The sequence below is a fragment of the Gobius niger genome (genome assembly GCF_951799975.1).
Source record: "Gobius niger genome assembly, chromosome: 1".
Lineage (NCBI taxonomy): Eukaryota > Metazoa > Chordata > Actinopteri > Gobiiformes > Gobiidae > Gobius > Gobius niger.
Window position 1 is genome coordinate 54,862,891 of NC_136852.1, and position 120,693 is coordinate 54,983,583.

General features: G+C 41.0%; 9 protein-coding genes across 10 annotated transcripts; 4 read left to right on the plus strand and 5 right to left on the minus strand.

Annotated features, from left to right (window-relative positions):
- The first annotated feature begins 707 nt into the window (after window positions 1-707).
- Window positions 708-15,079, plus strand: adra1aa (adrenoceptor alpha 1Aa). Its single transcript, XM_079556774.1, has 3 exons — window positions 708-1,138; window positions 4,226-5,667; window positions 14,078-15,079. Exons 2-3 carry the CDS (start codon window positions 4,773-4,775, stop codon window positions 14,599-14,601), a joined length of 1,419 nt encoding a protein of 472 aa, XP_079412900.1. The 5' UTR covers window positions 708-1,138; window positions 4,226-4,772; the 3' UTR covers window positions 14,602-15,079.
- A 5,790-nt stretch (window positions 15,080-20,869) lies between these two features.
- On the minus strand, window positions 20,870-26,317 carry dpysl2a (dihydropyrimidinase like 2a). The gene is made up of 14 exons (XM_079551289.1): window positions 25,984-26,317; window positions 23,888-23,976; window positions 23,621-23,805; window positions 23,373-23,537; window positions 23,111-23,172; window positions 22,927-23,007; window positions 22,785-22,853; window positions 22,462-22,582; window positions 22,216-22,372; window positions 22,002-22,143; window positions 21,723-21,893; window positions 21,474-21,653; window positions 21,152-21,335; window positions 20,870-21,069 (listed from the first exon to the last, which is right to left on the minus strand). Exons 1-14 carry the CDS (start codon window positions 26,023-26,025, stop codon window positions 20,978-20,980), a joined length of 1,740 nt encoding a protein of 579 aa, XP_079407415.1. The 5' UTR covers window positions 26,026-26,317; the 3' UTR covers window positions 20,870-20,977.
- Window positions 26,318-26,769: 452 nt separating this feature from the next.
- On the minus strand, window positions 26,770-30,566 carry bnip3la (BCL2 interacting protein 3 like a). The gene is made up of 6 exons (XM_079566338.1): window positions 30,442-30,566; window positions 29,179-29,434; window positions 29,005-29,086; window positions 28,028-28,128; window positions 27,801-27,950; window positions 26,770-27,701 (listed from the first exon to the last, which is right to left on the minus strand). The coding sequence occupies exons 1-6, from the start codon at window positions 30,491-30,493 to the stop codon at window positions 27,653-27,655; spliced, it is 690 nt and encodes a 229-aa protein (XP_079422464.1). The 5' UTR covers window positions 30,494-30,566; the 3' UTR covers window positions 26,770-27,652.
- A 3,080-nt stretch (window positions 30,567-33,646) lies between these two features.
- On the minus strand, window positions 33,647-37,639 carry ppp2r2aa (protein phosphatase 2, regulatory subunit B, alpha a). The gene is made up of 10 exons (XM_079577626.1): window positions 37,342-37,639; window positions 36,916-36,993; window positions 36,321-36,418; window positions 36,072-36,237; window positions 35,881-35,993; window positions 35,441-35,618; window positions 34,947-35,111; window positions 34,672-34,841; window positions 34,500-34,591; window positions 33,647-34,123 (listed from the first exon to the last, which is right to left on the minus strand). Exons 1-10 carry the CDS (start codon window positions 37,346-37,348, stop codon window positions 33,829-33,831), a joined length of 1,362 nt encoding a protein of 453 aa, XP_079433752.1. The 5' UTR covers window positions 37,349-37,639; the 3' UTR covers window positions 33,647-33,828.
- Window positions 37,640-39,597: 1,958 nt separating this feature from the next.
- Window positions 39,598-43,673, minus strand: vps33a (VPS33A core subunit of CORVET and HOPS complexes). Its single transcript, XM_079561478.1, has 13 exons — window positions 43,516-43,673; window positions 43,146-43,211; window positions 42,931-43,058; window positions 42,638-42,824; window positions 42,425-42,541; window positions 42,168-42,342; window positions 41,905-42,098; window positions 41,490-41,616; window positions 41,336-41,403; window positions 41,125-41,262; window positions 40,890-41,027; window positions 40,652-40,820; window positions 39,598-39,893 (listed from the first exon to the last, which is right to left on the minus strand). The coding sequence occupies exons 1-13, from the start codon at window positions 43,615-43,617 to the stop codon at window positions 39,700-39,702; spliced, it is 1,803 nt and encodes a 600-aa protein (XP_079417604.1). The 5' UTR covers window positions 43,618-43,673; the 3' UTR covers window positions 39,598-39,699.
- Window positions 43,674-54,105: 10,432 nt separating this feature from the next.
- Window positions 54,106-61,682, plus strand: LOC306962177 (rabphilin-3A-like). Of its 2 annotated transcripts, XM_079555257.1 has the most exons (17): window positions 54,106-54,248; window positions 54,651-54,772; window positions 55,085-55,214; window positions 55,361-55,444; window positions 55,522-55,705; window positions 56,193-56,231; window positions 56,985-57,170; window positions 57,298-57,453; window positions 58,456-58,535; window positions 58,677-58,751; window positions 59,138-59,247; window positions 59,361-59,487; window positions 59,579-59,635; window positions 59,731-59,885; window positions 59,973-60,054; window positions 60,377-60,473; window positions 60,551-61,682. In XM_079555257.1, the coding sequence occupies exons 2-17, from the start codon at window positions 54,660-54,662 to the stop codon at window positions 60,679-60,681; spliced, it is 1,806 nt and encodes a 601-aa protein (XP_079411383.1). In that variant the 5' UTR covers window positions 54,106-54,248; window positions 54,651-54,659; the 3' UTR covers window positions 60,682-61,682. The 2 variants fall into 2 exon arrangements, with proteins under 2 accessions (XP_079411383.1, XP_079411384.1); XM_079555258.1 differs by lacking the exon at window positions 56,193-56,231.
- Window positions 61,683-62,608: 926 nt separating this feature from the next.
- On the plus strand, window positions 62,609-69,501 carry LOC306972868 (group 3 secretory phospholipase A2-like; the record flags this gene model as incomplete). The annotated part of the gene is made up of 7 exons (XM_079569575.1): window positions 62,609-63,080; window positions 63,677-63,809; window positions 64,172-64,306; window positions 66,564-66,721; window positions 68,065-68,185; window positions 68,995-69,111; window positions 69,230-69,501. The coding sequence occupies 7 exons, from the start codon at window positions 62,609-62,611 to the stop codon at window positions 69,402-69,404; spliced, it is 1,311 nt and encodes a 436-aa protein (XP_079425701.1). The 3' UTR covers window positions 69,405-69,501.
- Window positions 69,502-72,442: 2,941 nt separating this feature from the next.
- On the plus strand, window positions 72,443-107,217 carry hectd4 (HECT domain E3 ubiquitin protein ligase 4). Its single transcript, XM_079551237.1, has 76 exons — window positions 72,443-73,124; window positions 75,398-75,939; window positions 76,363-76,452; window positions 76,654-76,781; window positions 78,092-78,200; window positions 78,402-78,540; window positions 78,632-78,802; window positions 84,939-85,131; window positions 85,205-85,366; window positions 85,472-85,585; window positions 85,662-85,802; window positions 85,874-86,109; window positions 86,192-86,334; window positions 86,422-86,492; window positions 86,566-86,671; window positions 86,750-86,870; window positions 86,951-87,079; window positions 87,283-87,407; window positions 87,509-87,662; window positions 87,737-87,831; window positions 87,924-88,122; window positions 88,202-88,321; window positions 88,393-88,497; window positions 89,440-89,603; window positions 89,686-89,931; window positions 90,059-90,251; window positions 90,365-90,469; window positions 90,569-90,661; window positions 90,738-90,906; window positions 90,990-91,125; window positions 91,204-91,348; window positions 91,421-91,587; window positions 91,663-91,809; window positions 91,886-92,070; window positions 92,138-92,291; window positions 92,407-92,687; window positions 92,776-92,962; window positions 93,047-93,128; window positions 93,611-93,813; window positions 93,897-94,032; window positions 94,106-94,288; window positions 94,398-94,562; window positions 94,638-94,807; window positions 94,882-94,997; window positions 95,418-95,521; window positions 95,639-95,800; window positions 95,912-96,060; window positions 96,136-96,215; window positions 96,295-96,458; window positions 96,569-96,806; window positions 96,892-97,028; window positions 97,108-97,234; window positions 97,729-97,866; window positions 97,952-98,088; window positions 98,152-98,312; window positions 98,393-98,574; window positions 98,657-98,862; window positions 98,929-99,059; window positions 99,135-99,340; window positions 99,443-99,622; window positions 99,715-101,072; window positions 101,160-101,367; window positions 101,585-101,808; window positions 101,884-102,029; window positions 102,109-102,212; window positions 102,313-102,436; window positions 102,991-103,181; window positions 103,272-103,418; window positions 103,519-103,638; window positions 103,716-103,871; window positions 103,954-104,057; window positions 104,161-104,382; window positions 104,461-104,627; window positions 104,747-104,942; window positions 105,051-105,273; window positions 105,839-107,217. The coding sequence occupies exons 1-76, from the start codon at window positions 72,978-72,980 to the stop codon at window positions 105,973-105,975; spliced, it is 13,296 nt and encodes a 4,431-aa protein (XP_079407363.1). The 5' UTR covers window positions 72,443-72,977; the 3' UTR covers window positions 105,976-107,217.
- Window positions 107,218-108,569: 1,352 nt separating this feature from the next.
- On the minus strand, window positions 108,570-110,394 carry LOC306967692 (L-serine dehydratase/L-threonine deaminase-like). The gene is made up of 8 exons (XM_079562798.1): window positions 110,371-110,394; window positions 110,108-110,264; window positions 109,950-109,989; window positions 109,723-109,862; window positions 109,557-109,648; window positions 109,176-109,403; window positions 108,989-109,113; window positions 108,570-108,908 (listed from the first exon to the last, which is right to left on the minus strand). Exons 2-8 carry the CDS (start codon window positions 110,258-110,260, stop codon window positions 108,715-108,717), a joined length of 972 nt encoding a protein of 323 aa, XP_079418924.1. The 5' UTR covers window positions 110,261-110,264; window positions 110,371-110,394; the 3' UTR covers window positions 108,570-108,714.
- Window positions 110,395-120,693: the final 10,299 nt, after the last annotated feature.

A 120,693-nucleotide genomic window follows, 5' to 3' on the forward strand; every position in this document is an offset into this window, starting at 1 on the left:
AGGCTTTCGAGAGCAAATAGAGCTGCCTCTTTGAATACATATTGTTTACTGTCTTTTACTGTTTGTTTTAGTTGCTGTCCACTGTAAAGCACTTTGTGACCTCTGTCTGTGAAAAGCGCTATATAAATAAAGATTACTTACTAACTTAAAATCCTAACTCGGATTGAGTGATTTGAAGTCATTGGAGGGAAATGCTCCAGACTGTCTTGTTTCATTGCACCGTGCAATTTGTGGAAGTTTGAAGTAGAGTGCAATCACATTATACTCAAAATAAAAGTTTGCTTATATCTACAGTAGGATTTTCTGCAGTTAAGCGGCCAAAAACTTCCCTATTAAAGCATTTAATGACGCATTGAAGGCCAACATATCCCACATAAACGCATTAAACACATAGGCTAAATGTCATACTTTTAACTGGTTCGCCACGCAGGCGACAAAAATGCAGCCTATAATTTATATCTTACGCGTCCTAAGCGTTGCGCTAACAAAGTACGGTCAGCACAAGGACACTTTTGTTTTATTGCGAAGTTCTTCTCCAATAAATTTAATTGCGTTTGCGTATCACCTAATGCGTGATGTGGAGTTACAAAGAGAGCAGTTAACGTGTCATCGATAGTGATTAATTGGGTCCGGAGATTGTCTGGCTAAGTCAAACTGACGCGCAAAGACGCATTACGCATATTCAGTAGTACTTTTCCCTTTACTGTAAAGGATATGGCACCGTATAGGCTATTAGCGCGTGTTATATCAGGAAATAAGGATTATAGACGGAAAATCCCCAGTTTAAATGAAAACTGTTTTGGACGTCTTGTTGGGATGACGCACGAGGAGGAGTGATGCTGAAAGATACACGCGCTGAGGTCTGAGGTGAAGAGTGGTGTGAGGTTCGTCTATGGGTGGAGGGTCCGAGGGGAGAGAGCAGTCTGAGTAGAAGGCAGTGAGTCATTTGCTACAGAGCATCATATTTGGAGCTCCACATGGCAGCGCTACAGACGGCCGGGCGGCAGACGCGCGAACCAAAGACAGGATGAGTTACTTTTGTTTCCTGCCACACTGTAGCCTACCCCATCTTTTCATTTTCGAGTGGAAGGAGTTGATTAACACAGAAGACGAGTGTGATTATCGAAGTTAAAGTTTGGTAAGTGTTTCTTTCCATGATGTAAAATACTACTGTAAACCAACTGGCGCGCGTAAACTGCAAGCGGGTGATCTTGAAAGCTTATTTTTCTCCATATTTTGATAAATGATTGCTTTCAATGTTTGTCACTCCACTGCTATCATTCAACAATATTCAGGTTATCCTCATTTGTTTCGTAGCCCACTAATTATTGAGATATTTGGCATTGCAAACCTTTATCGGTGACTTTCAGTGGAGATTATCACCTACAGCCCCAAGAGCCGTACTCATAAACCTGGGAAATACCCCCTCACCAGTGTAGCGCTTTGAATTTCACAGCTGTCAATTAAAGTAGCCGCTCCGCTGCTTGCTTCACAAATGGGCTTCCGCTTCACTATGCTCTTTTCGTAGCCGCCAACTCTTGTGGGTCTGCCTGCGCTCCCGGCTATACACATTTAGACTGCTTTGAGGTGGTGAGATATACCTGTCACAGTGGGATGCCATAGCCTTTAGAAAAATCTATGGAATTGCTCTGGAGATTTTCACTGAGATTTGACAATACCCAGCCATGCATGAAATTTGTGTTACACTGAATGGATATAAATGACCATTTGCTCTATTTGACCTATAGCTACAAGAGAAATATACGCCAGTGAAGTGTTATAGACTGTAATATTCTGTTCTCGTATACAGTTGCTCCACAGGAATCCATGGTGGTCTCGACACAAATTGCATTATCCTGGATGCAATGGCACAGTGGGAGGTAGATTGTTCCCAGTCTGGAAAAAGAACATGAATACAAGAACAAGCACATTACAACGTCATGCTTTAACACATCTTCTAGAACTTATGTTGGCTCGCAGTCAAATAGCATATACAGACTGGACAAAAGTAAAGGTTTTCAGTTTTCAGGTCAGTTATAGCTTCATTGTCAGTTCTAACATAAGAAAAGCACAGATTGAAATTGAAACAGAGCAAGGTGCAGCATAGGGAGGGGTGCGTTCAGCTGCATGACAACCTGGTGGATGATGAAGCTGTCCTTCAGTCAGCTGGACCTGCCATGGATCGGGTTTGTTTTTTGCAAGCATAGCCCCCACATTCAATTAAACATAAAGATGCACCATTAAACAGTGATGATATAGGCTATGATAAAGACATATCTTGTGCAATTATCCTGGAGGTATCATCCCCTCCTCCATCTCCTTTGAGTAGGTGGTGCTCCATAGGTGTTGATTTATGATGATGGCTGATAAATGTCAGAGCTCTGGCCAGGAGGAGCGTGTCTGTCAGCGAAATAAAAACCTGTGGAGCATGCAAAACAGCTGTATCTTCACATACAACCATACTGCGCTGTGGACATCTGTGAAGAACGGGCGAAAAGGTCAGCCCCTGGTTAATCGCGCGGCGCACAGAAGAGGGAGGAGGGCTGAGGACTAGTGGGGACTGCATAAAGCCCCAATCGCTATCTCTGTGCCCAGTCTGGGGCATGTTTGACCCCAGTATTGTTGTGTGAGCCAAGGGGCCAGTTGAAAAAACAACACATGTGCATAGATAATAGTAGATTATCCAGGCAAAGGGAACATGTACAGATTGTTTCAAATAAATCAGCTTATAGGAAATGACTGGTATGAATGTCAGTAATCGGCAAAGACCAGATTAAATTTTGCAACTAGGGTAATGTGTGGGGTTATGGGACAATTTGTTTCCATGTCAAAGAATATATGAACTAACAGGCGAACAATGAAATTAAACTAAGCTTCAACAGAGGGATATTCAGGCTAAAAAACAATACAGCTGATTTGTGCACAGTTGCATAACCAGTGCCCAGGTCTGCCTTTCTGACTGTACAAAGATAGCTTCAAGAGAAGTAAATGAGGTAAAACAGGCACATCAATAGAGTCACCCAGGTCTGAACTACCTGTACATATTCATACAATTGATTCATTATATACATATTCATGACATCATTGATTCAAAAATTGAGGAGGATACGCTCTGTAGGTCACCTTTCTGCCATTTCAAAAGGAGATTGGACAGTAATTGTCCTGCCATTTTTGCTTATTAAAAATATCTTATTGAATGGTTTAACTTAGAGCAAATACAGACATCAGCAAAGCCACGCGAGGAAAATAAGTTGTGTCTCCCCTTGACATTCATGATGGTGCATGAGGGGTATAATGGAGGTGGAGTAAGAGATGATTGGCTGAGAGGCAAAGGTGCTGTGACTGGATGACAGTGACAGACAGGTGACAAAAGGTAGGAGCGAGGTGGGAAACACAGTTCTCCTGGTTAAACTGAGCTTTTTTTAACAATGTAGTAATACTGAAATAAAGAGATCTCTGGGAGTAAAATATCAAAGTGATTGAAGCTTATGTAAAAATAGCTGTTCTGTGGCAAAGAATACTCATGATTACTGTTACTATAAAAATCACCAGCAGTGGACAAGTTTGGACGTGCTTGTATGATATAAACCTGTTTACTCATGTGCTTCTCTAAACTTGCAGCACCTACCGACCAGAACTTTCTTAAGGTTTTGAGTCTTCCTGGCTTTCAACGAGAACAGAATTTGTTATTCTGGGAATGCTTAAAAACACATCAACTTTGAGGATATAATGCGGACTTGTTGAGTATTTATCAAGACAGCTGCTAAATAGCAAATGCAAGCTGGTACATTTTTGTGTGTTTGTTTTAGCATTTGAAATTGTTTATACATTAGGGCCCCAAATCTAATATGTAAACGAGAGAATACTGCACTTTTGCATGTCCTAATCGTTTTGCACTTGAGCAAACCCTTCTTAAATGACCCCCTTGGTGCCTTCTACTCATCATTTTGATAAGCACTTCACAGCATAGCAGGCAGTTGGTCAGCCCTGGTATTGCTTTCAGCTTCCCCCACCTCACATCGCTCTCAGTCGATAAACACGCGGTGAGGTGGTGGTCACATTGATCTGACAGCAACTGCAGTTTGTCGCCCACAATCTTTAATAATAACACAATGCAGTACAAAAGGAGCCTACACAACAAAAGGGAAAAACAAGAATTGATGTTTTTATTTTCGCCGTAGATGTGCAATCACTCTGAGCTCATCTTTGTGTGTTATTTTTGCAGATACTTCCTCCTCCACAAATTGCCCTTACTTTCATCTGGGAGTCTACCACGGACGGCTGCTCCCCTGCCATCAAGTGATTTTTCTTCCTCAAAATTTTTTTTTCTTCTTTTTGTGTGGAAAAAAATGGACTGGCAGTCTATATTTTGTCGATCCAAAGCTGTGCAAAGCTGCGTCTAGATGCAAAGTCCCATCTGCCTTTGAGGTGGTAATGTTCTTTACTCAATCTGCCTCGCTTACTAACACCAGGTAACATTTGGAAGATGTATTACTTGATTGCCTCGCACTAGTTTTTTTTGTCTGACAGATATTAAACCTCTACATCCGAGAGTTTTATTTTTCATGACGCATCGCCGGCATAATGGCATCATCATTCAAATTATGTTTTGACAAAAGCGACTTAATGCGATCATTAGTTTAATGGCATTTTTGTCAATGGCCTGATGTTCCTGTATCCTTTCTTCTGCTGCTGAACTTGAATAGGCCTGTTTAACTTTGCAGCGGTGGGCAGTGTCAGGAGCAGTCTATGGGAACAAATGATCCCCCCTGATGAACAATATGACCCCAGCACCTCTGACTCCTAACTCCTCCAGTGGCAGCTATCACAGCCAGATTATAGTCCCCGAACTTAACGTGGTGAAAGCTGTGGTTTTGGGCTTCGTGCTCGGCGGTCTGATCCTGTTCGCAGTCGTGGGAAACATCCTGGTCATTCTCTCGGTTGTGTGCCATAGAAACCTCAGGACAGTCACGCACTATTTCATTGTGAACCTGGCGGTGGCCGACCTGCTCATCAGCGCCATTGTGCTACCTTTCTCGGCCATTTTGGAGATTTTGGACCGCTGGGTTTTTGGGCGAGTGTTTTGCAATATTTGGGCAGCTGTGGATGTGCTCTGCTGCACTGCCTCCATCATGAGCCTGTGCGTCATCTCGGTGGATCGCTACATTGGAGTGAGTTACCCGTTGAGATACCCGACAATCATGACAAAGCGGCGGGCACTGCTGGCCGTGATGCTCCTCTGGGTGCTGTCCGTCATAATATCCATCGGGCCTTTGTTTGGCTGGAAAGAGCCGGCCCCCGAAGATGAAACAATTTGCAAAATCACAGAGGAACCTGGGTACGCCATCTTCTCAGCTGTGGGCTCCTTCTACCTCCCGTTGGCAATCATCCTGGTCATGTACTGCCGAGTGTACGTGGTCGCCCGTCGGGAGAGTCAAGGCCTAAAAGAGGGCCACAAGACGGAGAAGTCCCACTCTGAGCATGTCATACTCCGGATACACAGAGGCAACGCCCCGGTGTCGGAAGATGAAGCGCTCAGAAGCAGTAAACACTTTGCTCTCAGACTGTTGAAATTTTCCCGGGAAAAGAAGGCGGCAAAAACTTTGGGGATCGTGGTTGGCTGCTTTGTGCTCTGCTGGCTTCCCTTCTTTCTGGTGCTGCCTATCGGTGAGTATATACAAGACATACAGATCACAGAATCTGAAACAATAATAGACAGTCATATCATTACACGTTTCAACTGGTGTTATTTCCCAAATTAACTTGCCTTTTATGCGCAAGGGAAACAACAATTTTACAATAATGTACAAACCAAATATTCTAGTTATTATGATCATCTCCAAAATAGTAATTATTTCACTAGACTAGACTAAACACTAAACACACACACACAGTAGTATACATAATAATATATTACAGCGAGCATTGGGGAGTAACAGAATACATGTATTTAGAAAACACATTACTCTATTCCGATGCAGTTGTTCTTTTAGTTAAGAGTATTTAGAATACAGTTACTTTCTGGTAAACAAAAGAAGATGTCACAATACTCACTCATTCTGTTTTAGCTTCATATTGCTCAACATTAAAAATAAAGAAAAGGTCAAAAGTCTTTTCTAGCAGCACATACAATATGTTCTTTCTAGTCCTGTATACAGCACAAGAATAAGTCCCACTGCATAAAAACAATTGTAAATGTTTAAATAGTAGCGGTTTAATTATGGCCTTTTGTTTGTTTGTTTGTTTGTTTCATTGGTTTGTTAGTTTATTTGTTTGTTTGTTTGATTTTTTAGCTTATTAATTGTCTGTGAGAGTAAATACACCACTGACAGAAAAGGCGAAGGGAGAGAGGGATATTGCACATCCAATAACACAATGGAAATATTTTTTTGCACTCAAACTTGGCTGTAAATACTGTTTAAAGTGGCGCTAGTCCGCAGTTAGCTTTGCCCGTTAGCATGTTAGCTTTTTCTTTACCATTCCATTAGTGTGTATTCTTGGTTGCTCCGATCCGGTGGCAGAAAAGTTGCAATTGTGGTTTTCTGGCCAGAGACACCAGGGGGAGATGAAAGACCCTCCAATTATCCCATTAACACTTGTATGACCCCCAGAGGGACTACGGAAAGGATTTATTAAGATAAACAAGTTACTTAGTGCTGCTTTAAAGGGACTATACAGAGTTTAAAAATGTTACAATTAAGTATTTTCCTCCCCTACATGTTCCAGTAATGTCTTAATGTAGCCTGGCACGAGCCAGACTGATCCTCCATGTTAAGAGATACATGGAGATACAGTCTGGAATTGTGCGTTTTGAATCTCGCTGACTCCGGCAAAACCAGGCAGAGCCAATCATAGCACGGGAGGTGGGAGTTAATGGTGCGTCATCTTCCGCGTCGGGATTTTCCATCAACCAGTGCTCCTCAGGGCCATAACGAAAACAGTGAAGATGGCGGCTGCGACAACGATCTTTTACCAGTGCCCTTTCTTCTGTTTTAAATGAGCTGGACTTGCCGTTAAAGCCACAGCAAGAAGCTGCTCTGAGGGCTTTCACCGGAGCATTTACTCGACTGCAGGTGTGGATACAAATAATCATGGCAGAGGACGTGAACGCAAAGCGTAAGTCGCTTTGTGTTTGATTGGTTCGCTCTCGTTGAAACCGCGATTGTTAGTCCCGCCTCCAGTTCGATATGGAAATTGCTTCCTCTTACCACAATTCCAGACTGTCTTTATATGTATTTATGAATACATAAATAAAGTCAGTCTGGCAGACATATTTACCACAACTGCCTCTAAAATCCTGCACTGTCACTCAAAAAGGTGTTAATTTGGGTCCGAATTGCCGTCATGCATGAGCTTAATATTCAAGATTCAAGATTTTTTATTTGTCAAACCATGTGAATGGTTTGAAATGATGTTTCTCTCATCCTTGATTGTGGAGTGGGGGGAGGGGGAAGAGGGGTGGGAGCGAGGTTAGGCAGTTCAGCTTCCCGATGGTCCTGTGTACGAAACTGTTCCTCAGTCGACTGGAACTGACCCGTAGATTCCTCCACAGTCTATATATATATATACTGTATATTAGATACATCTTTTATTCAAACCCCAGCTCAAGCAAAAACCAATGCTTTCCTCCAGTTTCATTTAACACACAAAAGTCTTCCATCGTCTCATCCAAAACTAGGATTGTTTGTGTCAAAGAAATGGCTGTAAACCTGTCGATTATAAAGTCCTATGGCAATTATTGAGATTGACCAAAGTAGAGATTGCTATTTAGATACAATTTCAATTAATTGCCCAGCCCTACTTTGTACGATGAATTTTTTTGCAACCGGGCTCCCATTGACTCCCTGTAAACTGCCTGTTTGAGGGGGCACCACAGAGCCATCTTTTATTTTTTTTGCTCTCTTGGACCCCACTCAAAATTAGAGCTTGTGGAACACTAATTTCTGATCCCTGTAACTTGAGTGTCGCTGCACGTTTACTGCATGAATTCTTGCGTTTTTGGTCTCCAGTATTGATTTTAATTAGTCCTCGCGGGACACTGCATGTCCGTGGCTCAGGCCTAATAATGGAAACGATTTTTCGACCATTAATCACAGCTTAATTTATTTAGGGGTGGAAATGTATTTTTTAGATTAACATTTTAGATGCTTCTTTGTAGTGTCCTACATTTTAACTTTTAACATTTCAAAGACAATAGCAGTTTCATTTATTTTGTCCTGCCCCGAGACATTGGAGAATGATCTTATTAAATAGGTTTGTGTCGGCTTAACTGCGTGAACAAGTTTGACAGTAAAATTGTTTTTGGCTTTACGCTGTGTTTGTCCCTAAGCGACGCCTTGCAGGAAGAAAGAAACTGAAAAAGCGTCTGTGCTGCTAAAGTAAAGTGTGATTAATTTCGATTCATATTTTTAATCGCTGTAAACCTTATGTAATTACTTAATTGGATTTAATGGAAAAAAAAGTCCCGGCCTTAGTAAATAGTAGAAGTAGTTATTGTTGTAGTACTTGGAGTGCAGTGCAGGAAACAACCCACTCTTCCACATGGGACACTGATGGGGACTAACAATGGGTCTCTGGCTTTAAGAGTTGGTGACATTCGTACACCAGTCTGAAATACATACAGTAAATCCCTGCCCTGAGGCTATAACTACAGTACCTTGTGGCAAACCCCTATGCCATTTTATTCATCAATTTATTTATTGTAGTCTCTTAGCTCCTTTAGGCCTCGTCCTGCAGTTCTCGGTCACACTCGGGTTGCTCCCCTCCTTCTGTGCGACATGGTTCGAAGCTTGTGTCTGTGAGTCCACCATTTAACACAGGAAAGCGATCGATACAGGATTCTCTGAACAACAGCCTGTCGGAGTCAAGCGCAAAGCACAATTTTTGGTCTCACATGGGATGCTCTGGGCTTGGACCCTAACAAAAAGTGCCAGGAGCGAGGACAATAGTATCGCAGTGGTTGAGCTGTGTCACAAAAGCATCACTGTCGATTCTCATTTTTCCCTTTCCAGACGCCTCAACATTAAAATTCATTACGTGAGTCAGATTAATTCAGTGAAGCCATTTACTTTGATTCCTCTTGCAAATGTGTCCATTGATTGAAGTTGTGTTTAAGCGGCGCTCGTAGTGTTAATTGAATGTGCTCCGTGTCTCTTTACTCCAGTTTCTGTGTGACCTGGTGTGTGTCGTATAGTGAGTCAGACAGGTAGAAATACCCATTAGCGCCGCTCTCTAATAATAGCAGTTATAAGTCTTTCCAGGCTTCTGACAACACAGTTGGCTCCCATATACGTCCAAACAAAAGGGCGGATTTTCACACATTTCAGACAAAGGTTTTTGATTGAAGTGTCCATCTTTCAACCCCCCCTTATGGCCCGGATTGACTTTGTTACAATAGCGGTCCAGGAATGACTGATTGATTCGTCACACAATTGTAAAGCCTGATTCCATTTTGGCTACTTTGAGTGACATTAAGCTTGATTGAAACATGACCACAAGCCAAGAGACAAGGTTACCTTCACATACACTAGTTACAGTGCTGATGTGTTACAGCAGGCAGTTTCTCTATTGGTTTGTTATATTGGTCTATGGAAGGAGTATATGCCACTGAATAAGATCTGTGCCTTTACCATTTCATTGAAAGAATCAATGCATTGGCAGGGGTGTACTTTTGTAGCCTGGCAAGCCATACTCACTTATTTACTTTTGGGTTAAAGGGACTATACAGAGTTTAAAAATGTTAAAACTATGTATTTTCCTCCCCCTACATGTTCCAGCCATGTCCTAATGTGTAGAATGAGCCCAGACCTGTTCACCACAACTGCCTCTAAAATCCTGCAGTGTCACTCAAAAAGGTGTTAATTCGGGTCCGAAGTGCCTACATGCACGAGCTTAATATAGAAGCTGCAGTTACACATAAGACCTGAGGTGGCAGTAGTGAGTATAAAATGACTAACTTGCATCTAGCCCCTTTAAAGGGCTTTTTTTGGTAGTATTTTTTTAGTATCATTGATGTCCCTAATATTCCTTTTACTAGTTGCAGTTGTAATGTTGGTTTATTAATGAGGACAAAAAACATTTTACATGATAAAAGTAGTGTTTTTAATTGTGGTGCTCATAACAATTACCAAACAGAAAGCAAAACTCTTGGTTGCCAGATTCTTTGATTAAAAACCAGTGTTACTTCCAACGTGAGACAGGCACACATACGATATAGTACTTTTAGTATCACTTTTAACTGCACCTGATTGAATGCTGTTTAATGTAATCTGTGTATTATGAACTTAAAGGGAAAGTAATTCAGCCCTAATTGTATACAAAGCGCTGCGGTCTACTCGGAAATTACTAGTAGTAGAGGCAAATCATGACTCCAGCTCGTGGGAGGTGAGTGAGTCTCATGTATGAATGAATGTTTAGTGTACACGTTGGCCTTTAAAGATGAAACTTTGTAAACTCAGGCGACGAAATAAAGTGGCTCCATCCGTTGCCCCCGTGTGCATCATGTAACCTGCTGTAAGCTGGTGTTGATGAGGTATGTGACGTGAGGGTAATCCAAAACCAAGTGCATGTACATTGTACGTTTTCAATCCCATTGGGTTTCTGGTTGAAGGCACGCTCCCATGCACTTAAATATAACTGACACCGTTTTGTGGAAGCCACTGCGCACTGGGAAAGAAGCTTAACATTTCTCCATTACTAACATTGGCACCAGTGCTGTAGACAATTGTATTTATAGGTGGAGGTTGTACAGTATTGTTCTGGTCATGTGGTTTCTATCTAAAATATTGAAAACCATTTAATGATTTATTTTAGTGTGTAGTTGCTCTAGCACAGGGGTGGGCAATTAATTTTCATAAGCACCAACAATAACTAGAACTTATTCTGCTCAACTTTGTATATTTTGAATAGCTGATAGCTACTGTTATTTAGTAGGACGTTTTGAGTTTGTTGGAACTGAAGCGATGCACTAGCAGGGGTCTCCAAGTACATTTCCCCGGCAGTATATTTTGTATATCGGGAGTGTATCGCCAGTTCCATAAAAAAGGTCCCAAATTTTAAAAAATGTTTTGATTGGGAAAATACTATTGAGGAGCAGGGGCAGACTGTCCATTTCCCACTTGCCTACAATGTGTTGTTTCTCCTGATCTTTCATGTCAGTGCCTCTGCTGGACACCTTTTTTTCTTGGAGATACTTCAAATTATGCCCTACAAGTCGTGAGCCGGATGTGTATTTGCCCAGGTCTGCTCTAGCATATTTGTATAACTGCAGTTTGGCTTTAAGGAACAATAAATAAATATAAAACAATGTTAAACACCCTAACATCTTTCACAATAGTTTAAAGACAGAGTATATTAAGTTTGGGTGTAAATATGTGAGTTCATCTTTTGTCATTTTAGTGACAAAAGATGAACTCGTAAAGTTGTCGACTCTGAAGAGAGTCCCTTAAACCCCACTTGGCTATGAAAGTCCTCCATATGCACACTGAAAAAAACATATTCGCTGAAGCAGGATTATAAGCAAAGCAAACTTTTATTGGATTTTTGATGTTTAATCTCCAGCAGACGGAAATCCCATCTTCAATGATTTGATTTCCCCGTTTCTGTGATGATAACAAAGATGTTTGTGTTTTGTTTACAACACAACATATGCTGCATTTTTTTCCTTTTTAGTTTTGAGGGAATCACTGCCTTCAGTACAATACAAGGTTCAATATAATCTTTGCATGTTCATCTTCCTGACATAAAGGGAGTAACAAAACAACTTTTTATTTCAAACGATGTGTTGGTTGCACATTCTCCTTAAACTCTCCTTTTCCACTGCTGACGCCATACCATAATTGTTCAAGTGCACAGCAGCCACACATACATCATGTTTTTTTAGGTTAAAAATAGACGGAGTATAGAGAGATATATTGCAGCCACACGAGAGTGAGTTGCTGTTAATTATTTTAATGTAAGACATGAATCTGCTCCAAGTGACAAACAGCTGTGCATGTAATGTAGCCATTAAGCCATTTTCTCTGCAGCTTCATTAGGAAACCCACTCATATCTCCTCTAAATGAATCTGCATCGTAATGAACAGGCTTTTTTTGCAATACAAACGTGACAAGGATCTGCTATTGACTCGGAAAGCATTTGAGTTCAATTTGTAATCGCTCAAATGAACAGCGTGGCATACATATTGATTTTAACATAATAGGGAAAAGCGTGTTTAATGAAGGTCATAATTTTAACATACAGTGCCTCTCGAAAGTATTCATACACCTTGGACTTTTGCACATTTTGTCATGTTTACAACCCTAAACATAAAGATTTTATTTTGATTTTTTTACTGAACGTTCACACACAAGTTACAGACAACTGTGAAGTGAAAGCAAAATGATACATGATTCTGTTATTTTTCAAAAAATAGAAAAGTGAAAAGTGGGGCTTGCATAAGTATTCATACAGCATTTTCTGAGTGCATTTAATTACCTTTATAACATTCCTAATGACTCCAGAATGTTCACTCCTTGGCTTAACCATTAAATAGAAGCCACCTGTGTGTAATCTGCTCTCAGTATAATTTCAGCTGTTCTTTTAGGCCCTCAGAGCTGTGGTCGGAGTGTATTGGTCACTAAACAGCATCATGAAGGCCAAGGAGCACCAGAGAGGTCAGGGATAAAGCTGTGGAGAAGTTTAAAGCAGCGTTAAGTTATACAAAGATTTCCCAAGTTTTAAACATCTCCCGGAGCACTGTTCAATCCATCATTCAGAAATGGAAAGAGTATTGCACCACTGCAAACTTACCAAGACACGGTCGTTCACCTAAACTAACAAACTGAACAAGGAGAGCACTGGTAAGAAATGCAACCAAGTGCCCCAAGATAACTCTGGAGGAGCTGTGAAGTCCTGCCGCTGAGCTGGGGGAAACTGTACATGGGATAACTATAAGTCGTATCTACACAAATCTGGCCTTCATGGACGAGTGGAAGAAGAAAGCCATTATTGAAAGGAGGCCATAAGAAATCCCGTTTGAAGTTTGCTAGAAGTCATATGGAGGACACAGCTCCATGTGGAAGAAGGTGCTTTGGTCAGATGAGACAAAAATTGAACTTTTGGCCCAAATGCAAAACGTTATGTATGGAGCAAACCAAACACTGCTCATCGTCCTGAGTGCACCATCCCCAATGTCAAATATACGGGGGGGGCATCATGATGTGGGGCTGCTTTTCCTCAGCGGGGACTGGGGATATTGTAAGAATAGTTGGGAACATGGATGGAGCCAAATATGGGGACATTTTGGAGGAAAACCTGCTGGAGTCAGAAAGAGAACTGAGGCTGGGGCGGAGTTTCACCTTCCAGCAGGACAGTGACCCTAAACACAAAGATAAATCTACAATGGAATGGTTCAATAAAAACATATTAATGTGTTAGAATGGCCCAGTCAAAGTCCTGACCTAAATCCTATTGAAAATCTGTGGAATAATCTGAAAACTGCTGTTCACAAACGCTCTCCTTCTAATGTGACAGAGCTGGAGTTGTTTTGTAAAGAGGAATGGGCTAAAATGTCAGTCTGTTCATGTGCAAATCTTGTAGAGTCAAACCCCAAAAGACTTTCTGCTGTTATAGCAGTAAAAGGGGGTTCCACAAAGTATTCATGCATGCTGTATGAATACTTATGCAAGCCCCACTTTTCACTTTTCTATTTTTTGAAAAATAACAGAATCATGTATAATTTTGCTTTCACTTCACAGTTGTCGGTTACTTGTGTGTGAACGTTCAGTAAAAAAATCCAAATAAAATCTTTATGTTTAGGGTTGTAAACATGACAAAATGTGCAAAAGTTCAAGGTGTATGAATACTTTCGAGAGGCACTGTATAAGCTGATTGTCAACAGCCATTACTTTGGAATTACTTTGTGCCAGGATCATGCTAATTTGTGTGAGTTTAAAGAAAATTACACACTTCTGTTTCTCATTTTCTGTTCTATTTGCCATTAACCTTTGAAAACTACATCTACTAACACACCTTTTCTGATGAAATGCCAAATTGTCACTCCATCTATCACTGACTGTATGCTTACTCTCCTCTCAGGCTCCATGTTCCCAGCGTACAGACCCTCGGACACAGTTTTCAAGATCACCTTTTGGCTGGGCTACTTCAACAGCTGCATTAATCCGATCATCTACCCGTGCTCAAACCAGGAGTTCAAGAAAGCCTTCCAGAGCTTACTCGGCTGCTTGAAGGAGCCACAGAGGCCTCTCCATCTAACCCAGGGCCACATGCAGGGCGCCCAGGGCCGTCCACTTTCCCTCGGGCTGGACAATAACCGCACCCCGTCTCGCCTCAGCCCTTCCTCCTCCCCGGCCCTATCCAGGACGCCTTCCTTTAGGGGCAGCAGAGAGTGGAAGGTGTTTTCTGAAAGTCCCACAAGTGCAACGGGGCAGACAAAAAGGATCAAAGTGGCAAAATTATGCAGTAAAAGCATTCACCGAACATGTTGCTGTTTCTTCACTGATGGGGCTGCGCAACACGATGGGAACTGTACCAAAAACCCAAATCTTCCCACCATCAGAATCCACCAGCTCTCTCTGTCGGAGAAAGGAGATCCAGTATGACAAACCCAATCCTTCATCTATTAGTCATGACAACTTTTTCAAGGTTATGACAGAGGATAGCTGTGATCGCTGTGTCCGTGAACACTTTGCACTGTGGTCTGAAATCTCACACCGTCTATTTAAAAATGTTCTTGTGATTTATAGCCCTCAAATGCTGCAAAACATTTGTCTGGAAATGTGTTGCATCATAAATGAATTATACGTCCGTGATTTAGAATATTGTGGAAAAGCTGTAGTAGTAGTTAAATTAAAATGTGTTGATTCTGCCTTATAAGTTTCGATTACTAAACGTTTACATTTCTCAGTGATGTGAATTGCCCATCTGTTTTCCTGCTGTAACTCCCAACGTGGCAATAGGCTTATCGGAGATTATGTTATTCAAAATGGAGTCAATGGTTTGTAACTTATCCACATTGCTACTCCTTATGTTATAAATATTCACTTTAGCCATGTCTGAAATGTGAAAAAGGTTCATTGTGATTTTGCATGAAGCTGGAAAGTGTTTGAGAAGTCCTGGCCAGTGTTTCTCCTAGTGTGCGATAACCTCAACGCCAACAAATCTGTGACATTTTGTTATTTCCTTTATCTGTTACACGTTTCCTAAAAATGGGAGAAAGAAGGTCATCATTTCTTGCACTTTGTATCGGTGCCTGCTGGATGTAGGGTTTATCTTGTAGTGGTTGACCTCAATCCTGATTCCAAGCCTCTTAAAATCCGACAGATTTAGTGATGTCTGATTATGTAAGTCATGGTCAGTTTCTATCCTCTTTGTCAAAACAATCAAAATACACCAATTCAGGAAGACGATGCACATTTGATTTCATTTTTGTGTGCCTGTTGCTTTCACAGTTTGATGAAATACTTATAACACTACATTTAAGTGTTTAGTATAGCCATTTGTCTTTACCTGGAAAGTCCCACTGAGATTAATCTAAATAAGAAAAACATAGTGTAGGTTCCTCATGTGGTAAACGTATACTGAAAAGATCATTTTGAACTAAAGCTTTTACCCATGTCCATGACCCAGCTTATCGCCTTATGATACAATAAACGTCGTTTTCTGTTCACAAGTTTTGTGCATGTGAGGTGTGGTCAAAGGCACCTCTCTCCTCTTGCAACACACTGAAAGGCCAAAAGGACATGATCTTCCAGCACCATTGATTTAATTTCTGTGGCTGTTCTTCTTGCCCTATACCAGCATGTACTCCCTGAGCGGAGGTGAGAGGGAGGTGAGACAGTCAGCTTCATTAAACCAATCCAGTCTTTGCACTTTTAGTTCAGCTGTGGAAGTGCAGCCCTCTGCTAGCTTCCCACATGGGGGTTCTCGCTAATGCCGGAAAGGAAGGAGAAGGCCTTGGCTGTGAGGTTGTCATTGATCCGTGTGAACATGTCAGTCTCACATCTTTGGCCACTCGGTGAAGGGTGCCATGGGGGTTGTTGGGGTGGCCAAAATTACAAATAAATTGTCAATCTTACGTCTCCGAGGGGACTTTTATTGTTTTATTGTCTTGATATGCTTGATATGCCACACCTGTGAGGCAAAGGAGAAGTGCTCACGGATCACAGATTTAGACACATTTGTGACCAATATTCTGGGGAAATTGGTTTATTGTGTACATAGATGAATGTCTCATGTGCTTCAGTTCAGTGCATGAAAAATGGGGGCAAAAACAAAAGTGTTGCGGTTGTTCAGTGCACTATAGAACTAGTGTATGTGATGTCACAGCTAAGCAGCAACATTGCAACAGAAGCCACAGGATTGTCAGTTCCACATTGATATAATTGTTTTGGAACTCAGTCTGGAAGGTTGAGGGTTCTGTTTAGAATAAAATGTGGCAAATACATTCTCTTAAACTGTTAATTTAAAGGTGCCTTATGTGACCTGCTGAGGTGGCTAAGGCATCTGTTCCGGATGCCGCCTGCCTGCCTCCCTTGGGAGATGTTCCAGGCATGTCCTATTGGGAGGAGGCCTTGTGGAAGACCCAGGACCCGCTGGAGGGACTATGTCTCTGAGCTGGCCTGGGGTCGCCTTGGGTTCCCCCCAGAACAGCTGGAGGAGGTCTGTGTGGATCGGGAAGTCTGGGCTGCCGCCTCCGCGACCCGGCCCCGGATAAAGCGGAAGAAAACGGATGGATGGATGAGCGGTCAGTATTTCTAGTGAGAGGGTCCGTCATCAGTGAAAACCTTCCAAACAATGGACCCTGGAGCGACCTAGAGAGACCACTGTGATGGAATGTAAAGGCACCATGCTGACCATTCATACAGCTGCTGGGTCACTACAAGGTCAAATTAATGTTATGTATCTGTAAGGTAGTGGCAATAGAAGACATAAATTCACCGTTCTGCATCACCGTATGGAAAAAGTGGTGGGAGTATTCACAGACAAGCCCCCACTGACAAATACCTGTGCCATGCTGTATAAAGTGAGATCATGTTTCAAATACTCTAATATTATTATTAGATCAGTAACCTTGCAGCATCTGTCAGATTTAGACAGCAGAGTGAGGGAGGCCACAACAAAGAAGTTGTCAGATTAATGGGCTCTACAGTGTATGCTGTGGGGGGGAAAGATATTACCAGTGCATTAAGAAAAGTGATCTGAGGGATGTTCAGAACAGTTCATAACGAGACAGACACACAAACACATTTAAGAAACTGTAAGAGAGAGTTGTGTCATGGGCAAGCACTCAAGAACCCATGGAATGTATTTATTATTTTTTTGTTTGCTTGTTAATTCATTCATTATTCTTTCATTCATTGTGCAATTTTGTGATTTAGCCATATCCAATTTATTTATTCTTGACGCGGTATTTACGCGGCCCAAATCCATTGCATTGTTGGGGAATAGCCTGCTTTCATTAGTGTTGCTTCTTCTTACTCTCTATAGGCTATAATAAGAAACATTGTGTGTATAATAATAGCTGGCGTCTGTTTCACTTGATTGAAAGCCTCGCGCTGATGACGTCCGCACTTCTCCAGGGACTTTTGGATTTGTTAACTTATGTTTCTTTTCACCCCCCAGTGCTCGCATCTACGGGCCAACACACTCCCAAGTACATCAGGACCCTCCTCTCTGTTTAATCAGTGCGCTCATACAAGCTCCTAATTGGACTGTCTCTGAGCCGAAGGCGTCGCTCCAACTCATCTCCAAAACTTTGACGTGACGTGTGCGTCGAGCTCAGAATTTACCGCTGGGGTCCCTATGGGAGAAACTCGATGGAGCATGAAAAGTGTGGTCCTTCAAACTCCGGGATTTAGTTAAGAATAATGACTCTGTACTCCCACCTACTGGCTTTCAGAGTCACTTCAGCTGCTGTGGGTACTGAAATGCATTGGTCCAAATGTATCTGTCAGCCCTATACAGACAGCTCTATAATGTAGAGTGTGTGCAGGGGTTCTTAGGGTCATCTGCAATTTAAGACGAAACTTTATTCATTTTGATTAGGCCTTTTACTGTGGTAATTTAGATGTTTGTCTGGTTTAATTTGGGTACATTGTATAGCCTACCTTTTTCTTTCTTTTTTTCTTCAGACCTGTGTCTTAACTTGATTGGCACCTGGAAGATCATAATAATTGAGGTGGTTATTGGTGTGAAAGATTTTAGAGCCATATTTGTTGGCCAGGGTTTAATATTTGGTCACCTAAATGTTGCGAAAACCATTAAAGCTAGGTATAATCAGTGTTAATTTGATATCTTTGCTGACTAAAATTGGACTAAAACTAAATTAAACGTTTTTTCATGAGACTAAAACTATGACTAAAATGTCCAGATATTTCAGTCAACTAAAATAAGACAAAATAAAAATGAGAAGGAGACTACAATAATCCAAGCTTCTACTGATGGTTTGAAAGAGCCTCAAATCATGTAAATTCACTGCGAAAGGAACAGCTTTGTTCATTTGAGCAGCTCCATGAAGCAGAGGACCTTGATTAAATATAACTATAATTAATATTATAAATTCAAAGTCGGCTAAATTTGTCGACTAAATTTACTTGCAACTTCCATCCATCCATCCATTTTCTTCCGCTTTATCCGGGGCCGGGTCGCGAGGGCAGCAGTCTTAGCAGAGAGGCCCAAACTTCCCGATCCACCACACCTCCTCCAGCTGGCTGAGGGGACCCCGAGGCGACACCGTGTTCTGGGCCTTCGATGAGGCCTTGTCCCACTAGGACATGCCTGGAACACCTCCCGCGGGAGGCGACCAGGAGGCATCCGGAACAGATGACCTCGCCACCTCAGCTGGCTCCTTTCGACGTGAAGGAGCAGCGACTCTACTCCGAGCTCCTCCCGGGTAACTGAGCTCCTCAACCGATCTCGAAGGGTGCGCCCAGCCACCCTGCGAAGGAAACTCATTTCGGCCGCTTGTATTCGCGATCTTGTCCTTTTGGTCATTACCCAAATCTCATGACCATAGGTGAGGGTGGGAACGTAGATCGATCGGTAAATTGAGAGCTTTGCCCCGACTCAGCTCCCTCTTCACCACGACAGACCGATACAGCGACCGCATCACTGCTGACGCCGCACCGATCCGTCTGTCGATCTCACGCTCCATCCGTCCCTCACTCGTGAACAAGACCCCGAGATACTTGAACTCCTCCACTTGAGGTAAGGACCCTCCACCGACCTGAAGAGGGGACTTGCAACTTTAGTCGACTAAAACTAGACTAAAATTTAAGATTTTTTTTGTCTAAATCACGACTAAAATTGAATTACTTTTTCAAAACTAAAACTCAATTAAAATATGTTGTCAAAATTAACAATGGGTATAATACTTGCCTTTACCGACATGTTTAGGAATGTATTGGATTATTCATTATTTTGAGCAGCTCATAATTCTCTTAAATGAATTAATGCTGGTCATGTTTATAATATGACCCATGGATGCTGTGAACAGAATCCTTATCACAACCACAATGCTTGTCAGAAAAAAAATGCACTTGGCCTACATAATCCTCCACAGATAATTCTGCAGTAATTGAGTTGCACATAATAAATGTATGACACATAAAATCTGGCTTTAGTGTTTTAATCCACTGAAGTTTACATAGACAGGGCCGGTTCTGGACGGTTAACTTCCCTTAAACATCCCTCTTTCCCCATCACAAAACAGTAACCAAGAGTATCACACCATCTGGAGGACAGTAACAACAGTGCATCTCAATATATATAACCATTGTTTGCCATAGTTCACTTCACATTATAGCTTCTTATACAAAACCTACACTTGACAAGGCAATGACTGACAGATAAGAGATTTTGCATAACATGGTGCATTCGTGAACAATTTGTGGTTTTGGTGAAAGTAGCAATTATCACTGAGGAAAAGCATAGACTTAGATGGACAGAGGATAAACCAGGGAACTCATTCACAGCACTAACACGTTACAGTGGACACATCATCAGCACACTGTGGACATGTACATACAAATGCTTTTCAGGTCTCTGTTACAGAGGTTTCACTTACAAGAGCCTTCATACATACAGTGTGCTATCAATATCTTCTACAACAGACCAGGCAAGCAGTTCAACACATATCCTAAAATACAGTCTTATCCAGTACAAGTGAAGGCTGCAAGCTCATAGTTGACATTTCTAAAATGGTTCTTTTTTTTTTTCAGCGCGTACATGAGCAAAGCAATTTAGCACCAGGAGAAAAGACAGTTTTCGGCAAACACTGGATCATGCTTTTGTTATGTCTGTATCGTCTGTGAAAAAGAATTTAGAAAGGAGGCAGTTTGTTCTGACAACTTTCTGGTGAATCCACATTTTTCCAAGTACAAGGCAGAACATCGTAAAACCCTTTTCCATTGAGTGTAAAATGTGCATTTCATACAGGGTGCGAAAATACAAAATCACATAATGAGAAAATAAAGTGAAAAGTGCCACATATACACACAAGGAAGACCAAGATGAGTTGTCGAGCTGCACAGAATATTGTATATGCTACTACAAAACACATTAAAGACAGCAAGTCATTTTGCACAATCTTTAAATAAAATTTTGATTTTAAGATTTTATACAAAACATGATACTTTCAATTAAAGGCAGTTTTAAGACTACCTGCACATTCGAATTAAAGTCTTATAAAACTGCCAAAACTCTGCTGCTGTTAAAATGTTTTATCTTCTTTTGAGATGAGCACAACAATGCCCAAACCACACAGGTAAACGCTTTGTAACACAAATGAAAATGGCAAATAATAACAGACAATATTAATGTATTAAACAGACATTTCATTTCTATGTAAAAAGAATAAAAGAAGTGAAAGGAAATCACTGGGGAGCAGGGAGGGTCAGAGGTTGTAGTGAAATAATTAATATGGCGTGATGACATCTGCAAAAGTGAATGACCTGCCCACAGATGCCCAGCACAAGCTTAACCCAGGCTGGTGATGTTGGCCTTTCCTCCAGGCGGCGCAACAATGCGCTGAGTGTTGCGGCGGGGGATGTTGTCATCAACTTGAGCACCTGCAAGATTACACAGTAATGCTATTTATTTTGATAAAAGGCATATGGAAGGTAACATGCATTACACGGGCATTTGTCTCACCAGAAAGACTGAAGCCAGACTGATGGAGGTTGCGGACGGGCTGAGGGGCGGACTGTGGTTGCTGTTGATCTTGTTTTGTGGGTGAGGTCTTCACTGATGACACAGTGGACATTTTTGGAGTCACAGTTACCTCACAGACAGGACCATCATACTGACCCCTGGGAACGCCTCGCAACTCAGTCAGCTAAAAATGAACAATAACAGTAAATCTTTACATGGTCAAATTTGAGAAAGTAAATACAACGTAGATCAGAAATGATGTACTTTAACCGAGTTGCGGCATAGTTTTTAATATTACATGCAGATAATTGTAAAGCCTTACCCTGCTGCGAGCCTTTATCCTCTTGTACACATGATCCGAGAATGGTTTTCGGCTAATGAAGCGGCCACAGCCTTCAATTGTGTGAAGCGTGCCATCCTCCAGAACAATCTTACCCTGGCTGATAACAACCATAGGACCTCCACGTACCTCTGTGCCTTCAAAGATGTTATACTCCACTGCCTGTTAGACATAGAGAATATTTAGTATGTGTAGACATGTTAATAGATTATAATTTGCTGAATTTCTCACCAGGTTGTGAGTTTTGGCTGAAATGATCTTAGTGACATCTGGATCCCAGAGCACAAGGTCTGCATCAGAACCCACTGCAATGCGTCCCTTTCGGGGATAGAGGTTAAAAATCTTTGCTGCATTTGTGCTAGTTACAGCCACAAACTGGTTCTCATCCATTTTCCCAGTTGCCTTAGGAGACAAGCAAAATTAACATATAGGTCATTAAGGCAGTTACGTAAGTGGACACACAATGTGTGTGTGTGTGTGTGTGTGTGTGTGTGTGTGTTTTCTTCTCACCACACATTTGTCCCAGATCAGGGACATCCTCTCCTCAGTGCCATTAGTGCCTTCAGGAATTAGAGTGAAGTTATCTTTACCAATAGCACGCTGTGAAGTGTGGAATGTGCAATGCGCACTGCCAGTCACTTGCAGGTCCCCACTGCATGAGAAAATTTGGAATTATGATGAAAAAGTTAAGTACTCTACCTATGTAAGGACTAAGAGCACCTACCACGACAGGAGGGAGTTGAGATAATCAGGGGTAGTGGGATCAGGGCTCAGTGGAGGAGATGTGACAAAGGTTGCTGCCTTTGCCCAGTTCTTGCTCCAGTAATGGGTCCCATCTGTAGCCAAGCTGGCTGATATAGGCTCCCCATAAACCACAGCACCTAGAGAGCAGGGGCAGGCCAGGAAACATCAGTGCAAACCCCGACAATAGAAAAAAAAAATAGAAAAAGAGGCAGACAAAAAAACATACCCTTTTTCCTTGCCAGAGCGATGACATCAGCAGCGCTCTTACTCATCACCTTGGTGATATAGAGAGGACAGTTGGTCTGATTGGCGATAGTGACAGAGCGGTTAACTGCCTCAGCCTCCACCTGCAGAAAACAAGGGTCAGAGAGCACAGAGTCAGCCCCTCTCACAACTAACAAATAACTGCCCCAGTGACCCTGGAGGCAAGTGAATGTACAAAAAACGTGGTGGAGAAATGCAACTGTGTGGGTGATTGCGGGTATATTTAATGTAACATTCAAACATGCATTATTCAGGTCAAATTGGGAACAAATGGGGGTCTTGTACCTCTTCTGGACGGCTTAGGACATGACCCTCAGGACCAGTGATGCCCAGCTCCAAAATACGTTTTTGCTCCTGAAAGTCAAAACTTGATTATTAACAAATGCTGAACATAAAATACATGAAAACAAAATCATATTTTTATTACCTCTGCGATGATGTCCCCGTTCTCAGCATGCACCTGAGCTATGGCTCCTAAGTCTCTGATAACGCTGAATACTTCATATATCTGAGGAAAAAGGCAAAAATATTAGCAATGTCAGACAAAAAAAGAGCAACATTTTTAGAGGTGTAGAAACGTGGAGATGAATGCAAAGAGCAACCAAAATTACCTGGGAATCAGAAAGTTGGAAAACATCCTTATAAGCCAAATAGATCAGGAAAGAGTTGACACCTAAAGATATGATAGCCAAAGGTGGAATAAAGCAAGAGACAAGGCAAGCACAAGCTAAGGGATTATAGCAGCTTAGATACAAAGAAAGTAAATTAAACTGTGCACAGATGCAAGAGCTAAATAATGTAGAATTTCACAGAAAGAAATGTGAAGGGAGGTGAACACCTGAATTCAAAGGGATTGGATTACGGTCATCGTACCATGATCCTTCACTAAGGTCTCCATCTCTTCCTGAGTTCCCTTGTTCCACTCAGTGAGATCCATGTGCAGGGAGTAGTCGCAGCAGGACTTGCTATCAGCCCACTCCCTCCATTGGTTAAAAGCTGAAACGAGTCCGGCACCAGGCTCTGGCACCACATGGTCAACTAAAAAATACAAAGGAGTAAAAGACAGCATAGTTAATATCATGCACAAAATAGAATTTCAAAACAAAGTTTGTCAGACATACTGATCATGGTGGTTCCTCCTGCCAGAGCAGCGCGGGAGCCCTGGTAAAAGTCATCTGCTGACACCATGCCTCGGTCGGGCATCTGAAACCGGGTGTGCACATCTATACCCCCCGGCATCACCATCCTCCCATGGGCCTCTATTATCTTCACACCCCCAGGGACAATAAGGTTATCACCAATTTGCCTAAAAACATGAAAATCAGAATAACATTACTTCACTACTATTACTATGTACATAATGTTGACATTTTGTAAAAAGGACTTACTTAATGACTCCATCTTCCATATAAATATCAGCCAGAAATGACTGATCATCGTTCACTATCTTGGCCCCTTTGATGAGGAGACGATCACTCTATAAAAAATATTATTTCTTTAGTAATAACATCATATCAAAGTTTTATGCCACAGTTAATAGCAATAGAAAACACACCATTCAGCGATGTGTCATCCTACACAGATTAATGGCTTACACATGTATTCCGCTTTACAAGCCAGTGTAACAAAGTGTCTCGAAACACCACACTGTAGTCGTTCTTCACTCACGCCATGCTTGGTGGTGGTAAGCTACTACACGGGGAGGACATGCAAACTAAACACAGAAAGAGGCACGAGCGATAACCACTGCACCACTGTGTCGCATTTATAGTTCTGCTTCTGCTGGAAACTAAGGGATTAGACCTGAATATTTTATTGTGATGTGTGTAGTTTTCTAGATATCAACTTATGCTCATGAAATAAACTTGACAACAGAAAGATCTTTGTTGTAAAAATAAAATGTAAATGCTTTTCATTCATCATTTCATGCTACTAGCTCTTCGTCTTTCACACTTGTAAGTTGTCTTGTAAGTCTCATCAGATTTTTATCTTGCAAAATATAAAAGCGTCTAATTATCAATGCTGCTAATCTTATTGATAATGCTGAAAATTGTACTGTGAAATCTGCAATCAACATTACTGTAATTCACGGATGGGCACACCCACAAAAAAAGAAAGAAAGAAATAAGAACTTGTTATTCACTAATGACTTGTCCTCAAACAGGCGCATGCTCCTGCTGTCCATGTGCCTGGGTAAGACAGTGCTTTGTGCCTGGATAACTCAGGTATTAATCAACGCGAGATGCTGCTTGTAACACTATTATTATCTGCCTGCAGCTGGAAAGTAAACTAATCTTGAATATGGGGTGGGCACCTATAAGTTTTTTTGCTTTGGCCTACTCGCTTTGAGGTTTTTGTTCTGTGACAATGTAATGTAAAAATGTAAATAATGTAAAAATAATAACTCAAATCAATCAATCAATAGACCCGTCACGATAATAAATTCGATATATTGTTATATTCGATATATCGATATATTGAGGCAGGAAAGTATCGCGATTAACGATATTATTTACTCTAACGATACTCGATACTGTAAACTCTCAGGCATAAAAATGACAGTAAACCTTTGTTCTAAAAGTGCATAACCAAATCCGAATGTACCAATCAAGCTGCAATAAACATGAAGTACAATGTAACTCAGTTGGCTTCAGTTAGAAATCAAAGTTTTACAAAGAAAAAATAGGGGGGAAATGCTAATAAATGTACAGACGATAAATATCGAGCCCAAGAATTTAGCGTTTCTGTGTTATTTAATAAACGATAAGTCGATATAGTAATTATCGTGACAGCCCTATCAATCAATCAAAAAGATCTTTGTTACTGCCAATAGGAACAAAGACTAACCCTGACACTTTATAAAAGCTAAACATACAGTCATTCACTGAGACTTACAATTGTACCAGGAGCCATGCACATAGACTGGTGTCATTGTAACTATGCCCAAGTAGATGTGTCACATGCTTTCCCCAACTATAAAACAGTAAACGGATATGAAAACAATACATTTGAATTTATAATAGATTGGCCCAATTTCTAAAGTATTTTAAACAGTAGTCATTTGTAGGATATCCCCAAAAACATTGACCTCCGGGACCTCCTTCACAGATGCACTACCTGGATGTACACAGCATCTTCTGGCAGTATCAATATAAACCATATGTGCATTTACATGTGGTAGCCTAAGCATGACAATAATGACAGCTTAAAAAACGATGCCGACTGCACAGAGGGAAAAACAATCTCGTTATACTGCACATAAATCTATATCTAAACTAAAGCATATTTCTGCACTAATCATTAGTAGAGGATGGTCTCGGATCGCAGCGGCCTTTCTGAGTGTGACTCGGAATCAGCGGCTCAGTGAATAGTGACAGCCTTTTGCTAGCTTTTCGTCTAATCCAATGGAGCACTTAACGTAAAAAAACCCCAACTCAAAACACATGAGCAAAATGGACCAAACGGTGTGTCTTTAAATACTCACAGTGATTTTGGGGATGTTCTTCTTTCCTTGATAACCCGACATTTTAAGGATCCCTCCACACAGCTGTCCTCAGCCTCTTGGCTAATAGAAGCTAGCAAGCCTGTGTGAAACCTCAGCAGCCAAAGGATGAATGGATGCTGTGCTGTTGGCTGTCGACGCCCTGGGCGATAAGCCGCTGTCAAATATCACTATGAAGAAGAGGAAATGCACTGTGCAGTCGAAGAAAGCGTGATGGGCCAAATGCACCGTGCAAATACTAAGGAATATTGCGAGATTGGTCCCTCAAGACCAGACAGGTACCTAAAGAAGCCGGGCCACAAAGACACATGGCGCATGCGCAGTACCCCACCCTGCTCAGCTGCTATTACTGTGTAATAGCTTGATATTTTGGGACTAATGCATGTAATTGCTGGGTTGCAGGTGACATCACAGCATTCTTAAGGCCTATACTATTATATAGAGGAAAAATAATTTTGTCTTTGAGGAAATGTTTGGTCTTGTACAGAGAGATCATGGACCCAGTGACTGATATTAATGATCACTTTTCTAATCCATACATTTTCTTTTTAGCTACGACTTGTGGAAGTGTAATGCTGTTCAAAGGTAAAAACTGGCTCCTGCCCCCCCGCTGGATCCGGTGACATCATCATATTCTAGAACCTGCAACCCAGCAATAACCATGGACTGTAATAACCTTACAGGCTCATTTAAGAACATGCACTGAATCACAAACAGCTTAGTGCGTTAATCAGGTTTTTAATTACTTAAGACACAAACAACAAGCGTTATATTACCAAGAGTATTGCACAATGGATTGCTTGAGCTTATTACACTATTGATGTGAAGTTTGCATGTTGTCTATGTTGCTAACTATGTCTCAAATACGACAAGCTTATTTAAAATGTACATTCTTCTTGTTTTTTTCCATCATATGCATCAATTTAAAACAGTCACATAGAATCACCCAGTTTCCAGCTTAAGGAAGGAAGGTGCTTTCTTGATGCTATGCAATGCTCTAACTAGATGTTTACTTCTGGAGAAACAGTACATAATATAAGCAATAGACAGCACAGTTTTGTACTTATTGCACAACAAAAACTACATAAAACACCCTGTAAATTGTATTCACTATAGCAAAGGTGGTCATTGCAAGGGGCGGGTCACAGCTTCTTATTGTCACATGCTAGTAGTAAAACACTTGACCAAAAGGACTTAACAAAAGACCACAAACTAGTTGTGGTAAGTACAAATTTGGCACATATTTGGCCCATTCAAGAAGCAATGAATTTGGCGCTACACAATATGCAAGCATTTAAACTTTAAAAACAAATCTCTCTTAGGAGTCTCTAAAAAGATATGTGGAATGTAAAATATTTTTTTTTACCCAATGTCTTAAGGCAACTGAAAACCAACTCGTTTACTGTACACATTTTTGGTAACGACCATCTTGGGAATTAGGTGCCCAGTTATTGGACTCATTAATAATTTTGGGGTAGACCATGTGCAGGTAGAAAGAAGTGCAACTATGTTAGGAATCGCACATAACTAGATCTATAATGTGATGCACTATGAAAGCCAACAGCAGACGAAATGCTGGCATAAAACAGACAGCTTAACTAGGAAAGAGACTTGAAGGAGAACATCCAGGCACTGCTTGGAGGTCTGCTGCTTAGTATGTGCTGGTGGGAGCCGTGGCCATTCTTTTCCCAATGTACACCCTAAAATATAGATATATATAGTCACATAAGTACTTTTCACTTGATTTTCTAAACCTTCTGAAGTTTTAAAAGAAAGTATACAGAAATAATTAAACTCACCCAAGGCCAAGAGCAAGAATATGTGAGATGAGCAATGAAGGAATGAAGACTTTGAGGAACTCAGCGGAAAACACACCACCCTTCTTCATTACACCACTTTTTCTCATACTGAGCGATACTGAACGTCTGGGATGCCGAAAGTGAAACTCTCTGGACAAAACAAAAATAATACAGAAGTCAAATAAGAATGTGATGTGGATGTGATGCGAGTTCAGTTTAGTTCTTACTTTGGTGGGATGTTTTCAGGTCTGCTGGACCAGTCTGACACCCAGTCGGATTCTCTTTTAGACTGGGGATCTTCTTCTTCTTCTTGAACTTCATCTTCGGACTATTATATTGGAAACATTTGGTGAGTTGATCAGGGCAACACAATATAAGGAAAAAATGGCGAGATTTGATAACGGTCTTGAAAATTCCTATATTATTGCAATATTTTACAAAAACAGTTCAAAACAGTACGATCCACTAAATTCAATACAATTTTTAATATAGAGATATATATGTAGTGTATACTGTGTATAAGTGTTTTTCTTTAAATCTTATAGTGTCAAAAAGGGAATTTAATTAGGATGATCATGACAAACCGGGTTAATAGTGTGTTAGAATACATTATAAATCCCACATGGGCAATAGGTAGCGTTCACGTGACATTCTGATAACATTGAGGTGGAGGCAACTGACGGTAACTACGGTAACTGTGGTAACTGACAAAAATGCATTTTTTTTATGTCTTTGTCTTTTGGCTCATACTTCAGTCATTACTGGAGGAATCCACATGAAAGAAAAACGGTCACAAAGTTCATTGTCTCCTCTGTCAGCACATATGAACCAATGTCCAACTATTTTCTCCGAAAAATGTCAAAAAGTGGTGACAATATGCGAAAACATGACTGGGATGTTGTCCAATAGAAAGGACTTTCAGACATAAAAATAATATCACAGGTTTGTGAATCCAATCACGATCAAATACTGATGAGGAAAAACATTTGTCAATTTTCGTTTTGGAGATTTCTTCCAAAAACTGCATTTCTCTCATAGAGTTGTATTGGCCCTGCCCTCCATCTGACATTATGACATCATCACATTCTAAATTGTGGACGCTACCTATTGCGACATGGCTAGCGGGTAGCCTAATATTGCATTAACAATATTTTGTGCAGCCCTAGAGTTTATAATAAAATAATAGTGATGTGCACTTCTTTACCTGATAATCTGCTGGACTGGACATTTCTACATCAAACATAATCTGACCTTCATCTTGTTCTGGACTTGGTGGCCTATGAGGACTGTGCAATATGAAAAAATAAGATGTCATAACTCAAAATTGAGAGCAACAGATAAAATGCCACCAAATTTCATACAAGCACAGTTGCATTACCTTTGACAGGAGGAGTTGCTTGGACTTGATTCATGTTGTGCATCAAGTAGTATCTTTTCCATATCTCCATTGTGGATAGAGGACGACGATGGCACATGCTCTAACCCTCCTATCAGAGACTCATCGTTTTCTGGCAACTCTCCCAAACTCACACCAGCATTTGCATTTAGTTGGTCTGAAGCAGGTGGCAGCAATAGGTTATTTTGAGGACTGTGTGTTCCGGTGTTCCCATTCAGCTCCAGCTCTACCCATGAGCCTTGGCACAGAAGGTTGAAAGAAAGAGAAAATGGAAATCAGTTCCCTTGGAGTAAGAATCGGAACAAAGATTGTTTCCCCCATTACACAGACAAATGACCTATATTTCATGGTGCTTTTTGAAATGGAATTGACCGAAAAGGATTCAATGACAACATCCGTCTTTGTGCCACTGCCCTACAAACAGCTTTCATAGCATTCCCAGACTGGAGGGGGCTTATGTAATCTCTGTGTAACATCAGGGGTAGCTTAAAGAGCCAATAGGCATACATGACTTCTACTTTTCCGCATTGGGGTAAAAATATGTTGACATTTATGCCATGCAGGTGTTTCATAAAAGGATGAGCCAGTGCACACACACAACAATCCCTTTCCAGGCTGCTGCTCATCACATGAGGAGTTGCATAACTCCTGTGTGGAAGACAGTTGTCCAGACATGTCGCTGTTACTCGGAAAAACAATGGCCCTGCAATTACTCCGAAATGTATGATCGGGGATAAAGGCTATGCGCAACTATATCAGTAATAAGCGAGGACAATTATAAAAGATACGCAGTCATTAGGATTCTGACCATTGTTTGCCATCACAGCAAGCACGTGTTTTCACTATATTGGGTTAAAAATGTTCGTATAGCACACTGTGCATATATGGGCTTAAATACTTTAATATAGAGACGAAAAACAGTACCAACATAGAGGAACTGCAACATTCAGCTCGTCTTTGTCCCAAACTTGTTTTCATTTTGGATAAGACCCACCCACAGCCTGATCTAGTTTAAGATTGGTTACTTTCCCATCAATCAAACTTTTTGTGATCGCCCATTGGCCGCTGCGCATTTACGTCAACCACATCAGCATGTCCCTGACAGGCGAAGAGGAAATTCCAAACCCTAACTTTTACAATAAAAATGCTCAAAAACAAAACACATCGATTGTTGAATTGGAAGGAAGGTGCCAATACGTCTAATCCGAACCGTGTAAAATACACGAAAACAAGGATATTGCGTACCTTGAATCCCAGGCTCTTCGTTATTGTTTTGTTGAGCAGCAGCGGTAGACATGTTGACTACCCAGCTTTTGTATTCATCAACATGACGCGCAGACGAGCTCCGATGTGCGCATGCGCACAGACTGTCCAGTCGGTCCAGACGTCCAGACCATTGATGTGTCCTATCTTATATCTATAATCCAGACCTGGTCCAGACGGGGCCAGGCGAGGACTGGACAGCCCGGACAGAACACTAAACACCGACAGAATAAGCTCTATTCTGTTGGGCTTTGAATCTGGTCTAGTGTCAAACTAAGTCAATCATCATCATTATTTGTGAAATTATCATCTTAATTACTTTTTCTGGAAAAGAATAGACATTTCATTTAATCAAACACAAAGTGTTTATTAGTTTCCACCTCCATTTTTAACTTTTGTCACAGGTCACAGAAAAACCTCTGACATACTTTAGAGAAATAAAACCTGAAATAATTTAGGAAAAAAAGTATAATTGCCATTTACACACAAATGACAAATGTATTATTTTTATTGGGTAAATCACAGGACAGCGGTACACCCCTGAGCCTTCATTTGTCTGGTGACTCAAGTACACACACAAACATTTCATTATCTTTCAAAGTCACAATAAAAGGACAGTACGAGATAAATGTGTGCAGTCTTTTTAAAAACTGGTACTTATTCCTCTATTATTGGAAAAAAAAATGCTACATGCGTAGAACCCCAACACCTCCACCACGATAGTCAAGGATGAGTAACTTAATCAACACAATATAAACAAAGATATGGAAAAAAAAGGCAAAAATCAAGTGACTGTAGCATTCAAAACAATATTTTTCCCACACTAAAGGAGACACCATTTATCAAAAGAAAAAAATAAATAAGGCTTTACGGTAGGTTTACTATACAGTCAGTGTAGTGGTTTTAAGTGTACTGAATAGACAAGCCATGATTTAAAGGATAAGTACATATTTATATTTAAATACGTGAGCTCTATTGTGATCAATACGGCAAGAGTACTTAAGCATAATAATGTCCTTTTTCCTTCGTTTCCTGTTTAACCATATCCATCACATTCTTCAACATATACCCTTTTCTGTAAATACATCCAACATTTATATCACAGTAATGATAAAAAAAATATATATAGCAACTCAGTCTAGCAATGGATACATCTTTCGGACTTGCATGTTAATAGTGATTTATGTGATTAGAATATGCATTGCAAGTCGATTAGTTCGAAAAAAGAAAACGAAACAAAGGACTTTCAGACCTAATTTTCAACACATGCCATTTAGATCAACATTATTACTAAAACTAGTGCTTTTACACAGAAGAACAGACACCTTAAGCATTTCTTTGGACATTTGATGCATAAGAGATTTCTGCAAGAAGACGGCAAAATCTTACAGTTACACAAAGTCCTCCTGAGAGAAAAAGCTAATAAAAGTACAGTGATCAGACTGCAACTACGGCCTAGATACAAAAACAAGTCATTTTATCTTATACAGTACAAAACAATGAAACAATAAAATAATAAAAAAAAATAACAGCTGTGTGTGTGTGAGGAGCAAGCCAGTAGAAAAAGTAAGCCACTTAATGTCACTGCACACTAAAGAAAGGTCTTTAGCCTGAGATTTTTTAAAGGCCATTTCGCACATTTTGGACTATTCCACCATGGGCACACTTGAATTCAGTACAATTCCCATTTGAGACAGCTCTTTATTGTATTTTTTTTTTTATTGTAGACGTTATTGCCCGTCTGTTTTCTGCTTTTTATCCATGTCTAAACTGTGTCTCAGAGCAATCGGTCAAGAGCTGTCGGTGACTCCAGTAGAGCGCTCAGTGACCCATCTCCAGATCTCGATCAAGGTTCAAGGGCATTAACAGGCTGCAGATAAGCCTGCATGCTTTTTTGCCTTGAGTTGAATTTTCAGTGAAACCCAAATGCATTGTTATGCAATAATTATGAAACATTTGTCTCCAATAAATGAAGTATTGGGCCAGTTTCTCTTCAGTTAAACATAACTGATCTGTGGCTTTTACAACTGCCTCAAGATCAATTGCAGTTTATGTAGATTCACGGTTACTATTCAAACAGAACCACGAGTTTCAGGACATGTGAAACTGTTTAAAAAAAATCATACACAGTACAATTGTCCCATAATAAATCATTGTATATTTTGTAAAAAAGGAGTGAACTTGGCAGGTGCTGAGCGGTTTTATATTCCACTACAAAACAACAAGGTTAACGTTAAAACAAACTAAGTGGATTCTCTCAACTATGACAAAAGAAGTGTGTGAAAATGGCACCAGGCGTGTGTAATACAGATTTTCTTTTGGGTTGGACAGCAATGAATTAGAGTAGCTTGATATTTTTACTATAAATTTAAAAATATCCAATACAAATTTTACCACGATTTCAAGATACAGTTACTAGTTTAAAACCAGATGAAAGATGGCAAAAATGTACATCTTAAATATGCAACAAGAAGAAATGTGAGTTAGACAAAAGAAACATTTGAATTAACCTTTTATTTAAAACTGAAATGGGCTGCTTGGCAGGTGATCAAAAGCTCAAGGTCACATGCCTTTAAAAGGCCAAGTCTGGGCAAAAATGTAGATTCAGTGTCATTTTCTGTCGGGTATTTACACAATCACGCTCCACAGTAGCGGGGGCGCCAAAATGATCTGATGTGCTTTTTTCTTCAGTGGAACAATGGAGTGTCAGGTGGTGCTGGGGCATCAAACGGCTGCTGGCTCTGTGCAGATGTTGCAGAGAGCATCACTGTGGGCTCTCGCATGTGTGGTTAATGACTGGGTTTTTTAACAGGACAAAGACTTCTTACAGCAAAAACACTTTTTTGGATTGATGGCAAAGGACGTTTACAAAAATGGACCACAGTTCCAGATAGATGCCCTTCGTGAGGCCCTCTTTGGAGAAATGCTACTACTCACCTCCTGGAAAGGCTTGCATCAAGCATGCTGCAACTAATTTGTGAAGTGATCAACAATAATGGTGGAGCGACTCATTAACGAGTTCATGTTTGGAACTTTGATTTCAGTTTTGAGAAGTTTTTTTTTCTTCTTTTTTTTGTTTGAAGCGTGGTCCTAAACCTTTGATCAGCTGCAGCCTATTTCAGTTTAATTGTTGTTTTCAATAGAAGGTTTACTCAAAATGCTGTTTTTTGTCTCACTCCCATTTCTTCTTGTTGCACGTTTGACGATCAAACCATACAAAACGTGAATTTTTGCCATCTTTCAACTGGTCTTAAATTTTTGATCAGAACTGTATTAATATTAGACGGCTGCCAAGGTAATGATCTTCACAATTAAAGTGAATTTGTAGGAGTTATATAGAAAAAGCACTAATCATCAAAGAATGGGGGATTAATTAGTTAACTGCTGGTTTAATTTGTCCTGGAAAATGAACAAATTATTGGTTGTGGCCACAGCGATTATGTTATCCAGTGGATGCCAGGCCGTGTGCAGTATCTTCCTGTTGAAATCCAGACTGTCGACACTGATCTCATCCTTCTTGCGTTTCCCACCTGTGGTCACTCTGCGAGGCTTCAGTACCGACTGTGGTTTGCAGTGTTCTCTGGAAGCCTCAAGAGTCACGTCGTGTCTGCAACCTCTGTCAAACATCCTGAAGAAGTTGTTGTAGGAGCCAGTCATCACAACACTGTCAAATGACAAAAGTATAGTGAGCAGCAAATCCTTCAAAGCATTGAAAGCGTTATCTCATCATCATCATTACCTTTATTTATTTAGATTTTTAAAAAACTGCAATGTACTTGAAGCCAATCACTGACCATTAGCTCAGTCAGGGTAAATATTAAATAAAAATAGCAAATAAAAAAAGGCAACGTAACTATTTCTTGGGTTTATTGTATATCTGTTTAGCTTCACATTTATTTTCTCTTTTCTTTTTTGAACTACTTAAACATTTTATGGGAGTTTCATTGTGCTTCATGTTGATTAAGACATCGTTTTAAGTATTTTTAGCAGAAGGAATCAAAGTGATGTTCATGCTTTAATGTAATTTCTTATAGCTTTACCTATCGTCGCCGCTCCAACAGCACTCAAATTTGTCAAAGATGCAGTCATTCTCATAAAGAGAACACAGCTTACTCCTGAGATATTCATTCACCTGTCAAAAATATGTCATAGTGAGGCAAATGAAAGAGTAAATGTGTTTTACAGTTAGGTTCAGTAATAGTTTATACAAACCTGATATGTTTCAATGGGTCGCGTCTCCATGTTGATATCCCAGATTTTGACAGACAAATAGTCTCGTGTCATTATGTAACGTCCATTGTGGCTAAACTTTACATCAGCAATAGAGGATATTATCTCAGAAAAAAAGGAGCGGCTGTTTGGATCCTCTGGTTCCTCAAACACTAACATAAAAAGCACATGGAAAAATCAACGATGTAAAAACATACGACAGCCAGACAAACGGCTAAGCAATAAACATTAGCATTATTTTATGAAAAACCTCTCACGTTTGACATGTTGGTCGCAAAGTGCAGCTGCTCTCAAGTCACACAGACGAATGATGCCTTTGCTGGAGCTGTACAACAATGTCTGGCACTGATTTGGGTGAAACTCCGCCGCAGTTATAACCTCTGTCAGATCCTCCATATTGGCTGGCTTAATATCAACAATATCTTTATTTAAAAAGTTAAGGTTTAAGTAACGATTGAGAAAGACAATATCATTCGGGTATCTTAAATTGAATAGTGCACTGCCACTTAAAAGTTGTCCAATTCAATTGATGATTAAAGGCACAAAAAGTAAAGGCGCTTTATACAATTTAATTGATGATTTGGTGCCATCTACTGGAGGCAGAGGGAATAAAACACAACAAATTAAGACGCTTTTACCAATTCTCAAGAAAAGCACCCTGGAAAATAGAAACACATTGACTGAAAAGTTAATCATATAAATGGATTATGTTAATTACAAAATCAAAGTTTCAACCCAGAGCAAAGGATACTAAAGCTTTGATCTGTGATCTCCTGATGCCATAAGTTAATGCGGAGATCATCTGCAGACAGGTAAGTCTCATTGTCGCTGTTCACTGAGATGGAGTTAATGTGATACGTGTGGGCATTTGCAAATACTCGTCTTGGACTGGCCTCCACCATCAAGTCCATAGGTTTGAATACTGGAACCTAAACCAAAGACACAGCACATGAACTGCACTGCAAGTCTGTGTAGAAGAAACATGAGGAACTGGCTTTGCAAAGTATTACGTATAAGCATAGTTTTCAGGAAAAACATTTGCAGTCATCCAGTTTTAACGTAAATGCAAATATACCCATCAGATGAGTTTTGACATATAGGTATGATTTAATATGAAAACTATGGAGATTGTTTTCATTGAGAGAGAGTAAGGTGTGGTATTTACGACCATAGAATGTTAAATGAACAAACCTGCAGAGAATCAATTGTGGTAAAATCTTTGTACCGCCCATCTTCTTCTTTTAAATTGTAGCCCTCTGGTCTTTTGTCACGTTCACTAATTTTCCAAAGCTTTATTGTTTTGTCTAAGAAAGAAAAACAAAACACAGTACTTTTAACTTTTGCATATTCATTAAATATACATCGTTACAAGGGGAACTCACCATTGGTTGACAAAAGATAATGTGCAGCATTTTTTTGAGGCAACCATCGAATCTTGTTGATCTTCTCTTCGATCTCAAGGCTTTTCAGGTAGTCAAACTCAGGCTCGTGGCTCTGGAAGGTGCTGTAAACATTGTACTCACCACGACACTGTGGCTGATTCTTGCTCTAAAACAGCATCAAGTAATAACAGTTTAACTGCAGTTGGAGACACATTTTAAACAAGTAATCACAATTTTTATTGTATTTACCTCTGGCTCTTGCTGAAAAATAACAATGCGGCCCCCTTTGTCCCCTGTGGCTAGCAGATCTCCAGTGCAGTTAAACTCAACAGTGGAGATGATGTCAGCTGTAAAACAACAACTTTACCTTTTATGCCTTGTATAAGTCATTGTGCAATAATATCTGAGTGTCTACAAGGCTAATTACTAAAAACATTAAGAGATAAACAAGGGAAAAGACAAAACTTGTGTACAAGCAATAAGCAACACTAAAACACATATGGGCCCGAAATGTCTTACAATATGGCTTGTTGTTGTTTTATATTAATTTCTGCAACCACATAGAAAATGTTCAATACAGTTACGTCTCTTAAGAATAATCTTACACTGGTGAGAGTGATCAGTGGAATGATATGAATGACGATAAGAAAACCAATGAGGAAATTATACTAATCTTTTCTAATGTAAAAATCACCTTTACATGATTACTTGATCTGCAGTATTCTGCCATACAGCTCTATGCATGTTTTTTTTTTTAACAATATCTGGGTTGTGCAAGTGTTAAGGGAACAGGATGTCATCCAGACAATATGAAGGAGGTTTAGGAGCCACGATCTTTACTTACCTTCAGCAACCTCATCATCTATTGCCCCTTTAACTTGAGAAAAGCACCACTCCATGCCACTGTTTTCATCATCTGCTTCTGCAGAAACAACAAGCACATTTATTCAAAACACACATCACAAACAACTTTACACGGGTTAGCATAGTGCTATCTATGTACCACAATAATAAAGAAAACTGGGTTCAGCTATTCACTTTTATGTGCATAACTACAGTATTCTATCTTACTTGGATTGGGTGTTTCCCGTTGTGCAAATTATGACTTTAGGTGTATTGTGTAAGTGCCAATAGCTTTCAATAGGAAGTGTCTTTATTAGCTTGCTAACTAGCATTTGCAGCGTTAAAATAGCATGTGCATAACTTGCAACTTATTGCCATATTTAATATCGATGTGGAAACAGAATCGATGCTTTTATGCATATTTTACCTGCCATAGTGAGGTAGTGAGGCAGAAGTTTCGCCCGGCGCGTGTCCCGTGGTCCGCGGGGCGGTTCTGACCGAAAAGCGGGGCAGGAACCAGGCAGGGAGTGTAGTTAGAATCCACACGGTAAGGTTTCCACGCATTCAGGAAATGTTTCCAGATAACAGAAACTACTTTTTAACACATTTAATTCAATTAATGCTCAAACTACTATTTTTTTTTTTTAACTTGTGCTACTCCTCTTTGACATTTCCCTTCCTCCTCCGCACCCGCACGGCAGACTCTCCCTACTTTCAAAATGGCGCAACGCAGGCGGCGTTCTGCAGCGTCAAATCAGAGGAGCAGGTGGGGACGCAGTGGAAGGACTTGCTATGATGATGCACTCAGTTCCACTATCACAATGTAGGATTCATTGTTTTTTAGCAATTATCTTCAGTATATTCAAAGACGCTGGTTGGCACAAAGCCAGTTCAATTTGTCTGATTTCTTGAATTTACCAGACTCTCAATTTTACAGTAGGGATTGTGTTGCCCTGTCACAAAGGGGAAAAACTGAAATAGCACATACTAAATGTTCATTACACAGTTACAGGACTCCACCATGTTTCATTCATGTGGTGTTTAATAGTCGTATATGTGATGCCAGACTCACATTACTGACAATATGACAAAAAGTCTATGTTGCCAATAACCTATAAATAATGCACCTGCTTCTAAAAATACACTAGTCATAAAAAGTTGCAAAAATTAAATATATACATCACACAGTCTCACATCACAGCATACAGTATGACCAGATAACCCAAAACAGTGGAATTGCTGTTATGTTTGGCGGGTCCGCACAAATCACATACATGTCCAACATCTTTGTGCTCATAACAGATTTTGGAAACTGTCTCTAGTACTTCCCCACCACAAAATAAGTTGTCCACCGTGCAAGAAGAAGGGCTCCAAAAAGCACTGTGTAGCTGAAGAGAATGTACTTCAAGACTTCTCTAAATGTCCGAAGGAAGCGAATTATCAGTGGATCCTCTTCAGTAAGGTCTTTTGCTCTGATGCCCCCAATTCTGGGATCGGACATCCCCATGTTGCCACCACGGCCCATTCTGTAACACATATAGAAAAGATCTGCTTATAAAAAGACAATCCATTTTTAAATGTATGCCTGCCATGGGGAAGAGCATACATAAATATTTTAAATACAGCAACAGAAAAAGTATAGTTTCTCAACAACAATAAACCTTACACCATTAATAATTAATTTTGAAATGGTACTAAATGGCCTCAGTATTGATCTGCTTGCTCATCCCTCATTCATGTCGTTTATTGCAAAATGTGGAGTGGTTATCTACTTTGTCCCTTTATCTTGCCCTTAACCTAAAACATAAAACTAACTAAAACCTAAAATATAGAAAGACTGAAATGATCACAACAGACAAACCAACAAACAGTTCGGCATGCTGACATGTACAAACTTTAAAATTACCTTAAGTGCAGATTGCCAAGAATGTTCCAAGTGTGCACCCGGCTGTCAACTCTGTGGTCCTGGAGTTTACATGCACAGCCCTGTCTGTATTAAGCACAGCAGGGGAGGAGCCAACTGGTGGAGATGTACAGCATCAACAGTAAGTAGAGTGATCGAAAAAAAAAAGTGTCTTGGAAACCACACAAACATAACAGACAAATAAATGAAACAATATTCTACTCTAAAACAAAGCAACAAATGCTTACCAGTGTACAGTGCATCACCTCATAGTCATAGTATTGACTGGAAAGAGGGATCAAACGGCCATCATGCCGCGCAGTTATCCGCTACCGGAACACGGAGCAAATGGCCTCCTAATTCAATCAGTGTCCTGCACTGTAAAATCATGGGCGGCTGTGGGCTGGACTCTCCAGACAGTGCTGGCCCATTATCGGCTGATCAGGAGGCCTGTTACTGCGCTAATTGCTCCTTCAGAGAGCCGGACCCCCGCTGAAAGATGCACTGCCATATCCCTCCCTTTCATCATCTCCTCTTCGTGATCGCGATTGTCGTGTCTTGTGTCAGAAAAAGATCCACACGGAAAAAATAAGGCCAATGTCACACCACTAAGGTTGAGGTTTAAGTGTTCATTTAATAGTCATTTAGACATACATAGGACTACATACAACTGGACATTATCTTTATCAATTGTCCAAGTTTTTTTTCTTTTACATTTTTATACAGTAATAAAAATATATTTTTGCTGCGGTAAATTGTAACAATATTGGCCATTCAGTGTTGCAAAATAAAAACAGCAGAGGGGCACTGCAATCAGCTATTATGGACATGAATTAGTTGGTCAGTAGTTGTAGCCAGTGGTGTTTAGGTGCAGTAAGTAACTTAAGACGTCTGGGATTCAGGCTTGTCCATGAGCGATTTAACCCAGGTTGTGCCATTGATGAGTTTAGTTGTGGCGATTACGTACTCCGTGCCACTGTCCTCCATCTGAGAGAGGAAACGAAGGGCTGCTATTTCGGCATACGTCACTCCACCAAGGAAGAAGACGAGAGTTGTACGGTTTTCCCCTTGCTGGCCTGTTAAGCAGATAAAATGGATAAATAAATATTACTGAAAAGTGAACTTCATGTCTTAAAGGCCCTGTACCTGATTTTCTTTGCTTACAAACAATAAAAGAACGAGAGCGTGCATTTAAATTGTTAGTCATAAAAGCAACAATAACAACTGGCCTTCCAGTTTGCAATCAATGAAAAGGCGTTATAAATAAAGACACTTAGTGCACAAAGGTCTTTTCCTCCCAAACAATGTCTGCTTTTACCATATACCGAATGACACAAGTTTTATTCTACTTCTCCGGTATAAGCATTTAATAAATCTTGTTCAATATATTATATGAAAACGGGGCAGCGTCATTGTTGAGGAAACACAAAAAAACGAATTTAGCCATCGCTCTGCCTCTCCAGGATTAGATTGTCTTCTATTATCACCTTGGAATCCCCAATAAAGCAGGCATGTCAGGACAAACCAACTGTTAATGCAACACACACTGCTGTCTAATTAACACTTTGTAAATTGATCATATAATTAAATTCATAATTCAAATTTCCTACTGTTCCACCATCCATTTCAAGAAGAGGGAAAGATAGAGGGAATAAAGAAAGCTTAGCTGTTGTAACATATGGTGAGACAAACCCAGATAGTGGTACTGCAAGTTGCTGCTGTTGAGGAGAATTTATAGTTGCAAATAACAATGCTTGTTCCTTATCTACATGGAGCAGACAGGAGTCATTGCTGTGCCCGGTAACAGGACAAACAGTAGAACACAAATACTTACGTTTTTTGTGAAGGCCAGCAGGCAGCTGTTGTCTCTCCTCAAAATGTGGACCGGGAAGCATCTTCAGCACTTCCTCAATGCTACGCCATCCAGGCCGTGCCAAGACTTGGGTTAGTCGGATGCTTAGGGGAGCATAGCCACTATATACATAAGAGATGTCATTGGGGTTCTGCGGAAAGGCACATACATTCATGATAATCAATATTAATTCAATAGAACAAGTAAAGCTTTATAATACCTGTTCATTTGCATCCTCCATCCACAGTTTCAAGGTCTTTCTGATTGTGGGGTAGTTGTTCCTAGAACTGGTTTGTAGCTTTAGGAGTCCAGCCTTCTCAAGGTTGTTTAAAGTTAGTATGTTTTCATAACCATAGGTCTTAAAAGAAAGAAACAACGATAGGGGTTGTTAACTTGAATTTTAGTGAAAATATTTGATAATTAAAAACCCAACATCTTCACAAGACCAGAAGTACCTGCAGAATCTCCCTTTTGTAGTAATCCAACACTTTCTGCTTGAGGCCATTGTTACACACCGACTGCATACACACCAGGCGCAGTATCTTTATCAAGGGGTCCTTTTGAGCGATGCAGTCTTCTATGTATGTGTTAACCTTGGAAGTATAAAGCATTCTTAGAACAATTGACTGACCACGGTTTTTTGCAGATTAAGGGAAAGAAAAGCACCTTGTCAGTGTCCACTCCAGTCATAAACTCCTGCTCAACTGTCAGGTTGTCAAAGAAGGCCTCAGAGGCTGAAAAACAATCCATCTAATGTAAATAGCTTGCAATCCAAATTGGTAAAATTAGATTAAACACTTAACATAATTTGATTACACACTTGTGATATCTTTTATCAGCTCTGCTATTGATGTATGGTTTGCTAGGGAGATTCGGGCTGCTTGCATATGTGGCAACTGTGAGACAAACTGCTTTATTTCTCCCACCGTTTTCGCATTATGGCGTTCCTGTGAGAAAAGAAAAATAAATTGTTTCTGTCAACTTGTTTGATTAATGAGAGTATACAGTATTAAAATAGTTATAAAAATGTTGTTGTAAAAAAAATATGTTTGTTCTTTGCTGGTAAACAAAAATCAATCCACAGTTTAATCTTGAGAGATCAAGATCGGGTTGTCTAATGCTAAATCAGTATGAAAATGTCACAGCCATAATTGGGTCAGCTGTCACCACACTAATGACATTTGTATCAACAGTACGACATCTCCAAATAGAAAAATGTGCACATTTTAACTAACCTCAAACGCTGCTGAAATGATTTTTGCTTTTTTGCTGAGAGCTGCTCCTACAGCATTAAAATTTTTGTCACGGATCTCTGCATATAACTCCTCTGCTGAGTTAAGTTGCAGTTTCTTGGGCTCTGTTGGTAAGTCTTTACTTGCTTCACCCTGCTTCTTCTGTGCAAACTTCTCTGGAGGCAGTTTCACATAACCTGTACAGATTATAATTAGCAACCAGTAAAAGTAATCTTAATAATTAAAAACATATGAAATGTCTTTACCATTATTAATGCTATATATTTCATCAATTAGCCCCTCATAAGTGAGTTGCGTGGCTAGTGGAGTGAGCAGGTCAACATTTCGGTCCAGGAGAAGAAGTGTGTCAAATACAGGCAAGATTTGATTTTGACTCCCAGCAAACTCTCTTTTCATGCGCAGCATCATGTTGGCCACATGCTACAAAGGAAGAGTACATTTATTTGTAGTCTTAAATCAGCCTTTCATGAATATCAATCCTTCTCTAGTTTTATGCTCTTACCCGTGCACATTCGCCTTTTCCATAAATCTGTGGTATAGTTCCATATAGTGCCTGTAATGTCATGAGACCTTTGGCTGTGTGATAAAGACTTGTCTGATCATTTTCTAAGTAGCACTCCTGTACACAACACATGAAGGTGTTTTTAAAATCATTACTTAGGCACCTTGATACACAAGTTATTATGAATGGTGAATTTTGCGGATTTAACCATACCCTGAAGGCACTTTCATATTCCATGGAAAGTAGATCCCCATCATAAGGTATAAGGTCCAGTATGTACTCATCAATATTAATGAAAGAGCCCAATACACCCAACTCCTTCAATCTCTGCTCACACAGCATGCTCCGCCGAGGCACAAACAGAATGTGGAAGTCGCGAGAAGAGTGCATTTTATCTTCACTGAGATGTAAAACAAACACAAATCATCATCATCATCATCATCATCATAAAGAACATCAAAATCGGCCTGTAGAATATCAAAATGTGTCCATGGACATCGACATACCTGAATACATTCTCAGCAATGATTTCCATAAGCTCCAGTCTAGGCCGAACAAAAAAAATAATGTTTTTAACATCGGCTGAGGGCAGTCGCCCGCGCTTTAGGGTAAACATCTTCTCCACTTCATGTTCCTGAGAAAAACAGAAATCAACAAAAACATTGCATACTTTCGTTTTTACCATAATGTTGGCAATAACACACTGTGACTTCTGGCTTACCTTGAGTAATGAATACTGTGCTATTAGTCCAAATGGTCCTGTGAGATATTCGTCCCATACTATAGCCTACAGTGCAGCAAAATTAAGGCGTAGATGAAACATTAACATCATACTCCAAATGTTCTAGGTTGTTGTAATACAATGCAAGGTACAATATACGCATTAATGATTGCAGGATCACCATACACAAACACTTAGATCATATGTAAAGGTATGAGACTAATGTATCTTTCTACATGAATACAACGTGTATTATAAATTAATAGCTTAGGCGTTAGCTAGATATATACAAGGAATGCATACGAGTTTAACAGTTTTCAGTCCGCTTTTTAACTATGATTCATTTCTCAATGTGGTTTTATAAATGTACCTTGCTCCCTGCACATTTGTCCAAAAATTCACGAAGCTCTTTTCGTGCCGCTTCTCGTAAAATGTTCAAATTAACTCGTCCGTAAGACAAGTGAGCAGCCATTTTTTCTTTCTCCACCAGCAAGTCAGGTGACACCAGGGAGGCTCCACGGAATCACGTGACACAGGCGTTGTCATGACGATAAATGATCCTCTACTTTTCTGCTGGGGGAAAGAGAAAAAACATCCTTTGTTCAATATATTTCACTGCTAAATATTAGTTTGTGTTCTAACCAATCGTCTTTTGCACTTCCACAGAAATATCATGCAGCTGATATATCACAACCAACGAGGTGAGTGTGTAGTTTATTTTGCTTACCGTTTTCAGAGTGCACTACTTACTTTGATCGATAGATGGCGACTTAAGCACAGACATTAGTGAAAGCAAAGCACTACACTTCTGAAATCTCAATTAGCGTAACGTAACTTATCAAGCTAACCTAAAAAAAACAAGGCCAACATTATGAATTACAAACTTGCAGTTAGATAAACAGAGTCAATAATTTGTTTTTGATATTTTGAAGCAAACATAGTTAAGAGCAGGCTTTTCGAAAGTAAGAAGGCTTGTAATTGAATAGCTTTGGAAAGCAATTACCGATTAAATAGTTGTACAATTATAGTGATTTGATTATTGTAGGTGTCGTCTACAGTGTGTAGGTACTACGCACCTTGAATTACCTAATGACAGTCCAAAACAATCAATTCAGGTGATGAGTGACCACTTAACTATCCTCACTTCACATCCAGGGGTTTCCTTCCCAGTATACCAAGGGCTTTCCATCCTCCACGCAGGATTGAAAGCCAGTTTGTTCCCACGCATCGAGGAGACCCGATGCGCCTAGAAACGGAGACCACTCATTCACCACTCACGCAGAAAAACGCGCACGGCTTTTTTTGGTGACGGGCACCATGCGCAATGACTGACTCCGTGGTTGGATCCTCAGGCTGCACAGACATTGAATAGAGACCGCACCATTCTCTGACAGCTCCCACAGAGAAGCGCCAGGCACAGAGGCTGGGCTGAATACTCAGGTATGGCTTTATGATTCTCCATCGAAGGATTTTCCATATTGCAACCATCTCTGGACAGACTTTGCAGTTGACCAGTGATAAAGACTGAGTAATAATAATAATAATAATCATAATAATCATAATAACAACAATAATAATAAAATCTTATCTAGTAGTTAAATTAATATAGCATTTCATTCACAAGAGAGGATAGAAAAATGTCTGCAATATATTGACTTTAATAATCACAAAGAATGGCACATACGTTCGTAATCTTAGTTTGACACTCAGTCGCACCAATATAAAACATTTTTTCGCTTTTAACCCATGTAAGGTTGAGGCAGGGTTGAAGTGACAAATGTGTAGCTTGATTGATTCTTTTGTGAAAACATGCTCTGTTGAAAACATTAGTTCCGCAGTACAATGTAATTCTTGTCCCTCATAAAGTGATGATAGAGGCTATTACCCTCTGGATTTGTTGCATTGATTTACTACACCATGCCTTGTAGTGATGGTATTGCGTGTAGTGTATTCATGAATGGCTGTGATAAATGTGACTGCATCTGACTTGAAAGGCCATGTCCTAAATCACTTCTGAACAGATTACAAGGGGTGTCTAGTAGCTGATGGGTGCTTCCCTTTAGCATGAGCGATTTAAAAACAAAAGCTTGGTCTTGGGGGAGATTGTCTGCTTACAGTCAGTCCCTGGGCGTTGCTGCAGGATTTTTCGGAGCGCATGCTGAGGCTCTTTGCCTGCAGACACTTGGAGGAGCTTTTAGTGGTGGCTGTGCATTTTCCAGTGATGTGAGGATGTGGGTAGGGCTGGCTTCATCTCCAACACTGCCACATGGACAGGTGGTTTAGTCGCCTGCATGCTGTCAAGGTGTCCTTTTAGGATTTAGCACCTGATGTGGTCAGGATACAACATAGTGAAAATGGGAAATCAAACTGGGAAATGTCTTCATCCCAGTTCTTCCAACTCCTCCTCTAGACCTGAGGGATGTGGATTAAATGGGGGAGGGGTGGAAGAAGACTGAATGAAAGCAGTAGTATCTATCTGCAGCTGCTTTCTCCCACAAGTACAGTAGTGGCAGGCGGAGTGACACTCTCATGCCCCTCATACTGTAGATGTGAGTAAAAGAAATAGCGAGATGTCTCCCTGGGTTTGGGTCAAGATGTAAATGAGGCGAGAACCAGGACATGGAGAAAAACTGGCGTTAAGGGGAAAGGTAAAAAAAGATGGAGCTTTCTGCATTATTTAACGATGAAAGATGCAAGACGACTGTACTCCAACTCCCATGTCTCCAGCTGTTCCATCCTACTGTATGCACCATTCTAGGCATCATTAGCCAAGCTTTTCAATGACATCATGATAGCTGTTTTGCATTATGCCCTCCAATGTGGCACAGGTAAAAGCTACTATGAACTGACAGGACATCTCACACACTTGTACATGCAGCGTTTAATCATCCTGATTCCTCTGATCTCGCCGTTTCCATGGTCACAGCTGGTAAAGGTGCATGACTCTTTGTTCATTGTTCCTTTGTGCTTCTCATAATGTGAACACACCACAGAACTTACTCAAATATCGATGAACTAACTTTATTTACAAACAACACCATCTGTGGCACATACGGAACTACAGTCTATTGGCATTTCTAAATAAAACAATTGACAAGCAAGACCCATGCTAAATTTTGATATGTGGTTAATGCTATTATTTTGTTTTATGCTTAAGCCATACAGCCCTGTGATAAAAATAAATTTAAAAAAAACCCTGTAACAACAAGAAAACATATTTTCAAAAGTAAGGACTTTTTGCTAATGAAGCTGAAGCCACAAAAGTTACATATCAACTGAATTCTAACACCAAACGGAATCAGTAAAACGCAGCACATTGCTTAGAATCCACCAAGCAAGGAACACAAAACTGAAGGCGGAATTGAATACTTTCTTGTGCATGCATAATTACACAACTTACAGCAAGCCTCAAGGCCTTAGCTTCATTTATACACCAAGATCACCAATGTAGATCATACACTGGCTCAATAAGCCTGCATTTTATATGTAGATTTTTTTCCTCCCGAGGATTGATCATAAAAGGAGGATCACTTATATCTCTATATTCATTGATCCAAATTAAAAACTGTGGTAGTCAGTAATTTTTCAACAAACCTTGTACAATATTCAGATTTAGTGATGTGTGACATGCATCTGCAGTGTCCTTTGTTAATTACATCTGCATTGACTTTAAAAAACACACAAGAACGTGTGCAATTACTTTGTTCAATGCATGCAGGCATAGATTTAAGAACACGAAAGAGCTTTACTTTTAGAAAACGCTACTACAATTGGTGCATGTTGCAATGATGCTGGCGATCTAAGTGCAGCCAGATGTAAATAAACAGTCCTTTCCCCATTGGTCCCATGCCATGGTATTTTATTGAGAATATTTTTTTTTACATTTAGTTAAAAAATACTACCTTCCTTGTTTCCCTGTTTCCTTCCTGCAAAGAAAGAAACTGCGTAAATCTGTTTTTTGTTTTTTAACTAGTGGTTCTCAACTGGTATAGCTTTGGAACCCGCTTTGTACTCATGAGGAGTGGGTCTTGCATATAATGGTTCTTATACTATTCATCTGAAATGGACATAAATTGACAGTGGCTGAGTGACATTGTCCTTTTCATGCTGTGGATTCTTTCCACCATCAAAGACATGGACGTTTGGAGAATTAAGCTACATAGTGAAAATAATTAATGCGAATTAATTTGAAAGTAGTCGGTGTAGAAAATTACACGCTCCATTCATCTGTCTCCTCTATGGAAGCATGCAGTAAAATCTACGCCCCTCACTGACCACTGACGTAAAGGAAAGAAATACTGAGTAACTTTACAACCTGTGTTTATTGGTGTAATTTAATGCCCTAGTCTGGTAGTAGGTCTTTTACCGAGATAAGATGAGGTTGAATTGAAGCAGCATGACTGTTCAATACATCAGCAGCTTGTTGTCCACGTCCCACCTCTTGGCTCAAGGGGCGGGATGGAGGATGAATCACTCTTGGCCAAACAAATTCCAGACTCACTTTATGCCCCTGTTGACCTGAAGATAATTGAATGCTTCTGTCTGATACTCTATGTTGCATTACCATGTCCTTCTCTGGATTATCTCCCTTTCCTCAATACTCCCAAAGAAATCCTGATTTCCATAGAACATTCTCTGCACTGTTGTCTAGACACCTTTCCCCTACCACATCTAACACTTATTTATAAATTGTCCTAAAACCTACATTTAAATTTAGTTCAGTTTATTACAGAAAATGGGGCATACTTATTTTGCAGCTTGGCTTTTCCTCTGCCAGGTGGTCATAGCAAATCGTACGTCTCCTTTCCTGCTGTAACGTACGTATTTTGTCTTTGGTTATAGATTAAATGCTCTAAGGGAGACACTTTCCATATACCCCATCTGTATCGTACATTGGCTTGTAACTCATGTAGTAATAGTTTACACATCTCAATTTTGTGTTTAGCAATTTGGTTGTGTTGATTTAGGCTTGAATAAGTGGACTAGTATATTTATTGGTGCCTCTTTGCTGGGCGACTGCATCACAACAGCATGGCAGCTTGTTGGTCACTCGATGGTCTTTCCTGTGTGTTGTCTGCCAGTGTGAGACTTGGAGCCGTGCCCGCCTGGAAAACACTCTTGAAAAGATGCAACCCTCACATTTCTCTCACATTTTAGAGGTAAGCCTTTTCTCACAGATGGGCCTACAGATGGTCCTTGTCAGCTTGATTGTCTCGCTGAAAACATGGATAATTTGCTAATGCCACCGTCTAAAATATTGATATCTAAAATATTGTTTCTGCATACACTGCGAAAGCTCCAATTGGCTCAATCGGGCAATATGTTCAGTGTGTGGAGTTATGGAGCGTTACACAGGGCACGGATAGAGCGAAAAGGCAAGGGGCAGGATATGTAAATAATTAAAAAATGCTGAGTGATGCTTTCGTCCTGCGGAGTGCTTGTTGGTGCAGTGCATAACAGTCTTGGCCAATGTGTATTATACTGGCATATAAAACACAATTTGGAGGACTGAAGGAATGGCACTATGCATCATGCCGGTGTCTGCATTGTTGATTAAAATGCACACACTTTTAGTCGACCGAAATAGTAACACTGACAAGATCTTATTTATTTTGCTGAATGCCAAACAAATTACACGGAAAAAGACATGCGCACAAAAACAAATACATGTACTTATTATAACAGAAAATGCAGGGAAATCGTTTAGAAAAAAGGAATTTACATTGGTGAAATTGCTGTATTTTTTTTAAGTCTTTGAAAAACAACACTACAAGTTAGTTTAATTTTTTTTTGCCAGTTGACATTTGCCCGAGAACAATATGACTGAGCTGTATAAAATAGCTCGAATGTAGGGGACATTGCGAAACCATACTGTAATGTTCATGATTTCAAATGCCAAGCTAATAAAACTGTTCTTTACTATTTAACATAGTGCGTATGGCGCAGCAAACACTGAAGATTAGTTCGAAAACCATAGCCGAGCTGTTTTTTTGTTTTTTTTGTCAGTGCAGACATTAGGGCTGTGGGGTGATTGGGTCTAAAATGGAACAGCACAAGAGTTACAGCTGATGAAACATTAATGGCAACAGCAACCTGAAAAAATGTGGCTGTGTGTTCAGTCATTGCTGGTGTGTGTATATGGCCGTGCTGACATGAATAGCACTTCTCATTTCTACTTCCCATAAGCACCTTACGAATGGTTTTGAGAAGAAAATGCTGGTTTGAACCTATAGGGACCCTGCATATGACAACATGTTTCAGATTCGAGAAAGCTTCAGTCTCTTACATGGAAGTCCAAGGCATGATGGAGATTTGTTGCATTGTGGTATTTTACATTGATCTCATTAACCCACTTTCGAAATGGCCTCATTGGAAATTAACATGGGAATTTGTGGTGTAGTATAATTTAGTGAGAGTATCTCTATTTCAATTATGCCATTATCAAACAGGACACAAGGCTGGCTTTATATTTGGATCTTTAAAAAATGCACTTTTATTTTCACCCTTTGGCTGGAGCAAAATAGTGACATTAAATACTGAGGTATAGTTTCTCATATAGGACTCTGAAGTCGCAACCATCAACGGCATGATCTTATGACGCTTTAACACTTAAATACTCTATCCTTGGGCATTTCAACATTTTGCTGATCTTCGTAAAAGAAGACTCCTCTCCATCTCTTCAGTCCCATCCCCCTTTAGCCCTCTTTACATAATGATCCATGTAGAATCAATCCATCAGTACTTGCTGGCTAGGTGTCACTACCTTTCTCAGACTCACTGTCTCTCAGGAGAAACTACTTAATGTTCAAGAGGAGGAGGAGACAAGCCTAAACATCCTCCCAGTCATATGTTCTGCAGTAATGACTCATATACCTGCTGCTGTAACTGACAGCGGCAGCAATCACTGGTGAGAGTGACTGAGGCTGGTTACTCATGCTGAGCGTTTAGTTCAAGTGCCCTGGGAAAATCTATGGCCTTGCTTCTAAAAATGGAAAGTTGATGCTGTATAGGCTTTGGACTGACGAGTACATGCAGATTTATATCGACTATCCCTGCGGCCTTGAAAAGGAGGTTTCTAAATCGAGCTTCCCCACCCTCATAAGAAATCCTATAGAGGTGTGGGTAGCCTGACTTACGATGATCTCACAGATAACTGTGAGGTGATTCTCTCCTCCTGGCCTGTTCTGTTGTCATATCAGAAGCCGTCTGTTATTATAGTGCCTATACTTCACAGACAGTGTGCTAGTAGCGCACAGTTATCACCTTTGCAGGGTAGGGCCTGGTTGGTAATTGGATGGGAGACCGTTTGGGAACACCAAGAAGCCTGGGTGCATGTAGTGTGTGAGTGAATGGTTGGTGGTGGTTCGAGGACCTGCTGGCACAGATTGGCAGCCTCGCTTCCGTTAGTCTACCCCTGGAAAAGCACTACAAAAGACTAATGTGCTTAATAGCTTCAAAGGAAAATCCACAACCATATCATTATTTGTTAGTGACGCAATCTGTAAACTCGCCTTATAAACTTGCCTATACATTTTGTGGCTTCACAGATGGCAACAACCATGTGATCAAATGATTGAATTATTGAAAAAATATATATATTAAATGTATATTTTTTTTTTTACCTTAGTCCATTTGTGCTGACGGACTTTACCCTTTGTGCCAGTTTTTTTTTTTAGATATGTCCAATACAGATATAGTAACCATTAACCATCTGCTTTTTGATAAGTACGTTTCCCCATAGATTTTTCACCAGCGCTCCACCTCAGATTGTTACAAAAAGCAGAATTTACTTATTATGATTGTCTGTCTAAATACAAGTTTGACCAAATACTTACAATTTTTGGACAGTCTTCTCAAACGCAGTTAACTTTTGGCCCCTGTTCCAATTTCGATGTTAAAAATTCGCTAGGCTCTGTGACATTTAGAGACTCAGAATACCAGCAGCTCTCCAGAGAAGGAGCAGTCACCACCGGACTGACTCATCGTCTATGGGAGGAAAACATGAAGGAGATTCAGTGGCACATTCACATATGACGCACATGAGTCTATTGTAAAACTTCAAACACGAGAAAGGTTGGCGCAGACGTCATGATCTTCAGTGATAACAAGGCTCACCATGACATTTGGCCCGGAGACAGTTTAATGTAATTGGCCTCTTCTGTTTTTTTTAGAGCATGAACCAGAGTTTTGTTATTAGTTAAATATGCACCTCCTTAGACTAAATGAACAGGCAGACTATCTGCTGAGTGCTATTGAACGGTGAATTCTGCCAAGGGGGCCATATAGATCGGGTGAATTTGTGTTCATTTGTGCAGTAGTAGGGTCCCTCCCTGCTAAAGTAAATCCACCATATGTGCAGCAGCCTTATCCACTAGGCCAGCGGTGCACAGGCTTCTTGTTGAATTGGCACACATCACCAGAGATGGTAGTTTTTTCAACTAATACACAAGATTTCAAGCCAAAAAAAAAAAAGTTTATTTTTTTAACTGCATTGACCACGCTGTATACACTTTCATATACCACCATAACATAATTGGATGCACTGTGTCAAAAAGTTTAGTAAAGTAAACCATTAATAGTAAACCATTGTAGTTTTCACCAAGAATCTACATAAAATACAGTATTAAAAAAAACATGTCAGCTAATTAGTCTAGTCATTGCATAGGATTGTACTTATTCTTACACTTGTGGTTTCTAAATATAAAACAATGCTTTAGTGTCTGATGTAATCTCATCTATCCACAGCACTGCAGAGCTGACAGATCTGATTTGCGCAGCCCCAACACTGAATAACCTCCTCCTTCATTATACTCCATGTGTCAACATCCAGGGCGATCCCAAGACAAAGAGGTCCACAGTTCATTGCCTTTGCGTATAAGAGAACTATATAGGCATGTCTTAACTGTCAGGGTGCCGCTGAAACGCGGGTTGAGATGTACGTTCCCAAAAGACCATCTCTCCACTGTTGGATGGTTGCACCAGTATCAAAGGGGGGGGAGGAACACACCCATTGTGTCTATTGATAGCACAGCAAATTTGTTATTATTCTCTTTGTCCTCCAGCAGTGCACCAGATAAGAGCGGCAAAGGTATGTTAAGTAGCGCATCCTCTTTTTCAGTGTGCTCTTCGTGACCATGGCCCCTTTTTACCGCTGTGAATAAGTAGGCCTTATTGATTTTCCTTTTAACATTATGCATCTTAATCATTATCTTGTTCTCTCCGACTCCTGTACTACCTGCAATATCCAGCCTCCGATGTAGCCTCAGTCTTAATATTTCCCTCGCTCCCGGTGGATTTGGAGCTGAGCGGATGCTGTTGTTCCTTTGCAACGACAGCAGGCCCTCCGAGTGTCGGCACTTCCCCTCAGGACATACAGCGTATCCTCGGGCCAGTGACTGCTGCAGTACAACTCTTTGTATTGTCAGACTGATACAGACATGAAACTGCCCTAATTCAATTGCACAGTATAGAGAAAGTGACTTGTAGTCTCGCTTGTAGCTGGTTCTGATTTATGTACCCTAGATGTACTTCATTGTACCTGTGAGAAAGTCTCTGCATTTTTCACATCCTGTACTTCCGGTGGGGCAATGTCCACAGACCCCAGATTTAAACCTGCATCTGGAGATCTAGAGAGCATGAAAGATAGAGTACCGTTCAGTAGACCTTTTTTGTGTGAGGCAGAAGTGCTGAAATTGCTTCTGTGTTGTCCCTTGGAGTTGATGCAATATTAAATGCAAAGGATTTTTAATAAGGTCACGTAAGTCATAACTTTATACTAGACGGACTTCCCAATTGGACCGCGGCTGACACATCAGTGATTATGAGTCCTGGATTGTGTTCCCAGACTTGCTTCTTGTCTTATGTACACAAATAAACTGCACAAGTACTGTTACTTGCTTGGATATTGTGATTATCCACATTTATTGTGCCTATTTTATGTAATCCAACACAAGTATAACGCATAGAAAGTAGTTCATGCTCATGAGTGCTATTCATAGAAAATATCTCTTTATCTAGGTCATGAAACGGTATATCTTTTATGTAACTTTTGCATAGTATTCTGTATTAAGCAAAGCATTGTGCAACTAATCAATCAGTAATAGCACTTTACTCCTACATAGATTAATTGTGTATTGGTGTGTGAATTACAGTATATTACCGTTACTGCCTGAGAAAGTTATATATATTTACTTGATTAAGAGCAGGAGGCAAATGATAAAGCAGTCGCTGAGAAATACAATCTTCCCCTTCCATATTTCAAGCAACTGTTTTTTGTTTTTGTTTTCAGGGTAGCAGTTTCATTAAAATTTTATCTGGCAAAAATAATAGGTCTTTCCTCCCCCATTTTGTGTGTGACCTTATCTGAGAGCACTGAAACCGAAACAGCCAAGACCACCCACTTTCCTTCTGGTCAATGCAGGGACAATATTTTTAACACAGGAGAATGTTGTGCTCTACACCAAAAACATCTCACCCTTGTTAGAGAAACAGTATGGCTTCACAGCACCTATGTAGTATCGTTACGGCGTACAATGCAGTGCCTGAAAGCCGTTTCCTGGAAATTATGCAGGGCAGAATTTTGTCAAACAAGCTGGAAAGTGAATCTCTTGCTGATTAGTTTTCAAATTTGGCAGTAGCATCTGCTTAGACAGCTCTTGGTACAGGAAACTGGCAAGACAAGCAGTCAATTAAAGGATGCAAAATTATACTTTACGGTGGGAATCATTTCATATATCAGATGTATTGCGGTGTCTTTTGGCTCTGCCGTTGTAGCAAAGGTTAAAGGATCCTTGCTTAACCCTCCATCAGTTGACAGCGATTATTTGAGAAGATATTGGTGAGATGCCAGTTGGATTCCTGTGCTGTCATGAGTCATGCATCTGGTGCCAATTTCCTCCTCTTATTCAGAAAATAGGCATTTATTCAGTGCGGCTCAAACCAATGTATGAATTGCCTTTTGTAAATATTGCATATCTTTGTTTGTACATGTTTGCAGGCTGTGGACAAGCAGCCATGACCGACACTGTGATGAGTGGAGGTTCAGATCGTTGGGTATCAAACAATAGACAAAGAGGCATGCATTCAAGGTAAGAAGGTGTTTTTGTTTTGACCCTGAAATCTGGACGATACTCTCTAAATTATGCCTTATTTGCCTTACTTGCATCTGACTGACAGTGATAAAGAGCAGTAAGTATATATGTGTAAATATGGTAATCTATATGTGTCCACTATTGCATTGCTTCTCAAACTCTTCAGCTCCACATAAGGCTCTTTTTAGACCTGTTTAATCCTGGCGGTACTTCAGATGTCAATTTTTCTACGAGGTGGTACTTGGAAGGTCATGTGATTTCTAAGTTGGAACTTTGAGTGAAAAGATTGGGAACCTCTGCGCTATTGTCTTGATTTGTCCTAGTTTTGTGCACAATATTGCATGCAAACTTTGCCTATAAATAAACATGACAAAGCTGTTGTAACTAAACTGGAGGCTGTTTGGCTAATAGGGAGAACTGGACCATGCAGCAAGGTCCTGGTCCGGGTCCAGACCTAACAGATGAAGAGAAGGAGATTATCAACGGTGTAATTGCCCGCGCAGAGAAAATGGAGGCCATGGAACAAGAGAGGATTGGGTAAAATGTGATCTGTTTTTTTGCGCTATATGCTGTACAATATAGTCAAGCACTATATCAATGAACATTGCTAAAAAGTTAATTGATTTCTGCTGGTCAATATACAGTTACACATGCGTTCACCTCATTCCTTCTACACATGATGAAGAGAAACCTATATTATGAGTATTTATGGATGATACTGTATGCAGTGAAAACAAACAATAAATAGAACTTAACTTTTCACAATATTGTTGCATGCAGCTACACGGCAAGAAAGAAAAAAAGAAAGATACAGCACCTTACTGTGTTTTGTTCCTTGGGGTGTTGTAGCCGCTTGATAAATCGCCTGGATGACATGAAGAAGACTGTGTGCGGGGATGGAGTGTCCCGCTGTTTCGTGTGTGGAGAGCAGCTGGGCTCACCTGGGGTCAACGCAGTGGTGTGTGAAGACTGCAAAAAGGTCTGCAATTAGTCAGACAATTATAGAAACACCAAAAAAGAAAATTCACTTCTCTGTTGCACCTTGCCTTTGACAGTTGTTGTTGTGTTTTTTTCTGCAAATGGTTAACAGCTGGAAACCTTTCTGTTTTTCTTCCTGTTGTGTAGAGCATGTGCACTAAGTGTGGTACGCAGTGTAGCAGCCGGCCACGTGCTGTGTGGCTGTGCAAGATCTGCAGGGAACAGCGAGAGGTACACTTCTCCCGGCTATGAAAAAATTAGACAAGGAAATGTATTACAAAATGAAGCTTTTGTTTTTATGTACCCAGGTATGGAAGAGGTCCGGTGCATGGTTCTTTAAAGGCTTTCCTAAACATTTCCTACCTGCTCCAATGACTTTATCCAAACCACAAGAGGAGCCTGCTTCTGCTGCTGCAGCCGAGAGGAAAGGACCCCCTGGGCCTGCCCCTCAGCCAAAAGAAGCAGCACCTCAGACACAACCACCACCATCAGGTTGGTTTATTGTTACTAAAGAGCTATAGTTTCTCAAACTGTGCAATACTGTTGTGAAACATTTATGACAAGTCATTTAAATTGTATTGAAAGTGCAATTTTAATTGTCGCAATTAGCAAATCGCAAAGGCTGCAATTATTTAGCCAATATTATGTGCTCTGAAAAAAACAAAATAATAATCACTCTCTATGGGAATTTATTTATGAAAAAAACCTACCAACGTGTTCTAAAATGTATGATATCCTTGTATTAGTGTAGCAGTTAATCTTCTCTCATATGCTAATGCCTCAGAACTTGCCTTAGAAATCTAATCACATTGGTAATGTTTGAAAGTTTGCCTTTCTTTTTTTAAATATATTGACCATATATATCTATGCAATATCTTTTGTGACCTTTCCTATAGAGCAGTTATTAATGTATCTATGCAGTAATGTATCATCCAAATGTTAATCATCCCAAAAGTTGGTTTACTTTTTTGCCACTTAGATGCAAGCCAAACTTCTGCCTCTGAGCAGGAAGTTCCAGGCAAGTTAACTGAGCAGAATACCCAACCCTTTAAAACTGAGAAATGCTTGTGTGATGTACATTTCTCAGCATCTTCCCTTTTACCTTATTTATTTGAAGTCCCTGCCGCCTTATACAGTTGTGCTCAAAAGTTTACATACCCTGACAGAATTTGTTTTACAGTTTTTTTTTTAAAGAATATGAAAGATAAAACTTTTTTTTTTTCACTCATAGTTTGTGGTTGTGTGAATATATATTTTTTTATCTTTCATATTCTTTGAATAAAACATAAAATCTAAAATTCTGCCAGGGTATATAAACTTTTGAGCACAACTGTGTCTGCATTAGACCTTTACTGACATTTATCCCCCTGAAACCATGCCACTCATACTCCTACCCCTTTTATCTGCCTCCCAAATTTTGGCACCTCCCACTACTGCAGCAGAGAGGGTGAAGAGCTTCAATTAAACTGTTGAAAGGTGCATGCTGGGACTTTGGATGAGCCTCCAGGGGTTTCTGGCATGAAGAGTCATATCATTTTTCTTTTTGAGCATAATTACATGTGCAGCAGGATCATAAAGAGGAGCAGACAGAACCGTTCCTGCATGTCCAGTTTAGTGCATTGCCTGCCGGAGAGAATGCTGGTCAAAGACTTTGCTACAGTGGTGCAAAACCTAAAGTTTGAAATGCCCAGGGAGCTCTACTGCAGTAGCTGTCTGAAATGTCACAAATGTATAGTCGTTCTGTGTATACTATATGAATGCTTACTCTAAGGTCGAGCTCCACAGACCCGTGATGGTTATCCCCCAGTGGCCCCTAAGCCCTCAGTAGCACGCATGGCCACCGGTGGAGCAGGTGCTGAAGAGGCAGGACAGTCTAGCCCAGTGGTGATGAAGAAGATGGTCTCTGTTCATAGCTCCAGGCCACAGCCTGCTGCCTCAGCTGCTCCAGCCCAGCAGGGTGAGAAACCACTTGAAAGATCCACACCTACGCTTGTCTTCATCCAAGGATCAAGCCATTCATGAAATATCACACCACCAGTTGTTTTGTTGCACTTGTATTCACACATAATTATTTGCCTCTGTAGGTTCTGGAGAAGCTGGGGTCTACTCCTCTGAGCAAAGAGCGCCCCCTGCTGCTCGAGAGGAGAGGCGGCAGCCCGCAGCCTACAGCGCTCCAGTCCGGCAGCAGCCTCCCCCAGAGGAGGAGGAGGAAGCCAACGACTATGACTCTGATGAAGCCAGTGAGTACACCATCTGCTCTCTTCACTCTAAAAGAAGTCTACAGAGACCTATCTGTCGGTGGGTGGTGAACGCTTGTGCGCTTCCTTTGTTTCTAGTTCTGATTAGATTGGTTTTAGAAAATGAATACAGTAAATTATTGATGCAAACATCAATAAATAGCTTTTATTTAGTGTATACTTGTGTTTGGAATGTTGGGTCTCACAGTTTTAGCAGTCGTACTGTCTTTATTGCAATTGACTCTCTCTTGGAAATGGGAAAAAAATATTAGTCATGGTACAATGAAATAATAACTTAACATCCTTTCCATGATTTTAATTGATTTAGTTAGTTTTAGTTTAATAATACTGCTTTAAAATAAAAATGGTGTCATGTCTGTCATGGTCTCAGCCTGCAGGCCCAAACAGCCTATATTCCCTCTCCTGGGATTGGGGCGTTAATTTATTTTATTGAGGTCCAAGAATATGAGACCGTGCAAATACTGTCAGATGATTGCAGCTAAAAGGTGACAGATTCCCCTTGGGATTGATCCTGTCCCCCGTGTTAAACCTGAAAGGAACAGAAGTAGCTTGTTCTTGGATTTTAGATGCCAGATTGGTTTCTGCAGTGATTTCTCAGTGCTGTAGAACGATGAAAGCAAAAAAGATTGTGCTCGAATGCCGCATGTTCAAATAATATTTCATTAATATGCTCCCCTAAGTGCTGAGTGCGCAAACAAAAATGTTCTTACAGCGTTTTCCTTAACCCAATTCCCATACAACTTTGTGGAGTTGTTGACTTGAATACCACTCTACTGTGCTTATTTGTGCTAATGAGATTTTTACCACTACCACAAATGGAAATGCGCTGCCTACGTCAAGATTTATTGAGATATGTGGATTTTTGGGTGTTATAACTTGTAATATTTGTGAACTGCGTGACATTTAATCATAGACTAAATTATTCATCAGTGCCAGTTGCTGTCGCTGTTGTTAATTGTAATGGTTGGTTGGGGTCTCTTGCAGCGACTCTGGGCTCTCTGGAGTTTGGTCTTCTCTACGATCAGGAAAGCAACAGCCTCCATTGTAGCATCCTCAAAGCAAAGGTACCATTATACTCTTTGTACATGCACAAAGGGACAGTTATAATGAAGAGCTTTGTGTTTAAATGCACCTGAGTGACACTTTAGGCTAATTGCTGCCTATTATTTGTCTCACAATGTTTTTTTTCTTCTTCTGGCCTACAGGGACTTAAACCAATGGACTCAAATGGCCTGGCAGATCCTTATGTCAAGCTTCATCTTTTACCAGGAGCGAGTAAGGTAAACGAGACCACCTGCTTTCCATTTAAATGTAGCATGTTAAAAGATTCAAGTCTGAAATATCCTGCCAAGTAGAAAGGAGGGCAGTGATCAGAACCCCATGGTTTGGAAATAGGGTGTTTCTGTAAGCTCAAGTCTGCCACCTGCTGTATGAAGAGGGCAATACTGTATTACAGACAAGTTCATTTGTTTCAGTAGTTCATGTTAAGTTCAACATGAGTCATAGATGATCATGTACAGATTCTCCACAAGTCTCTATAAAAAATGTAGATACAAGAAGGATAGGGATTTACAGACCACAAATATGTCTCGTATGGATATGAAACATGTCTAAACACTTCCTGTTCTTAAAAGCTTCATCTCTCATTTTGCTTTGTTCTTGTCAGTCAACAAAACTGCGCACAAAAACGCTCAGAAATACCCGAAACCCTATGTGGAATGAGACGCTCACCTATCATGGGCTGACAGATGATGACATGCAGCGCAAAACTCTGAGGTAGTTAAAGCATCGCAAAGAATTCACCATAAATCAGACCGTTAACAGCCAAGAATTCTTGTTTTATGCTGTATTACAAGTCTGTAATTGTCATTTACTTTTTTTTTTTGCAGGCTGTCTGTTTGCGATGAAGACAAGTTCGGGCATAATGAATTTATTGGAGAAACCCGAGTGGCGCTGAAGAAACTGAAAATGAACCAGAAGAAGACCTTTAATGTGTGTCTCGAGAGAGTTGTCCCAGTGAGTGTAATGAAGTCACCAAGTAAAACAATGATTTGCTCTGGCTAGTTTAGTCTGTTATTGACCTGCTGTAATCTCATTCTCCGTGCAGACCAAGAAGACCGCGACAGCTGGAATGGCCAGGGGCATAGCTCTCTACGAAGATGAGGCAATGCTTATAATCTGGCCTGTTGCAACACGACTGAAGTTTAATAGTGCTCATGTTAGGAATACCTTTTTCATCTTTAATTGTCTCTTTTACAGACAGGGAAAGATGGCGGAGAGGCAGAGGAGCGTGGTAGGATCCTCATCTCTCTCATGTACAGCACTCAGCTGAACCGCCTCATCGTAGGTGTTGTGCGCTGCGTTCATCTTGCTGCGATGGACGCCAATGGCTACTCTGACCCTTACGTCAAAATGTAGGTCCTGGAAGGAAAATAATATGATAAATGTGTCCCCAAATCATCTGATATTAATTCTGCTTTACACAATTATACGCACTGCAGTTGTCTAAAACCTGACATGGGGAAAAAAGGAAAGTCCAAAACTCAAATCAAGAAGAGGACTCTGAACCCAGAATATAATGAGGTTAGTAATTAAGATCTATATTTATTTCATTTTGATATAAAATTATATTTAAGGTCTTCGTTCTGACTGAGAACACAATAAAAACTGAAATAAAACTTAAACGTTTCCAGACATTTTGGACATTTAGTGATTTAGGATATTACTGTTAGTTGTATTGACACATTTTTAATAGATTTAAATTTTTGCTTATATTAAATGGAACGTTTTCAGTTGATGTTGTTCATTATAATACTGCAATATAATAATAATTTTCTCATGTTGGGCATATTGGAAATGTTGATAATTAAATGTGATATTTACTGTGTGATATGCTTGAATTCAGGAGTTCAGCTACGATATCAAACACAGTGAACTTGCCAAGAAGATCCTGGATATATCAGTGTGGGACTATGACATTGGAAAGGCCAATGATTACATTGGTATATATTGCAGAACCTTCAGAATTTACAGAACTGTTTTTTCTACTGATCACCTGATAATCTATTTCATGTTTCAGGGGGATGCCAGCTGGGTATTAGTGCCAAAGGTGAACAGCTCAAACACTGGTACGAATGTCTGAAGAATAAGGACAAGAAGATTGAGCGCTGGCACACGTTGTTAAATGAAATTCAAGTCTCCAGTGATTAACCATGTCGATCAGCACGAGCCAGAACATCATCTGCCTGCCCCAACTTAGTTTATGATCACATCTTAATGCACTTTTTACATTTTTCCTCCCACCTGTCAAAATAGATTTCCACATCCTCTCACAATAACTGATCATTCTGCCTGTGCTTTTTCCAAACTGCGTCTGGGACAAATCCTTATAGAAATATTTTCTTTTATGCAACCAAGAAGAAATACATCGATGAATAGCTGCACAATGACCGTCATGCCTGTCATTGATGTTACTTATTGTACTGAACTTAATACTCTCAGATAAAGAAAAAGTCATATTGCGCTCGCACTGAACAAAGAAAGCAATATGCTGACGCAAAAGAACCATCTTAAAGGTGATAAGTAGTGATCAGTCACCTCACTGTAGTTTAACATTTGAATTATACGCATGCCAACTCACCACACACTGTCCTTTACTTGCTGTATATTTCCATAAAGAAATGTTTACATAAAGATACATCGCTCAGGTTAGAATAGATCCTATAAAGTCATCTGATTTTCAGATGATTCATAAATTTGAGGACCATGAGCTAAATAAGTGTTAAATTAAGGTTATAACACATAAAGTAGGCTTTATGTAATTTGGCAATTTAATTTGTGAGTAGTATTTATTGTTAAGAAAACTACGTTAAATGTTATTTCAGTAGTACTGAGAATTGGCGGTGAAAGTTAATGCCTTCTGCTAGCTTGACTCATAAATCTGAGATTTTCTACTGCGTATATACATGTGGCCAGGTTTCTTACAAGATTTACAAAAAAGGATTGCTCTGCTCTAAAGGTCGAGTAAGGATAGGCTGTGCCATGAGTGCAGCTTTATTTGCATGCACTGTGCTTGTGTTTCTCCTGTGCCTATGGCAGTTGCCTCCTGCTTCTATCCCAATACTTTGCACAAAGCAGGGCAATGTCTCCTCCGCCACACGCCAATCATTTGAGGCTTCAGTGTGTTCTGAAATCACAGAAAAAGAAGAAAAGCACACTTACAAATGGAATGACCTCAATTTATACAACTGTTTGCAAGTTATTGTCAAAACAATAACCCTATGCATGAAGTGTCTTGTGGTTCAAGATAATCTAGCCTTTGTAAAAAATAAGAAAAGAAAAAAGATCTACAATACTATTGTAAGTCTAGAGATGTTTACACTCTTCACATTCACTTGGTTCTTCAGAACAATATCATATTCTGCATGATTACAGTAATACAGTATAATCTGAATCTGGTCTGAACTCAGAGGTCACACATCAACTGGGTCTAGATGTAACAGATTTCTCTTTCTGTACTGTACAAATCATACCAGTGTCTACTTTTCACACATCAGTTCACAGATTTGTGAACAAAGCACCAGTTCATCATGAGTTGTTTCATATTCAGCTTCTAAGTGATTAACTTAAAATGTAATAATTTAAAAGGCTTCTCTGTGAGCTGATTCTGCCAGTTTAGTGGAATGTTTGTTTTATCTGGTAATGTAAATAAATAGTGCATGCATTGAAAGATACGTTTGCAGACTACATTGCATGTAAACATTTTGCAGAGTTTACACAGAACAATAAAATATATTATTGAAACCAAAAAAGTTCTGCGTTCTAATCATGAACTACTGAGTACTGTCTCCAAACCAGCTGACCCGGTCGGCCTGGATAGTTATAACACCAATGGGCAAGAAGAAGAAAAAATGCGAGCTTTGATATAAAAGGAGAGGCAAGTATAAACATCACCTGAGTCTACGCACCATCACGCCATTTTCCATCTCGGGACCAATCACAGACTTTTGCCCCGGGCATACATGCCTTTCTCACACTTTTTCTTTGACTGAGACACGGGATAACGCGCAGCTGCGATTCTTTTCTTATTGGACGTTATTAACTTCACCTGGTTTATTGTGCACTGTCACATATTGAAATGCAAGTTAAATTGGTTGTATTTCTACAAAATATACTTAGTCTACAAATGATCATACTGTGTAAATTACAAAATGCAAAGGGCTTTGGAACCGTATCTTGTGTCAGAGCAAGCTATTTGGGGCAAAGCAACGTGCGCGTGACATTTGTTCGCGAGGAGGACACAGGTTTGCTCCTGTACGCCACGTTTTGGTCCGACGTACATCTAACGTCTTGCGAAGTGCGTGCCAATCCTCTGGCCATTGAAAACTATCGCACGTTTTGCAACAGGAGCAATGAGGATGAGCGTCTCACTCAAAGGTTTAACTTAAACATACTATCCCCAAATGCGCCTTGTATCAAGACTGATGCGCCCAATGGCGATCACAGCGCCACTAAAGGAGATGGAAAGTTGCGAAGGAAGCGCTCCTGGATTTTCCCAGGAACACTGTGGTGTGGAACCGGGAGCAAGGCTTTTGGATTTGATGAACTTGGTGAGTTAAGACTTCTAAGAAGCACTAAGAAGTAGCCTATGTAGGATGAATATGGGTAAAGTGGGACACCTTTTGAAAATTCAGTTTGCACCTCCTTTTTTGTTTGGAATAAAAAAGGCTTTAATATTATACAGCTTTAGAAGTCTATTTTACTGGAGGGAAAAAATCAAATATTTAACACAGAAGTTCTAATTTTGCCCCAAACATGTTAGCCGAATGACACATTTTTCGAGGTGCTATTGGTAAAGTGGGACACTATTAAAATGGTGATTTTGCATTCAAAATCATTAATATTATTGTAGTACTATAGTTGTAGTACTATAGTAACTACTTTTATGAATATGTGAAGAAGTTATGAATAATAATAACCATTCTAATGGTTATTCTAACTGTAGTGTGAGAAAGGGCCATGATGGACCTTTGTCTGATGTGCAGCACTTTACCAATAGCATATTGGTACAGTGGGACAGTGATAAAATCTCTTATAAAAAATAAAAGTATAAAGAATAAACATGCGATTGTGAGATGTTTTGTTTGCAGATGCATTCCCTTATATAATTCATCAACAAAAAGTGATGTAATCTCTCTCATTACAGGCATGTTTGAGAGCGCAGATAGATGCTGCCGAGAGCATGACCACTGCCATCACATCATTCCTGCTTTTACTGTGAATTATGGAGTGTTTAATCCAAACTTTTTCACCGTGTCCCACTGCGATTGTGACCAGAGGTGGGTGCTTCTGCCTCAGTCACTGAGTTAGTTAAGAAATCTCTGCATGTAGCAGCTCCTGTCCCTTCTGTCATAGGCTATTTAACATTCGGTTTTGTCTAAGTTATATGTAGTTTACATAAATACATTTTAAAATTTAAAATTAGTGGACAACTGCTGCTCACAGGTATTGTCTATCATTTGTGTGTTGAAAGACAACATGACCGTGAATGCTAGTTTTTCTGGCTTATATTTTCTGACCTATGCGTCTGATGCACTACATGTAGAGTTCTGTTCACTATATATCAGATTTATTAATGACTAAAATTATGACGAAAATGTAACTGATTTTGTAACATCTGTTTGTCCATCCCCCTCTCAAGGTTTCGGCAGTGCCTTCTGAATGTGAATGACACAATATCCAGCATGGTACAATACAGCTTTTTCACAGTAATGAAAGTGCCGTGCTTTGAGCTCAAAGTCCAAAAGAGATGCACTGAGTTGTACTGGTGGGGAATGTAAGGAACTGCAACATTTTATTTATCTATTTACTTACAAAACAGACTGTGATATGAAATGTATAGTAATTTAAATAATTTGTCACTGGAAGAGAGCACAGGTTTCAATCCTCCCTGATGATATGGCCTGAAACATAGTTGACATGCTCAAAACCTTTAAGCATTTTGCTTGTTATAACGTGTATACTGCCACACATTGACACCAATCACCATTGCTTTTTTCAGTAGGTTTATAAAATGCCCTTTATGATCTGCATTTAGAAACTATGTCATAATGGCAATAATCCAAGATGTTAATTTCCATGTGTATATCACTATAATTATTGTTTTGAGAAAATTGCAGCATATAGAATTGCTGTTCTTTCTAATTTGCAAGTGGAGCTGAAAGTTCCCACTTCACCATGATTGCTTAAATCCCCCTGTCCTTCGCTCAGTCCTTGTCGAGGCCAAGCAGCAGAATCAGTGAGTGGGGAGTCTGTATTTGAGCATAGAGCTGCTTTAAAGGGGGCCTATTATGCAAAATCGACTTTTTCAAGCTTTACATCATGTTATTAAGTCATTCCCTCATTAAAACCATGCCTGAAGTGTTGCCTTGGCACATTCACGTATTTTCGAGTAATCTGTAAAAACTCCGATGGCGGCCATTTTAGGGATAAAACGCCTGATTCCTTCAGGAAACGCCTCCGACCTCCAGGATACGCCTCCGACCTTTCGTCACCAGCCGAGTAACCAACCACTGCTCCTCAGCAGAACCCCCTCCCCGCAGTGTCTAGCCCTAAGATGTAAACAGAGTCATCATGGAGGATTAGCTTCATGTGTTGTGAACCGGAGCCACAGCAGACTTTTACAAAGACACACATCAGTGTTTCTGTTACCGAAACACCCAGGATTCAAACCGGTGACAAGAACACTTATTTCAGTGTCTGGTTCTGCGCTGGGCCTTGATGATGCACAGAGCCTCCGGAGAAAGCTAATGCTAAGCTAAACCTCGAGTCATCACGTGGAAACGAGAAATATGCACAAATAAAGTCAATAAAACCACCACACACATAAAGAACCGTTTAACAATGATCACACACGGAGCCAGGCTTGTTGATTTGGAAGTTTATTGCTCACATTTCATCTACAATGGGTCATAGCCGAGTGGTTTTCTCCCGGAGCTAACAAGCTAGCCGCGACAAGCTAACGGGAAAATTCACTGAATACAAGCATATTATGCATTGAAAACGTCACTAAAACAGGCAACTACTTGAAGCAGCCTTTATGATGATGACACACGGAGCCTGGCTTGTTGATTTCGTAGTTTATTGCTCACATTTCATCTACAGTGAGTCGTAGCCGAGTGGTTTTCTCTCGGAGCTAAGGCACTATTAGCCGCGACAAGCTAACAACCTTCACCTTCACAACATTCATTGAAAACAGGCAGCATATTATGCACAAATAACGTCAATAAAGCAGCAACTACTCGAAGCAGCCTTTACGATGATCACACAATGAGCCTGGCTTTACACATTTGTGGTTTATTACAGACTTTTCATCAACAATGAGCTGTAGTCGATTATAACAAGCTAACGGGTAACCTCGAAAAACCATTGTCCACCTGCACAGATAATGTCCGTCTTTGAATGGTATGGGCTCCTGCAGATCCTGGTGTCGTCCATGGGGGTATAGTTAGAGATCCATAGGGCATGGCAGATGCAAAGAGATAGCCTCCAAACAGCAGTTATTTTTCAGGCAAGAGCCCCTTCCAAGCGTCCGGTGTGGAAGGTTTGTTTCCAAATAATATCCTGTGTGGCCATTGTTCACAAAGTGATAAACAGTAGCTCCTTTCCAACAATAAAAATTAAAATGCACCGATCGTAGTTTCAATACTTGAGACAACGAGCGGAGTGTTGTTGTGATGCCACAGACAGCGTGTGGAGGGGGCGTGTCGGAAAGGGTCAGAGGTTTTTAAAGAGACAGAGGCCTATTTCAAGTCATTTGCTAACGCCATTTTGAAAGAGCAATTTTATACAAGGCAGTTATTCTAATTTACTGCATTGACAGACCAACAGAAGGTTTCGTCATCATTGTAGTGTCCTATAGACTGGTGCTATGTGGCTGAAAAAAGCATAATACCCCCTCTTTAAACTTTAAATCAGCAAAAAAGCAGATCATTACAGGGATCAGATTACGATTTGGCTTTTATTGTCGTATTGCCCAGCCTCAATACAAAGAACTATAGATAACAATGCTAATGCATGTTTATATTTTACAGGTGCAAGGTGACACAAGAGGCTCCCTATGCCATCTTTAAAAAGCCAATCTACCTTAACTCTTCTTTTACAAGCAAATCAGAAAAGAGTGACAGCAGCAAGACTCGTCTGTCGGCTGGAATCCAAAGCATCAAGCCATCTAGACAGAAACCAAGGCAAGGTAATTCTAAGGACCCACCCAGAGGAGACACTTTCTTTCGCATGAGAAAACATGGCTACAGAAGAAACAATGGAAAACAATCTATCGTGGCTCCACACCTACAAATCCCTTCTCCGGAAACTGACATTTCGTGTAAAACAAAGGGGCTGAAGAGTTTGTCTGTTCACGGTGCAGTTTTGATTACAGCTAACCGTTATGTGAAAGCAACATCCATCGCTCCAACCACAGCTCTATCATCTAAACGACCAGATGCCCGACAGTTCTCAAGAGCTACAGCAAGCACAAGGGTCAAAGGGCACCAACTTTCATCTTTTCAATCCCAAAACAAAAAATACCATGTGACCAGTACTTTCCCTGTAAAACCAACAAGAGGCTTCGCAGACAATGCAACTACAGCTGAACCTTTAACTCCTTTGACAGCACGAGCAACTAATAACTTACCCAACAGTGGAGACATGGACACCAAACAAAATAAAACATTACTTACCGATAATAAAACAGGTAAGATGCGTTTCCATTGTCTCGTAAATTAATTATTGGGTTGCACTTTACTTTACAGCTGAGTAAAACATGGCTCAAAGAGCATGACTAGAGGTTACAAGGGATTATGCATTTGCAGCCATTTCTATAATACTCTTGCAGTCTTTATACTGGGTTAAACTTAGGTTTATGACTAATCCTATTGCTATGAAATTAATTAGGTTCAAGGTTCAAATTTATTATTGGCACAAAGGAAATAAGTATATGCACCAGGTGCCCACACACACGATACAAGAAAACGTATATATTGTATATGTATATAAAAGTTTGAGGTCACTTAAAATGTCCTTATTTTTGAAAAGCACTGCCTTTTCAGTGAAGATCACATTAAACTAATCAGAAATACAGACTAGAGATTGTGAATTTCTATTCTAGCTGGAAACTGGTGATTTTTAATTGAATACCTACATAGGTGTGCAGAGGTTCCATCGCTCCAGTGTTCTACATCGTGTTCGCTTATCATATTCGAGGGTAATTAATGATTAGAAAACCCTTGTGCACTTATGCTAGCACTGCTAGAAACTGTTGCGCTGATTAGAAAAGGTGTAGAACTGGCCTGGGTGGCATCCCACATCTATTAGTTTGAGTTCTTTTTGCATGTCGTAGTTAATGTTATTACCACGTTATTATTACTCTTCAAGGTACCATATTTCCATCCCAATACAATGTGACAATGTTATCACATTGATGTGTATTTTGTTGTCTATTATATTTTTTAACTTTAAAAGTCTATTTATTTTGGTCTTTTTTTGTCTGCTCCTCTATTTATTTATTACTTTTTAAAACTTTTTTTTTTATCACAGATCTTTGTGAAAGCCTGAAACATCTGGATGAATGCAGATACAAAATACCTCCACTGAAGAAAAGGTTTGGCCTGAAGAATTTGGACACAAAGCCTGCTTATCACTGTACCTGCACCAAACGGTAATCACTTTAAAACCTACAGTGGGAACCAGATGTTTACATACACTTTTTTTGTCACTGTCTGGTCTGACTTGAAGCCCGAATTTACTTTTACTTTTTTTTGTAAGTCAATTAGAATTTTCAAAATGATGTCTATTTGTAAAATGCCAGGAAAATGAGACAGAGAATTTTCTACGGGGTTTTATATTACTTTTTACAAAACCAAAAGTTTACATACATTTCATTAATATTTGGTAGCATTGCCTTTAAACTGTATGACGTCAAACGTTTTGGATTTCCTTCCACAAGCTTCTCACAATAGTTGTCAGAAATATTGGTCCATTCCTCCAAACGGAACTGGTGTATCTGAGACACATTTGTAGCCACCTTGGTGCACATGCCTTTTCAGCTTTGCACAGGATTTGTCTCCAAAAATTAAAGTCTTTATCCTGATGTGCAAACTCCAATCTTGCTTTTTGATGTTTCTTTTGGAGCAAGGGTGTCTTCTTAGCAGAGGACCCTCTCAGCCCATGTTGGTACAGAACTTTTTTCACTGTGGTTTATGACAAACTCCTACCAGGTTCAGCATCTTCACCACCCAGTTCTTAGGTTGATATTCACACTTCAGACACTGCACCTTCATCTCTGGGACACAGAACCCTGGTTGGTCACAAAAAGAGGGAGGGAAGCTGGAGGAACTGAAATTAATGGGTGCAACTCAGCTCATTTAGTTTTAGTTTTAGTAAAAATACAAACTAAACTACTTGTTACTATTACAAAACTTTGATGTGTTTGTATGTTTATGCATTATTTCCCTGTGTGTTTTACAGTTTGGCTCTAGAGATACAAAACTTGAAACAATCATCAGTCCTTTCTTTCCTTATGGATTTAGTCTCTGTAAATTGTTTCAAACTACGAAAAAGGAAAAAATGCTGGAGCAGAAAGAGGTTTGTAAACAACCTAGTTTGTTGAATACAGGTAGATGCAGTTACAGCAGATGCACACATTAACATATTTAGCCTATTGGTTTCAATTGTATATTTGTCATTCTTTTCTCTTTTTCAGCTGCTCTAGGGGCTTCAGTAAAGCCTCTGACCTACTTCAAGCACTTAAGAAGACAGAGCAAAATGACATTGCTGGGGTGCGAAATTCAGGCAAGCTCAGAAAAGGAAGGATTTCTGTACAGCTTTATAAGCGATGCCTAAGGCTGAGAAAAGGAGCTATGGCGCCGCTCACATGATTATAAGCCACTCTGCACATCAACAAAGAATTTTATAAGCTTGACATTTTTGGCAGTATTTTTCCTTGTTACAGATAGAACCTGAGGTTGTTCTTTCTTTCAGATGCTACAATATTTATTGCCCTGTAAAAGATCACCTCTGGTCAAAACGTGCTAGCTTCCCATTTGGAATAAAGACATTTTAATTTCAATCTGAGTGCCTCGGTAACCTTACCCATGGTACCGTTTTTTTTAGGGCTAGCTACAGTGTTCATTGCTAATGTAAATGTTTTTCACACTCACCCACTCACCTGCTCTTCTTACAATATTTACAGTATTTACTGGAATGTTTGCTCATGTACTAATAATTTATTTTTTATGAACTTCTGTTGAATGACTATTGACGGTCTATTCCATAGTCATTTGTAGACAACCTGGAAGTAGTTCAATTACTTTAAGAGGTATTATTTACAAGCTTTATACTTGTCTTGCTACATTTAACTACAGTATGAAAATAATGCAACCTTTTTGACGCAAAGAGCCTATATGTAAAGAGTCACCCAATATTAATTAGCATGCTTATAGTGAACTCGAGGACTGAAACTGGACGACACCAGCGCCAAACCAAGATGTGGCTGCCTTTAGATTACACCAGGAAAAAAGTATCTGTGTTGGCTCTCAGTCGAACAGGAGTTGTCCATCTTGATGAAGATTCTTGAGTCATCTTCTGTCTTCTAAAGTTTAAGTGTAGGACTTTTAACCTCACATCCAAAAGGCTTCGTCAGCGACACCAAGGTTTCTACCTCTCACACTGACTAGATGAAGACAAGATAAAGGACAAAAGCTTAACCAAATCAGGGCAAAGGACTTGATCAGAGCACCTTTCAAAATAGCCACAAGAGCAGGGAAAGAAACCCACGTGGCTCTAAAATCAAAGGTTGCATGCCTGTCCTATTTCCTAAAATTAGGTATATAAGGCTACATTTTGAATTTGAAGGTCAGTTTTGCAGGGTGAATAACAGACCACAAAATCTTTAGTCCACATCAAATCAGAACTTATAAAATGATTGAAACACAGATTCGGCATTATGGATGGTAGATTATACACATAGGCCTGTCACATTTATCCATTCATCACATGTATTCATGAGTACACAGTAATAAAAGAGATCGGTCACTTTTAGCAGGCTAGTATAACTTAAAGTTGGTTCAAGCAACATATTTTAATTTAGTTTTAGTCTTTTGACGAAAATGTATTTAAATTTTAGTCGAGATTTAGTCAAAAAAATATCTTAAATTTTAGTCCAGATTTAGTTTACTAAAATTGCAGGTAAATTTAGTCGACTTTGCATTTATAATATTCATTATAATCATATTTAATCTTGTTCCTCTGCTTCATGGAGCTGCTCCACATGAACAAAGCTCAGAGCTGTTTGGTAGCTATCATACTGAAGTGAGAGTTAAAGTCATATGGTTCATATATTGGCAGAGAATTTACATCATCTGAGGCTCTTTCAGACTGTCAATAGAAGTTTGGATGATTTTAGTCTCTCCTTTTCATTTTTATCTAGTCTTATTTTAGTCGACTAAAATATCTGGACATTTTAGTCACAGTCATAGCTCATGAAAAACTACTAATTTAGTTTTAGTCCAATTTTAGATTAGCGTGAACCTGGCCACCCATCATACTCAAATTTAAATGAAAAATATGTAAATCGTTTGTGCTACGTTTCTGCTGTTTTGTGCTGTTATCGTTTTTGAGATATTAATGATTGTTTTATTGGTCAGATCTGAGGTCACCCTGCTCGTTATAAAGTTCCAAAACGGGTACAAAAGGTGTGACCACTTCCTCTACATCTGTGCTTTTTTGTGCTGTGAAGATTTCCGTTTGTGCTGGTTCGGTTTTTAAACTAATACAAACTTTAGAGCAGGGGTGTCAAACTCATTTTGGGTCGCGGGCCGAAATTCAGCTCCCAGTGCGGGTCGCGGGCCACATATAATAGAGAAAATGTTTCCAATAAATGAATAATAATAAGCTGTGATTTGATCAAAGCCCCAACTTGACTGTAGCTTCATCAATGACAACGGCTTTGTTGCTGCTTCTCAGCCCATGCTGCGCAAAGCGAGCGCTCCTACCAGACCTGCGCTCCTCCCAGACGGCGCTTCCAATGAGCCGCTCTGGGTGGAGTCCTTCTACCTTTAAAAGCACATTTTATTCATTGTTTGTATGTCTGTCTGTCTACAAGGATGTTAAAATAAAAGAAAGAAAAAGACACTTTTGATTGTCCGTCCGTATTTGGTTTATACTGCAAAAGGCTTACACTTGTATTGCACTTTACAAGCCTGTGTCACAAGTTCCTGAAAGTGCAGAAGTCATTATTCATTTACTTGGTGGTGGTAAACATTTATTGAAGCCACAGCCGCCCTGGGGCAGACTGTCCATTTACCACATGGCTATATAATGTGTTGTTCATATCCTGAGCTCTTATTATGTCAGTGCCCTCTGCTGGACACGTGTGGAATTCTATCCTTTTTTTTTTATTTAATGCCCCCTAGTGGCTAGAATGAGCATTCTGGTTATTCTTTAAAAATTCATAACTCCGCACAGGAATGGGCTAGACTTACTTTTTTTTTTTTTTGACATACTCTGGAATTTATGCTCTACAGGGCAGGGGCCGGATCAAATCATCTCGCGGGCCGGATCAGGCCCGCGGGCCGTATGTTTGACACCCCTGCTGAGGCGTTCACCCTCGTCCTCCTCTGAGGCGCGCGCACGTGTCAGAGGCGCACGGCAACACACACTGCATGCAAAAAACATCATCAATATCTCAAAAAAGATAACAGCACAAACGGAGATTTTTACAGCACAAAACAGCACAAACGATTGACATATTTTTCATTTAAATTTGAGTGTGATGGGGGGGCAGGTTCACTCTAATCAATTATAGTCGTCAAAAACACCACTTTGAAGACGAAATTAACACAGGGTTCAAGGGGCATCCTTATCATCCCTCATGAATATTTGACAGCTTTTATCTCGCTCGCGGTGCATGCTGGGAGGAGCTTGTTCGCCTTGGAAACATGGCGTCGCGCTGACAGCTGGAAGGCTTCATTCTCTGTCAGTGACACAGCGGCCGGGCCATCGGAACCGTATGCGTTTCGGTTTTAGCCGTGAAAGGGGCTCGCTACAGCTGCAGTCCTTGTCTGTAAAGGCTGTCGCGTTGCGGAGTAGCAAAATAACAGTTTTGGCACCAGTGTCACGCCCACCCTGCCCAGTAACGTTAACCGATATCGTACGGTGAGTTAGCAGGGGCTCGCTGCTGCGGCTAACCGTAGATATCAGGCGGCTAACGCTCAGACTGGATAGCCGTTGGCCGCTAGCTAGACTGAACCCAAGTTATGTGATTATCTTCTCCACCCGTTCGGTTATTACTGTTTTGTCGCCACTCCGTCTGTAATGTGTAACTAATAGACATTGTTTTGTTTGACGGGACGACTGTAAACATGCTATTGGCTAGCTAGGGCGTTTCTGACATCCTGGCACTGAATTTTTAATGTGCGACCCCTTTGGCATCGCTGTCGGAGGAGAGCGTGATGAGCTCGGGGGCAGTGGATTCGTCCCAGTGGCTGTCGGTGAAGGAGGAGACGATTTTTCTCCACGATGGACTCATACGGGTCACCGATCTGGCCGAGCTGCCCAGTGAAATTGGAGTGTCGGAGCAGGGGGATACGGAACAAGAGGTGAGAGAAAGTCATCATGCTCATGCTTGTATTAGGGCCCATTGAGCAGTGAACCATTACCCTGGTATTTGTGTTTAAGTACAATTTATTTTCGCCCTCTACAACCGTGTTAGGGTTTGTAAGTTTCACCGTCCTGCTTGTTTTTGACTTGTCTATAGAGAGCTTTCACCCCACAGTTCCTGTTTGGTCCAGTCAAAATAAAAGCAAGAATTTAAAGTTAATTTGGTGATATACATTTGAAAGAATTGGCATTACGTTATGCACTGAAAGTACAAAGTGCAAACCAAAAACTAATAGTATTAATCACTATTGGGTGCTTTTGGCGATGCATCTTCCTAAACGTAATTCCCATCTGTTGTGTTAACCTTTAAGTACCAGGTGTGACAATATACCGCTGACAAGAATAATGTTGTGTATGGTAACATTTTAGGTCATTCCAGTGTGAAATGTCAAATTTTTAATTCTTTCAAGCAGAAATAGGTGTCGTAACAAGTTGCTCTTACTTTGAAAGTATTTTTTTCCACGGAAACCTGTCGTTTGCACAAAGTTTCAAGAGTGATCCGGGTTTATTTGTGGATAGATTACTCCTACCATAGATCAGATGCTTTAGTTCCAAAATATAGTTCCTCGAAATAAATTGTACAGGTGGACTTTGATTCTGTATCAAATGGAGCCTGCGCTGATGCGTCATTCTCGAATCATCACCTTAGATGTCCTTTTACTCTTCACCTGATTCAGCAGTTTGTGGACCATATCCAGTCCATAAACAAGTTTCTTGATAAACAAAAGATTTGGACCTCACTCAAATTTTAATGTATTATTCTTAATCCCTTTGAAAATTAGGTAAGCCTATGTCTTTATAAGTTATCTATAATATATATAAAAAAATCTTTAAATTCCACTATTACACTGGGATTTGAAATGTTTATACTTTTTACCCGCTTGAAAACATTCATCACAATGTTTGAAGTTGCCGTTCACAAAGGTTAATTCATATCATGTAATGAAATACCTCTATTGTCTTGTTCCGTCCATGATATGACGCATACGGGTTGACATTTCTTTACTCTTTTTAGCAATGCTCTGAAAAGCTAGGTGGAGACAACCAAGTAAAGAGTGTTCCTGTAATATTAGTAGCATTTCTGAAATTTAATCAATACAAATAGTCCTTGCTAAATGGTATAATGGATTTCCTTCCAGTCCATGATTCGCGAACCACAGAAGGTAATCAATATCTGTAATGCTGGATAAGTGCACATAAGCACATTGCTTCTCTTCTCATAGGCTATCCCAAACTTGCGCTCTTTTCACTGAGCATTGTTTTTGTGCAAGCAAAGCCCTGTCAATTCTTTTTTTTTTTTTGGTAGGGAGGGTGCATGTTAAAGGGATATTTCAGAATTTTTGACATAGGGCCTCATTTCCTAGTTATCCAGAGTGTTGTTGATTTCCGGAGATTAAAAAACAAAAAAAGTATTTGTGCAGTCTTTATATTTGATGAGTTTAGTGGTGCTAGTGCTAGGCCAGTGCATGTCTATGGTAACTAGTAGCCTGCATTAAAAACAGTCTGACCCAAGCATGGTGCACCTGAGCCAGACTACCGATGTAAATGCCTGTGTTGACTGAATAATTTTTGAAAAATAACCATTTGCGCAGCGGTGGAGTGATCTGCTAGGTTACCGGATCTACAGTAGTACAGTGTTTACCTGCGGCCGGCGTTACTCCACGTGGAATTCACAAAGGAGCTTTCTACAAATCAGATATGGCAACGTTTGGAGGACGACCCGATGACTTTGAAGAGGTTTTTAATGCAGGCTAGCCTAGCCCTAGCCTAGCACCACCAAACTCTTCAAATATAAGGACTGCATGAATAAAACAATAAAAGAAAATCTACAGAAATCAATAACACTCTTATACACTCTCTATAACTAGGAAATGAGGCTCTATGTCAAAAATCCTGAAATATCCCATTAAAGAACACACCACACTCAAACACACACGCAGTTGTCCTGGCCTATTGTGCATGTTTTTAGTGTTAAGGGAAACCGGAGTATCTGGAGTAAACCTACGCAGACACAGGGAAAACATGCAAACTTGAACAAACTTGAACCCCGGACCATCTAGCTGTGATGCACGAGCGCTAACCACTGTGCTACCGTGCCTATATTATTTACCATGCAAGTCATGTACAAACAGTATAGAGAAGTGAACATTTAAATGTGTTGTTACATGTTGTCTTTTGATGAGCAATGAGTGATCTTTGTGTTTCTCTTTAGATTTTAACCTTTGAGACCAAGAATCCCATTGAGTTGGCAGAACGTCTTCGAGCGGTCTGTGGAAACCAGAGTAATGCATACGCTCGTCTGCTGGAGTATCGTCTCAATGCTCTGCGTGGCCTGTGGGGGGCGCAGAGGCAGCTGGCCCTGGAGGAGCAGCAGGACCGGGAGGGCACAGGAGGTGCTGATGAGGAGACCTTGGCCTTGCTAAAACGACAAGGTCTGCTCCAGCAACCCGAGCAGGCACCCTTCACCTCCCGCGTTGGCCTGCTCTTAGTCTTCCCTCTGCTGCAGTCCCAGACACGTAGTGACCCGGCTCTTTGCGGTGTCACAGCAGAAGTGCTCCTTGCCTGCCTACGGGACTGCCAGCCTCTCAGCCTCAGTAAAGAACCCACTGACTGTCTCAATGGTTTGGAGGGGCTGCTCTGCTCCTGGTTGGAAGATAGTATCAAAGAGTCAGACCAGTTGCAGCCACACAGTCTTCACTCACAGAGACAGAGAGAGAATGCCGCAGCTGCCCTTGTGGCATTGGCTTGTGCAAGGTAATTTTTGATTAAAATACAAGAACATTGATTTGAAACAAATGCCATTTATATTGCTAAGCAAAACACTTTTTATTGCAGTAGAAGATTTTATTGTGTGTTAATGGAACTTTGACTTCTGCTTGTGACATTTGGATCTTGACTTGTCAAAGCCAGAACTCTCCACTCATTGTTGATCCTCTGTTAAAGCTGAGGGCTCTTTGTTGTAGGGAACCACCTAGCACTGCCCCATTCATGTAGGGCAGGGTAATTGGAATACAACTGACAACCTCAATCACTGTTAACAAAGTCAACAATGATTTCTGCTATGTGTTTCACTATTTATTGAGTTTCATTACTGTACAGTAACCACTTGCAAAATACAGTACCCTGCTCTGTCCCAATGCGTATATGTGTCAACATTTGTAACTCAATGTTTTTCAGGGGTTCATTGAAGACATTCATTCACACAGTTCATTTGCTGCAGAAACAAACTGATCTCGGACAGCTTCCTGTGTCTGATGTTCTGTACAGGTACAACTTTTCTTTTATAGGGTATATTTCTTTTTGCACTAAATCACTGTGATTTATGGGTGTTTATGTGACAGTAAACTCTCCTTTAATGACTGAAAGTTGTGTAATATATCAATGTTTGTTTTGTGTGGAAAACACAGTTCTAAAATGTTACTCAGCAGGTTAAATAAATGTAAAAATGTTTGCTTTGTGTTTTATCAGACTTTTACTTCTGGAAGGAGGCCCCGGCTCCCCATCCTGCCTATTGGGGGGTAAACATAATGTTTCGTGGGGTTATGAGGACATGCTACCAACACCTGATAACTCTGCAGGAGGAGCAGAGAATAAAGGTTACACATTGTTCTTTCTTAAGTTCTTCACAATATACATTTTTTCTCACCTTTTACATAAAGATGATTGATGTGTCACACGATCCAGTTAAATGAAAAAGAGGGTATTTCGCTTTCTCTCGTTTATTAGTTAAAACTTCAAAGACATTGATCATTATCCTACACTTACACTATCTTAAACCAGGAAGCAGTTCTAACAAGCGCACGGTCTCTAAAGCTGGGCAGATTTTAGACACAATTTAGAACAAACTATAGTAATTATCCACTCACACTGTGCGTCTGAATTGCATATGAGAAGTGTACGACCCACGATGCAGGTGCCCACACTGTACGGAGCAAAAACGCACACGACCTACTCACACTGTACGAGTGCCATGACCTGTGCATGGATAACAGCTTGGTCTGTCATATCATCCCCTCAAACAGTGTGTCTACAATCAATTAAATAACGTTGGCGAGGCTAACTTCAGCAACACATGACAAGTAGCCTAGCTTGAATTAGCCGAAAGCCACTAAACTTTTGCAGACGTTTGTGTCTGCAGTAATATGTTCAGGACATTATCAATGTGTTTATCCCTTGCTCACCTCTCTGTGCTCCTCCTGGTACCTGCAGCTGTATTTCCCTGTATCCACAGCGCCAGGACCGCATAACCCGTGAAAAATATCAAACATGTTTGAATACCTTGCAACCGTGCGATTTTCACTTGTACTTTTGTCGTGAGCCGCTAATTGTGACTCGCAGCCTCCTGTACACTGCACGACAGAGACGCACGGAGAGGCTCAAAGATTGCACGACTTCAAAATAGTCGTGCGTTCAAAATTAGTGCCAAAATCATGTCTAAAATTGCACAGTGTAAACCCAGTGTAAACCCAGTTTAAGCCCAGTTTAAGCCCAGCCCTCCCTTCTCCCATTGCTCACTTTCACATTAAACCTCCATTGTAATCTGTCAGGAAATGGTGGGACTAGTCTTAGAGCAATAGTGATGCTTCGGGGGATGTTTTTGCCTGTTGCTATTCTGCAATTGAGAGATAAGCTTTGTAAGAGATCGGAAGGCAAGAGGAACGCTTCCGGTTATGGAGGGCCGCAGGAGGGGTTCTGGTTAAACAGGAGGAGCTTTGCATATGCAGGTGCTGCAGTGCTAAGAATAGTTCCTGGGGAGACTTGTAGATGACTCAAACATTTGCAATGGCTTGAAACATAACTGTTGATTTGCTTTTGTTGAGGGAACATTGTAACTTGCAAAAGTGCTAAAATTCAATTTTGCATAATCACCCCTTTAACAAAATGTTTATGCTATTTTGTCTTGCAGACACTGACCTGAGCCGCTGTCTGGCCACAGATGGCCTGTATCTGTACACCACCAATTCCTCTGGGAGAGGACTGAGCAAGCTGGGCTCTGGTTTACATGGGACACTGAGGTAATATGATGACTGCTTTCTCCCTGTCCCAGAGCAACGTTACAGTGAATTAAACCTAATTTAATCTAATTAATCTGCCCAAGATGTTACAGTTTCCACTTTTCTTTTTATAGCAGTCAGGCACACTCATGCTCATGTTTTTGTTTTACCTGGTTTGACCCAAGAAAAGATTCTGTTCTAAAAGTAGTTTGTTCTGCACAGGGGTTTTGTGTATTGTCGAAATGAAGAGCTCGAGCCAGGCTGGGTTGTGTTCAGCAGTGGCCGTCTCCTCGATCGACCTTCGTCCTTTGATGCCAAGCCTCATCAGCTTTGTCAGGTTGTTGACCCCTACACACTACAGGTACCATTTATTATACTTGTATTAACTAAAAATGAAGTAAACGTTTTAAAATTTCCTAAAGATTTATTAAAGTTGGCTATGTCATCACAAGGTGTGCCAGATTGTTCCCATGCCAGCCCACCACTTCCCAGTCGGCAGCAGTTTGACCACTCTACACCTCTGTTCAGATGGAACCTACCTATACTGGGTCTGGTCTCCAGCCAGTCTCAATGAGAAAACTCAAAAAGGACACTCCGTTTTTATGGATGTCTATCAGCTCTCTGTGAGTACAAGGGCTTTCTTCCTGTTAACGTACAGAATCAGACATACTGGTTGTCTAATGTCATGCAATGCAGACATGTTTCTCTTAAATACAAATATCTTAAATTAGTCCATGGGCCAAACCCCAAAATCTGGCATATCGGTACCGAAAAGGTGGCAAAGGCTATCGTTGATTTTTAAGTAGGTCCATGTCTGAGGTTTATATTTTTGTATGATAGCCTTTTCAGAGTTACAGCTTTATCATAGTTTTCAGCTGTTGAAGTGAACCACCCCCTTGTCAAAAAAGTCGCTTTTGACACTGGTCCATATTTTGGTTTAGGCCATTTCCAGCCCATTAGATAATGATTTTCACCATTGTATTTGGTATCATTGTAAAGAAGACATTTTCATGTTTCATTTGAGCCCAAATGTACTACTCTGTGACTATTACCATGGTAATCAAAGCTCCTCAAACACAAACCTGAGGACGTTTTTTCACCATTTTCACAAAAACAGTTTTACTATGTTTAACACTGTTTCTTCAAGGAACATCACAGAGACAAATGGTTGATACTGGGTAACTCTCTAGACTCTGAGGATTCAGGAAATGTATAACATGTCAGTACTTTCTCAGCTTAAGGCCTCACAGTGAGCCACGAAGTAAAAGAATGTCCACCTCACATGAGCCTCTCCCATAGAAATAAGCCTATATCTGCCATTCTAAGGTTGGAACAGCTGGTGAGACTTTCTGTCCAGGACAGGCCAATACAACTTGAAATTACATTTATAAAAATTACAATTATTCTGTAAAATACACTGCTCACAAAAACTTAGGGCACACTCAAAAAACACATCCTAGATGTCAATCAATTAGATTTTTCGGATGAAAATCTTTATTCATAGTGTAAGGCAATGTGTTGAGAACAAAATAACATAAGAATGATAAATGGAAATCAAATTCTCAGCTCCTGGAGATCTGGATCCAAAAATATAGTCAAAATCAAAGTGACAAATCAGGTCACTGGTTGATCCAAATTCTGTAGAAACTCCTCCAAACGAGTCTGTATCATCCTCAGTAGTGTGTGTGGCCTCCACGTGCCTGAATGCACTCCCTACAACGCCTGGGCATGCTCCTGATGAGACCACGGATGTCCTCCTGAGGGATCTCCTCCCAGACCTGGATTAGAGCATCAGTCAGCTCCTGGACAGTCTGTGGTGCCACGTGGCGTTGATGGATGGACCGAGACATGATGTCCCAGATGTGCTCTATTGGATTTAAGTCTGGGGAACGGGCAGGCCAGTCCATAACATCAATACCTTCATCATGCAGGAGCTGCTGACACACTCTTGCCACATGTGGCCTGGCATTATCAGGCATCAGAAGGAACCCAGGGCCCACAGCACCAGCATATGGTCTTACAATAGGTCTGAGGATCTCATCCCGGCCCCAATGCCAGTCAGGGAACCTCTGGCTCGCACATGGAGGGCTGTGCGGCCCTCCAATGAAAGGCCTCCCCAGACCATCACTGACCCACCACCAAACCGGTCATGCTGGATGATGTTGCAGCAGCAGAACGTTCTCCAGGGCGTCTCCAGACTCTGTCACGTCTGTCACATGTGCTCAGGGTGAACCTGCTCTCATCCGTGAAGAGCACAGGGCACCATTGGCCCATCTGCCAATCGCTGTGTTCTCGGGCAAATGCCAATCGAGCTGCACGGTGTTGGGCAGTAAGCACCGGCCCAACCTGTGGACGTCGGGCCCTCATACCCCCCTCATGGAGTCGGTTTCTGACCGTCTGAGTACCGACATGCACATTTGTGGCCCTCTGGAGATCATTTTGTAGGGCTCGGGCAGTGCTTCTCCTGTTTCTCCGTGCACAAATGAGCAGATAGAGGTCCTGCTGCTGGGTTGTTGACCTCGGTCGGCCCCCCCCAGGTCTCCTGGTGCACTGACCTGTCTCCTGGTATCTCCTCCATGCTCTGGGAGACACAGCAAACCTTCTTGCCACAGCACGAATGGACCTGCCATTTTGGATGAGCATCACTCCCTGAGCAGCTTCTGTGGGTTGTAGATGCTCCTCATGATACCTCTAGCGGTGAGAACACTGGACAAATGCAAAAGTGTTCCAAAAATACGGTCCAAAGGATGAAGACAGGGAAATGGTCTGTGGTCACCACCTGCAAAACCATTCCTCTTTTGGAGTGATCTTGCTAATTGCCTCTCATTTCCACCTGTGTCTGTTTAATTTCCACAACACCAAGTGAAATTGATTCACAATAAGCGTGGCTTCCTAACTGGACAGTCTGATATCCCAGAAATTTGACTGACTTGGAGTTACATTGTGTTTTTTGAGTGTGCCCTAAGTTTTGTGAGCAGTGTATAAACTGTATCCTAAATTGTAAAAAAAATATCCATGTTATGTAGCCTACACAATGCACTCACTGACAGTCTCATTCACTTTCACTCATTCACTACTGAAACCACATCATTTTACATTTGTATTTGGTAATGAATAACATTTCTAGCGATATAACATTGCAGACACCATTGTCTTTTGCTTCTAGAGAGTTGTGCAGTCGAATAGCCCTTGGGACAAAGACAAAAGGGGGTTTACTATCGCTAGATTTTGAGTCAAAAGCTAGGTTAGAAGTACCAAGGTGTTCTACCGTACTAGAACTGGATTCTACAGAAAATTAACTCAGGGGACATGAAACGAAAAGAACAACGTGCAAACTCTACACAGAAAGGTCCCACATGGCCTGGGATATCGAACCCAGGGACGTCTTGCTGTGAGGTGACAGCTAGACATTCAGTCACTCTTGAATCCCCTTGTACAAAAACCATTATGCTGATAGAAAAGGGCGAAGGGAATGCCTTTATGTCCAAGAAGACACACAAACTGCAGTTGGTTAGACGGTTGGTTATCCAAGAACCAAGCTTTTCCTGCAACAGTTGACAATGGCGACTCGTGACCAATGGCAATGTTGTGTTTTCTTCCAACCAGACTCCGCGACCGGCAAGGGGCAAGGGAGAAAGGTGGTGTAAGAGTGGGGGTGAATTACGGCTGAGTACAACCTGGAAACATAGCAGGACCGGCTTCACATCTTTTTCTCTCAGACACGGACAGTGGTTAACTCAAGTTTTTAGTTTGACCTGATAGAGCTAGAAGCCCATAACACTAAAGGAACAACATGAGGCAGCACGATGTAGCCAAGGAAAAGAATGTGGGTCTTGTCTTGTTTGGAGCAGCACTGTCCTTGCGCCAGGTGGAAGAACTGGCCCAAAAAGTGTTGAATGCGCAGGAGAGATTGCAGGCCCTCAGTGGTTAGTCTTCGTGCTTAGCGTTCTCTTGCCTCTCAGCATGAAGTTCAATTTAGGTGTTTTTGTGTGGAGTTTACATCCACTGTCTGTGTCTGGACAGATTTTTTTGGGATGCTTTGGTTTCTTCCATCAACGTAAAAGATGCACAGGAGGATAATCCTCTAACTTGGTGATTCTGAACATGAGCATGGCTGTCCACTGCTCCTGACATGTTCCAGGGGCAGATGGATGGGTTAAATGGTTAATTATTGTAAAGGGACAATAACGTACAGCTTCGATCTGTGGCTCCAATTGAAATGCATTATCTGAATTACAGTTCACAAACAGTTGTAAAAGTTCGGAATATCCATAAATCTTCACTTCGTTGTCTTCTTCTGGACCTCGATCCCTACTCTGTGCATGTCCAAATCTAGAATCAATCGGCCTCAGACCCTTGTTCTTCTGCAATGTCCTCACCACTTCCCTATGCATACTTGCTGTTTTTCATCTCCTCATACAACATTCATGTGCACCTTGTTGAGGCCAGTCTGAGCATATGAAGTATCTTCAAAAACACAAATTTCAACAAAAGGACTCTTGTGATACATTCCTTGTGCTGGATAAAGTATTCTCATGCTACAATTTGCATGTTCTTTTTTCACTCTACACTTGTTGAGGTGTTGAGATAAAATGTGCACAAGAGGCAACAAGAGACAATCCCAAACAGGAATGGTTTCAGAGGTGGAGCCTGCTGAGCTTCCGAGAGACAGTTTTCTAGTTGCATTTGACTGGGCTCGATATAACTATTGTCAGCCTGAGGTGATACTGAGCCCTGCAGAGGTGGCACAGTCAGGATGACAACTCAGTAAGTGCCATCGCCAAAAGATTTGTTTCCAGCATATTCTGAAGAGCATGGAGAATAATTCAGGATATGGGCACAACTCTACATTTAAACCTCCACAATCATCAACAGGTTTGTTACCTGCTAAGTTATGATGGGAAAAGCAGCGGCTCTACTCCAAGCTCCTCTTAGTTGACTGAGGAAACTCCTTTCAGCCGCCTGTATCTGCGATCTTGTCCTTTTGGTCATTACCCAGATCTTATGACCATAAGTGAGGGTAGAACATACTGTAAATAGATCAGTAAATCAGCTCCCTCTTTACCACAACAAACACAGTAACAATGATCACTGCCGATGTCGCACTGATCCGTCTGTCGATCTCACGCTCCATCCGTCCCTCACTCGTGAACACGACACTGAGATACTTGAACTCCTCCACTTGAGGCAAGGCCTCTCCACCGACCTGTAGAGGGGAAGCCACTCATGGCCTCGGATTTGGAGGTGCTGATACTCATCCCGCTTCACACTCGGCTGCAAACCGCCCCAGGGCAGCTGAAGGTCCTGATTTGATGAAGCCAACAGAACAACACCTGAAATCCTGGGGTTCCCAAACCGGACACCGTCCGGTTCCTGGCTGTGTCTTTAAGTTCTGTCCATAAAACTAATAAGTAAACTTTTGTTTATTCATTTATACAGCATATTTCATGTGCACAGACTCAATATGCCTGGGAAGAAAATAAATAAACTACACAACATAAAAAATAAACTCAAATACGTTAATACAGCACATACACACACAAAAAGACAAAACAATCCATGTACAAAGAACTTAAAATAACTTCAGAAAAGCTGGAGAAATTGTTTAATCAAATAAAAATATGGACTATTTTGCTTAGTCGACTGCCTCTGTGATTTAGTTCTGGATGAGGCTAAGCTGTAGTTTTGTGTTGACTCTTCATGTCCTGGTTTTAACACCTCACACCTCACCATCTTTATACTCTATATTTGATTTATTAGTAATGAAATAGAACAACTTTACTGAAATGACCTTACAAAATTATTTACTTTATTAATTTACTAATCAGTAAAAAAGGGTGATGTTCATAGTAAACGTGTGGTTTATGGCAAATTCAGCTTCAGCTTCATAACCATGTGGTGTCTACAAAGACAAACCTTTGGAATTATCTTGGATTATTGAGACATTTTACACAAATGTACAGGACTACGTATAGTAGTGAAAGAAACAGAATGCCATTATGTGTATGGCATAGTATATGATAAATAGCTATAATATATATAATATATGAACAACTTTTTGCTGAAAATACAGAACTGTTCTTCTCCACAAATGTAATTTCAAGTTGCATTGGCCTGTCCTGGACAGAAAGTCTCACCAGCTGTTCCAACCTTAGAATGGCAGATATAGGCTTATTTCTATGGGAGAGGCTCATGTGAGGTGGACATTCTTTTACTTCGTGGCTCACTGTGAGGCCTTAAGTTGAGAAAGTACTGACATGTTATACATTTCCTGAATCCTCAGAGTCTAGAGAGTTACCCAGTATCAACCATTTGTCTCTGTGATGTTCCTTGAAGAAACAGTGTTAAACATAGTAAAACTGTTTTTGTGAAAATGGTGAAAAAACGTCCTCAGGTTTGTGTTTGAGGAGCTTTGGTTACCACGGTAATAGTCACAGCGTAGAACATTTGGGCTCAAATGAAACATGAAAATGTCTTCTTTACAATGATACCAAATACAATGGTGTAAATCATTATCTAATGGGCTGGAAATGGCCTAAACCAAAATATGGACCAGTGTCAAAAGCGACTTTTTTGACAAGGGGGTGGTTCACTTCAACAGCTGAAAACTATGATAAAGCTGTAACTCTGAAAAGGCTATCATACAAAAATATAAACCTCAGACATGGACCTACTTAAAAATCAACGATAGCCTTTGCCACCTTTTCGGTACCGATATTTGGTCTGGCCCATGGACTAAATCATTTTAATTCTGTGCAGACACAGACAGGGCTGTGTGTTGCGGATGTCCTGCAGGAGAGGGTGATCCTCTCTCGCAAAGAAGGCGAGTCTTCCAAGTGCTTGAATGAACTTCTCCTGAGTCGAATGTCACGCTTTCGGGCCTCCCATTCTGCTACCTTGGCTGCTCTCACAGGCTCTGCCATTACCAACACTGTCAAAGAGGAACAATCTGGTAATGCTTTAGAAATAAACTACTAACAATGCTGAAAATATAAGATAAGATAAAATGCTTTCACATTTTCAAGCTGTCAACACCAGCTGTGGACTTCCTCTGAAGACACTGAGGAGGACACCCATGTATGTATGTGGAACTTATCTGGTGATGCTGGTTTCTCCTCCCGGTGTGTCTGGAAGTTCAGCAACACGCTCTCTGTTTGGAGGCACGAGCAGCCTGTCCTCTCTCAAAAGTAGGCACACTATCTTTACAGACATTTAATATTTTATGTGGAATTGTGTCATTCATTTTGATGGAATGTCCCTCATTTTGCCCATTGACTTTATCCCTTGGTCAGTACTAGCCTCCAGTCTGGTCTTTAACCTGTCTGATGGTCAGTTCAGCAGCCGTGCAGACCTGATTGATGCTCCTGGCAGTTCTCTAGGAAGAGGAGCTCAAGTAACTGCACTAGGTAAGCTATTATGGTACAGTACATTGCTAAATGCGGGAGTCTCACACAATCAAAACATGTCATTGTGTCACTGTAGGGGCATGCTATGATGCACTGAACAATTTGATCTGGACCTGCTCCAGCGATTACATAGATCAGTGGTACAATCCTGGAAACCAAGCTTTTCATCATGTGTGCCATAGGCTTGGTGTCAGTCACATCATTAAAGAACCCAAAGGTACAAGCCTCTAGATCTCAATTACTCTGTGTCTGAATGAGAAATGTGACCAGAGCTGCATGATTTGACAGATGAGATGGTGACGACTGGTGAAGTTATCAACCAGCTCCTTCATCACATTGGTGCTATGTGCATCCATCAGCTTAACTTGCTTGCAGCCAGTAGCAACAGTCTGCCTCTTGGTGCTTTGCTGGGCAAACAGCATCCTATTGAGGCCCGTCACTTCAGCAGCATCTGCGACATAATGGAGAGGGCCATGGTGAATGGAGATACCTGCATAATTCGCTGCATCTTAGTAGTGTTTCAGGTTTGTTATTTTAACATTGTGTTCTCTGTGTTTTCATTCTATGTATTTGTTTGACACAGAGCCTTTGTGTCTATTACATTAGGTGGTATTTAGGTTTTACAACCCACAATCGGAGCAGAATCGGGAAAGTGTGCGTAGATCAAGCCTACTTTTGTGGCAGCTGCTCATGGCTCCTGTGGATCAGATTGGGGCAGAGATCCAGACAGAAGTGTGCCTAGCTATCAGGTAATAATCACATTCTGTATCCAATTATATACGGATGATCTACGTATGTAGTATTCATGGCAACTTTTTCTTTGTTTATAACTACAGCTCTGGTTTGAATACCCTGTATCAGGGGGAGGCAGAACTAACTAAACTTCTCAAATTGGTTCTCACAGAAGGTCAGTGCTGTTGAAACGGTTTAGTTTTTCTAAAAGTTTGTCTTGAACTAATGTGTAATTGTGTAACATAAAGGAGAAAGGAACAACGGCCTGTCCCAGCTTCGTGATGTCATTCTTACAAATTTAGCAGATCAGCTGCAGAAGAACCGATTTGGTAGTGAAGAAGATGAGCATTACAGGTCCAGAACCATCTTTCTTTCATATTGAATTTAGTTAAATACATTTGAACCTCATAAATGCAATTATTTGTTGTACAGGTTAAGTGATGAGCTGTTGCATTGTATCCTCAAGACTGTCGTTCGTGAATCCTGCCTTCTCATAACCAAATGTCAGACTGTTGCCAGAGATGACTTTCAGAAGCTGCTCTCCACTGTTCCTGTATGTTGTGTTTCTTGTCCTGCATTCATACCACTGCCATTCTGTTTTAGTAGAAATGCTTCCTTTCTGTAATTACGTAGGTGGTTTCACCTTGTCTTCGCTACCTCATGGCAGTTCAAAACCACCTCCTCAGTAACACTATTCTTATCCGTCCTGATGATAATGATGACAGTGACAGCTCCCTCCAAGGGGAAACAATGAAGGTACAGGTAAACATCCCCTTTAAATTCCCCTACTTTAAGACTGTCCTTGTGGTACTTGGATGTCAATATGTCGCCTGTTTTCTGTTCTGTTCTCTGGTATATGTAAAATATATTTTGCTGCATGATGTTGAACCTTATTGTACACAGATAATTAGAATTATCTTGAAAGTGTTACAAAAGGGGTTCTTTATTTTATGTGTCATCTGCAGGAGCTGCAAAGCAGCATCCTTTCTCTGGCAACCAAAATCCTTGTGAGCTGTGATCAAGTGTTGGAAACTCTACAGCAGGTGACTACTGCTCTTATCAACAGTGAAATCACTGACAAAGAAACCAGGTAACCTTGAATTCAGCGAATGTACATAAAATAAATACATTTCTCTTTTTCAAATTTCTCTTTCAGTCTAAAATGTTTTGTCTATATTACTTAATTTCTAGGTTAAAAGGCCTGGAGCAGGTCACAAAGGCGACCATGCTAGGGCACCTGCTGCCAGTCTTACTGACCTCTCTGATGCATCCTAACCTTCAGACCCTCACTCTAGCTGATGCTCTTATGCCTCAGTTAGTCCAGCTTGTTCTGTACACCAGCCAGGTTGGTGTTTTCGTCATTTTGTCTGCTTAAATTCAAGCTTTAATATTTGATCGCTTGATTTCCTTATTTGTTAGACTGCTCTTTTACTAAAAACTCAGTCACCACTCTTCACTGAGGAAACATCACTTACAAGTTGTCCAGGGCCTAAGGCTGGTGTATCCGATGACAAGTATGTCTTTTGCAAATTAATTTAAAATGTTTATTTTTCAATGTGATATGCAGCATTACATAATCATATCTCATTTACTTTGTATTATTAAGGATTCTTGATGAACGTGAGGAGCCTGGCTTCTTAACTGGTTTGAAGATTCCTGCTCCTTGGGCTGCTGGGAAGACTGTTGAAACAGTTCATCCTGTGCGAGACAATTATAAGTTTAAGGAGACGGTGCACATCCCTGGAGCTCGCTGTCTCTACCTGCGTTTTGACTCTCGATGCTCCTCACAATATGATTATGATAAGGTAATTGGTCTCAAACATTCACGCAGTAAATGTGTTACTGGTAATTTTTGTAACAGGCTAACCTTCTCCAATATTTTAGCTGGTCATTTATGCAGGTCCCAACACTAACAGTCGTAAAGTTGCAGAGTATGGAGGGAACACTCTCGGTTATGGCAGTCGCAGTGTATTAGGTACAGGTTGGCCCAAAGATCTCGTCAAGGTAAACACATAGCATGGTACAACATACAGCCAAGACACATTATTAACACATTGTGCTATTGTATTGTGTAGGTTGAAGGTGACACTGTAACGTTTTCCTTTGAAATGAGGAGTGGACGTGAGCACAACACTCCCGATAAAGCCATGTGGGGATTTTCCTGTACTGTCAGAGCTCAGGTAAAGTGCTGCCAAAGGATTATTTTTTTTAAATCAGATTGATCACACTTTTGAAACTTTATTATCAATAATAAGCCTACATAAGCCCTCCCATTTTAAGCATTTGGGCACACACAAACTATGCCCTAATAGTGATAATTAAGCTGATTAAAAAGTAATTAAGACTAGGAATTGTTTCATACTAAATGAATGTGGACACTGTAGGTAAATGTATGTCAAACAACAGTTTGTTTCAGGCTGCTGTTCTTACCAATTCGGCAGCTGCGGAATAACAACGTACAGCCTAGAGCAGGGGCGTCGAAATGTCGCATATACTGGACAGGAAAATGCTATTGACAAAACATTTACAATAAATTAATAATAGTGAACTGTGATTTTAAAATAAAAGCCCAACAGGACTTTAGCCTAATAAATAATAATAACGGCTTACACATGTATTGCACTTTACAAGTCTTTATGCTCTACAAGTTGCGGGCCGCATTGAATGATCTCACGGGCTGCTTGTGGCATACCGCGAGAAAAGTAGTTTGGTGAAAGATTTCGCGAAATCACTTCAGGGCACACACGCGATTATTGTTTTACCTCACTGCGATCTCCGCTTGCAGCCAGCCCCACGGCCATGTGTGTGCGGCACAGCCTCTATCTCTCCTTTGCTCCGTGCTTATTAACATCAGCTGTCCGTCTGCCGCGTCCTTTTTATGAATAAAGCTGGTGATGTGACATCACTGCACCTCTTAAGTCCAGCTGAACTGGGAAGTGATTACCAGTCTGCCTTTCAGGAAGCTGTGCGCACACGTGATACAGGAGCAACAGAGCAACATGATTGTTTATGATTAATTGCTTGAGTTAACATGAACAATTTGAAAGCCCTTGTAAGAACTAAGTTTTGACACCAGATAGTCACAGTTATACAGCCTATAGAAAACACTGTTCCTGTTATAGGAGTCGTCAGAGGATGTGTCTGGAGGCCTTCCATTCTTAGCAGACCTGGCTCTGGGGTTGTCAGTGCTAGCTTGCTCAATGCTTCGGATCTTATACAATGGACCAGAAGTGACACGAGAGGAAGAGGCTTGCCATGATTTGCTTTGCTCAAAACTACTGCAGAGGTAAAATGACAAGAAACATAACAAAATTGGCCATGCATACAGTATAAATATAATATGTCAATGTTTTTGTTTCTTTTTTCAGATGTCAGTGGCAAGTTGAGGCAAATGGTGCTATTTCTCCAGCCCTCACCCCCAGTCCTTCACCTCTACCTCCCACCATTGAAGAGGATCAGGAGTTTACTTACCCTTCAGATGTGCTCATCCCACCTCCGGGCCTTATGCCAGGAACCTATTTTGATTTGCCTCGTATTCGCCTGCCTCCAGGCATCATGACGAGGCTCAGAGAAGTGTCAGGAAGAGCTCGCCCACAGTTCCGACCCAGCATCAAGTAAGTTAACGACAAATGAGAAAACTATTTCATAATCTAGCAGTATAGATCCCACAGAATTAGGATAACGGTTGTCGAGGCATATATATATTTGCGTTGCTTAACTATTCCCAATCAATTCTATCAGGGAGGTGATCCGGCCCGATGTTATGGAGGAGGTTATTGTGTCATGTGTCATAAAACATCTGAGCCTGGTGGACGCTCTTCAGTCACTTGTTAACTACCAGTACCGTGAAGACCATGCTGAAGAGTACGACCTAGTGTGCAAGATCATGGCTGAAACCTTTAAGAAGATCAATGCTATGGAAAGGCAGCTGCAGGTAAACAGTTATTTCTGGACGCAGTTACATAGCGTAGATTATTAGTATCCTAGCTTGGTATATTTGTCGGCCTTACACCGGAAATACTGTCTTATACTGTTTTTTTTTTTCAGAGTGTAGCTGAACTGGAACAAAAGTGGCAAAATGAGGTAGAGGAGGCTCAGCAGGGAAAGCTGGAAAACAACACACCATTCTTCCACGACTACCATTTTTTTGAGGTTTTTGCTACTTTAAATTATATCAGGCTTTTTTTCTATACTGCCTTCCATTGTTATCTTGAATGATGTATGTTTCCTTGTGCTTTCCTTATTTTGTAGAACAAGATTAAAGAGCTTGAACTGCTGTGTTCTCTCAAGGAGATCCCTCTTGATTTTAGTGATTTGGAAAATGTTGTCCTTGCTCTCAGGCAAGTAGTTTATTGCAAAAACATTATTCAGATGGGTCAAGAGAATTTAGATTGTAATGTTTTTGTCTTTACCCAGAGAGAAGTTTTTTCAAGAGGTTAACCGTCTGCACCTTAGAAATGCTACTCCTCTGGCCAAAACAAAGGCACTGGTTAAAAGTGTGATGAACCGCACTGAGCTTCTGCTTCATGTAACCATTGCACCACATTGTAAAAGCTTAGCAAGCACACCTGCTGGTACACCGGGGGCAGGTACTCATTTATTGTCATTTGAGTCGCCATTACATGGCTTTCATATTCCACATATGCAATGAATGCATCTATGTGTGTTTCAGCCTCTAAATCTGTGTCTGATGCCAAAACTGTAATTCCTGTGGTAAAGCAACCAGTCTTCCTGCGCAGCATGTCTGCTCCCTCAGACCTAGAGATGATCGCTAATCAAGATTTAGAGTTCACACATCCACCACAAAGGTATTCGATTTGACCTTGTATTCCTTTTTTCTATAGTCATCACTTCACTAAGGGTTTTTGTTTTAATTTTAATTTTAGAAGGAGACACCACCCCACAAGTCACCGCAGCAGCTCATTTACCCTCCTACAGTCCCTTGCTGTAGAGGATAGCCGTGATAAGCCGACCTACAGTGTGCTGCTGGGACAGTTGTTTGCCTTTATTGGGACTACCCCTGATCAAGCAGTAAGTCATTGTTTGAATCCAAGTTGCTCGAGATTTTTGGTTGGAAAAGTGAAAATCACCCTCTTTTCACAGGTGTCAAGCAGCAGTTTTCTCTCTGCTGCCCAGACACGGTGGAAAAGAGGCAGCACACGAAAGCAGGCTCTTGTTCATATGAGAGAGCTGCTGACTGCTGCTGTCAGAGTTGGGGGTGTTACCCACCTGGTGGGGCCAGTCACTATGGTTCTACAGGGTGGCCCACGGTGAGATATATCACACTTCACACAACAAGAGCATGCATGTGCAGCAGTGTCTAACATTTGATTCTGTCCATGAAGGATTGAGGAGTTGACCTGTGGAGGAATGGTGGAGCAAGTGCAGGAGGCCTTTGGGGAGACCATGACATCTGTAGTATCACTGTGCGCTCGCTACCCCATTGCATGTGCCAATAGCATTGGATTGCTGTGTACAATTCCCTATACCAGGTAGCTTTTTTGGTTTGAGCTGTAAGTTGTTTTTTGTTATTGTTTTTGACAGTGTATTTTGATCATTTTTCTCCAGGAGTGAAGAGCAGTGCCTGGTTCGCAGTGGTCTTGTCCAGCTCATGGACAGACTTTGCAGCCTTAGTGGCCAGAGAGAATGCAGCTCTAATGAGAAGCAAACCAAAAAGCAGAAAGTGGCCACTATGGCCTGGGCCGCCTTTCAGGTGCTTGCCAATCGTTGCATTGAATGGGAGAAGGTTGAAGGTATGTTATACATTTAACTGAGATCGCTGCAACTTAAGTATTTCTAATATGATATTTATTTTTAAAGGTGGCTCTACAGATGCAGTGCATTCTGGTTTGGCTCGACAGGTGTCTAGCTTGTTAACTAATCACCTGGCCAGAGCCACAGAGTGCTGTGGCAATCAAGCAGCTGGCAATGATGCCTTACAAGATGTTCTTAGCCTACTCAATGACCTGTCCAGGTATTAGGCATTTGTAATGCATTTCTTTTATATGTTTGTTATTAATCTGTATCTTTACATTTTTAATAGATCTGTAATAGAAGATTGAATTTAATGCATACTTTTTCCTTTCCAGGAGTCACATAGGAAAAGCTATTTTGAGTCAGCCAGCATGTGTTTCAAAGCTTTTGTCTCTGCTGCTTGATCAGAGACCTTCTCCAAAGCTAGTTCTTATCATTCTACAACTCTGCAGAGCTGCACTGCCTCTTATGAGTGTGGAGGACTGCGGAAATGTGGCCCTGCCCTCATGGAGCTACTCCATTAACACTCTAGACACTGAGCAACAAGATGCCAATGACCCGGCTTCACGGATTGCTGCCTTGCTCTTGGCTAAACTCGCTGATTATGTCGTCCCAGGTTAGTTTGTTGCTGCATTTGTCTTCCGATGTTTAATCATTTATTACATGTTTGAGGAACACTACATTAAAATATACTCTTTTATTAGGCTGCCAGACTTTGCTCTCTCCCAGCTCTTCTGAGCCAGACACGAGTTTAACTCGAGCCAGTTCCAAAGGTGCTTTGAAGCCTGAGGATGCTGGAGAGGAGGGGGAGGCCATTGATGGAAAACTATCAATCTTTATTCACAAGAGAGAAGACCAATCATCTCACGAAGTCTTGCAGCCCCTTCTAAGGTAACAGAACATTCAGTTTAATTATTGCAATTAGAATTGTTTAATCCTATTTTAAACATTTGTTTTCCTGCTTTATTAATGCAGCAGTTCAGAGGGACGTCCATTTCGGCTTGGTACTGGGGCAAATATGGAAAAAGTGGTAAAAATGGACAGGGACATGACAAAGGTATGCAGTTGACAGCATAAAATCAGTTAAATTTTTAGTCATTGTGTTGCCTTTAAGGCAGTTTATTCATAAGTAATTTCATCAAGTTTAAAATAGTATTACAATGCTGTAACAAGTTAAATGATCATTTCGATCTGTATAAATAAATAATTCATGCTTATTTATTGCATTTAAGTTAAAAAATATTGTTAAAAGTACTTCCGGTTTCGACACGCTACTTCCGGTTCGCGGTCCGACTCCCGAACGTAAACAGAAGCCATGCTACAGGCTACAAGTGGTCAGATCCTCAGCAGTTTCCAGCCACGCTGAAAGCATTAATAAGGCAATACCTTTTCACCATCCAGTAAAGGGGAATACACACAACTACAGTCTCAGAGGCTTCTTTGCTGGTGGTTAATCTGCGTGTTTCGCGAAGACACTACAGTCATTTCAAATTGTATTGTCATTGCATTGGGTTCCTTCCCTGTTATTTGTCCATTTAGAGTGGCTGTTGTGAGGTAATCACTGAAGAAGCATCTGCTGCCCTAAGGAAAGCCAACAAATGGGCCCAGTCCGGTCTCATTGTAAGTGTTGGTCCACCTGTGGAAGCTATGGCCCAGGAGACTGCTGGAGGCGTTACCTCTGGGGACAAGAAGAAAACTGCTCAAACAGCTGTTTGTAGGGACAGGAATGCTGATTTAGCCAGGTACAATTTACACTTACGAACTGGAATACTGTAACTATATCACTGTAGCTACATCACAATTGCACACTTGAATCTCCCAACAGATCTGATCCCGTGAGGCCTTTCATAAGTGGACATGTTGCTAACAGTATGGCTGCCGAAGTCATTGCTTTGCTGCATAGTCTGCTCACTGCTCCCGAGTCCAACACTGCTCAGATCTGGACAAGCACGGCTGAAAAAGTAGGAAACATATTCTTTAAAAGCTTAAAATGTGTTTATGTCTTATGTGTGTGTTCTTTGTTATGCTTTATAGGTGCTTTCTCGAGCGCTGATGTTTATCCCTCAGCTTGGCAAATACGCTGAGAGTATTTTGGAAAATGGTAGCAGCAGTGCCAGGAAATTGGCTAAGCTTCAGGCCATTGGCAGGCAGGCAGTAGCTGCACTCTGTGCCTTGGGAGGTTTCAAAGAAACAATTAAAATTGGCTCTGAAGTTCAGGTTAGTGTAACACTGAAACAGACTTTTATTTGTTATATTTGATTTATGTTTATTTTCTCTAAAACTCTTGAGAATTTAATTTTAGAACTAAAACATCTGTGTCCTGCAGGTGGTGGGTAAAGGTGTGCTGGGAAGTGTTGGTATAGTAATGTCTATAAATGAACAAGAGGGCATTGCTACAGTCAAGTTTCCTTCATGTGAATACAAAAGAGCTTGCAAAGCCTCTGACATCTTAACAGTGCCCATATCACGCCTGTGTACTCCCCGATCTGAGGTCAGTCAGTTTAAAGTTGTAATGTATTATCTGTATGTATATTTATTTATTTTAATGCCAAATGTCACTGTACAGGCTCTTCCACTTCACAAGTTATCGATCACAGAAAAAGTGGTTCAAGCAGTGCAATCAATGCTTTTGCCACAAGAGGGCAGTCTCTCTATTCACACTTCACTGCCAGCTACAGGGGATGGGTCCAGTCCAGTCATGGCTGCAGTGCGCCTATTGGCTGAAATTAGAACAAGGTTTGTAAATCGGTTTTTGCTTGAAAGAGAAGCTCTGTACTGAAACTAAGGAAAGATGATGCGGTTTATTTCAGGGCTTGTCTTGTCATGGCACAACTTCTTGAAGACAGTTCTTTCTGTGAAGAGTTTATTCAGCAGTGTCCCGCTGCTGTTGAAGTCCTCAACCTAGTTGCACAGGAGTGTAGCCCTGGTAAGTTTGCGGTACTTAGCCTGGTCAGCCAGAGAGTTGGGTGGTGTGCCTGCAGACAATTCCAAAACCTCTAAGCTTTGTATTGCCCAAATCACAGATGCAAATTTTTTGAGAGGCACTCAAATGCGAAAGACTCTTAAATCGCGTATCATTCAGAGGGAACTTTAAAACTTCTCTCACCTGTAATCAAAATTATTTGTGTGGTGTTTCTTGTTTAATGTTTTTGCACACGGTAAGCCACCATGTCGGATGGACAATGTGTTTCTCAGGATGGTTAATCCGCCTCTCAATCCTCCCCTTCAGAACTGAATGAGATAATTCTTTGTCTTTGTAAAGTATTGGAAAACTGTGACTTTCTGGCCAGGCTAGTGGGCACTTACTTTTTTGTTTGCATATGTCTCTGTATTTTTTGTGTCTTAGGGGAGCGACTATGTATGGTTGAAGCCCAATGTGAAAGGGTAAGAATGCTGTATAGAGATTGTGCACGCCCCCCACCACCTCCGCTTCAAACGGAAAGGCGCCAGGTAACTACAGTTCAATCAGATGTATCTAATGATTTGATTTTGATATTTAAGAATATATGCTATGAAACCTGCAGCTTATGTTGATTACAATTATGTCGCCTGATCTTGCCTCCTCAGCCGAAGGAAATAACCTGGTGCCCATCCCGAGTGTTTCCTCCAGTTCGAGCTTGTATGTTCTCCACTCGTCTGACCTCTGTGACCTTCCTGGCTGATCCAAGTGCAGGTGGAGGGCTCCCCCGAGGGACCTTTATCTATGCCACGTCACCAGTTCCTGTTCAGGTGAGCGTATGCTTTTTTCTGTCTGTAAAGTAGAATAGAAACATTCCCTAAAATGATAACAAAATGTACCTATACATTGTAGTATGCCAACACCATTCTGTGTTTTTCCAGGCTCCATCATTCTACTGGGAAATAGAGATTGTCTCCTATGGAGACTCTGAGGAGGACAGTGGCCCTATTGTGTCCTTTGGTTTTGCCACAGAGGCTGAGAAGAGAGACGGTGCATGGACAAATCCTGTTGGCACATGCCTCTTTCATAAGTATGTTCTGGTGCATGTTGTGGCATATATTTTTATCTTGTCTTGGATGTTTGAAGTAACTGTTGTCTGTCTCAGTAATGGCCGAGCAGTGCATTATAACGGTTCCAGTCTTCTTCAGTGGAAAAGTGTCAGATTGGACGTGGCACTACTCCCTGGTAAGTAAGATTAAAATGTGTCACTCAGTGTTTATTGTGTATTGATATTGATAGCGCCATGTCATATGCCTCGACACAGGTGATGTGGCAGGAATAGGCTGGGAGAGATCGGAAGGAACCCCCCCGCCCCCTGGTCAGGCCCCAAAAGGAAGAGTCTACTTCACTTACTGTGGCCAGCGGCTTGTGCCAATGCTTGATGATGTTGCTGGCGGCATGTGGCCCCTGGTGCACATTCAGAAGAAGGTATTTTCATTAATCTAAAGACTAATGCTGAATTAATCTACCACTTATGATTAGGGTTATTTCAATGCCCCCATTTATCTTTGAGATTAATGAACATCCTTCTTTTGCAGAATGCAAAGATTCGTGCCAACTTTGGAAGCCGTCCATTTGCATATGCAGAAGGTCAAGCCCACAGAAACGCTGCAGATTTGTGTGTGGACCTAGCAGAGGAAATAAGTGCCAATTTTGAAGCGCTTCCATTTGCAATGGCTTCAGACAGCGATAATGACGCAGGGGCCAGTGTTACCTCTGACTCTGGATCTCATGGGCCACCATGCCGTATTGCTGCTGTTGCAGTTGCCCAGCAACGTAGGTCTAGCGCTGTAGATTAACGCTAGTGTGACTCTGGAAGATGAATGTTTAATCTAAAAATTATTTATTTTTGTGGGAGCAGAGTACAACAGTGACCAGTCATGTCATTACAAAGTAGAACTGAGTTATGAGAACTTGGTCACCTCGGGGCCCGACCCACATCCTCCTCCTATTGCTGATGATGAAAGTGACGACGAGGACGACGATGATGTCCCGCGAGTAAGAGACAATGCTTACTGACAAAATGTTTGGTTTTTGGAAAACATATTTTTATTTATGTCTTCTGTTGTCAATTCAGGAAGATCACTATGCCTTGTTGGTAAAGGCTTGGGAGACAAAAGTATTTCCAACGATTCGTAGGCGGTTCCGCAATGAAGCTGAGCGAAAATCTGGACTGGACCAAATTAAAGGAGCTCTTCAACTTGGTATTTCATCCATCCATCCATTTTCTTCCGCAATAGATTGCAAACTATGCTTTACAATAGAGTACATTCATTTGACTTAAGTCCTCCTCATCCTGCTAACTACTTGATGGCTGTTGATAACTGACTAATGACTCATAACGGGGCACACACTGCCTTTGCTGTGCCCAATCCCATCAGATGTTGGAAGTTTAGCGAGGCGGGCCTGGTTAGTATGTGGCTGGGAATACCTGGTAGCCTGGATGAGAGGTGTGTGAGCGAGTAGTTGGTGTTGGTCACAGTTGCTGCTTCCCTCAGTCTACAACAGGGCAGCTGTGGCTACAAACACTACAACTATCAAGTATGGAATGAATGAATAAAGCACAAAACTGTAAAACAACTTTGATCATCTGGAAAAGCACTCAGACTAATGCATTATGATTATAATTGAGATATTGTTTTTGAAACTGAATTTTCATTTTGGTTATTCCCTGTTAATGTGTATTAAATTGGGACAGGTATGGTTGACATAGCAAGACAGACCGTTGAGTTTCTTTATGAAGAGAATGGAGGTATACCTCGAGATCTCTACCTTCCTACTATTGAGGACATCAAAGATGAGGCCAACAAGTTTACAATCGATAAAGTCCGCAAAGGTAAGTATCGTGCTCCGATCAGTGGCATTGAACATTAGTCAGCTATAATCAATCACTATAATATTGTAATTCATATCCCCAACAGGCTTAACTGTGGTCATTCGCTGCCCAGATAGCAACAATACCAGCAGCACTATTGGAGGAACGGCTTTGCCAAAATTTGCTATCCGAGGAATGCTGAAGACCTTTGGTCTGCATGGAGCAGTGCTAGATGTAGACTCTGTAAGCAGATCTATTATTAAGGCTTAGTATAAGCAATGTATTATTAACCGTTTTTTCCTGCAGGTAAATGAGCTGGTTCAAGTTGAAACATACCTCCGCAGTGAGGGTGTGTTGGTGAGATATTGGTACCCAATTGAGATGCTTGAACGCCCACCTGCAGGATCTCGAAGAACTGCCTCCAATGGCTTGGTCTCACTTGATAGTAGCAACATTCAAATTCACAGGTGAGGTCCTGTTAACTGTGTGAGCCTCTAAATATGTGATGAATGAATGTACAATTATTACATATGCATTTATTCCATAGGGAACTGCTGCGGTGTGAAAGTGGCCTGGCTCGCTTGTACTGTAGAATGGCCTTGCTTAACATTTTTGCTCCCAAGAACCCACATACTTTCACGCGTCTTTTCCATATTCCCGCAATTCGTGACATTACTCTGGAGCACCTCCAACTGCTGTCAAATCAGCTACTGGCACCACCATTGCCTGGTCAGTCTATTGGATAAATGACAAATACCTTAACCCAATATAATGGTGATCATTAAATAATTATGAATTATTACTTCTACAGATGGCACTATTAGTTCTAACTCAATCCTCCTGGCCCAGTCCGTCCTTCATAACCTCCAGGGCCAAAGCTGCTCTCCTACTGATTTATTTTATCAGGGCAATGCTCAGCCTATTCGTGAGTGGTTGACGGTGGCCATCACTCGTGCCTTACATCAAGGGGAAGAAAGCCTCCTAGAGCTCACCAAGCAAATATGCTGCTTCCTACAGGTCAGCTGATGTTCTGGGTCGATGGTTTGATATGTGATTGATTGTTAATCATTTTCTATTTGTTAGAATGCACCAGAGCAGTTTACTTCTGAGGAGCTCCCTGTCAGTGAGTCAAAAGTTAGCATGGATGTCAGCTTTCCTGGAGCTGCATTTGTTATCGTCTCCTGTAAAGAAAGCCAACTTGGCTGCCGCAAAGAGTATGTTTTCAAGTTAAAAGTGATAATATGACAACCACTTCCAGGTAGTTAATGTCTTGTTGTTGTTATCGGTAGCTCTAGTCTTTACAAGGCTCCCTGGTCGAGGGTCATGGTATATGGCCAGGGTCATAAAGTGCGCAGGAATGGCCAGCTGAATCTGATGGAGGCTGTGTGTTATCCTCTGGATGCCTCACCGACCAACACAGGCCTTACCCCTCCTCCAACTACAAACCAGTACCCTGCTGTTATCATACCCACTGATAAAGTACACATCAAATTAGGTTGGTAATACGTGTACGATTTACTTTATGAGTATTAATATTTTACTTATGCTGTTGCAAGAGTGTGTATTGCAAACTGATGATTAATCAATTACTTTCTAGGAGTGTCTCCCCCTCCTGGTGCTGTATTGGTTTTGCATTCTCTGCCACTTGAGTTTCCTCTGGCCATGGCATTTGCTGAGCAACTGTTGACTTGGAAGCTGGTTGAAAGCAGTGAGCGATCTGAAGAAGAGTTGGATACAGTACCCTCCTCTGTCTTACTACAAGTGGTAGAACTTTTAGGTTGGTCAAAATACAATTTTAACACCTACAGGCTCATGACTTGCAAACACATGGTGAATCTGGAAGATGCTTATTGTTCTACTTTTCTCCAGGTGGGTTGTTGTGGACAACTGATATGGCTCCTTCTATTAAAGAACAAACGTTTCACTTGCTGGCTGAACTTTTGCGTAAGATCCACCATTTGGAGCAACGCAAGAGTCCTGCTGGCCTCTCCAGTTCCATTGCTCTGTTGCTAAATCCCTGCCTTGCTGTGCTCATGGCTCTGCAGACAGAACTGAGAAAGCTGTATGACAAAGAGACTCAGGGATGGACAGCAGGAGGTTCTGGCCCTGGGGCATCCTCTTCTGCAGGAATTGCTTTGGCTCTTGGTGCAGAGCAGAGCCGCTTCTCCACATACTTCCATGCCCTGATGGAGGTTTGTCTGGCTGTGGCAGAGGTGACACTACCACTCAGTGTTGGAGGTTCATCTGTTGGACCCTTGTCCTCCACCAGCGCACCCAACCTCAGTGACTCCTCTTCATCGTCCTCATCATCCCCTGGCCAAACACCACAGAGTCCAAGCCTAATGTCAAAACGGAAGAAGGTGAAGCTGAAGCGCGAGAGAGCCGCTGCAGCTGTGGCAGCAGCAGTCTCTGGGAAGCGTGGAAGTGCAGGTGCCCGTTTGTCTGAAAGTGACAGTGCCCTGCTAAACATGGCGGCTAGCAAGCCAGAGGACATGCTCTGGTTCCATCGCTGCCTCACTCTTTTGATGATTCTACGACATCTCACCAACAAAGACCCTCAAGGGCTGAGTGTTACCAGTGACGCAGTAACAGATGCCTGCCAGGCTTTGGTGGGTCCCACTGCCCACAGTCGCATCTTGGTACTTTCGGGTATTCCCACTCATCTTGAAGAGGCTGTAGTCCGTAATGCGATTCGCAGGGCTTGCAATGCGCATGGAGGACTTTTTAAAGATGAAATCTTCATCCCACTGCAAGAAGAGGATCTCAGTAAACCCAAAGCTGGACAAGGAGTTTTGAGCCCATCAGATGGTAAAATAGTTCCTGAACCAGAGCGCCTCTTCCCAAATACTGGAGGACCTGAGAGCCCAGACAGCTCCAGCAGTGTTACTCCTGCCATGAGTGTTAGTGCCTCTGCCTCCACAAGCCAGACTTCCATCTGCAGCTCCTCTCAAGGTGTCTCCCGCACAGCCAGTGAGCTTTCCGTGGACCAGGAGATGTCAGCAGCCCCTGTTCCGGCTGCGGCCGCCTCCGCTGTTACATTCTCCCAGCATGGACCACTGGAGCCTCAGACTGTGTCCAGTCAAGAGAGTCTTGATATTTCCCTCACAAGTACAGGAAGTCTGGGTAGTCTTGGCAGTTTAGGGGAGCCTGCTGACACTGCAGAAACACCATCAATTGAAAGCAATACTGTTATTTCAAGGCCCATAAAAGGATATGCTGTCATTGAGGTGAGGAAGCTTTTCACCCTTTTTCACACTTTATGCTCTTCAGGACAACCACATAACTGTTTCTTTTTTCCCCTTTTTTAATTGTAGGTACGCTCTCGAGCCAAAGTGGAAAAAATCCGTGCTAGTTTGTTTAACAGCAGTGACCTCATTGGCTTATCCAGTCTGGAAGGGGAGGAGGAGCTCATGGAGTTGACCAATGAAGAGATCCTAACAGCTTCCAGCGTTAACCAAAGCCTGTTTGATACACAGGGAAGCTCGGCGCTTGAGGACTACTTTTTAGACAAATCAATGAGAGGTTAGTCAACACCCTGCAGAAAATTAAACCTTCACCCCCCACCCCCCATACAAGTGCTGAGACTGAGAACTGGCATGGAACAGTCTGATTTATTAGACCATAAACCAGGTCTAATAAATTTGACACAATGCCCCGACTTTGGTGAATTTAGATGTAAACTTTTTATAAATACAAGGTCTATTCTTTTACGCCTTTCTAATATTGTTATTTTTTGTAGGGGACAAGCTTCTATCCGGATCAAGAGATGTTCTTACAGACATTTTTAAAAGTTGTGTACATTCAGAGCAGATGCTTAGCCTCACACCAACCAAGCCAGTTAAAGTGTCAGATATTTATCTCAGCAAAGAGCAAATCAACTCTCAGACTCCTGGCAACCTGCTGCACACTTTCTTCACCAATGTTCGTTCTCCTAAAAAAGTACTTGAAGACCAGTTAACACAGGTATACTATTTACCTTTTTGGAAAGAGAAACACACCAACGATTGATTCTACTGAAATGTGATTGTGTGTTTTTAGATTTTGAGAAAATATGGTATTCCAAAACCCAATAAGAACAAGTACAACAAAGCTGGAAAAGAGCAGCATCAAGGAAAGGTAGTTAGCACCAAGAGACCAATCACCAAACCACCCACCAAAGAGAAGTCTGTGCTCAACAGTGTGAGGTAAGTCAGCAGATGAAACTATTCAAACATTTCTTCTTCAATGTAGTCAGTCAGTTATTAGTGACACATTATTTTACAGAACTGCACTCAGTGAAAAGAAGGCTGTTTTAAAGCCTAAATCTCCAGAGAAATCCAAACCTGATGAAAAAGATTTGGAAAAATCTCCTGCCAAAAAACCTGAAGGTTTGTATCAATATACACAGAAAAGTATAGGTATAGGTGTTTTTGTGTCCAAAAAAATATAATTTATTTGAATAAGATGTCTTTGCTGTTTCCCTTTTAGTTCCTGAGGAAAAGTACTTGACCCTGGAAGGCTTTCATAAATTTGCTGTAGACCGGGCCAAACAGGATATCCGCAGTGTTTGGAGAGCAATTTTGGCTTGTGGTTATGACCTTCACTTTGAAAGGTAAGAATTCTACATTTCCTTCTGCAATAAACACTGTTCATATTGTCATTTTTAAACAAATTGGCTTATAATGACATTAATACTGACCTTTGGACAATTTTTATCACGTCCATGTCATTGCCTGATTATTTTCCATTTGGTCAAATCAGTGTTCTGTTGTGAAGCCCAGTGAGGCGACTGCTGTTGTGACTTTGGCCTCTACAAAATTGAGTAATAACTTATTCTGTACACCAGCCATTCCCAGTGTCTAGTGTGTTCCAGCCCCCTTATCTAAGGATCTCAGGGTGATGCCCAAATAGTATTAATTCACTCCATTCAAAAGTATTTGCATGGTTTTAAAGGTTAAACTTATGGAATAACAAATAGCATTGATTGTGGGGGCCAAATACTGATTTAAAGTAGTACATTTTTAAAATGTGCTTCCTTTAGAAATATGTATTTTTTCAATGCACATGATGTACTGACAGGCTTTGAAAATCACTGCTGTACAGTAATGTTGATAAATATGATTTAATATGATTGACTGCACCTTTTAACTTTCATTCATTTTGTAGGTGCACCTGCATAGACACACGACATGCCCAAAAGGCCTCACGCAAGTGGACTTTGGAGATGGATGTTGCATTGGTTCAGTACATCAACAGACTCTGTCGTCACTTAGCAATCACGCCGGCCCGGCTGCACCCACACGAGGTTTACCTGGACCCCAGTGATACTGCTGATCCACGTGTGGCCTGTCTGTTAAGTACGGGCAAAATGCATATCTACTTTTCTCAGTCTTTATTTTGCATCACTCATTGTTCAGTTTTAAAATTTCAATGTTTATTCCATAAAGATGTTCCTGTGGAAAGCCTACGTTTACGGTTTGCGCTGCTCCAGTCTCTGAACAATACCCTGGAAAGCTTTTTTCTACCTCTTGTAGAATTACGACAAACTTTTACCTATCAGAACAGCATTGCAGCTTTGCTATGTGAAGCCAAAGGTGAGAGCGATGGGACATTTATTTAATTAGAATAAATGTGACTCATATAGAATTTTGAGCCATTATATTGTGATTTACTCATTGTGTGAACCTCTTACAGGTTTAGTGTTTTATGACACTAAAGTCACGGTTATGAACAGAGTGCTGAACGCTACAGTACAGCGGACAGCTGACCATGCAGCTCCTGAAATAACTCTGGACCCTCTGGAGATTGTTGGAGGTATTTATTCACTTGTCTTTATCTTCACTTTCTTTAGTCCTTGACAGGTTTTGTATCATTTTGATTTAATGTTGCAGGTGAGATCAGGTCTTCTGAGAACACGTACTTCTGCCAGGCTGCGCGACAGCTAGCTTGTGTTCCGTCATCTCAGCTCTGTGTGAAACTGGCTAGTGGAGGAGATCCTACCTATTCTTTTAACATACGCTTCACTGGAGAGGAAGTTCATGGCACAAGTCTGTGTTTTTTTTCTGTTTTAAGTAACCTTTCGACTATTCATGCCATCTATTGCATTTCAAATGTCTGCATCTCTCTTAGGCGGCTCCTTCAGACACTTCCTATGGCAGGTGTGTAAGGAACTGCAGAGCTCTGCTCTTTCATTGTTGCTTCTGTGTCCAAGTGCTGCAGCCAATCGTAACAAGGTAAAACAAAACAAAAAATAGGTCAATAAACGCTCATTGTTAAGTAAGTTGGCCTATTATGAATCCACAAAAATATGTTTAAATTGTGTTGTATTTTTTTCAGGGAAAGTACATCCTGACCCCCTGCCCCATCAGCTATTCAGAAGAACAGTTGCTCCACTTCTTCGGTCAGCTGCTGGGCATAGCCATAAGAGCAGACATACCACTCCCATTAGATTTGCTGGGCTCTTTTTGGAAGGGTTTGGTGGGCGAGAGCCTTGACCCTGAGCATGACTTACAGGAAGTCGATGTTTTAACATACAATTTGGTCCAAAAGTTTGACAATGTAAGAACCATCTAAATAATCTGCATATCATTTCAGTCTTTATATTGTGATTAGCATGCTTTTGGGTACTGTTCCCAGGTGAGTGATGAGGCAGAGTTGGAGGCTCTGTGTGCAGAGATCTCTTCCCAGCATCATTCTGGTGAAAGCCCGGACTCTCCGAGCCGACCGAGCTGCACCTTCACTTACTTCACTATGACCGGTGAAGAGGTGGAGCTTTGTCAGGGCGGACGCGGCCTCATGGTCAGGTATGATGCCAGTCTAGGGCTTGAAAGGCTTGGATCGCTTTTTCATTTGTTCGGCAATTGCGCATTTGATTCCAAGTTTGAATCAATGGTAACACACCAACGTATGCCTCTTTCTTTAGTTGGGAAAATAAGGATGTGTATGCACGTGCGGTGAGGAGCCTCCGTCTGAGAGAGCTGCAGAACGTAGAGTGCATGACCGCAGTGCGCGCGGGACTGGCCTCAATCATCCCTTTGCAGCTACTCACTGCGCTCAGTCCCTTCGAGATGGAGCTGCGCACCTGTGGCCTGCCTTTCATTAACTTGGAGTTTCTGAAGGTTCGTATGAGTTACAATATAGTTACTCTGCTTTGCTGTATAGTTTCAAAATATGACATAACATTCCAGTAACGGAGACATTGTTTTTTCCACTTGTTGCCTTTATAGGCTCACACGATGTACCAGGTGGGTCTGATGGAAACTGATCAGCACATAGAGTTCTTCTGGACTGCCCTGGAGATGTTTACACAGGAGGAGCTTTGCAAGTTTATTAAGTTTGCCTGCAACCAAGAGCGCATCCCATTCACCTGCCCCTGCAAAGATGGAGGCCCTGACACAGCACATGTACCTCCTTATCCCATGAAGATTGCGCCCCCTGATGGAGCAGCAGGTTTGTGCACTTTGGCTTCAACCAGAGGGCAATCTATTCTATTAGTGTCTTTTGTTTTGTCATTGACCATGGACTAGATTTAAATTTATACTTGAGAAAATCAGACTCTATCTTGAATCACTGATAAACAATGAGGACAGTCCATTGACGTACACGGCTAGATAAGACGTGCTAGTGTTATGTACGTCGCTTATCATTGCTCACATGTGGCACAAAGAACCTCAGTGGCCTCCCATACTCGCATGACAACAAGTCTGATGGTAAATTAAACGCATTGTACGGCAGGTATTAACATTTTTTTCTTATTAACATAGATATGTATGTTTACTATTATTAACAGTGTATTTTAAACGGTGAACTTAACACTTCAGAGTCAGCCTAAACATTTGAAATTAACCCAGACCAAATTGCAAATAATGATAAAGCAGTTTATTTAATAATAAATTAAATGAAATAATACTTAATATAATAATAATAATAATAATAATAATGATACTATAAATGTCTGAATGTGTTGTTTTGACTTCTGTCCAAGCCGGTAAGACAGTGGTTTCTTGCTTTTCAGGTCAGCCAGACTCTCGGTACATTCGAGTGGAGACCTGTATGTTTATGGTCAAACTGCCCCAGTACACGTCCTTGGATGTGATGCTGGAGAAACTCCGTTATGCCATTCACTATCGCGAGGATCCGCTCAGTGGCTGAGTAAAGCTGATGATTGGATAATTTTCCACTTTACGTTTTTGTCAACTGTTCCCGCTGTAGCTGGACCTTCTCTTAAGGCACAGCACTTTTTTTTTTTTTTTTTTCTTTTTTTTTTGAGGTGGCGCTTTTGACTTGGCATGTCCTCTTTTGCTATAATCAAACATGTGAAGCATTGCTTTTAAGTTTATATATACAATTCAGGGAAGACTATCTGAGCAAGCATTGAACAGATGTGATTGTTCTGGTTGCACTGAGTTTGAGGACAAAGGTTTTACTTTTTATTTTGCCTTCTTTTTGCTGAAGCTTCTTTCTACAGAAGCTGCAGTCAGTTTCTATGAACTGATGTGTTAATGTGACGAGATGAGACCAGTACTTTTACTGCTGCAAATGTAACAAACAGTGTGTTCATATGCGTTTCACACATATGAACCAGGGGACTTGGACTGGTCTGTAGTATTAAGTTGTTGCTGTGAATGGAGTCACAAACTCTATTACTTTTAATGCTTGAACTAGCTGCCTCCCTCTGGCTCCCTTTTAGGGGCCGATGTTCTGTGACATGCCTTTGCTGGTGGAGCCTCTACGAACATAATGAGCTCATATAATGGTGTGAAACTGAGGTATGAGTGCTTGAAGAAGGGACTGCGTGTGGTGCTGCCTACACTGATCAGCTCTAATGCTGTACATTATTATTATTACACTGTTGTTGCCTGTTTTAAACACAGTATATACTGCTAATGGACAAAAGTATACCTACACTATGTCTAATCTAAATCAATTTAGTCAAATATCAGCAAATATTCAATTAGTATACAAAGATAAATTCCTTCAATATCCAAGCATTAAGGCAGCATTGTGAGTCTGGCTGAAAGAACGTTCATTACAGGTTTCAAAAAGCTGGGTTGCATTTTGACACAGGAAAACATAATTTCAGCTGCTCTTATTTACTGTTTATGTGCTACTGCTACTGAATGTGTAATAAGTACTCCTCTGCTCCATAATCTACGGACATCTGACTGTGGCCGTGGAGAGTCTTTGGTTCTGCCTTTACCTTAAAAAAAAAAAAAGAAATGGTATTCTGCAATTTTTGGTTTATTTTTACCATAACCAAACGTTTAGCTGTGTACAAATGATTTAGTAAAATAATGTGTATAGACTAAGGTTATGTTTGACGGTGTTTTTATTCATTGCTACTACAGCTATTTTTTGTTTGCACTACTTATCTAAAAAAAAAGAAAAGAAAAAGTGAACAAAGTGTGTGGTATCAGCTGGGCATTTAGTTTGTTTTATTTATTTATTTTTTAGCATCCAGTAATTTATCACTTTGTGTCCTTTTGAGTTTTTTTTTTTGCTCACAGAGAAACTAGTTTTCTTGTAAAGTCACCATTTTATTTGGATTCCGTAAAAAACACTACGGTGATATTTGCTTGCGGATTTGGTTCTCTTCTTTTGAAGGGTGTTGGCCGCTGCTAACGGGACGCTTTTTTCTTATGCCTTTTTGTTGGGGCAGGGGTGGGTGAACTATATAAAGGACATATCCAAACAAAGAGAAATTGTGTGCTGTACATTTATGTGATATTTATTATTAAAATTATTTATGATTGCATAACTTAACTTTTACTGTCTTACCTCTGCACATCAGAAGCGTAACATCTAAAAACGGAGTATACAGAGGTAAAGAATGACATGGCATTTGAGATTTCTGTGTCACAATAAAGAAATGTCTTCATGTATACATGCGGTTTGGTCTCGTTTATGTCTTTGGGTAATAAAAGATAGAAATCCTGAGACTAAAAATACAAGTTCAAAATTCAAGTAGGCTTCACACCGGAAGTTCAGTGATGTAATTTGAATAACCTTGCACTGGAGAGAGTGACTGGACATGAACCCTGAGGGAGGGTCAGCTGCATGTTTTGTCCCCCTGTCTCACACTGGGGCCCAGTGAATGATTGCTGTTACATCACTGCATGGAAACCAGACACCAGTGAGCGCTCGGCCAGACCAGTTCGAGCTGGATTGATGTTCTGCTTCGTAGAGACTCACCCACTTATAATTTATTGTGTGGGAAATTATAAATCATGTAAAAAAAAAAAAATGTTTAGCAGCAGGCAAGCACATGATGAGCCATGGGAGTCAGGCTAAACGTGTTACCATCACCATTATTGATGTTCACAAATGTGATCTGCTGTCCAGTGTTGCAATACAAGGAATGTTCTGTAACATGCTGGCCTGGGTTTACAGGAGCCCCCACAGCTGTCTTGTTCTGATGTAAGAACCCCCACAGACTTAAGTAACCCATCAACCAATTAACTGTCAGAAAACGGACACATCCCCAGCTCCTTGGCCAATCAGAGGAGTGGCTAATTTCAGAGCGGTAACTAATTGGAATCTTAAAATTGTGAATTATGGCCATAGACTCAATTATTTTTGGTGACTAACGCATAAACCTCAGCAAAAACAATGCCACATTAGAGGTACATTTTATACTTGTGTGAAAAAACTATTTCAAACAAAGTACAGGGAAAAAAAACTTTATTTTACACCTCCCTTATTTATAAACAATACAATACAAAAAAAAATCAATACATTAAATGCAGAAGTGTTAGTGCAGTTATTTTTAAATATTTCGGTTTCAATAAATAAATCTGTTGGCTATCGCACGTTCACTATGGAGAGTTTCATTCTGGAATGATCAAAGCAATAGAAAACACCACAGTGAGACCAATGGAGACCAATAAGGTGCTAAAACATAGCCAGCTGCTTTTTGAGCCTCCATAGCTGCTCCATGCTGATGTTGTTGCCCCCACACACCACTATGACCACGGGACCTAATTGCTTTGCCAGCTTGTCCTGGTCCTGCAGCCTTTTAATAATGTCACAGTACACGGCTGCCAGAGCAGCACCACAGGCCGGCTCCACCAAGATCTTCTCGTCATCTGCACAAACACAGACACCGTCACTCTCACTTGTTTAAAATGTAGATTTAGGCATTCTTCAAACCACAAGTTGAACTTACCAACAAAGCGCTCAACAGCTCTGACAGCCTCCTGGTCTGTGACTAATTCCGAAAACACCGTGTGCTCTTGTACCAGCTTCATAGTTTGTTTGGAAACTCTGGTCAAGCCCAATGTTGTGGCAACGCTGAAAAGAAACATTACTTAAAAATTGTTTTAAATTTAAATCATGTAGTCGTGTTTGCATACCTGGTTATTTCAGGTAGAGTCACAAGCTCTCCTGCCTTCATGGCTGCGTTGAGGCTGTGGGCTCCAATGGTTTCCATAGCGACGATAGGCACATCGTCCCAGCCGGCTCGGCGCAATCCCTCCACCACCCCATTCAGCAGGCCGCCCCCTCCCACCGACAGCACCACCGCCCCGGGCTTCTCTCTCAAGTCCTGCTCCAGCTCTTTAACCAGAGACGTGTGGCCCTCCCTGCAAGCACCGACAGTACAGACCTCACAATGCAAAGCATTTCTCAGAAACCGATAATTTAGATAGTGTAGATGGCTTATCTGATAACCTCTTTAAAGAAGCTTGTAAAATGACTGTAGGTGACTGACAAAATCCAATTTGCATTTGTCTTACCAGATGAGTGGATCGTCAAAAGGAGAAATGAATATCCATCCAGGGTTGTTTGCAACTAACTGCTGTCCGTAATCAATGCTTTCATTCAGAGCCTGAGAAAATGTTTGTTTACATTTTAAATTCAGCACAAAATGCGTTTAGAGAGAAATAATGACAAACAAGGCACCTTTCCATAGATGACAACATCAGCTTCTTCGTCCCTCAGCCGCTCGACTGTGGGGCCTGGTGTGACACTAGGAACCACTATAGTAGCAGGGATCCCGAGCTGACGGGCAGAATAAGCTGCTGCCATACCAGCATTACCTCCTGTTGGGACCAAATACATTAAATACTGCACTGAACAACGCTGAGCCACAGCATAATGTCAGTGTGAGGAGTGTTTTTGTTACTCACCAGAGCAGCAAACAAAACGCTGACATCCTCTCTCTGCCCACTGAAACAACATCAGACACATAACTGTGCAGGTGCATTTGAGATATACTTAAAGCAGGCTTTGTGTAGCCTACCAGATAATGAACAATAACAACCAGGCTGTTGAATGTGATACTCACTGTCTTACATAGGTGACCGATGCCCCTTATTTTGAACGAGCCGGTGGGCTGAGATGAGTCGAGTTTGAGGTAAACAGAGGTTCCTGCCACTTTGCTCAAGGCAAGGCTCTGTCTGACTGGAGTGGAGACATGGAGGTGCGTCTGGGTCTTCATTTTACTGTAGTGAGAAAAACAGATATCACTGCTGTTTTATAGTCTAAACACTATAAATATATTCTTCATTGCAGGATAAAAAAAAAAATCAAGTTTTTTGTCTGGCTTACCAAGTGGAGGTAGATGCTTGAGTGTTAATAGTCCACAGCTTTATTGCTCATCCTTTTAACAAATTATTTATATGCACTTGTTTAGTGGGCTTGGCAAGAAGGCCCACAAGCAGACCAATCAACGGCACCCATATACTTCCAGCCCCTCCCAGTGACTTCGAGGATGGGTCAGCCCTTGGTGAACCCCAGGATGAACAAAACTCCCATCTTTTAACCAACAGCTTTCAACAATAGACACACATGGAAACTACATCTGGCTTCGTAAACTACACAAAGTCTCATAGCTACAGTTAGAACCTCGAGGTCTATTTTGAACAATTATTAAGTTGCATAAATTTAACTTGTAACTGATAGTAGATAATAATTTATTATAGCAAACTACCTGTATTTTATCAAGCAACATTTAAATATATATATTTATATTTATATGCATATGTACATGTATATATTTATGCTTATGGTAAGGCCCCTGTCACTCATGACCCGACATGCCATGACAGCGCCTCTCCCCTCTAAAGGAAAAAGGACACACTGTTGCTACCAAAAGAGTCGCTACTATTTCTACTGCTACCAAAAGGGGGTCCCTGGCGCGCGGACGGTTCAGACCTGAATGATCCGGTGCCTCCAGCTGAACCGTCACATAATCAAAATGTATCAGGCTGGTGTCCGGTGTTAGATGAAAAGCTTATGCTTCCACAGAGTAAAGAAAAAAGGAAGAAGAAAAAAATAGCATTAACATAATAGGCTCACGTTTGTCACAATCAAACAACCTACATTACATAACCTGGTAAAAAGCCTGTCCTCAATTCAACATCCCGAACCGAGTTTTAGTTCGCTTACGCTTATAGCTCAGTGCTTTCCAGAATACATAGCATTTATAATGTAAGGTTTATGTGACAGGCATTGATCATTGGTCACTTTATACATTTATGCAAGTTTTGAGACTTAAGTAAAATACCGCCATCTGCAGGCCATGAGTTGTAAATACAGCATTTCCAGGCCAATGCATTTAGTAGGTACATAGTTGTTTATTCTATGGAAGACAAAAAAAAAAAATTCACAATTTATGAAAAAACTAATATAATAATACATAAGTCTTATATAGCGCTTTTCAAGGGACTCAAAGACGCTTTACAAATGAGACAAACAAACAGAGATGGGAGTGCTATTGTAGGTTATAGGCGAGCTGAAACAAGTGAGTTTTGAGCAGTTTTTTGTAGGTGGTCAGTGAGTCTGAGTTTCTGATGTGAATGGGGAGTGAGTTCCAGAGGGGGATTGTTGAAAATGTGTTTTTTGCAACACTTGGAGAGATCTTTTTTAAGAGCATCCTGGCACCTCAAAGCATCTGGAGGAAACCCACACAGAGATAGATCAGTGGAACAGCTTCCCGGGGATGACACCAGGACTTTCCTGCTGTGGGAGAGGTGATTGTTACTACCCTCTTCCAACAAAGGCAACATCTGGGCTCTTATTTTATTTTTTTTTAACAAATTTGTTTAGCACTATTCCCGGATCAAGTCCAGTGTTCACTACCTTTAGATAATTAGACAAATGGCTACATAGAATCAAGACAGGTAAGTAGTCTCTCTCAAACTTTGTTATTGTTATCTAGCCATGGCATTTGGTAAAGTGAGGAACCTAACGGTGACAACAGATTTGAATACTGCCACCCAAACATGTCGCTGTCTATTTTTTGTCATCGCCTTACCAGAGTAGGCTAACTTAAAGTGATAGTCTGTAAGTTTGCAAAGTGAGGAAAGATGGAGTGAAATTCCTCCCCCTCTTTAATCAGAAAGCCCTTCTTTGTTTGTAAAATGAGGGAGAGCAGGAACAGAATTTTCAAAAGTAAACTATCAAGCTCCTCCCCAACCTCTCCTGATTGGTCCTGACAGGCTGGTTCACAGGAAAAGAGGGAGGATACTAGACTATGATTAGCTGCCGAGATCCGGGAAGGAGGGACTTTACAAAAAATAACATATAAATATTATTAGCAGGCTAGATGCAAGGCACCCATTTTATACTCACTACTGCCACCTCAGGTCATAGGTGTAACTGCACCTTCTATATATTAAAGAGGGGGTATTATGCTTTTTTCAATCACATAGGACCAGTCTATAGCACGCTGCAATGATGACAAAACCTTCTGTTGGTCTGTAAATGCAGTAAATTAGAATAACTGCCTTGTATAAAATTGCTTTCTCAAAATGGCTGTAGTGAATGTCTTGAAATAGGCCTCTGTCTCTTTAAGAACCTCTAACCCTTTCCGACACGCCCCCTCCACATGCTGTCTGTGGCATCAGTGGGGAGGCGGTTCTGCTGAGGAGCAGTGGTTGGTTACTCGGCTGGTGACGAAAGCTCGGAGGCGTCTCCAGGAGGTGGGGGCGTTCCCTGGAGGACTCAGGCGAACCTATCCCTAAAATGGCTGCCATCAGAGTTATTACAGATTACTCAAAAATACGTGAATGTGCCAAGGCAACACTTAAGGCATGTTTTTAATGAGGGAATGACATAATAACATGATGTAAAGCTTGAAAAAGTCGGTTTTGCATACTACCCCCCCTTTAAGCTCGTGCATGACAGAAGTAACAACTTCTTGAGTGACAGTGCAGGATTTTAGAGGCAGTTGTGGTGAATAGGTCTGAGCTCATTCTACACCTTAGGACATTGTTGGAACATGTAGGGGGAGGATTTTAACATTTTTAATCTCCCTTAAAGTCCCTTTTACATCAAAAAGCAAGACCAGGTGAGCAATTTTGGACATTTCATAAAATCTGTAATAGACTTCCAGACTATCACTTTAAAGCAAATGAAAACTCATCGTTTTGTGTAGACCTAATTAAAGGGGCATAGGCACAGATCCTACTGTTTACTGGGAGTGGGATCTATTTTAAGATTTAGGCTGAAACCCCGCCAGTCTACGCTAGAAAGGTGAATAAACTATAGGCTAATAAATGTAATAAATGTCGGCTGTGCTTGAACTTTAGAGTAACTAAACTCACAGACCACTCTCGTCCACGCGCTCCTTCCAACATCAGCTATGGCAACGGGAGGAGAAAAAAAAAACTGCCAGGAAAAAAAGGAAAAGATTTGACAACATGGCGCACTTTTGTTGAGGAAACTTTCTTCTGGACCGTCTGCAGGCAGGTCTGGCGGATTTATTTCGCTCGGTGGCGTCTGCGTCGTAGCGTGACCGACTAGTGACCCCGGGTGAAGCCACGGATCCTTCAGCAGGCGATAATAAGTCAATCGGAGCGGTTTGGGATGAGAGCGATAAGTGGCGCTGAGCAAAGCAGTCTCACAGGATGGAGAAGCCCCCGAGTCTGAAAGAAAAGGTAAAAAAAAAAAAAAAACAATCACAGGAAAGCACTTTTACACATTGAGCTTTTAGTTATGGTCCAACAGAATGTGAAGCCTGCACGATCATGAGCTTGTAAAATAGCCAGGCTGCCACAAAGTCACAGCTGTAAATGGTAAAGCTAGCATACAAGTCTTTCCCATCGTCATATATTCAATTGAAATGCACATGATGACACGCATATATTCTAATCTCACTGCTGTGGAGATCTATTGAAGCTAAACAAGCTCACAGCCTCAGCCCAAAGCCACAGAGACTCCACAGATGTTGGCATCGCTGACATGAAGAGTTTTCACAGAGTCCATAGCTTTAAAGTTTGTGTTTCATGGACTGAAAATGTGTTACAGCACTGGCAGTGACCGAAGCTTCTTCAAAAACCATGATTCGTTCACCTTTGTGTTACAGGCACTTATCAAGTTTGCAGGCTGAAAGGAAGTTCACAGATATTTAAGCATTCTCCGCCAAATGTGGGCCACAGTAATGGAAGAAAAAAAGTAAAGTTGAAGTAAAACCCCTTGAAATAGCAGCACTTTCTTCCAAAATGTTGAGGGAAAGACATTTTCTACAGATGTAACTTTTCTCTCTCCATCCTATAGGTGGCAGTATGTTTGCTTACTAGAAAGCCTTGAAATTTTGTGCTCCAAATATGTGCACATTGCTCTCTTGTCTTTAGCCCATGGACTAATAGTTCCATGCGTGATCCCGACCTGCTTCGCTTGTAGAAATTATGCTTAAACTGTAGTTTAGATTAATATTATTTTTATCTTATTTTTCTATATGAATAATGTACATTCTTTTTTTATTCAATAAGGAAATATCAGGGTGTCTTAAACCTGACACATTATTTCTTGATGTAAGTTGCAGATGATTCCAAAAGCCCTTGTGACTGTTGTGTTACTCCTTGGCCTCTGGAAGTAATTACTGAGCCTGCCCTATCCCAGAATTCAGTGTGAGGAAGTGTGGTGAGAGAGAGGTATACGGAAACTCGCCCAACAACAGTAAAGCAACTTAACATGGGTTTGATCATTTGGTGAAATGTACTTAATGACTATAACAGAGTGAATCTCTTAGCAATGAGAATTTTCTTTGAATTTGATTTTCTTTTATTGGTGGTAGGTTATTAAAGGGCCATGAAAACTGTAGCCGGAGTACCACCTTGTGCTCTGCAAACTGCAATGCAGTGCATTCTGACACCTCTCTTCATCAGCAGTTTGTGAGACAGGAGTTTCTCTGCCTGGACAAGCGCCAGCGTTTGCTCCATTGTCAAACTTACTCATTGCCCTTTTTCAGCTTCGAGTCCAACAACTTCTCATGATAACATATTGGTGCCAGTATTTTTCTTGTCCCTAACAATAAATATAGAATCAGGTGTATGTACATTATACATGTATGCAGGAAACAGTGGTCACTGGTATAATCTGTCACTTTTAAGAAATTATATTTGTGTTAATTTTGTAAAAAACACAAAAAATGTTTGACATTTGAACAAAGGTTATTTACCAAGGACACGTCAGTCACATAAAATGCATTGCATGCCCAAATCACTATTTTATCATTTAGTTGGTCTCTACTTCAAGGCACCTGGAAGAGCAGTTCGGTGTGTGCCTCGAGAAGAAGCTAACAAACCTGGTCTGAGTAAAACTGAGTTTATGGAGAAGATCCAGCAGAGCAATTCAGCCTGTGCACGCGGAGACTTCCATGCTGCTGTGGACTTGTACAGCGAAGCTTTGCGGGCCGACCCCCAGAACTGCATCCTGTTCAGTAACCGCTCGGCCGCCCTCCTCAGACTCGGACAGCACCAGGCAGCGCTGGACGACGCTCTGAAGGCCTGCGAGCTCAACCCCAAATGGCCAAAGGTACGAGTGACGAACTTAAGTCTGTTTTTCTCCTGAACATCATTGTGGGTTTATCTGTTTTTTCAATGTTGAAGTGAGTGGCACCTCAGATTGGGCATTTCAAAGATATAAAGTCAGAACCAGATGTTTACATTCACTTTATAAAGAGACACATTTGCATTTTTTTCTGACATGAAACCAGAATTAACTTTTATTTTTTTTAGGTCAATTAGAATTTTAAAAAATATTTCTGTTTGTCAAATGCCAGAAGAATGAACTATAGAATATTGTACACATTTTATATATGAAAACATATTTTATACATGTTTACATACATTTTAATATTTGATTGAATTGCCTTTAAACTGTATAACTTGGGTCAAACGTTTTGGATTTCCTTCCACAAGCTTCTCACAATAGTTGGCAGGAGTTTTGGTCCATTCCTCTAAACAGAACTGGTGTAACTGAGACACATTTGTAGCCACCTTGGTGCACATGCTTTTTCAGCTCTGCCCAAACATTTTCAACTGCACTGAGATCAGGACTTCATGATGACCACTTCAAAACATTGACTTTGTTCTCCTTAAGCCACTTTGTAACCAGCTTGGCAGTTTGCTTTGGGTCATTGACCATTTAGAAAACCCATCTGCGCCCAAGCTTTTCCTGGCTGATGTGGAGATGTTGCTCCAATATTTCCACATTGAGTTCTTTCTTCATGATGTCATCTATTTTGTGAAGTGCAACAGTCTCTCCCGAAGCAAAACAACCCCACAGCATGATGCTGCCACCCCCGTATTTCACAGTCTGATTGAAGATTCCCTTCAGGTGCTCCCAGGAGGCTCCGCCCAAGCATACACACACACACAAACGAAAAGAGGAGGGGAGCAAGGAAATGGAGGAGTAAGCAGTGTCACACAGAGGGGTGTGACAACAGTACTTGTTTCACTCTGGATGATGACAAACTCTTACCAGGTTCAGCAACTTCACCAGGTCTTTTGTATTTGTTCTTTGGTTGATATTCACATTTCAGACCACAGCACTTTAATCAAATGTGTAGAAAATTCTATCTCCCATTCTTCTTCTTCTTCTTAGAAAAATGTTGTAAAATTATAATTGACCAAAGAAATAAAAAAGTTAATTCTCAATCAATCAATCAAAGTTTATTTATATAGCACTTTACAGCAACACCAGGAGGACCAAAGTGCTTCACAGAAAGATAAAACACATTTAAAAACACCAAATAATTACAACCTAGACACAATTCAGTGCTCAAGTATTAAAAGCAAGTTTGAAGAGATGAGTCTTTAATCTTGATTTAAAAAGGGACAGGTCCGTGAGAACACGCAGACTGAGGGGCAGGCTGTTCCACAGTTTAGGCGCGGCAACAACAAAGGAACGATCGCCCCACTGTTTGTACCGGGACCTGGGCACGTCCAGAACCATCTGATTGGCAGACCGGAGAGTTCTGCTGGGGCGATGTACGGTCAACAACTCAGTCAGATAAAAAGGAGCGAGACCATGGAGGGCTTTAAAAACAAGCGTTAACATTTTAAAATCAATCCGAAAACGGACCGGGAGCCAGTGCAAGGAGGAGAGGACGGGAGTGATGTGGCTGTGTCTGGATGAACCGGTGAGAAGACGGGCTGCTGCATTCTGCACTAACTGTAACCGGTGGAGTGACGACTGTGGGAGGCCAGAGTAGAGAGCGTTTCAGTGGTCCAACCGAGAACTGATAAATGCGTGGGTCGCCTTCTCAAGGTCTTGGCGTGAGAGAAAAGGCTTCACCTTGGTCAAAAGGCGCAGCTGGAAAAAGCTGGAGCTTGACCACAGCATTTATCTGTTGTTTGAAGTTTAGTTCTCGGTCAAAGATGACTCCCAGGTTCCTGACGGCATCTCGGACTGGACCCACAACCCTCGACTGAATCTGAGGAACATCCTTGGAACCAAAAATAATAAATTCAGATTTAGTTTCGTTGAGGTGGAGGAAGTTCTGCGCGAGCCATTGTTTAATCTCCGAATTATAATAATATAATATAATATAATATAATAATTCTGGTTTCATGTCTGACAGTGAGAAAAAATGCAAAAGTGTGTTTTTATGAAGTGTATGTAAACATATGGTTCTCACTGTATATCAGGCTTCACTCAAATCCCGTGAAATTATGGAGCATCAACTTCGGGACCAGTCACAACCTTTATTTACAAGAGGGACTAATATGTATCTGCAGAACTTCCAAATAAATTTGGCAGATTTGTTACCGTTTGTGGTGGGAAAAATACAGGTACATAAAGCTCTGTTGTTGTTGTCCCTCATTGGTTCGCTCTACCCCTGAGAAAGTTGAATGGCTATGTTTTGTTATGTTTTGGCCTTCGTCGATACTAACCCTGATGCAATGCTACGCTTTATCCCGACTTTCAGATGAGCCCAAGCTTGCAAACACCTGCTGTTTTTTTCTTTCCAGTGACATGAATGCATTTGTAATACACGTTAATCCTCATGGTCGAGCATCGGTAAGACTGGAAAAAACTGCTTTTTCATTCTCGGCCCTCGCAATATAAAAAGATATATTTTTTCATTTTAACTTCTGCTTGTGCCTGTTGTTGTGGGCACTGATCAATAGCAAGTTTCTGGGGTCTTTCTCGTCTTTGATTTTGTCCGAGCCGCGTGAAGTAACCTGCAATAGATTTCACATTACTCAGCCACATAGATCAGTAGAGGACCAATTTCTCTGGAGATAGAAATGTATTGATTTCGTGATTTAGCATGGAGGGATACTTTTGTCTCACGGAGAGATTGATGATAATGTGATAGAGTAGGACTGATGATGATTTCTACCTCCCTAGCTCTTATTTAGCAAGAGGCGTCAATGGATTTCTGTGTTAATCCGCTTTCTGAACAATTTTACACATTCTCAATAACTCATGGTCGTCTTTTGAAAGGATCCTCTTACGCACTGGGTCCATTGAAGCAAAACCAATAAAAGGTCTTGATTCATTCAGTCGTGCTGTACCTTTCACGTGCTTCCAAATACAGTACTATAATGTCGGGCATGTATAATTGTGGGCCAGCAGCAAGATTCAAATAAGCTGCACTTTGAAATCTCATAGACTTGCATCAGCAGACAAGGTTTCCATGTAAAACATTCTCGCTGGTAAACAGTATTTGTGTGTTTATAAAATCAACTACTTTCCTTATTTCCCCCCCTTTGCCACTAGGGGTCAGTCTTGCCAAAGAATATTACTAAGCAAGGTCCAAAATCCAAAGAGTCCCCCCCCCTCTTTCTGTACTTGTTTCTGAGATAACTTTTCTTTCATCTTTTATGCCTTGTTTTTTCCATTTCTCTTATAAATCAGTGAAGGCCACGTGAACATGCAGTGCATCCACTTTCCCAAAATGACTAATCAGCAGCAGAAAGAAGATCCACCGAAGCCTCTTGCAAAATTGGCATGTGAGGTTGCTTTATAGGACTGCAGGATGATATAATTTATTTGGCCATTGCATTCAAACTGCTTGGAAGAATCGATTAGTCACTTCCAAGCCGTGGCCTGAGGCAAGGTAGAAGCCCATCTGCTGTGCCCGGATGTTGGATGAAGGGAGCAGGGATTAAATCAGAGAAGTGCGCTGGCATTTAGATCCTGCGCGAGTACATAATATCATCAATCATACGTCCCTTTGACCACACTTCTGGATTGGCCTGTCAGACGCCGACAGCCTCGATTCTGCTGCCCCAAGCACCAGGCGCAATAGCCCACCCTCTGGAAGTCGTACGGGACCCCCTTGTCTCATCTGTCAGCTCCGTTCGCTGCATGTGCCAAAAACACATTCTGTGAAATGAAAGAAATCACGCAGCATAATAACCCTGAACAGCTTTAGGCTTTTTGTACCTCTACCCTTATTGAATATAAAAGGCTAAAACAACGACAAAATGGTGTGTCATTTCAGAGGTGCAGCGTGGGACAGACGCCTTGTGTCAGTTTGCATTCAGTCTATGAGCCCAGATTACATAGTTCCTTCCATCATAATCAATAGGTTGCATCATATAATAGTTTCCAGGGGATGAAATTTGCCTAATTTTGACCAGGTTTACAGTTACAGCTCTGTAATTAATGAACCTATCCACATGAAATGAAAACTGGCACCACATTCTACATCGTTCCTGTCAGCAAAAGTGAGAGAATGTAAAATATTTTCATCTCTATTGTATTAAATCAGGTGTCACCGTGGGCGGCTGCTCCCTCGTAATCTGATTTTGTGAGTGTTTGTTTAGTTCTTGTGATCTTACAAAACATGAACGATACAGTTATTACCTTACAATTAAATGGTGAAACGGTGAGTCATAAGATGTGTTTATTTTGCCAATTCATTTCCCCAAGAAAACTTAATGCCTTGTTTCTAGAATAAGTGGTGGCATTATTCAATCAGATTCACACAGTCAGCAAATTGTTGTCACGTACAAAGAGACATAAGATTGTTATTGTAAAAAAATTATATGATGCAACATTTGTGGATTTTCCTTTCTACGTAAAACTGTGAATTGCCCAAAGATGATGTGATTTTAATTCAGCGTAGCATAAAGCTGTCTGATCCTGCACTATGGTTGTAGAACGCATCGAGTGCAGTCTCCTATGGCTCATGTGCCTATCTGTGCTCCCATCTGTCCCTCTCAACACTGCTGCCTTGCTTTAGTGGCATGTTAAACAAACAGCTTTCCCTCCATCAGTCCCAGCCTCGTGCTTGAGCGCTGTCAGGGGAGCACTCAAGGAACCCAGAGACAAGTGGCTCTGCAGTGCCACGGGAGCGGGCTTCGGTCATTTGCATATTCTCTGATTATATGTAATGATGGCTTCTATTTGGGGGATTCTGCCTGCTCGAGTATCCTTCTGCGGGGAGGCTGGCGTCTTTCCGGTGCCTTCTCATAAAAACTGATCACGCCATGAGTAATTCCCACAGCTTGTCGTCATTGTACCTGCATTCGATTTTCATTTTTACCGACACATAACTGGCCATTTATGACCCACTGCGATAGCCTTGGGTTTGACTGCAGAATGACTGTTTGCCGAGGAAAAGGTCACGGTGTGTGGAGCTCTGAAAAGGGACTTTAATTACGTCGACAGTGGATCCACTAATTGTCT

What these genes read in the sequence shown, in the direction of transcription:
- LOC306967692 (XM_079562798.1), bottom strand. Translation starts at nt 110,260, where the DNA reads ATGAAGACCCAGACGCACCTCCATGTCTCCACTCCAGTCAGACAGAGC. An exon ending in ACTCTACCTGAAATAACCAG is followed by an intron (nt 109,114 to 109,175) that starts GTATGCAAACAC and finishes GTTTCTTTTCAG; the next exon opens with CGTTGCCACAACATTGGGCT. An exon ending in AGCTGTTGAGCGCTTTGTTG is followed by an intron (nt 108,909 to 108,988) that starts GTAAGTTCAACT and finishes GTGTTTGTGCAG; the next exon opens with ATGACGAGAAGATCTTGGTG.
- ppp2r2aa (XM_079577626.1), bottom strand. An exon ending in GACCCATTGAAACATATCAG is followed by an intron (nt 34,592 to 34,671) that starts GTTTGTATAAAC and finishes TATTTTTGACAG; the next exon opens with GTGAATGAATATCTCAGGAG. An exon ending in TGTTGGAGCGGCGACGATAG is followed by an intron (nt 34,124 to 34,499) that starts GTAAAGCTATAA and finishes GTCATTTGACAG; the next exon opens with TGTTGTGATGACTGGCTCCT.
- adra1aa (XM_079556774.1), top strand. Translation starts at nt 4,773, where the DNA reads ATGAACAATATGACCCCAGCACCTCTGACTCCTAACTCCTCCAGTGGC. An exon ending in CTTTCTGGTGCTGCCTATCG is followed by an intron (nt 5,668 to 14,077) that starts GTGAGTATATAC and finishes CTCTCCTCTCAG; the next exon opens with GCTCCATGTTCCCAGCGTAC.
- bnip3la (XM_079566338.1), bottom strand. Translation starts at nt 30,493, where the DNA reads ATGTCTACCGCTGCTGCTCAACAAAACAATAACGAAGAGCCTGGGATT. An exon ending in CCAGTCCAGCAGATTATCAG is followed by an intron (nt 28,129 to 29,004) that starts GTAAAGAAGTGC and finishes CCAATATAATAG; the next exon opens with TCCGAAGATGAAGTTCAAGA. An exon ending in CCTGAAAACATCCCACCAAA is followed by an intron (nt 27,951 to 28,027) that starts GTAAGAACTAAA and finishes TGTTTTGTCCAG; the next exon opens with AGAGTTTCACTTTCGGCATC.
- vps33a (XM_079561478.1), bottom strand. Translation starts at nt 43,617, where the DNA reads ATGGCTGCTCACTTGTCTTACGGACGAGTTAATTTGAACATTTTACGA. An exon ending in AATATATAGCATTAATAATG is followed by an intron (nt 42,099 to 42,167) that starts GTAAAGACATTT and finishes TAATCTGTACAG; the next exon opens with GTTATGTGAAACTGCCTCCA. An exon ending in TGGAGGATGCAAATGAACAG is followed by an intron (nt 40,821 to 40,889) that starts GTATTATAAAGC and finishes GCCTTTCCGCAG; the next exon opens with AACCCCAATGACATCTCTTA.
- hectd4 (XM_079551237.1), top strand. Translation starts at nt 72,978, where the DNA reads ATGAGCTCGGGGGCAGTGGATTCGTCCCAGTGGCTGTCGGTGAAGGAG. An exon ending in CAAATTGGTTCTCACAGAAG is followed by an intron (nt 86,493 to 86,565) that starts GTCAGTGCTGTT and finishes TGTAACATAAAG; the next exon opens with GAGAAAGGAACAACGGCCTG. An exon ending in GGCCCAAAGATCTCGTCAAG is followed by an intron (nt 88,322 to 88,392) that starts GTAAACACATAG and finishes TGTATTGTGTAG; the next exon opens with GTTGAAGGTGACACTGTAAC.
- dpysl2a (XM_079551289.1), bottom strand. Translation starts at nt 26,025, where the DNA reads ATGTCGGGTTATCAAGGAAAGAAGAACATCCCCAAAATCACT. An exon ending in AGGAGGAACCACCATGATCA is followed by an intron (nt 23,538 to 23,620) that starts GTATGTCTGACA and finishes TGTATTTTTTAG; the next exon opens with TTGACCATGTGGTGCCAGAG. An exon ending in ACGGGGACATCATCGCAGAG is followed by an intron (nt 22,854 to 22,926) that starts GTAATAAAAATA and finishes TTTGACTTTCAG; the next exon opens with GAGCAAAAACGTATTTTGGA.
- LOC306962177 (XM_079555257.1), top strand. Translation starts at nt 54,660, where the DNA reads ATGCAGCAAGGTCCTGGTCCGGGTCCAGACCTAACAGATGAAGAGAAG. An exon ending in ATGGAACAAGAGAGGATTGG is followed by an intron (nt 54,773 to 55,084) that starts GTAAAATGTGAT and finishes GGGGTGTTGTAG; the next exon opens with CCGCTTGATAAATCGCCTGG. An exon ending in CTATGACTCTGATGAAGCCA is followed by an intron (nt 57,454 to 58,455) that starts GTGAGTACACCA and finishes GGTCTCTTGCAG; the next exon opens with CGACTCTGGGCTCTCTGGAG.